General features: G+C 38.2%; 11 protein-coding genes and 2 long non-coding RNA genes across 17 annotated transcripts in view; 8 read left to right on the top strand and 5 right to left on the bottom strand.

The window, feature by feature from the left end:
• Positions 1-5675, top strand: part of LOC140892349 (uncharacterized) — a 9462-nt gene extending 3787 nt beyond the window's left edge. The window contains exons 4-8 of the mRNA XM_073301201.1: positions 2689-2778; positions 2887-2945; positions 3337-3487; positions 3578-3659; positions 5197-5675. Of these exons, the coding sequence (XP_073157302.1) occupies positions 2689-2778; positions 2887-2945; positions 3337-3487; positions 3578-3643 (366 nt within the window). The 3' untranslated portion in view covers positions 3644-3659; positions 5197-5675. The remainder of the gene's footprint in view (positions 1-2688; positions 2779-2886; positions 2946-3336; positions 3488-3577; positions 3660-5196) is intronic.
• A 22294-nt stretch (positions 5676-27969) lies between these two features.
• On the top strand, positions 27970-28659 carry LOC140888672 (secreted RxLR effector protein 161-like). The gene has a single exon (XM_073296370.1). It carries the CDS (start codon positions 27970-27972, stop codon positions 28657-28659), a length of 690 nt encoding a protein of 229 aa, XP_073152471.1.
• A 2374-nt stretch (positions 28660-31033) lies between these two features.
• On the bottom strand, positions 31034-33480 carry LOC140890984 (28 kDa ribonucleoprotein, chloroplastic-like). The gene is made up of 4 exons (XM_073299182.1): positions 33069-33480; positions 32172-32273; positions 31588-31872; positions 31034-31318 (listed from the first exon to the last, which is right to left on the bottom strand). The coding sequence occupies exons 1-4, from the start codon at positions 33432-33434 to the stop codon at positions 31256-31258; spliced, it is 816 nt and encodes a 271-aa protein (XP_073155283.1). The 5' UTR covers positions 33435-33480; the 3' UTR covers positions 31034-31255.
• A 6800-nt stretch (positions 33481-40280) lies between these two features.
• LOC140888671 (uncharacterized) lies at positions 40281-41036 on the top strand. The gene is made up of 2 exons (XM_073296369.1): positions 40281-40652; positions 40755-41036. Exons 1-2 carry the CDS (start codon positions 40281-40283, stop codon positions 41034-41036), a joined length of 654 nt encoding a protein of 217 aa, XP_073152470.1.
• Positions 41037-45659: 4623 nt separating this feature from the next.
• Positions 45660-47897, top strand: LOC140888670 (uncharacterized). Its single transcript, XM_073296368.1, has one exon. It carries the CDS (start codon positions 45660-45662, stop codon positions 47895-47897), a length of 2238 nt encoding a protein of 745 aa, XP_073152469.1.
• Positions 47898-51716: 3819 nt separating this feature from the next.
• Positions 51717-54063, top strand: LOC140893090 (uncharacterized). Of its 2 annotated transcripts, XR_012153017.1 has the most exons (3): positions 51717-51890; positions 52184-52376; positions 53738-54063. It is a non-coding gene; the product is annotated as an uncharacterized lncRNA (long non-coding RNA). The 2 variants fall into 2 exon arrangements; XR_012153016.1 differs by lacking the exon at positions 51717-51890 and having other exon boundaries at positions 52126-52376.
• An 815-nt stretch (positions 54064-54878) lies between these two features.
• Positions 54879-56285, bottom strand: LOC140888540 (uncharacterized). The gene is made up of 5 exons (XR_012152095.1): positions 56145-56285; positions 55441-55540; positions 55244-55303; positions 55122-55169; positions 54879-54957 (listed from the first exon to the last, which is right to left on the bottom strand). It is a non-coding gene; the product is annotated as an uncharacterized lncRNA (long non-coding RNA).
• A 2690-nt stretch (positions 56286-58975) lies between these two features.
• On the top strand, positions 58976-61500 carry LOC140888539 (ras-related protein RABB1b). The gene is made up of 6 exons (XM_073296231.1): positions 58976-59119; positions 59262-59401; positions 60161-60243; positions 60419-60623; positions 60741-60809; positions 61213-61500. Exons 1-6 carry the CDS (start codon positions 59074-59076, stop codon positions 61303-61305), a joined length of 636 nt encoding a protein of 211 aa, XP_073152332.1. The 5' UTR covers positions 58976-59073; the 3' UTR covers positions 61306-61500.
• Positions 61501-63062: 1562 nt separating this feature from the next.
• LOC140886602 (uridine kinase-like protein 5) lies at positions 63063-66796 on the top strand. The gene is made up of 14 exons (XM_073293266.1): positions 63063-63227; positions 63364-63455; positions 63703-63772; positions 63874-63989; positions 64317-64413; positions 64566-64645; positions 64915-65109; positions 65354-65437; positions 65519-65579; positions 65860-65920; positions 66056-66149; positions 66256-66328; positions 66439-66521; positions 66608-66796. Exons 1-14 carry the CDS (start codon positions 63119-63121, stop codon positions 66749-66751), a joined length of 1359 nt encoding a protein of 452 aa, XP_073149367.1. The 5' UTR covers positions 63063-63118; the 3' UTR covers positions 66752-66796.
• Positions 66797-66981: 185 nt separating this feature from the next.
• LOC140886603 (uncharacterized) lies at positions 66982-68919 on the bottom strand. The gene is made up of 5 exons (XM_073293267.1): positions 68626-68919; positions 68218-68315; positions 67777-68091; positions 67437-67494; positions 66982-67317 (listed from the first exon to the last, which is right to left on the bottom strand). The coding sequence occupies exons 1-5, from the start codon at positions 68898-68900 to the stop codon at positions 67239-67241; spliced, it is 825 nt and encodes a 274-aa protein (XP_073149368.1). The 5' UTR covers positions 68901-68919; the 3' UTR covers positions 66982-67238.
• Positions 68920-72219: 3300 nt separating this feature from the next.
• LOC140890543 (uncharacterized) lies at positions 72220-75586 on the top strand. Of its 4 annotated transcripts, none has more exons than XM_073298411.1 (14): positions 72220-72380; positions 72585-72730; positions 72915-73029; positions 73135-73269; positions 73453-73557; positions 73768-73851; positions 73979-74094; positions 74178-74279; positions 74365-74478; positions 74580-74636; positions 74709-74775; positions 74943-74996; positions 75085-75159; positions 75258-75586. In XM_073298411.1, the coding sequence occupies exons 2-14, from the start codon at positions 72684-72686 to the stop codon at positions 75420-75422; spliced, it is 1236 nt and encodes a 411-aa protein (XP_073154512.1). In that variant the 5' UTR covers positions 72220-72380; positions 72585-72683; the 3' UTR covers positions 75423-75586. The 4 variants fall into 4 exon arrangements, with proteins under 4 accessions (XP_073154512.1, XP_073154511.1, XP_073154513.1 ...); XM_073298410.1 differs by having other exon boundaries at positions 72578-72730; XM_073298412.1 differs by lacking the exon at positions 72220-72380 and having other exon boundaries at positions 72407-72730; positions 72918-73029.
• A 403-nt stretch (positions 75587-75989) lies between these two features.
• LOC140891497 (uncharacterized) lies at positions 75990-79300 on the bottom strand. Its single transcript, XM_073300015.1, has 9 exons — positions 78283-79300; positions 78078-78133; positions 77902-77984; positions 77578-77656; positions 77263-77373; positions 76626-76735; positions 76400-76483; positions 76240-76277; positions 75990-76167 (listed from the first exon to the last, which is right to left on the bottom strand). Exons 1-9 carry the CDS (start codon positions 79205-79207, stop codon positions 76097-76099), a joined length of 1557 nt encoding a protein of 518 aa, XP_073156116.1. The 5' UTR covers positions 79208-79300; the 3' UTR covers positions 75990-76096.
• Positions 79301-125498: 46198 nt separating this feature from the next.
• LOC140892461 (NAC domain-containing protein 73-like) lies at positions 125499-128026 on the bottom strand. The gene is made up of 5 exons (XM_073301353.1): positions 127883-128026; positions 127010-127142; positions 126604-126790; positions 125770-126518; positions 125499-125685 (listed from the first exon to the last, which is right to left on the bottom strand). Exons 1-5 carry the CDS (start codon positions 127888-127890, stop codon positions 125638-125640), a joined length of 1125 nt encoding a protein of 374 aa, XP_073157454.1. The 5' UTR covers positions 127891-128026; the 3' UTR covers positions 125499-125637.
• Positions 128027-144179: the final 16153 nt, after the last annotated feature.

Raw genomic sequence — 144179 nt, 5'->3', positions numbered from 1 at the left:
CATCATTTGAAATTATCCCACTATATCTGTGGCATTCCCCATAGTATGTGAATTTGCGAACATGACACATTTTGCCTCAAGAGTCTATCTGAAGGAGGTGGGGGGTCCCTTGGGTTTATTGCTTGAACGGTCAAACCTTCTAAAACTTTGTCTCTATTGGAATTTTGACTGGGTAGGGATCGTTTGAGCCTTTGGTCTTTTCTTTGCCATGCTTAATATCAATTTCGCAACACATCTTCAAAATTCTTTGCTTTATATACTGCAAAGGCAAATTGATTCAATTGAACAATCTTCTAGCTAATTGACGAATCTTCAATATCTCATGCTCCATCGAGGAAATGAAACTTGGAGGAATATTCCAAAACTGACATCCCAAGTATTTGTGTCAAATTCTCGAATTCTGATAGCTTTTAGAGTTTTGTAGCAGTTTCGAAGTTGTGCTTTAAAAAAGTGTAACTCGACCTTTGCCGTATGATAGGTCTTGTTTGCTCAATCGAAGACATAATTCCATACCACTGCTTAAGCTCTTCACCGTCTTTGAATGTCAGACAGTCACAGTCAATTCTACCTTCATCTCTTGATATACCTCCATCTATTTGAGGTGATTATCGAAATTTTTCAGACATTTTTGTCTAACCTAAGGATTTGAACTCTCTTCAAAAGTTGGGACACTGGATCTTGGTATCAATTACCTTTTGAGGTTGTTCGTTGGCCGGTGGATTTACAAACCCTTGAAGAATCAAGCCTCCACAAATTGGGTCTCAACTCTTGAGCTCTTTGTTTTTGCCATTTTTATTTGCGGCTTTATTGTCACCAGGTGGATAGGTATAGGGGCTGCTATTTTCCGAGATGGTTTTCGGTCATTTTTTCAAGGAACACGTCTTGTTAAGGCCTTTGAAAGAAACAATGAAAAAAGTGGAAATGTAAGGTTACACTTGAAAGAAAGGCCAAAGTACATGAAGCATGAGACATTGAAGATTCGTCAATTAGCTAGAGGATTGTTCTATCGAATCAATTCCCTTTCCTTTCAAGTGTAACCTTACATTTCCACTTTTTTTATTTTTTCTTTAAGTAGCCTTAACAAGATGTGTTCCTTGAAAAAATGACCGAAAACCATCTCGGCAAAGGCAAAAACTGATTTCTACTGATCCAACAAATATAATATCGGAAGACTCTAATAAACACTAAGCGGCAACATAAAATTAAACAACAGCTGAATAGAAACAACAGCAGCAAGGCAATTATACATCTTTAGCCAGAAATCTCGAGACCCAAGGCTTGACCTGCTCTTTCTAGTTGATTTCATTTTCACTTGGAGTGGCTGTGAAGTGTGAGTGATCGAGAATTACTTAACTTGGGGTAGTTGATACGGTTTGAATATAAAACATATAATTTGCAACAGAAACAAGAACAGAAAGGGTCCTTCTAGAACAAAAATGACTCGACTTACTAGAACAGAAAGTACAAATTCAGTAACATATTCTGACTGCTCTTTCCTAGTCGCCTCTGAAAAAAATTGTAATAGAACGTAAAACTGATCTCACAATTGCACTGAAAACGTATGTCCTTCATGATTAAATGATGTTAGTTATCTAAAATTAGCTCTGTAGAGAAGAGGTCGGATCAAAGGTTCACCAACTGTTTTAAGGTTTGGTAGAAAACCAAGGTAGGAATATATACCTACCAAGTGATTGTAATCTGTTTTATGGTGCTGCATTCCCTTGTAAAATCTTCAATCCCACTCCCTAAAAGACACTACTTATTACTTAAAATATGTATTGGCACATATAATGTGGCTTGTAATCTTGTATACTAAATATGTTCTCTGGAAATATCGCGATTTTGAAGTAAGTTTTGTTTTTGTTTGACTTTTACTTTCTGAGTTCTTAAATACCCATCCAGTTTACAGACGCACAAATACTACATACAGTTTGAAGTTAATGTGAACTGATGCATTTCATATCATCCAATTTTGGATATATTATATACTGTTCAAGAATTTTCAGCGTGCAGCAACTAAATCCATTTGTACCTCACCGAAAGAATCGGCTCAGTTTGGTGTCATTTTTGGAAAATTTGACTTGGATTATGAGGTTATTTTGTATAATTATGGCTTATAAATGGAGAGATTCTGAGATTGTTAACAGAGTTTTTAACATCGTTAAAGATGAACAATTAATTCATGCTGCATTTGCAAATGTCATAGTCCATTACTTTTGACATATACATGGTGGACCTCCATCACGCAGTGGATGGATTTTGTTATATTGGAGAAATTTATATTCAGTCTTGTACTGGGCTATGAATGCTTGATGGCTTAGACTTTTTCACTTAGAGTCCTACCTTCCTAGTCTTCTTGTTTTTCCCATCTCTTTGCAATTCATTTGGGCTTAAATTGATGAAGTTACCTGAAGCAGGGGTCAGTTAAGTACCCTGATCATGAAGCTTATAAAGAAAATGAAGAAGTAAGAAAAAGTATATCTGTTCCTTGTGTAGTACACGTTAATGAATGACGGTGTTCATAGTTTATGTCAACTCAGCTGAGTTTCACTTTGGCGAGTTCCATAGGCCAATGATTTGAAATCTTTCGCACTAAGCTTCAAATTTTTTAAAAATCTTTTTCAATCATGGTTCTCTTAACATCTATCCATGAATATCGCAATGATCTCAAGTATACTTTTTTCCCAGGTCAATGATGATATTCGATTCCTTTTGGAGAATGATAGCACAAAGGTCGAGGAACTGATGAACAAACACTCGGATGAATTTTTTTCCATGGTATTGATGTATAATAACTGGTTTACCCAATTCTTTTTTTTAATTCAGGTCAACATCTTTATATTTTGAAACCTTTATTGTTGAACACTACATGAATTCACTTTGCAGTTACAGCACATGGAGCAGAAACTTGAAGAACTTCTGAGTGCTGTGATGACAACTTGCAGGTACCTTTCCTATATTGGATAGAAGAGAAGTCAGTTTGGCTGAATCATTCTTTATTATTTTCATCGAACTTCTCTTTCTGCTACATAGAAGCTCCTAAAAGTTTCTCTGTTCTTAAATTTTGTTATCCAGATAAATTACTTTCTTAAACACTCATCCCTTCTTTCTATAAAACAATCCATTTCATAGTTAAAACGGACTTTTACTGTAATACTTAACAAGTGTGTTAATTTTAATATAATTTCCTTCATTAAACACTGTATAGTTTGACTGAACATTCATTTGGGGTTTCACTTGTAGAAAATTGAGTTTACAAAGGTGACGCCTTTTGAGTGTGATGATTTACTGGTTTTTATGCATGTAAGGCTCACTTGTCATACTTTTCACCAACAGGCAAATGACGCCTAATGAAAAGCAACAACTTTGCAAACGGATTAAGGAACTCCCTCCAAGAAATGTTGACCGTGTTGTGGAAATACTTGGACATAGTAAAGCATCAAGGAAAGATTCATCCAATGAGGTTCACGTTGATCTGGATTGTGAGGTAGAAAACATGAGGCATACTATTTTTGGTACTAAGTGCAATCTAACCCCTCCATAAAGAAACTAATTATGAAGCGTTTTCGATGTGCAGGACAAAATTACATTGTGGAGATTATATTTTTATGTTGCTGCTATTGAGAAGGCTAAGACATTATGACGATTGTTTCCAATTAGTAAGTCATGCTAGCCTTCCTTTAACCGTTTCCAGATGATGTTTTAGATTTGCCATATTTGGTATGTTAGCTTAACCAAACCTGTTCCACAAGAACCCCTTTGTGTGTACATATTTGGTCTATTTATTATGCTCAAGTCTCATTTTGTTGATAGATATATGTGTGTGTGTTTTGTTATTGTAATACCTAGTCTATGCTGATATTCCATGAAGTATTAATCGGATGTCCTCGTGATTAAATGGAGTAGAAGATACAGTGTTTTCGTTCTGTTGTATTTTATTCTTATATAGGGACTACAACGCATCGGTTTCCGGCCTTAATTCTCCATTATATCAAGTCTGATGTAGTGACGTCTAAAGGATCCCTAGTGTTTTTATGTAACAGCTCTAGTTCCGCCACTCTGCCCATCTTGTGAAATGAGTTTTAACTAATGTAAATATATGTTGTGATGCAGTATTTGGATGAATTTTGAGTTTTGACCATGTAGGATTTTTTGTGGTTGTTTTTTTATATATTCCTTTTATTAAGTATCAAGCTTCTCTTGTATGCACTGTAATTGTTTTGAACTGTCTATTATTCAAGACATAAACCAACGAGGACTAGTTCTGGATTAATCTGAGGTTCTGAACTATAAGATTTTGAGTCCGAGCATGAGCTCTTTTTCTGTAGCAATTTTACTTCTACCAATGTGAGGCCCATTTCTTGTTTATTAATGGGTCTACTGATTGCCTGGTTCAAATTCATGTTTAATTGTTTTAGGAATTCCTATCCCAATGGGAACATTCACGAAAAGATTTGTTTGTGGTCAAGTTGTTTATCACTAACTTCATATGAGTATGGGTATAGTGATATATAATGTCCTTTTTTAATCTGTAAGACTGCGATCTTTCATTTTCTTCTGCATGGAATGCTTTAAACGAGCACGGAGAGAATAAACTTCGCTGGTAGTTTGAGATTTTTACTTGGGATCAAGAAGTTTTATTGTACTACATGGTGGAACTACAATTAAAGTTGGGTGCTTCGAGGGTAGCAAAATCTAATGGTTTAGTTTTATGAAAAGGAACATGAGAACAGACATGTAGTCACTCGTGGTTGTCAAGGATGCTTACGAGCAAGTGGTCAAACTAGTCTTCATTGTCACTAGGAGTCTAGGAGTGACTTTCTAACATTTGTTTCAATGTAAAACAAGAAAATGATCACAAAAGCTGCTGCACTAGAACATAAGACAGTGGAAAAACTATGGCTTTGTCACTCTGCATCCTTCAACAGTGCCCTCTCTTAGTTTTATGATCTTCATCTGTTACCAAATTATAATGCCACTGACTTTGGCTTTTTGTTTTTTAATTAAGAATTAAAAAAAAACATCGGCTCACAGTTAGTTTCATTTTGGCTGTACATCACCTGTATGAAACATGCTGCAAGTACTCGGTCAATATATAACAGATATATTGCCAAATATTAGCAGAAGATTTAAAATGCATCAAAGCTCTACTAACTCATTAGGTATCAGGCTAATTGGATTATTTATATATTGCAGTGGCACAGAGGGCTCTATTTTATGGAACAATGATCATATTGAGTACCTGATCATACAAAATCATCAAGTAATTCTTCCGATAATATTCCCTTGGAGAAGAATTCAAGAAGCCACTGGAACCAGGATGTGCAGAGCTTGACACTAAATGTCCGCAAACTCTTTTCTGATGTGGATCCAGAACTTTTCGATGAGTGTTTACTGAAATTCCAAGAAGATGAAGCAAGGGAAGAAGAGACTAAAGCTAAAACGTGTAGTGGTATGGAAACACCTGGAAGATGTAACTGCGGTAAAAGCTTCAGCTAATGAAGCCGTGCTTGTTTCTCTCAGGACAAACACTAAAACACCATCTGGATAGAGACCAATGTTTGAGTTTCTTGCTGTGGCTCAACTTTCTTGTACTTATTTCTGACCAAGAATCGCTATCATGGGATCAATGGTGAATTGATGACCCTGAAATTGTGTATTTTCTTTATTGTTTATTGCATCCCTTTGATTCTTTGAAGGACACAACACAGGGTATGATCGAGCTAATGTTGTAACTGGATCATGCATATGGAACTTTGGGGGATAAACAAGATTAGGTGGTCGCCTAGGGTCATCACTGCATGTTACATGCATGAAATTTTTGAGTGAATTTGCATTTTCTTTGCTAGTTTGCAAGAATTCTGTTTTGCTGGTTTATGTAGTTGTTTTTGAAATGGGCTTTTGTTGTGTACTCTAATCTGCAACTATAAATATAAGGATATAATGGATCTCATCATACACGGAAGGAACAATCTTCTTTCTCCATTTATTTGATTTTTTTATGCGTTTGTAAATTTCGGGGTGGGTTTTTTTTTCATTTGTTAAAATTTCAAGTCTTATTTTGGCTCCAAAATCATCACCACCCCCGGAATATCTGAGATATATACTTCCTTTGGTGGCAAGTTGATATTTTTAACAATTAGAAATTTGAACAATAATTCACCCTTGAGTCGACCATCCTGCAGCCGTTTCTTGTAGATTTGCAAATAGCAATTATAATAGGATATGGTGGAGTTTCGTGCCATGCGTTGGGCCTAGTAAATATTAGGAGGTTTAATTGGTACAAAGTAGGGACGTTAACCTCGGTTGACTAGTTGGGTCAGCTCGCTCGTTAGACAATTTAAATGAGTTATGTTGAAAATTTTAGGCATCCGTTGTTAGGAGTCGAGCATACAAGTTTCGGATTTCAAGACCGGTCAGAGTTGCATTTCGCATAATCTTTGTTCACACTTCACAAATCTGAAAAACACGTATAAAACTCATATGACATGCAATTTTGCATTTTTTTTTTTTGAACGAATAGAGGGTAAAAGGGGTTTAAAATCTCAAGTCTAGTGAGGTGTTTGATTGAGCCAAGAATCACAAGTTATGTACCAACCAACTGTAAAATATTTAAATTCACTTGGTTCAAGACTTCAAGTTCCAATCCTTGCAGGAAGTGGCGGTTAGAGGCAAGGGGGGCAGTTGCCGCCCTTAAATTTGTGTATAAAATTACCAAAATACCCTTAGGATAAAAAATTAATATTTAATAAAAATAAATTAGAAATAAATCTTAATGAAAGGCAGAGTCAGATTTATTACCGAATGTATGCAAATTGGGCCGACAAAATTTTGTGTCCATATTTTGTAAAAAAAAACTTATGACCCAACTATGATGTTTTATGCTTAAAAACAAATAGATTTTTTTAAAAAACTTATTATTGCTTTTATTTTGTGAATTGTGATAATCCATTCAAATATTCAATCTCCACTAGTTTAAAAGCTTGTGACTTTGGCTTTGATTTTGCCCGTCGTAATCGCTACTGTCGAGAAAACATTTTTTGCTATGAAGATTATTAAAAATCGGCTTCGTAATCGAATGGAAGATGATTATTTGAATGATAGTTTAATTACTTATATTGAAAAATATATATTCCGTAGCTTGTCGAATGAAGTTACTATTAATTATTTTCAAATAATGTCAAATCGTAGAGGTCAATTGTAATTTAAGTTTGAAATTTAAAGATATTGTTTAAATTTCAATATTATATTTTAACTTAGGTTACATGATGATTTTATATATATATTTGTGATATTTGGTTCTCCGGTTGGTTGCCACCCCTTAACAAATTTCCTGGATCCGCCCTTGCTTGCAGGGCCATACATTTTGCTCGATTTTAAGGTTTGAGATTTTGGAATTTTTGGTAGTTGATAATCTCATTGTTTTTAAATTAAGTTTGGCAAATTTCCGATGTTTCAAAATTTGGTTATGTTTTTTCATTATATTTCGTAACTTCTTTAATTTATTTCGTTATGATTTTGTTTTGTTCTATGGTATGTTTTATTTACTTGTATCATCTTGATTTTGGACCATATTATATTATTTGAAACTTGTGATAAAGTGGACTGAAAGTCAGTTGCTTTGAGAGCAGAAACTGGAGCACTAAGTGAAAGATGATCAGCACATGTGGAAACAGAGGACTAATCTCTATTAATATCTTTCTCACCAGAATCTGTTGATACACACATACATGCATTGATATTTGCTGCCGCTTTGACACAGAATCTTTTGTGTAAATTAGCGGAAGAGTACTGCCTTCTTCTTCTTCTTTTTCTTGACATGATCACATGCCAATGATTTTTGACAGCATTATCAGTTCTTGAAGGTAATAATTAAGTTGATATGAAAAGTAATAATAATAAAGAAAAGTAAAAGGAGAGACCCCTACTCCCTCTTAGCTTCCTCGTGATTTATGTGGCGTGTGTTCTTTGTGCTGCTGCTTTGTGTCATTTTAGTATTTTTCTGTACTCTTTTTCTCTCTCTATATATTTTTTGTTAATTTTTTTGGTTTCAAACATTTACCATATTGCATTAATCTGTATGTTTTTTGCCATCTTAAAAACTATAATACCACCGCATCGGCTTGAAAATCACGTTCAATTTCGCTGAATAACATGTGAGAGTTTATTTTGCATATATGCATTTTCTAAGGGTGAGTTTAGATTAAGCGAGCATTCAAAATCATTGATTTCGATTACTTGATTTCATATTCATTTGATTGTTTTTGTGAATTTATTTTAAATGAATTTCAAATTTTGTTAAATTTGATAGTAATTAAGATATATTTAAAATACCTCCCAAATTTAATCCCTTGAAAAGCTCTTTTAGACGGAACAATTGAGCCAATGCAAACAGTAAGGGCTTGGTTTGGGAATTGATATTTTGGAAAAAAAAAAATACAATTTAAAGTTTTTATTGTTGGGGAGATTTTAATGATAAGAAAATTTGTTATAGATCCCTCTTATAAGAAAGATTTTTTGTTATCGAACTTCCAAATTAAACCTAATTGTTTTACGAAATGGTAACTTAAGTTATTACACAGCTAAACATTTTAAAGATGAAGTGAGTGTAGTTTTGTTATTGATTTTTTTTTTTTTTTTGAATTAAGTATTTTGATTTCCTTTTTGTTTAACACTGTACATTAATGGCTATTTTGTGCATCCACATGATTTAATGTGGGCCTCCCTGATCCAAGGGTTGTGCTCCACCAGGTGTAGCGCTACACCTGGTGGACCCATGAGAATCACACTTTCAGACACACTCAATTGCTGACGTCAGTGGGAAAGTTTCTTTCCAGTCAAGACATTTAATTTAAAAGCTTTGCTGCCAGTTCGTTAATTCAAAAAGTCCCAAACAAATCAAACCTTCCGACGAGATATGGCGGCCATTTTCGAAGCGATACTTGTAGTTATTTGTTGGGTCGATCAATCTGAGGATGTAATTATTGATTTTATGCTTTAGTAATTTCAATTAAATTAAGAGTGCAAGTAGAATAAGATTAATAAATTATTTTGATTAATAATGAGTTGATTAGATCAAATTAATTTATTGGAGCTTAATTTAATTGGGTCCGATCAGGTCCCTTTGGTGGCTCAAATATAAACTCAAATAAATTATATGAGTTATAATTTATGGAACTCGTAGGAATAAATTAATATGATTATAGTATCTTTATCTATGGAAAGTTTGAATTAAAACTTTACCGATACGATAAGATTTGATACGATTGATAATCTTTTAATTTATGGAAAAGAGATAATTTCATTCTTGAATTTATCTTATCTTTCTAAACTACTTGATAAAACGTAGTCTGACAGAAAGTTGTTACCACGTACAAAAAATCCTACGTTTGAGTTTGAGAGAACACCAGAGAAGGCTTGAAGGTTTGAAGCGCTGAGTTGCACATCTGTTGCAGACAAGCCAACGTAAAGCACGCTTCAAGGGTAATCTCAATTCCTTTGTGTGGTAAATTAATTAATTCGTGTTAAATACGTGAAACAATCATGATCCTGTTTTATGAGATTATTGGAATCACATAAAATTAATTTTTGTGATTCGATTTTCTCAGTCTTGGCTAACATATGGTATCAGAGCCACGGGTTTTGATAGTGTTTTGCGTATTTCGAATTAATTAATTTTGTATGCATGTTTTAGTTTAAAGCGGTGTTAGATTTATGTGATTATGGTTTGGATGAATAAATATAATTTTTTGAACAGTTTATGGCCCTAGATTTTGGTGAAATTGTATTTCGTAATTATCGAGTCTGTAACCAAGGGGGTGGATTACGGCTCCATGTTTCCCCTTGTTTATTTTATTACATTTTTTATTGTAATTTTCGAATTTGGAGCTTTCTGAAAATTTCTGGATCAATCGGAGGGTCAATGTGCAATTTCGTCCAAAGTTACCAGGGACCAGACTGCATCTTCTTCATTAATCAAGGACCTGTTCTGCAATTTACGAATTCCTCCATGGAAGCTCTAGATGTGATCGGAGAAGCAAGCCAAACCGTTTCAAAGCCTAGGGAAACCTTCCTAGATGTCACGCGGCTTTTCTAATGCGTTGAAAAACCAGATCGCAGGCGGGAGGAGAAGGCATGATCGTGGCTGTGCTGGATGGGGAAAATCGCGACCGGTTGCTTCGAATTCGAAGCAATAGAGAAGTCACGATGGTTTCTCCGTGTGTGGCGCAGCGACGAGCTAGGTGTTGTTCACAACCATTTTCGGCGAATTTCACAGGCGGCGGCAGCGGTTCGGTGGACATGGCGGCGGCGTGGCTAGGGCAAAAGAGAGATCCGGGTTATGGGTCGCGGGTTTGGTCCATGGATTTTCGGGTCGTGGACCATGAACCGGGTCGTGATTCATGGGTTTTCTGTTGGCCTTGGGTCATTGCCTTGAGTCAAATAAAGACTGGGCTGGACACAAATATTTAAATTAAAGGATTGGGCCAGTTTGTGGTTCAATTAATTTATTTGTATTTTTGTGTCTAGGATGGGCCATAAATTTGTTCTTGTTTAATTATTGTTTATTGCTTTAATTATTATGTGCATTATATGTCATTCATGTATCATGCCATGTAGATTGCATAAACACCGCTTTAGGTACTACATTGTCATGCATAAAATAAGATTTTATTTATTTTATATTTTTATATATAGAAAATAAATTTTTGATTAATAATTGAACTATTTTATGAGTTAAAATAGTTAGGATATTATTAATCGGATAAAACCCAAAATTTTATTTATTTTCTATTTTTATGTATAGAAAGTAAATTTTTGATTAATAATTGAACTATTTTATGAGTTAAAATAGTTAGGATATTATTAATCGGATAAAACCCAAAATTATTTTTCAAAAATATTAAGTGTGAGGGGTATATTTTATATGAGCCCATGGTCTCCCTTATTAGTCCATTAGTAAGAATTTGTGCATGTCTCATGCCAATTTTCATTGGTCTCTAGAAGGGCTGCACTGTTTCGGTTACTTGATTGGACCCGACATGGTGATAATTTTTTAAAAGTAAAATTAATTTTGATCACCCTATAGGTGACATAATTAATTAAGTACTTGAAAAATAATCAATATAAGGGTATACACTTAAGTCAATAACATTGTGAGATATTCCTATAGAATAGTCAAACAATGTATTTTTTATGGCCAAAAATCAAGCAATACAAAATTAATATTGCATGAGATGCTAGATATATTAAATTTAGTGGGAGGGTCCCAGCCTAGCTATAAATCGTGTTTACTTTTCCTAAAGAAGAGTATAATTTGATTTTGGAGTTTTAGGTCATTACTGTGTTGTAAGTAGTTTTTGGGTCTACTAATGCATTTTTTTTTGCATAACACATGTCATTTTATTTATTGTATGTGTTGCTCATTTAATTTATTTTAATTTCAGAAAAATGTCTTCAAACTCACTATCACTGTCCATGCTTTTAACAAACAACCAACTAGTTGGGGAAAATTACATTGATTGGAAACGCAATTTGATGATTGTCTTAACTGCGGAGAAACATAAATATGTGCTTACTGAACAATGTCCCTCGGTGCCTACGGCGGAGTCCACTGCTGCACAAATGCAGGCTTATGATAAGTGGGTCCGTTCTGATGAGATGACTCGTTGCTACATTTTGGGATCCATCTCAAATATGTTGCAACAAAAACATCAGAATATGGAAACCGCGGTAAAAATCATGGAAAGCCTTCAGGAAATGTTTGAGCATCAAGGACGCCAGGCACGTCAAGCAGCCATTAGGAGCATTATGAACATGCGCATGAAACCTGGGATGCCCGTGAGAGATCATATGCTTGCATTGATTGGTCAATTCAATGTGGCTGAGGTTTTAGGGGCTGAAATCAAATCAGAGACTCAGGTTGACATGGCACTTGAGACTCTCCCTGAGATGTTCTCACAATTCAAGGTTAGCTATAATATGAACAAGCTAAACATGTCCCTGACTGAGTTGATGAAGGAACTCCAAAATGCTGAAAGTGTTCTTAAAACTCAAAGTGGTGATGCACTTGCTGTTGCTTCTGTTGGACCATCCTATTCCAAACCGAAAGGTAAATTTGGAAATAATAAGAGGAAGAATCCCAACAAGAAGGGTCCACAGCAAAAAGCAAAGAAAGTCAAAATAGATGGCAAACCCAAAGGAAAATGTTTCCATTGTGGAGAGAAGGGTCATTGGAAGAGGAACTGCCAAGGATACCTAGCTTCCAAAAAGCAAGGAGGTGGTGAGTTATTATTTATTGAGTCTTGTTTAGTGGTTGATTCTACTGATACTTGGATTGTAGATTCTGGAGCCACTAATCATATATGCAATTCATTGCAGGGGTTCCAAGTAACCAAGGAGCTCAATGAAGGGGAACATACTCTTAGAGTTGGCACAGGAGCTGTGGTATCTGCAAGAGCTGTTGGAGTCTTTTATCTTTATTTTCAGAATAATAAACATTTGGTTTTGAGAAATTGTTATTATGTTCCTGACATTACTAGAAATTTGATTTCTGTTGCTTTATTGTTTAGACAAGGATATTTTGTCCATTTTTTCACAAATAGTGGTTGATATTTCCTTGAATAAAGCTCCTATATGCAAAGGACATTTGAATAATGATTTGTATGTCTTAAAACCCGTTGACATCTCTTTGTATCACACGCAATCCAACAAACGAATAAAATTATCTCCCACTAATGAAACTTATTTGTGGCATTTGAGGCTTGGTCATATCAACCTTAATAGGATTCAAAAGTTGGTAAAGGATGGTCCTTTAAGTGATTTAAAGGTGGAATCCTTGCCTGTATGCGAATCTTGTTTGGAGGGTAAAATGACTAAGAGGTCCTTTAAATCTAAAGGACATAGAGCCAATGAAGTTTTGAAATTAGTGCACACTGATGTATGTGGACCAATTAGTGTTCAAGCTAGAGGCGGATTTCAGTACTTCATCACCTTCACTGATGACTACTCTAGATACGGTTATGTTTACCTAATGTCCCACAAATCTGAAGCTTTTGAAAAGTTCAAAGAATTCAGAAATGAAGTGGAAAAACAATTAGGTAAGAGCATAAAAACACTTCGATCAGATCGAGGTGGTGAGTATCTATCCAGTAGCTTTAGAGCATACTTATCAGATAATGGGATTTTATCCCAATTGAGCGCACCATATACTCCTCAACAAAATGGTGTCTCGGAAAGGAGAAATAGGACTTTGTTGGACATGGTTAGATCCATGTTAGGTTTCTCTACGCTCAGTACATCTTTTTGGGGATATGCTATTCAAACTGCAATATACTTATTGAACATGGTTCCTTCTAAGTCTGTCTCTAAGACACCCCTAGAAATGTGGAATGGGCGTATACCCAATCTAAGACATATTCGGATATGGGGATGTCCTGCGTATGTGCTCAAGAGAAAGATGGATAAAATGGAATCTAGATCAGAAGCATGTGTGTTTGTTGGATATCCTAAGGGAACGAGAGGATACTACTTCTATAGTCCTCAGGATAAGAAGGTATTTGTGAGTACAAATGCAACCTTCTTAGAGGACAGATACATAGAAGATCGTGAATCAAAGAGTAAGGTTTTTTTGGAAGAGATTGTTGAAACATCATCTACTCCAGAGATCCGCACTGAACCTACTCAGTTTGATTTCACATCTATACCGCCATTAATCACTGTTTTTCGAACAACTGATATGGTGGAAGATAATGTTCCTAATGTTAATTCACCTCACCGTACCGACATGGAGAATGAGGCACATGGTGAAGAAGCAAACTCAAGGAACCAACAATCAAATCCAATCAACCAAGAACCTCCACGACTTAGACGTAGTAAGAGGGTCATCCGACCACCTTCTAGATACTTGCTCTATGGAGAGTCCTTAAAGGCAGTCTCTATAGAACAAGAGGAGGATCCCATTACGTACAAAGAAGCTATGGAGGATATAGACGCTGACCAATGGAGGAGTGCTATGGACTCAGAAATGCGATCCATGTACACTAACTCTGTCTGGGATCTTGTAGATATGCCTGAAGGGGTAAAACCTATTGGGTGTAAGTGGGTCTACAAGAGAAAGAGAGGAATAGATGGAAAAGTAGAAACCTTTAAGGCTAGATTAGTAGCTAAAGGTTTTAGCCAACGAGAAGGAATCGATTATGAAGAAACCTTCTCACCTGTGGTGTAGTGACCCTTACCTGGATCACCTACTAAACAGAACTTATGCATGCAATTAACTTAATTAAACAGATATCAAAATAAAACTGCGGAAACCAAAAACATTATACAATCCCAAGTAAAGGAATCTGTAATTTATCCAATAATATACAACCAAATCGAATAGCTGTATAAACCCAAAACAACAGTAATAAAACCTAAGCGAAGCTCCAGCTGGCCAACCACTGACTAGCCCCTCCTGGATCCACCCTCCTCGTCCAATCGCAAACCTGCCCCATGGAATAGGGTGTCCAGAAAATACAGAGTACGAGACGTGAGCATAAAACGCTCAGTACGAGAGTATGAGTATACATGCATGCAAAGTGAACTTCCTATAGACTCGAGGTCAAGGATCAGATAACATAGACAGACCGGGCCCTGGTATGTAGCACGCTGTGCCGTCGCTTCAGGAGGTGGCTCCCATACCGAGATAACCGTGGATACGCCGGACCCAAATCGATGGAAGTCCATCCACTAATAGGATAGGGTACAACCCTACTAACAGACATCTCGAAAGAGATACAGCAAGATGCAAATGAATGCAGCATAATATCATGGCATATAAATCATGCAGTCACATAATACATGCATACTCAGTCAGGATATCTCGAATAGTACTTTCGTACCTCAACACAGTGCAAGCTCTACCAACTCTAGGTCCACGCCTATAGTCTGCTCTACACTGCCAAATGATATTTCTATCATTAAAGTGCTCTAAAAGCCTTAACTAAGCTATTGAATACTCCTAAATATTTATAGGAAGCAAAAGCTATACCTTCGTCCGTCGTTAGCCCTTTGATGTCGATGCCTCCAGAACTTGGGCACAACTCCGCTACGACTACCGAACGCCTCGCCGACCTCCGGACCAAGCCTAAGAAGACTAAAACAGCTCCAAAAGGACTAGAAAGGAAAGGAGAACTCGGAATTGGCAAATGAAAGTGAAGCCTCGGCCTTCTATTTATAGACAACGATCGGAACTTCCGATCCTTGATCGGAACGTCCGAACCTCGATCGGAACGTCCGATCCTGCCATCGGAGCTTTCGAAGATCCTGATCTGCCACGTGTCAAAATATCACTTGTTGACTCCGGATAGGGGTGATCGGAGCTTCCGGTCCTGATCGGAGCTTCCGATCTAGCCAATCGTCATGGATGACGTAATATGATCGAAGCTTCCGATCCTGCATCGGAGCTTCCGATCCTGTTCGAAACTTCTGAACCTACCTTCAGAGCTTCCGAACTCTATTTAAGTAATTATGATTAATCCCTTAATTACTGATTTCGGGTACGGGGTACTACATTCCCCCACTTAAGATATTTCGTCCTCGAAAATAGATCTTAAGTACTGAATGCAATACAAGGTTACAGAAACATTCTTTATTCAAATCAAACGTTTACAGAGTTTGCAACTGAATACAACTTAAAGAATGAAATCAAAACAACTCAGGATGGTCTTTACGCATCCTGTCCTCGAGCTCCCAAGTAGCTTCCTCAGTGCCTCGGCGCTGCCACTGAACTAAAACCAAATGAATGACTTTGTTCGTAAAACCTTATCCTTATAATCCAGGATACGAAGAGGTTTCTCAACATAAGTCAAATCCTTGTCTACCTGAACCTCAGACCGCTGCAGAATATGAGATTCATCTGCTACATACCGTCGCAACAGAGATACGTGGAACACGTCGTGAATACTGGATAGATGCGGTGGCAAAGCTAGTCGATAAGCCAAATCGCCAATGCTCTCCAAGATCTCAAACGGACCGATAAATCTGGGAGACAGCTTGCCCTTAAGGCCAAATCTGAGAATCTTGCGGAAAGGTGACACTCTCAGAAACACTTTCTCCCCGATCTCGAACTGCAAAGGCCTACGCTTGATATTAGCATAGCTAGCCTGACGATCCTGTGCAGTCTTAATCCGTTTCTTGATTTGATCAACAATATCTATCGCCTGTTGGATAAACTCCGGTCCCTCAGCCTGTCTCTCCCCCACTTCTTCCCAGAAGAGTGGAGTACGACAACGTCGCCCATACAATGCCTCAAAAGGTGTCATCCCAATACTAGTGTGATAGTTGTTGTTGTAAGCGAACTCGATCAACGGCAAATGATCCTGCCAGGCTGAACCAAAATCCATGACGCACGCTCTAAGCATATCCTCTAACGTACGGATAGTGCGCTCTGACTGACCATCAGTCTCCGAATGATAGGCTGTACTCAAACTGAGAGTAGTACCCATCGCACGCTGAACACTCCCCCAGAATCTAGAAGTAAACCTGGGGTCCCGATCGCTGACAATGCTCACAGGCACTCCATGAAGTCGAACGATCTCCTGAATGTACATCTGTGCTATGCGATCCACAGAGTACTCTCGGCTATAGGCAATGAAATGCGCTGACTTGGTGAGTCGGTCCACCACAACCCAGATAGCATCACAGTTCCTCGGGGATACCGGCAAATGGGTCACAAAGTCCATTGTGATAAACTCCCATTTCCATTCAGGAATAGGCAGACTGTGAAGCAATCCTCCAGGTCGTCGGTGCTCTGCCTTGACCTGTTGACACACCAAACATCTCAAAACAAACTGATAAACACTGCGTTTCATTCCCTTCCACCAGAAACGAGTATGGAGATCCTTGTACATCTTGTTGCTCCCAGGATGAATACTCAACTTAGTGCGATGTGCCTGAGACAAAATCTCCTCTCGCAACTCTTCATCCTGTGGAATCACAAGCCTACCAGACAAACACAGAAAGCCATCTGACTGATAATGAAATTCAGACGAGCTACCCTCGTTAGTTAGACGAGCTAAACGCTGGGTCTTTGAATCAGACATCTGAGCCTCTCGGATCCGCGAATACAAGGCTGGCTCAGATAATATCGCAAACATCTGGATACTCTGCATACCTTTCTTATGCTTGAAGGTATAACCTGAAGTACAACAGTCACTGATCGCACTAGACATCGAACAAGTCTGAAGTGCGGATAGTCGCACCTTGCGACTCAAAGCATCAACGGTGAGATTAGCAGCTCCCGGATGGTACTTAATCTCGCAATCATAGTCCTTAAGCAAGTCCATCCAACGTCTCTGTCTCATGTTCAACTCCGCCTGAGTGAACAAATACTTGAGACTCTTATGGTCGGTGAAGATCTCAAATTTCTCGCCATACAGATAATGACGCCAGATCTTCAAAGCGAACACAATGGCTGCTAATTCCAAATCATGGACTGGATAGTTGTCCTCGTGAAGCTTCAGCTGTCTAGAAGCGTATGCGATCACATGCCCATTCTGAGTCAAGACACAACCTAACCCCTAAAGAGAAGCATCCGTGTAAACTACATACCCTCCAGATCCTGACGGTAATGCCAACACCGGCGCAGAAGTCAACCGCCGTCGAAGCTCACGGAAATTCTCCTCACATTCGGAGGACCACTCAAAATCCACACCCTTGCGGGTAAGCTGCGTCAACGGTCGAGCTAACTGAGAGAAGTTCAGAATGAAGCGACGATAATACCCTGCTAGACCCAGAAAACTACGGATCTCAGCAACTGTCGTCGGACGCGACCAATTAAGTACCGCTTCAATCTTGCTTGGATCAACAGAAATCCCTTCCCTGGATATGATATGGCCAAGAAAGACCACTCTATCCATCCAGAACTCACACTTGCTCAGCTTGGCGTACAACTGCTCATCTCGAAGAGTCTGCAGTACTAACCGCAAGTGAGAAACATGCTCTTCCGTATTACGCGAATACACCAAGATGTCGTCAATGAAGACCACGACAAACTTGTCCAAATACTCCCTGAAGACACGGTTCATCAGATCCATGAATATAGCCGGCGCATTAGTCAAACCAAATGGCATCACTAGGAACTCGTAATGCCCATAGCGAGTACGAAATGCAGTCTTGGCTACGTCCTGATCACGGACTCTCAACTGATGATACCCAGATCTCAAGTCAATCTTGGAGTAAACTGACGTGCCCTGCAGCTGGTCGAACAAATCATCAATACGAGGCAACGGATACTTGTTCTTCACAGTGACTCGGTTCAGCTGCCGATAGTCAATGCACAGCCACATCGACCCATCCTTCTTCTTCATGAAGAGAACAGGAGCTCCCCAAGGAGATACACTAGGACGAATGTACCCCTTGTCCAAAAGATCCTGTAGCTGATTCTTCAACTCACGCATCTCTGACGGAGCCAGACAATACGGTGCTCTAGAAATAGGCGAAGTACCGGCATCAACTCTATGCCAAACTCGACTTTCCTAGCAGGAGGAAAACCCGGAATCTCATCAGGAAACACATCTGGAAATTCATCCACAACAGGAATGCTCTCTATCCCAATACTCTCAGCGGACAAATCAACTGCATAGATAAGGTAGCCTTCCCCGCCAGACTCTAGAGATCGACCGGCTCTCAAAGCTGATACCAAAGGCATCGGGGGTCGCGCTCCCTCACCATAGAAAAACCAGCTCTCACTCCCCTCCGGATGAAAGCGTACTAATCTCTGATAGCAGTCCACTGAAGCTCGATAGGTAGTCAACATATCTATTCCCAGAATGCAATCAAAGTCGTCCATCACCAAGACCATGAGATTCGCTAACAGAATGTTCCCTTCGAACTCTAAAGGGCAACCCATCACTAGACTCTTAGCCAAAGCAGATTGGCCCGTCGAAGTAGAAATAGACATCACTACGTCTAGTGCAATGCATGGTAACTTATGCCTCTTAACAAAACGTGTAGAAATGAAGGAATGAGATGCACCAGTGTCAATAAGTACAAGAGCAGGTATACCATAAAGCAGAAATGTACTTGCGATGACTTTCTCATTCTCCTCCACAGCCTGATCATGTCTCAGGGCAAACACCTGGCCAGAAGCTCGTGGCCTCAAATGAGAACTCCCAGCAGACTGTCCCTGCGACCTCTGTTGTACGGTGGCCTGAGAACCCGATCCTGAACCAGATCCAGAACCGCCTCCCCCAGACAGTGGACAATCCCTCCGGATATGACCAGTCTCTCCACAACGGAAACAAGCTCCAGAAGCTCTACGGCACTTGTCGGATGGATGGTTCTTCCCACAGTGATCACACTTGTCCTTCTTACCGTAACGAACAACACCTCCAGAACCAGAGGAAGAAGAAGATCCAGACTTCTTGAAAGTTTGGGCACGGGGACCCAAAGAAATAGCAGGCCTCGACTGAGGGAAAGACCTGTTCCGCCGAATGCTGTCCTCTGCTTGGTGACAACGGCTCACCAAACCCTCGTAGAACATGTCGTCGCCAACCGCCACATGGTCATGGATCTCAGGGTTAAGGCCCTGAAGGAACAGATTATACTTCATCTCTGAGCTATCAGCAATCTCGGGGCAATAGGATAACAGATCAAAGAACCTCTGCTGATACTCGTCGATAGACATGGATCCCTGTCGCAGACTCAGTAGCTCGCCCGCCTTCGACTGACGGAGTGCAGGAGGAAAATACCGCTTTTGGAAAGCTGTGCGGAACTCGGCCCAGGTGGCCACTCCTCTCGCCGCAACAAAAGGTGCAGAAGTAAACCTCCACCACCTGCGCGCACGCCCATCTAGAAGATAGCCAAGGGTCTCCACCTTCTGCTCCTCGGTGCATTGGAAAGTCTGAAAAGTCGTCTCCATGCGGTCTAACCAGTTCTCCGCATCCTCCGGAGACTCACCTCCAACTAAGGGCTTAGGACCCATAGCTAAGAATCGACGCACAGTGAAACGCTCGTCGTCATGGTGACGATGGCGCCGTTCTCGACGAGGCTCCCGGTCGGCATCACCCCAACGCCCACCAACACTGCCATGAGAACTCCGGTCGTCACGATTTGACATCTACAAAAATACCTCAAGATGAGACTAAATCCCAAGAATTCTTTTGCATGCTCTGATACCATAAATGTAGTGACCCTTACCTGGATCACCTACTAAACAGAACTTATGCATGCAATTAACTTAATTAAACAGATATCAGAATAAAACTGCGAAAACCAAAAACATTATACAATCCCAAGTAAAGGAATCTGTAATTTATCCAATAATATACAACCAAATCGAATAGCTGTATAAACCCAAAACAACAGTAATAAAACCTAAGCGAAGCTCCAGCTGGCCAACCACTGACTAGCCCCTCCTGGATCCACCCTCCTCGTCCAATCGCAAACCTGCCCCATGGAATAGGGTGTCCAGAAAATACAGAGTACGAGACGTGAGCATAAAACGCTCAGTACGAGAGTATGAGTATACATGCATGCAAAGTGAACTCCCTATAGACTCGAGGTCAAGGATCAGATAACATAGACAGACCGGGCTCTGGTATGTAGCACGCTGTGCCGTCGCTTCAGGAGGTGGCTCCCATACCGAGATAACCGTGGATACGCCGGACCCAAATCGATGGAAGTCCATCCACTAATAGGATAGGGTACAACCCTACTAACAGACATCTCGAAAGAGATACAGCAAGATGCAAATGAATGCAGCATAATATCATGGCATATAAATCATGCAGTCACATAGTACATGCATACTCAGTCAGGATATCTCGAACAGTACTTTCGTACCTCAACACAGTGCAAGCTCTACCAACTCTAGGTCCACGCCTATAGTCTGCTCTACACTGCCAAATGATATTTCTATCATTAAAGTGCTCTAAAAGCCTTAACTAAGCTATTGAATACTCCTAAATATTTATAGGAAGCAAAAGCTATACCTTCGTCCGTCGTTAGCCCTTTGATGTCGATGCCTCCAGAACTTGGGCACAACTCCGCTACGACTACCGAACGCCTCGCCGACCTCCGGACCAAGCCTAAGAAGACTAAAACAGCTCCAAAAGGACTAGAAAGGAAAGGAGAACTCGGAATTGGCAAATGAAAGTGAAGCCTCGGCCTTCTATTTATAGACAACGATCGGAACTTCCGATCCTTGATCGGAACGTCCGAACCTCGATCGGAACGTCCGATCCTGCCATCGGAGCTTTCGAAGATCCTGATCTGCCACGTGTCAAAATATCACTTGTTGACTCCGGATAGGGGTGATCGGAGCTTCCGGTCCTGATCGGAGCTTCCGATCTAGCCAATCGTCATGGATGACGTAATATGATCGAAGCTTCCGATCCTGCATCGGAGCTTCCGATCCTGTTCGAAACTTCTGAACCTACCTTCAGAGCTTCCGAACTCTATTTAAGTAATTATGATTAATCCCTTAATTACTGATTTCGGGTACGGGGTACTACATTCTCCCCCACTTAAGATATTTCGTCCTCGAAAATAGATCTTAAGTACTGAATGCAATACAAGGTTACAGAAACATTCTTTATTCAAATCAAACGTTTACAGAGTTTGCAACTGAATACAACTTAAAGAATGAAATCAAAACAACTCAGGATGGTCTTTACGCATCCTGTCCTCGAGCTCCCAAGTAGCTTCCTCAGTGCCTCGGCGCTGCCACTGAACTAAAACCAAATGAATGACTTTGTTCGTAAAACCTTATCCTTATAATCCAGGATACGAAGAGGTTTCTCAACATAAGTCAAATCCTTGTCTACCTGAACCTCAGACCGCTGCAGAATATGAGATTCATCTGCTACATACCGTCGCAACAGAGATACGTGGAACACGTCGTGAATACTGGATAGATGCGGTGGCAAAGCTAGTCGATAAGCCAAATCGCCAATGCTCTCCAAGATCTCAAACGGACCGATAAATCTGGGAGACAGCTTGCCCTTAAGGCCAAATCTGAGAATCTTGCGGAAAGGTGACACTCTCAGAAACACTTTCTCCCCGATCTCGAACTGCAAAGGCCTACGCTTGATATTAGCATAGCTAGCCTGACGATCCTGTGCAGTCTTAATCCGTTTCTTGATTTGATCAACAATATCTATCGCCTGTTGGATAAACTCCGGTCCCTCAGCCTGTCTCTCCCCACTTCTTCCCAGAAGAGTGGAGTACGACAACGTCGCCCATACAATGCCTCAAAAGGTGTCATCCCAATACTAGTGTGATAGTTGTTGTTGTAAGCGAACTCGATCAACGGCAAATGATCCTGCCAGGCTGAACCAAAATCCATGACGCACGCTCTAAGCATATCCTCTAACGTACGGATAGTGCGCTCTGACTGACCATCAGTCTCCGAATGATAGGCTGTACTCAAACTGAGAGTAGTACCCATCGCACGCTGAACACTCCCCCAGAATCTAGAAGTAAACCTGGGGTCCCGATCGCTGACAATGCTCACAGGCACTCCATGAAGTCGAACGATCTCCTGAATGTACATCTGTGCTATGCGATCCACAGAGTACTCTCGGCTATAGGCAATGAAATGCGCTGACTTGGTGAGTCGGTCCACCACAACCCAGATAGCATCACAGTTCCTCGGGGATACCGGCAAATGGGTCACAAAGTCCATTGTGATAAACTCCCATTTCCATTCAGGAATAGGCAGACTGTGAAGCAATCCTCCAGGTCGTCGGTGCTCTGCCTTGACCTGTTGACACACCAAACATCTCAAAACAAACTGATAAACACTGCGTTTCATTCCCTTCCACCAGAAACGAGTATGGAGATCCTTGTACATCTTGTTGCTCCCAGGATGAATACTCAACTTAGTGCGATGTGCCTGAGACAAAATCTCCTCTCGCAACTCTTCATCCTGTGGAATCACAAGCCTACCAGACAAACACAGAAAGCCATCTGACTGATAATGAAATTCAGACGAGCTACCCTCGTTAGTTAGACGAGCTAAACGCTGGGTCTTTGAATCAGACATCTGAGCCTCTCGGATCCGCGAATACAAGGCTGGCTCAGATAATATCGCAAACATCTGGATACTCTGCATACCTTTCTTATGCTTGAAGGTATAACCTGAAGTACAACAGTCACTGATCGCACTAGACATCGAACAAGTCTGAAGTGCGGATAGTCGCACCTTGCGACTCAAAGCATCAACGGTGAGATTAGCAGCTCCCGGATGGTACTTAATCTCGCAATCATAGTCCTTAAGCAAGTCCATCCAACGTCTCTGTCTCATGTTCAACTCCGCCTGAGTGAACAAATACTTGAGACTCTTATGGTCGGTGAAGATCTCAAATTTCTCGCCATACAGATAATGACGCCAGATCTTCAAAGCGAACACAATGGCTGCTAATTCCAAATCATGGACTGGATAGTTGTCCTCGTGAAGCTTCAGCTGTCTAGAAGCGTATGCGATCACATGCCCATTCTGAGTCAAGACACAACCTAACCCTAAAGAGAAGCATCCGTGTAAACTACATACCCTCCAGATCCTGACGGTAATGCCAACACCGGCGCAGAAGTCAACCGCCGTCGAAGCTCACGGAAATTCTCCTCACATTCGGAGGACCACTCAAAATCCACACCCTTGCGGGTAAGCTGCGTCAACGGTCGAGCTAACTGAGAGAAGTTCAGAATGAAGCGACGATAATACCCTGCTAGACCCAGAAAACTACGGATCTCAGCAACTGTCGTCGGACGCGACCAATTAAGTACCGCTTCAATCTTGCTTGGATCAACAGAAATCCCTTCCCTGGATATGATATGGCCAAGAAAGACCACTCTATCCATCCAGAACTCACACTTGCTCAGCTTGGCGTACAACTGCTCATCTCGAAGAGTCTGCAGTACTAACCGCAAGTGAGAAACATGCTCTTCCGTATTACGCGAATACACCAAGATGTCGTCAATGAAGACCACGACAAACTTGTCCAAATACTCCCTGAAGACACGGTTCATCAGATCCATGAATATAGCCGGCGCATTAGTCAAACCAAATGGCATCACTAGGAACTCGTAATGCCCATAGCGAGTACGAAATGCAGTCTTGGCTACGTCCTGATCACGGACTCTCAACTGATGATACCCAGATCTCAAGTCAATCTTGGAGTAAACTGACGTGCCCTGCAGCTGGTCGAACAAATCATCAATACGAGGCAACGGATACTTGTTCTTCACAGTGACTCGGTTCAGCTGCCGATAGTCAATGCACAGCCACATCGACCCATCCTTCTTCTTCATGAAGAGAACAGGAGCTCCCCAAGGAGATACACTAGGACGAATGTACCCCTTGTCCAAAAGATCCTGTAGCTGATTCTTCAACTCACGCATCTCTGACGGAGCCAGACAATACGGTGCTCTAGAAATAGGCGAAGTACCCGGCATCAACTCTATGCCAAACTCGACTTTCCTAGCAGGAGGAAAACCCGGAATCTCATCAGGAAACACATCTGGAAATTCATCCACAACAGGAATGCTCTCTATCCCAATACTCTCAGCGGACAAATCAACTGCATAGATAAGGTAGCCTTCCCCGCCAGACTCTAGAGATCGACCGGCTCTCAAAGCTGATACCAAAGGCATCGGGGGTCGCGCTCCCTCACCATAGAAAAACCAGCTCTCACTCCCCTCCGGATGAAAGCGTACTAATCTCTGATAGCAGTCCACTGAAGCTCGATAGGTAGTCAACATATCTATTCCCAGAATGCAATCAAAGTCGTCCATCACCAAGACCATGAGATTCGCTAACAGAATGTTCCCTTCGAACTCTAAAGGGCAACCCATCACTAGACTCTTAGCCAAAGCAGATTGGCCCGTCGAAGTAGAAATAGACATCACTACGTCTAGTGCAATGCATGGTAACTTATGCCTCTTAACAAAACGTGTAGAAATGAAGGAATGAGATGCACCAGTGTCAATAAGTACAAGAGCAGGTATACCATAAAGCAGAAATGTACTTGCGATGACTTTCTCATTCTCCTCCACAGCCTGATCATGTCTCAGGGCAAACACCTGGCCAGAAGCTCGTGGCCTCAAATGAGAACTCCCAGCAGACTGTCCCTGCGACCTCTGTTGTACGGTGGCCTGAGAACCTGATCCTGAACCAGATCCAGAACCGCCTCCCCCAGACAGTGGACAATCCCTCCGGATATGACCAGTCTCTCCACAACGGAAACAAGCTCCAGAAGCTCTACGGCACTTGTCGGATGGATGGTTCTTCCCACAGTGATCACACTTGTCCTTCTTACCGTAACGAACAACACCTCCAGAACCAGAGGAAGAAGAAGATCCAGACTTCTTGAAAGTTTGGGCACGGGGACCCAAAGAACTAGCAGGCCTCGACTGAGGGAAAGACCTGTTCCGCCGAATGCTGTCCTCTGCTTGGTGACAACGGCTCACCAAACCCTCGTAGGACATGTCGTCGCCAACCGCCACATGGTCATGGATCTCAGGGTTAAGGCCCTGAAGGAACAGATTATACTTCATCTCTGAGCTATCAGCAATCTCGGGGCAATAGGATAACAGATCAAAGAACCTCTGCTGATACTCGTCGATAGACATGGATCCCTGTCGCAGACTCAGTAGCTCGCCCGCCTTCGACTGACGGAGTGCAGGAGGAAAATACCGCTTTTGGAAAGCTGTGCGGAACTCGGCCCAGGTGGCCACTCCTCTCGCCGCAACAAAAGGTGCAAAAGTAAACCTCCACCACCTGCGCGCACGCCCATCTAGAAGATAGCCAAGGGTCTCCACCTTCTGCTCCTCGGTGCATTGGAAAGTCTGAAAAGTCGTCTCCATGCGGTCTAACCAGTTCTCCGCATCCTCCGGAGACTCACCTCCAACTAAGGGCTTAGGACCCATAGCTAAGAATCGACGCACAGTGAAACGCTCGTCGTCATGGTGACGATGGCGCCGTTCTCGACGAGGCTCCCGGTCGGCATCACCCCAACGCCCACCAACACTGCCATGAGAACTCCGGTCGTCACGATTTGACATCTACAAAAATACCTCAAGATGAGACTAAATCCCAAGAATTCTTTTGCATGCTCTGATACCATAAATGTAGTGACCCTTACCTGGATCACCTACTAAACAGAACTTATGCATGCAATTAACTTAATTAAACAGATATCAGAATAAAACTGCGAAAACCAAAAACATTATACAATCCCAAGTAAAGGAATCTGTAATTTATCCAATAATATACAACCAAATCGAATAGCTGTATAAACCCAAAACAACAGTAATAAAACCTAAGCGAAGCTCCAGCTGGCCAACCACTGACTAGCCCCTCCTGGATCCACCCTCCTCGTCCAATCGCAAACCTGCCCCATGGAATAGGGTGTCCAGAAAATACAGAGTACGAGACGTGAGCATAAAACGCTCAGTATGAGAGTATGAGTATACATGCATGCAAAGTGAACTCCCTATAGACTCGAGATCAAGGATCAGATAACAGAGACAAACCGGGCCCTGGTATGTAGCACGTTGTGCCGTCGCTTCAGGAGGTGGCTCCCATACCGAGATAACCGTGGATACGCCGGACCCAAATCGATGGAAGTTCATCCACTAACAGGATAGGGTACAACCCTACTAACAGACATCTCGAAAGAGATACAGCAAGATGCAAATGAATGCAGCATAATATCATGGCATATAAATCATGCAGTCACATAATACATGCATACCCAGTCAGGATATCTCGAACAGTACTTTCGTACCTCAACACAGTGCAAGCTCTACCAACTCTAGGTCCACGCCTATAGTCTGCTCTACACTGCCAAATGATATTTCTATCATTAAAGTGCTCTAAAAGCCTTAACTAAGCTATTGCATACTCCTAAATATTTATAGGAAGCAAAATCTATACCTTCGTCCGTCGTTAGCCCTTTGATGTCGATGCCTCCAGAACTTGGGCACAACTCCGCTACGACTACCGAACGCCTCGCCGACCTCCGGACCAAGCCTAAGAAGACTAAAACAGCTCCAAAAGGACTAGAAAGGAAAGGAGAACTCGGAATTGGCAAATGAAAGTGAAGCCTCGGCCTTCTATTTATAGACAACGATCGGAACTTCCGATCCTTGATCGGAACGTCCGAACCTCGATCGGAACGTCCGATCCTGCCATCGGAGCTTCCGAAGATCCTGATCTGCCACCTGTCAAAATATCACTTGTTGACTCCGGATAGGGGTGATCGGAGCTTTCGGTCCTGATCGGAGCTTCCGATCTAGCCAATCGTCATGGATGACGTAATATGATCGGAGCTTCCGATCCTGTATCGGAGCTTCCGATCCTGTTCGGAACTTCCGAACCTACCTTCAGAGCTTCCGAACTCTATTTAAGTAATTATGATTAATCCCTTAATTACTGATTTCGGGTACGGGGTACTACATGTGGCTATGGTAAAGTCTATTCGGATTTTCTTATCCATTGCAGCTCATTTTGATTATGAGGTGTGGCAAATGGACGTCAAGACAGCATTTCTAAATGGAAATCTTGAGGAAAGCATTTATATGATGCAACCAGATGGTTTTATCCAAAACGGTCAAGAGCATAAAGTATGCAAATTTAAAAGGTCTATTTATGGACTTAAGCAAGCGTCTAGATCTTGGAATATCAGATTTGATCAAACTGTGAAGGATTATGGTTTCGATCAAAATTTTGATGAGCCTTGTGTCTATAAGAAAGTTTTAGATGACAAGGTGATTTTTTCCGTGTTATATGTGGATGACATCCTACTGATTGGAAATGATGTGGGGGTGATGACATCTGCTAAGAGATGGTTGGCTCAACATTTTGATATGAAAGACTTGGGAGAAGCAAATTTTGTTCTAGGTATCTAGATCCTTCGGGATAGGAAGAACAGGCGGATTGCCTTATCTCAAGCTTCATACATTGATAAAATATTGGTGAGATATGCAATGGAAAATTTCAAGAAAGGTCAAACACCTTTTAGACATGGAATTCACTTGTCCAAGGACCACAATCCTAAGACTCAAAGTGAAATAGAATACATGAAAAGAGTTCCATATGCTTCGGCTGTAGGAAGTCTTATGTATGCTATGCTATGCACTCGACCAGATATTTGTTATGATGTTGGGATTGTTATTAGATATCAGTCAAACCCAGGACCAGAGCATTGGACTGCTGTAAAGAATATTCTCAAGTATCTTCGTCGAACTAGAGGGAATATGCTTGTTTATACAGCTTCTGAGTTGGCACCTGTGGGATATACTGATTCTGAATTTCAAGCTGACAGAGACTCTCGTAAGTCTACATCAGGATCTGTGTTCACATTGGGTGGTGGTGCCGTTATTTGGAGGAGTATCAAGCAATCTTGCATTGCTGATTCCACTATGGAAGCGGAGTATGTGGCGGCTTGTGAAGCAGCAAAAGAAGCCGTTTGGCTGAAAAAGTTTTTGCTCAGCCTCGAGGTTGTTCCTTCTGCATCAAATGCCATTACTTTATACTGTGATAACAGTGGTGCAGTGACAAATGCAAAAGAACCCAGAAACCATCAACGTGGAAAACACATTGAACGAAAGTATCACTTAGTGAGAGATATCGTTCAACGAGGGGATGTGACCGTGTGCAAGATAGCATCTGCTTAAAATCTTGCTGATCCGTTTACTAAAAGCTTACCTGCTAGAGCTTTTGAGGAACATATTCAAAATATGGGAGTGTTGGACATGTCTCATTTACTCTAGGGCAAGTGGGAGAAGAATGTTTAACAGTATTTGCCCATCGAGTAATTTCTCATGTATTATGACATTTTGAAATTATAATAATGTTTTATTTATTTATTCTTAAATAAATTGTTTTGAGCAATGAATATGTTCATTGAATTGTTGTATTATTATAAATTGAGTGTTTATGTTGTTAAATACAGAAAGATTCAATTTATAATTCAATTTATATTTTTAATGTCCACGATCGGAAAATAAATAGGGACAAATTATTTTGATTATGTGATTCCAATAATCTCATAAAACAGGATCATGATTGTTTCACGTATTTAACACGAATTAATTAATTTATCACACAAAAGAATTGAGATTTCAAGGAGCGTGCTTTACGTTGGCTTGTCTGCAACAGATGTGCAACTCAGCGCTTCAAACCTTCAAGCCTTTTCTGGTGTTCTCTCAACGTTGGAATCTCTTACCCTTTCGCGAGGTTCTTTCATGAAGTGGATGAGAAGTTGATGCATGATTTGATTAGGATTAATGTCGAGGGTACCACGAGAGTGACTCAGGCTGTTTTGCCCGGGATGGTTCAGAGGAAAAGGGGAGCTATTTTGAATATGGGATCCGGTGCTGCTGTTGTCATTCCTTCTTATCCTCTCTATTCTGTTTATGCTGCCACCAAAACGTAAGCACTTTCTTTTGTTTTTAATATTTATTTTAAATGCTTTTGTTTTGTGAATCCGATATGCATATGGAACAGTTGTTTTGATTCCATAGTTTTAGGTGGTGAAGGTTTTCTTTATGACTAATGCTGGAAACATGTAAATATTTCATTGCATTGCAAGTCTAATTAAGAACCTGAAAATTTCCTGACAAGTTAATCTGAGCTTGAAGTAGGGATATGACTGATTTAAGCTATTGATGGTTCATGGTTGGTTTTAGTAGTCAAGGAAATCACTGTGGAAACTCAGATTCTATCAGCTGTGTATATTTGAATTGTATCTTCAAGTTGTGTTGCGTGATATCCTTGTTTAACATGTAGTTATAATGGGATTAATGAGATTAATTCACTCTGTTCATAATACTAATTCTGAATGAGATTGGTTTCCGTCTCTCAGTTATGTCGACCAGTTCTCAAGATGTCTCTATGTGGAATACAAGGATAAGGGAATTGATGTGCAGTGTCAGGTACATTCGGTTTCCAGATCAAGTTTATGTCATTGATATGATTATCATCTGGTTGATTTAGGATTAAAATTAATTTTTCTGCATCTTGCTTTTCTTTAAATCATCAATGTTCTCTCAAAAAAGTAATCTTCTGTCAATTATATGAAATGGCGAAGTGTTTTAGTCCTGCACCGGAGGGAAGTAGATTTGATGGATTAACTTCAAACCGATCTTCTTCAATCTAAGCACAGCTTTGAACTTTATCCACTTCACGAGCTAATGTAGTAGAGCTAATGTAGTAACTGGATCATGCATATGGAACTTTGGGGAATAAACAAGATTAGGTGGTAGCCTTGTAGGGTCGTCACTCGTCACTGCATGTTACATGCATGAAATTTTTGAGTGAATTGGCATTTTCTTTGCTAGTTTGCAAGAATTCTGTTTTGCTGGTTTATGTAGTTGTTTTTGAACTGGGCTTTTGTTGTGTACTCTAATCTGCAACTATAAATATAAGGATATAATGTATCTCATCATACACGGAAAGGAACGATCTTCTTTCTCTATTTATTTGACTTTTTTATGGGTTTGTAAATTTCGGGATTTTTTTTTCATTTGTTAAAATTTGAAGTCTTATTTTGGCTCCAAAATCATCAACACCCCCGGAATATCTGAGATAGATACTTTCTTTGGTGGCAAGTTGATATTTTTAACAATTAGAAATTTGAACAATAATTCACCCTTGAGTCGACCATCCTGCAGCCGTTTCTGATAGATTTTCAAATTGCAATTATAATAGGATATGGTGGAGTTCGTGCCATGCGCTGTGCCTTGTAATATTAGTAGGAGGTTTAATTGGTACAAAGTAGAGTCGTCAATCTTGGTTGACTTGTTGGCTCAGCTTTTCTTCAGACAATTTAATTGGGCTTTGAAAGATGACCGAGTTTTCATCTATTTGAAAGAAATATGTTGCCTCTCATGCCTGCCCGCGGGTGCACCCCCTTTCCTTGAGGCCGGACCCCTCTGCAAGGCATCCTGCCAAATGTGCCAATAGTTCTGAAAATTATAGCTAATGGAAAATTTAGGGATGAGAATTTTTTGGCATCCGTTGTTAGGAGTCGAGCATACAAGTATAGGATATCACGACTAGTCATAGTTGCATTTCAAATAATCTTTTGTTCACACTTCACAAATTTAAAAAAAAAACATATAAACACTCATATGACAATGCAATTTAGCTTCTTCTTCTTTTTTTGGAGCGAATAGAGGGTATAAGGGGTTTAAAATCTCAAGTCTCGTAAGGTGTTTGATTGAGCCAAGAATCACAAATTATGTACCAACCAAAGGTAAAATATTTGAATCAGAAGGAGCGTCTGGGCCTTTCCTCGGCAATATTCACTCTAATTGCCCTGCCTCCCAAACTCTGCATCGCAAAAGTACAGTCGCCCAAGTTAGAAGATTAAAATTTCACAAGACATAAACTCGTCAATAGAATTTGATTCTTTCTAGGTGACCCAATCTGAGTTATGCAAAACAGAATTGAACCCTGAAATTTAATCGAGCACAAAATAATGGAAGCATTTGAAGGGACTGTAAATCTTGGCCAAAAATATTTTTCTCACCAAAAGAACTATAAACTTCAATTTGAAAGCAAATTTAATTTGAAGTCATAAATGTGAACATAACAATTACCTGTCCATCTAGAGCGGCTATGGCGTCGTTGAGTTCCGTCTCAGTTGACATCGTTACAAAACCAAACCCACGTGACCGGCCAGTCTCTCGATCATACACGACACGAGCATCAACCACTTTTCCGTGTTCACTAAACACCTCCTCCAACTTAGCATTATCCACTTGCCATGGCAAGTTACCAACATACATTCTGAATGAAACACGCTCGACGAGTCTAGGACTTTTTTCGGGTTGTGAACCTCTAGGAGCAGCCTTATTTACGGTCAGAACTCTTCCATTAATATCCTAAAGCATAACAGGATCCAACATATCACCTTAAATGAAGCATTTCTAGAAATTGACACCAAAGTAAGCACATAAAACTTCATATACAGAATCAAGTAATCGAGAAATAATTGAACTCTTGGGGCTAATGTTCAATGACAGAAAAGATTTGCAGTTTTTCGATGAATATGTAACCCATTACTAGGAGCCTAAACTAAAGCAGGATGCTACAAACGTGAGCAAGTTGCCAAGTTCATACGCACCACCATGGAGAATCCTAGAGGAAAATTAGGACCAAATAAACAATAAAAAAAACTTACATAACCATTGAACAACTCAACGGCCTTTTCAGCTTCTTCCACAGAACTCATAGTCACAAATCCGAATCCTCTACTTTGATCCGTCTGCCTATTATATATAACCTACGATGACATGAACATATAATAAGGTGGCACATTCAATTTTTCATTCACACCTTCATAACCATATAACAGCGTGAGAAAGATAACATATTTTAAGCATACTATTCCGTTCAATAAATTTTTACAACCTTTATCTCGTTTTCAACTATTGTTATTGCAACTCAATTTTAATGTCAACAATTAAACACAGCTAGGATTAAGCCCACAAGGGGCCAAGAGTTCAAGGTTCCAAATTGGTTTTTTCGCCACCAGAGTCCAGATTTCTCGGAATGAAACTACGAGCAGCATGCTATGGCTTGAGGGGCAATTTCACATACTTGAAGAAAAGCAATAATTGGATTTTTAGAAAAAATAAATATCAAATATAATTTTTTTTTTGTTTTTGACCAAGGGATGTCTGTGGACTATGATAGGTTCACCCATGCACGATTTAACTCAAAGAAATATAAGCTAAACATCCAATGTTTTAAATTGATGGTTATGAAGCCCATTATTCTTTGGTGCAAGCATTTTTTCCATCCATGCATAAAATTACTCCGAAATTATAATTTTCAAAGTTCAATTTATAATCATAAACAGATTTTAGTTCGTCCATTTTTCACGCGTGGCTTTAGCATCCTTGAGATGATTGAAGGATGGTTTTTGAGGTTCTGAGCATCATTAACCAAACAATGCAACAGGAATAGAACAATGAGACCATGCCTAGTAAAAGCTAAGAAAAATCCACAGCAATATTCCAAAGAAACAACCAGGCCAAGAAAACTAACACAAAGCTCAAAGGCAGAATCTTTATACCTCAGAGATCTCCACAACCCCAGCTTGATCAAAAATCTGAGCCAATTTCTCACTGTCAATGTCGTAAGGCAGATTCCCGACGAAGAGCTTAGCCTCCTCAGAAGGCTCGGGGAAAGAATCCTCCTCCAAACCTCCTCCGTCACTTTCCACGCTATCCTCTTCTTGTTGAGCCCAGTCTGAAGTCTGGGCAACTAATGGGGCAATCTTTGCGGGTGAACTCCTGGATTTGAGCGAAGCCCATATCGTGGAATTGTGGATTTGCCTGAGAGATAGGGGTTGGGTGGATGTGGTGAGATGAATTTTGGGCACAGCGGTGGCGCCGCAGCATTCCAGCAATTTCAGATGAGGGGCATTTGCAGACGTCATAGTCTCTGGAGTGAGACAGGAGGCAAACTTGCAGATAAGAAATTTCGAACCGCAATAATCGCCAGGAAAATGGGAGCTAACTCTAGAGGTCGGGTCGGGTCGGGTCAAGCATCAAATCATTCAGTCCGGTAAAATAACAAGTTGAAGGCTTGAAATTTGAGGCCCACGAATAGGACCACTTTATGTGAGTCCAAATATAGCATTTATACCTGGACTCTCCTGCCGCGTTGACTGTAAATGGACACTGGGCCTAGATTTGAGAAGAATTTAGTAACAGATCCAATCACAAAGCTGGCCCAAATCTAGTATCTTGGTTAAGTACTTAAGCCTACTGTCCAATTAGCTTGCTCAACAACCTACACATAAAAGAAGTCTTAAAAGAAAATTATATATAAAAAAATTCAATTAGAAATCGCTTATGAATGAAGTCTTACTTAAATTTATAATTATGTTCTTACTAAATAAGTTACTTTTAAATATCTGAATTTTATATCTTATTACTAAGGAGATAAGAAAATTATATAAGTTATTATTTTCTTGAAAGGTATATAAGTGATTATTTTTAAAATGATATTTTAAATACTTTTAAATTTATTTAATTTTTTATTATAAAAAATATTATTTTGCGCATTGTGTGTGCTTGAGTTCTAACTTCTAACACACCACCTGCATCTAAATTATTTCATTCATATTTCAAGTTCATAAAATTTTCAAATAATTCTCTTATATGAGATTATCGCGAGATGTTTTGATCCAATCTATATATGTATTAAAAAAATAATTTTTTTTAAAATATAAAAATAATTTTTTTTCATTAATTCGATTATAAATCTATTTTACAAAATTGTCTCTGAACTGGTGTCATCTCTGAATTTATTTTTTTTTCACGTGATAATTGACATAGAGCCGCTTGTATGAACAAAATAATATTTTGCACGAGGTAACATAAATAACACGCCTAAGCTTCTTTTAATAATTATATTATATTATCTCTTTCTATTTATTTAATAAAGGTTCAGGGTATTATACTAACTGTTTGGTATGGCCTGTCAATTTTGGTATGGCCAACTCAATTATTTTTTTTAAAAAAAAATATCTCACTTAAATAAGGGATCGATTATTTGCTTTGGGCAAAACCATAGGAAAGAAACCCATTCAGTTAAATTAGAACTGTCGCCCACCTCTTCCCTCATCGTGCAATGGAGAAAAATAAGTCATAACTACCGAGCATTATCTACCTCCAGCTTCAAACAAAACAAAACAAGACATATTATTCCTTTACAATTGCAGAAGACGGATCACGAGAGGTGAGATCAAACCGGCCATTCATTAATTAAACGATCTCCTTATATTAGAGGGCGTGTGTAAAGAATTTATGTTCTTTGTTTAAGGATTTGAATAACCAAAACCTGCTGACATAATTGGGAGTTCGATTAATTTATTCAAATTTTAATATGGATGTGAAGGCAAGTAGAAATATCTTGATAGAATCCCAATTACCAGTCCCTCAGATGGCGGTGATGTTTGATGCTCTATTGCTCTTCGTATATTAGACGACGTGTGTGTAAATATTGAAAAATTTTCGATCGAATTACTGTATAATTTTTGAGTTTCGAATGGAAAATCAGTGATATCCAAAGTTAAGGTTTTTAATGTCAATCCATAGGATGAGGGAAATTGGGATTTCGATTTCGTTACTCAAATCCCAATTGATAAGTATGATATCATTTAAAAAATATTTTAATTTGAATAAATTATAATTTGGTTTTTAATTTCGTTTTACTCTCAATATGTTGATTATGAAATTCAATACAACTAATCATTTTCCACCTCTTGCTTCGACATAACCACTTATATTTTCTCCAAATCCTTAATTTCAGATCTCACCGATTCCTCATTGAAAGCTATACAGGAACATAATTGGGAGTTCAATTGTTGTTCTTTGAAACCGATTCATTTCTCAATAAATGGGATTTAAAGTTTGATTATACATATACGAAACTATCGAACACCGCTAATTTCGCCTAACCATTTCTTCCAGGTTTCCTCTTCTTATTTTTTCTAAGCTGCCTTTGTTTCTTTTCATCTTAGTTATATTGTGTTTTTTACAAAATATATTATGTTTTTTACAAAATATTTAATGTTTTATAATGATTGTTTATGTAACGCCCAGAAATTCGTCACGTAAATTCGCATGCATAACTAGGGGATTTTAATAATTTTAAAAATAAAGTGAAAATGGATTAAATTGTTTTATGAGTTATTATGTGAATTATGTGATTTATTGACATGTTTTGAATATTGTTTCGACGTTTAAATCGGTATGATATGATTTATGAATTTATTTGAGAAAGTTTATTTTATGATCGCGTAGGCGAGACCGTGGATAGACGAGATGTTTGTTTTCACCCAAAATATTTTATGATATTTTTAGGAGCCTTAAAATATTATTTTAAGGTATAATTGGAAGAAAATTATGGTATTTACATATATATTTATTTATGTGCTAGTTTTTACCCAAAATAAGTTATTTTAATTACTTTTATTAACCTTTAAAAATCTCCTATTTTATTATTTCGAGATTATTAAGTTCTTAGCAAATTATCATGTATTTTTTTTAAAGGTTAAATTATAGTAATTATATATCCAAAGTATTTATTTAAATATTTAACCTAGATTACCCAAAATATTATTCTAAGATTTTCTACCCCAATCCACCTACCCCTTACCCTACGTAAACTCACCTTTGAGCCGCCTCCATCATTCATCAGAAACATCCTCCACTTCACAGCACACACAACACGATTACCTTGAGGAAAATTTAGGATATTTGACGTCTTGATCGTCCCGGTGCGCCGATACGCGTCGATTTCTTTGTTTTGTCCAAATCTTCAACAAGGCACGTTTCGATTCCCTTCTTGAACACCATTTAAGTCATATTACACTGATTTATGCATAAAAGGATTGATATTGCATGTGTATGTGGTTTTGATCGAAGATCATGCATGAATTTTTAGCAGTCCACGTTTATGGCTTCATTCTCAGATTTTCTCACGTTTTTCTGATATGACACGTTCCAGCATGCTGATCCATGGTTAGGGGTCTGAGTTAGGGTCCTAGGATCGAGTTGAATGATTTCATGAACCATGAATAGGCTTAAAACGAAATAAGAACAGAAAACATGCACCAGGCGTGCAGGTTGAGCAGGTTTGGGAGAATGGATCGTGTAGGCTGTAGGGTGCGAGTTTGAGGCTGGTTTCAGTTGTGATAGAACCCCAAGACCTTGGGGAAGGTCCTCCAGGTGGGTTTACGGCCGGTGCTGGTCGGAGATGGATGGACGAATGGCCTAAAGCCTGAGTTAGTGTTCTGCGCGCGAGCAGATTTTAGGTAAAGGAAGAAGGGACTGGTTTCGGGTCCATAGGATGAGTTAGGGGCTGGGGTTTGTCTTGTTGGAACCCTCTGGATGTGGGCTAGGTATGTTGGGTGGTGTTTTGGTCGGTGGTGGCCGGAGTCAGGCGGCCGAAGCCCATATAGGGCTGCTGGTCGCTGGTCATAGACTCATGGGACAGCCTTGCTTAAGTTCTGAATTTTGGTGTTTTTCGGGTCGGGCTCGGGTTCTTGGGTCCGGGTTGGGTCTAAAATATTGTGATTTAAGTTAGATGAGTCCGGGTATGGATTATATTAATTGGGCTCGAGTATTTTAATTTATTTTATTGAGCAAATTAAGTTGTTAATGGGCTTAAGAAAATTATTGGGTGAGGTTAAGTATTAATTGTAATTGAATAATACATTTGGGCTAAAATATAAGTTAATGGACATAAGTTCAGTTATTGAGTCAGTCTAGATTTTTTATGAGCTTAAGTCTAAGGGGTCAGCAGCTCGAACAAGTCCTTAGAAAAATAAATGTCCGTAAATATATATTTAATTCATGCATGCATTATTATTAGATATATAAGTATGATTTTTAAGAAAATAAATTAAATATATATTTACGAACAAATTTTCATGAAAATAAAGAAATAATGAGAATTTTTATGTTCATGCATTATTAAGAATTTTTATGATAAGTTTAATTGCATGTTAAGAAAAATATATTTTTATGGAAGTTAAAGTGAAGGTGGAAAGTGATGTGGTTGGAGGCCGGGATACCTGGGCCCGGTGACCTTCCTAATGATGTATAAGTATGATGAGCTTATGGATCCAGCTGAGAGGGCTGGTGAAGTGGCAGCACAGAGGTGGAAATCTCACCGCCGCGTACGTTGGTTTATAGATTGATCAATCGCTCAGTATGATGTCACCGACATGGATACGACCTTTTGAGAACTAAGAAATCATGATATGTTATTTTTACGAAAATTATAAAGTATGATGAATTATGTTATAGCATGATGATTTAGCAGTATGATTATTTATTTATGTTTATATGCATATAATTTTAAGATCATGCACGTATAATTATTATTCACGCATTTTATATGATGTGTGCTTGTGTGTGGTTTCATTTTGTTATATAAGGATAGAACGTGCTGATCCTCTAGGCTCATTAGATTTAAATGGTGCAGGTGAGCAAAATGTTAATGAAGTTAATGTGTTCCCGACTGGCGGCGAGGGCGTATGAGTTTCCAGGCGGCTAGAACCCGTGACCATTGCTCTAAGATGAATTTTATGTTGAGACTAGAATATTTATTTCCGTATATGATTTATTATTATAGATTTTCAGTATATGCATGGATTTTTAGATTTAAGTATTTATTTTCAAAGTTTTCATGAATTTTTGTGAAAGAAATATTATTTAGAAATTTTATTATGGCATTCTTATAAATTATTATTTAGTAATTAATTTAATTGCATGCGTGTACTTTTATTGTATCTTTTGTATATTTTTATTTTAAATTAAGTAAAGTTATTTTTAAGTATGATATATATATGTATGGGCATATATATATATATTTATATTCATTATTTTATAATTAGAGATTTTAAAAAAAAAATCAGTAGGAGTTTTAGGTCGTTTTATTTGGTATCAGAGTCATGGTCCTTGGAGGGTGACTAGCTTGCTGCTACACGGAGCTCAGAAGCCGCACCGCCAGTCTGTAAGTTTTAAATGTTTTAAATTATGATTTATACACGGGACACAAGAGTTATGTTTTTAATGATTTGTGAAAATGAGAATTTAGAGTTACGACAGTCTTAAAGTCAAAAATATTAGCTATGCATTGCGATTTACGTGGGGAAATATGTGGTGGTGCAGTATGCCTCCTAGACAGATGAACCGACGCGGGAATCCTCCACCTCCGCAGAACCCGCTCACAGCACTGGAGCAGGCCAATGCTAATATGATGACATGAATCACTGCATTGCTGGAGCAACAGGCAGCACGACCCGGACTTTCACACGACGAAGACGTTGCGGAACGGTTCCAGAAGAAGGGACCGAAGGAGTTTTCTGGTGCCACTGATCCACTCGTGGCTGAGGGGTGGATCCGTTCCTTGGAGACCATATGTAGTGACCCTTACCCGGATCACCTACTAAACAGAACTTAGGCATGTAATTAACTTAATAAAACAGATATCAGAAATAATCTAGCGGAAACCATAAATAAATACAATCCCAATGAAAGGAATCTGCAATTATCCAAATATTATACAACCAAATCGAATAGCTGTATCAACCCAAAACAACAGAAATAAAACCTAGACGAAGCTCCAGCTGGCCAACCACTGCCTAGCATCTCTTGGATCCCCCAGCCTCGTCCAATCGCAAATCTGCCCCATGGAATAGGGTGTCCAGAAACACAGAATACGAGACGTGAGCATAAAATGCTCAGTACGAGAGTATGAGTGTATATTCATGCAAAGTGAACTCCCTATAAACTCGAGGTCAAGGATCAGATAACAGAGACAGACCAGGCCCTGGTATGTAGCACGCTGTGCCATCGCTTCAGGAGGTGGCTCCCATACCATAATACAAGTGGATATGCCGGACCCAAATCGATGGAAGTCCAACCACTAACAAGATAGGGAAAAACCCTACTAACAGACATCTCGAAGGAGATAGCTCAGTATGCTAATGAATTCAGCATAAATCAATGACATATAAACCATGCAGTCACATAATACATGCATACTCAGTCAGGATATCTCGAACAGTACTTCCGTACCTCAAATCAGTGCAAGCTCTACCAACTTTAGGTCCGCGCCTATAGTGTGCTCTACACTGCCAAATGATACTACTATCATTAAAGCGCTCTAAAAGCCTTAACAACGCTAAAGCATACTCCTAAATATTTTTAAGAAGCAAAAGCTATACCTTCGTCCGTTGTTAGCCCTTTGATGACGATGCCTCCAAAACTTAGGCACAACTCCGCTACGACTATCGAACACCTCGACGACTCCCGGGGTAAGCCTAGGAAGGCTAGAACAACTCGAATACGACTAGAATTAGAGAGGAAATCCGGAATTGGCAATTGAAAATGAATTCTCGGCCTTCTATTTATAGAAAACGATCGAAGCTTCCGATCCTCGATCGGAACGTCCGAACCTCGATCGGAACGTCCGATCCTGCCATCGGAGCTTCCGAAGATCCTGATCTGCCACGTGTCAAAATATCACTTGTTGACTTTGGATAGGGGTGATCGGAGCTTCCGATCCTGATCGGAGCTTCCGATCTTGTCACACGTCATGCCTGACGTAATACCATCGGAGCTTCCAATTCTGCATCGGAGCTTCCGATCCTGTTCAGAACTTCCAAACTCACCTTCGGAGCTTCCGAACTCTATCCAAATAATTATGATTAATTCCTTAATTACTGATTTTGGTTACGGGCTACTACACCATATTTGCTTATATGGGACTCACTGATGCCGATAAAGTAAAGTGCGCGGTGTACATGATGAAAGACGATGCAGCCCTTTGGTGGGAGGGCGCAGTTCGAGGTGTGAACCCACAGACTTTGACGTGGGAGGAGTTCAAGCGGATGTTCTTCGCCAAATATTTTACTGAGGATGTGCGCAGCCGAATGATTCGGGAGTTCATGAGTCTCCGGCAGGGGGGGGACAAGACGGTGGTTGAGTATATCAAGCAGTTCGAGAGGGGGTGTCATTTTGTGCCCCTGATTGCTGATAGTGTGCAGGAGAAGATGAGACAGTTCGTCGATGGACTTAGGGCGGACATCAAGCATGATGTACGCATGATGGACGTCACCACTTATGAGGCAACGGTGAGTAGGGCACTATGATCCGAGGATGGTAGGAAGGAGATCTTGAGGGAGCAGCAGAGGAAGAGACAGTTCCAACCATCGTACCACGAGTCGTATCCACAGCATGATGCAAAGAAGCAGGCCACTGGGCCGTCGAAGGGCCCAAATCCACTGATACAGCAAGGAGCTATCGTTCCTCGTGCAGAAACACTACCTCTCTGCCAGAAATGCCAGAAGCCCCATCCAGGGCCGTGCATGAAGGGATCAGACATGTGCTACCATTGCAAGGAACCGGGACACATTATGCTGCATTGTCCCAAGAAGAATGCTGCGGGACGAGTCTATGTGATGCAGGCGGAGGAAGCAATACCGGATACTTTGCACATCACGGGTTATTATATTTAACGCATTAAATTTGTCACATTTGGAGGGCTTGATTCGGAACTACACGAGGAAACTTGTTCTTGCCTAGAGTTCGTTTCAATTTCGAGGACGAAATTCCATTTAAGGGGGAGAGAATTGTAACGCCCAGAAATTCGTCACGTAAATTCGCATGCATAACTAGGGGATTTTAATAATTTTAAAAATAAAGTGAAAATGGGTTAAATTGTTTTATGAGTTATTATGTGAATTATGTGATTTATTGACATGTTTTAAATATTGTTTCGGTATTTAAATCGGTATGATATGATTTATGAATTTATTTGAGAAAGTTTATTTTATGATCGCGTAGGCGAGACCGTGGACGGACGAGATGTTTGTTTTCACCCAAAATATTTTATGATATTTTTAGGAGCCTTAAAATATTATTTTAAGGTATAATTGGAAGAAAATTATGGTATTTACATATATATTTATTTATGTGCTAGTTTTTACCCAAAATAAGTTATTTTAATTACTTTTATTAACCTTTAAAAATCTCCTATTTTATTATTTCGAGATTATTAAGTTCTTAGCAAATTATCATGTATTTTTTTTAAAGGTTAAATTATAGTAATTATCTATCCAAAGTATTTATTTAAATATTTAACCTAGATTACCCAAAATATTATCCTAAGATTTTTTACCCCAATCCACCTACCCCTTACCCTACGTAAACTCACCTTTGAGCCGCCTCCATCATTCATCAGAAACATCCTCCACTTCACAGCACACACAACACGATTACCTTGAGGAAAATTTAGGATATTTGACGTCTTGATCGTCCCGGTGCACCGATACACGTCGATTTTTTTGTTTTGTCCAAATTTTCAACAAGACACGTTTCGATTCCCTTCTTGAACACCATTTAATTCATATTACACTGATTTATGCATAAAAGGATTGATATTGCATGTGTATGTGGTTTTGATCGAAGATCATGCATGAATTTTTAGCAGTCCACGTTTATGGCTTCATTCTCAGATTTTCTCACGTTTTTCTGATATGACACATTCCAGCATTCTGATCCATGGTTAGGGGTCTGAGTTAGGGTCCTAGGATCGAGTTGAATGATTTCATGAACCATGAATAGGCTTAAAACGAAATAAGAACAGAAAACATGCACCAGGCGCGCAGGTTGAGCAGGTTTGTGAGAATAGATCGTGTAGGCTGTAGGGTGCGAGTTTGAGGCTGGTTCCAGTTGTGATAGAACCCCAAGACCTTGGGGAAGGTCCTCCAGGTGGGTTTACGGCCGGTGCTGGTCGGAGATGGATGGACAAATGGCCTAAAGTCTGAGTTAGTGTTCTGCACGCGAGCAGATTTTAGGTAGAGGAAGAAGGGACTGGTTTCGGGTCCATAGGATGAGTTAGGGGCTGGGGTTTGTCTTGTTGGAACCCTCTCGATGTGGGCTAGGTATGTTGGGTGGTGTTCCGGCCGGTGGTGGCCGGAGTCAGGCGGCCGAAGCCCATATAGGGCTGCTGGTCGCTGGTCATAGACTCATGGGACAGCCTTGCTTAAGTTCTGAATTTTGGTGTTTTTCGGGTCGGGCTCGGGTTCTTGGGTCCGGGTTGGGTCTAAAATATTGTGATTTAAGTTAGATGAGTCCGGGTATGGATTATATTAATTGGACTCGAGTATTTCAATTTATTTTATTGAGCAAATTAAGTTGTTAATGGGCTTAAGAAAATTATTGGGTGAGGTTAAGTATTAATTGTAATTGAATAATACATTTGGGCTAAAATATAAGTTAATGGAAATAAGTTCAGTTATTGAGTCAGTCTAGATTTTTTATGAGCTTAAGTCTAAGGGGTCAGCAGCTCGAACAAGTCCTTGGAAAAATAAATGTCCGTAAATATATATTTAATTCATGCATGCATTTTTATTAGATATATAAGTATGATTTTTAAGAAAATAAATTAAATATATATATACGGATAAATTTTCATGAAAATAAAGAAATAATGAGAATTTTTATGTTCATGCATCATTAAGAATTTTTATGATAAGTGTAATTGCATGTTAAGAAAAATATATTTTTATGAAAGTTGAAGTGAAGGTGGAAAGTGATGTGGTTGGAGGCCGGGATACCTGGGCCCGGTGACCTTCCTAATGATGTATAAGTATGATGAGCTTATGGATCCAGCTGAGAGGGCTGGTGAAGTGGCAGCACAGAGGTGGAAACCCCACCGCCGCGTACGTTGGTTTATAGATTGATCAATCGCTCAGTACGTATGATGTCACTGACATGGATACGACCTGTTGAGAACTAAGAAATCATGATATGTTATTTTTACAAAAATTATAAAGTATGATGAATTATGTTATAGCATGATGATTTAGCAGTATGATTATTTATTTATGTTTATATGCATATAATTTTAAGATCATGCACGTATAATTATTATTCACGTATTTTATATGATGTGTGCTTGTGTGTGGTTTCATTTTGTTATATAAGGATAGAACGTGCTGAGCCTCTAGGCTCATTAGATTTAAATGGTGCAGGTGAGCAGAATGTTAATGAAGTTAATGTGTTCCCGACTGGCGGCGAGGGCGTATGAGTTTCCAGGCGGCTAGAACCCGTGACCATTGCTCTAAGATGAATTTTATGTTGAGACTAGAATATTTATTTCCGCATATGATTTATTATTATAGATTTTCAGTATATGCATGGATTTTTAGATTTAAGTATTTAATTTCAAGGTTTTCATGAATTTTTGTGAAAGAAATATTATTTAGAAATTTTATTATGGCATTCTTATAAATTATTATTTAGTAATTAATTTAATTGCATGTGTGTACTTTTATTGTATCTTTTGTGTATTTGTATTTTAAATTAAGTAAAGTTATTTTTAAGCATGATATATATATGTATGGACATATATATATATATATATATATTTATATTCATTATTTTATAATTAGAGATTTAAAAAAAAAATCAGTAGGATTTTTAGGTCGTTTCAGTTTAAGTTATACTTTCATTTTTTTCACCTCATGAACATTTTAACTTTTTTCACCTTTATATAACTTATTCTTAAGTATCACGTAGCCTTGCATTAAATTTAGAGATTAAGATCACGTAGATGTCTTTTTGGAGACGAAAATTTTCTTTTTATAGAGGTGTTTGAAATACATGGTTTTAAAGAATAATTTTTATTATTATTTTTTATGGCTGATTGTGACAGTGATATTGTTTTATCGTCACATTTATGTAAAATATTTAATTTAATTTTTTGTCCTTTAATTTCTCCTCACAACTTCAGTCAATACGGTCTTAATTTTAATTTATTTTTTTTAATGGAATCTATTTGATGATTATTGTAGTTGGTCAACTAATAAAAAGTTACTTCCTTTTGCTATCATCCACCAGTACATGTACAAGTTATAACAAAAATATTTACAAAATTTTGATGATGTTATTTAGATTTCATAACTTACTTGGAAGGATATATTGAATTGAGTAATAGATTTATTTTCTTCAGAACCTTTTTTCTTTTTCTTTTTTTTCTAAAATGGTTGCTGGAAAATGGCCTTCTTTTACTTTTAAAAAAATTTAAAATTTCAATAGTCGGAAGTTTGAATATTTTTCTTCCATGCACTTGCTAGAATTTAAATACTAAGGTTTCAAAAATCTGATTCATTCTTGCCAAATAATTATTGAATTTCTTGCATGTGATCTATTTATTGTGAAATAAATAGATTACATGTATTCATTATCTGGTGTTTCACATCCATTCGCTTCATGCATTTAGTCTTAAATTTTAAAGAGTTTTCCTAATTTTGAGTAATAGATTTATCATTCTTTGTCCAATTCAATGGAGAGAATGTGTTTTTTCATATTCATTTTTTTATTTCTTCATCCAATTGTTTAGGTTGTCAATTGAATGGATATTTGCAACAAAAACATTGATTACAAAATACAGTTATTCCTTCAAACAGCTACGCTCGCAAGTTCGGATTTACTATGATAGTTGTTCTTCCGCAAATTACATTACCCATGCAATATTTTTAGAACACTAATGGTTTAGATGTCCTCATATGATGTTTCTTCACATTTATGTGTTCCATATGTCGATTGAATGGATATTTTCAGCGACAACTTTGTGTAAACAATTACATGAATTTCTAATGCTCAATGATATTTTATGTTCTTCGTGAAATATTTTCTGCAAAATAATGAAATAGTGTTAACATATATAGACATGTATTTTGTTATGAGCTCAGATTCAAATATGCAAGATCTTGATCCATTGGGCCCAGGAACATCAAATTCAAAGGGCCCAAGTGAAACTGAAGATGAAAAGCCCAAGACAATCAAAGTGTATGCTAGGAGAAACAAACGAAACACACGTGAAGGGAAAGAGAATATATAATAGCAGTTAGTTGGTATGAGATGGTATTAGAGATTTGATTTCTTGTTGAGAGAGTAACTAGCACTTAGCTAGGGAGTTACTTATTGTACAGAGGTTTGCCTCTGGGTTTATTCTGTTTCTTAATATATAATCTTCATTTTCATCTCATTGGGCGCATCATTTTCTGTCTTCGAATTTGTATTTACTGTAAGCCATAACATTGGTCCGACCTGCCGGATACGAAGAACGGTCGATGGCAATGGCCAGCACACGAAACGATGCGAAGTTTGAAACGATGGAACGATCAGTGAATGGGTTGAAGGAGAGTATGCTACAGGTGCAAGGCAGGCTAGATAAACTTGATCAAACTCTCGGAGGTTTTAATGATCTGAAGGTGTTGATGGAGCAGTTGCTCAAGGGACAGGGTGGTGTTACACTTACTGACAATCGAAAGGAAGAAGGGCCAGGAGGAGATGATGGTAGACAGGAGAAGGAGGAGATGAGAAGGGCGTTAAAGAGGATTGAATTACCGGGTTTTGACGGCGAGGATCCGATGGGCTGCCTGGGGAAGGTGGAGCAATACTTCGACGTTCATGAAACTCCGATCGAATGTCGACTCAAGTTGGCTTACGTTTGTATGCAGGGATCCACCGTCCATTGGTTCCGCTGGATGCAGGCGAGGATTCCCAACATGAATTGGGACCGATTTGCTGAAGAATTAATTAAACGATACGGAGGGTATGATGCTAACCCATTTGAATTGATGACATCGCTGAAACAGGGACATCAACCGATAGAAACTTATATCGAACACTTTGAGGTGTTGGTCGCGCAGCTTGGTGATGTTCAAGAAGAGCAGTGTCTGGGGTATTTTCTGAGTGGATTGCGGGATGAGATTCGTCGGCGAATGATCGTTCATAACCCGCAAACGGTGGATCGCGCGATGATGTTGGCCAGAGGATTGGAGGTGGAGTTGTTTGGGAAGGTGTTGGATCGTGGAAAAAGTCGAAATGGGCTGAGTATGGGTTCTGAACAGAGAAGGCCCATGAATATGGGTTGGGCTAATCCAGCCCACATCACTGATAAGGATCGGCCATTTAATCATCCACAACCACAGATTATCGCAAAGGCGGCGAGTCCAGGAGAGGGGTACCAATGTCGGCCGCTAGCTCCGACAGAGTACAGTGGGGGATCGCGATCAAATTTTGGTGGGAACACTAGCGGAATATCTAAGGCTCCGATACAAAGGAACCGTGAGGGACGAATAGTATCACACGAAGAGTATTTGCACAGGAGGGAGAAGGGGTTGTGTTTTAAATGTGGGGAACCATACCATCCTATGCATCGCTGTGTGAATAAGAGTTTAAAGGTAACCATTCTGGCTGAGAAAGATGGGGAAACATGCGAGCTCGAACAGGGGGCAGCTGGGGAGGAAAGTGGTCATCAACAGGGCGAGATTGAAACGTGGGAGGAAACTTCTACCACCGAGTACAACACTTTGGAATTACCATTGTATTCTATCAGTGGAATTAATCAACCACAGACATTGAAAATGAAAGCAAAAGTGGCGGGCCGAGATGTGGTGGCAATGGTGGATAGTGGCGCTAGCCACAACTTCATCTCGAGAAGCTTGATCACTGATTTGGGGATTAAGGTGGATGAGGAAGTGCGATTTGGCGTGTGTCTTGGCGATGGGGCTCGCGTCGCAGGTCAAGGGATGTGTAAAGATTTGGAAGTCGATTTGGGTCTTTGCCAGATACAAATCGAAGGGTATTTGTTTGAATTGGGTGGGCTTGATCTCATTTTAGGAGTTGACTGGCTCCGCACATTAGGCGATGTCATGCTGAACTGGGCCAATATGCAGATGAGATTCACTTGGAAAGGGCAGACGGTGCTTCTACGGGGGGATCCAACACTTAGTAGATCCGTGGTATCTCTCAATTCAATTGCTAAAGTACGGGAGGTGGAATTTTGTGGGGCAGTATCAGTAAAGTGGAATGACAGTGGGGGAAGCAAACTGGAGGCAGAGCAAGGAAATTTACATGGGGATATGGCCAGTCTCCTCGCTAAATATGAAGGGGTGTTTCAAGAACTTATCGACTTGCCACCTCGACGAATACATGATCATGCTATTAACATCAAAGAGGGATCTGGACCGGTATCTGTGAGGCCATATCGCTACGCCCACCATCAAAAGGACGAGATAGAACGCATGGTGCGAGACATGCTCAAATCGGGTGTCATACAACCCAGTGGCAGCCCGTACTCCAGTCCTGTTATTTTGGTGAAAAATAAGGATGGCAGTTGGCGTTTCTGTGTTGATTACAAGGCCTTAAACGATATTACGATCTCCGACAAATACCCAATTCCGATGGTTGAAGAGTTGTTTGATGAATTGCATGGGGCTAAATACTTTTCAAAGTTGGATCTCAAGTCGGGGTATCATCAGATTCGTGTTCAACCTCAGGACATTCCTAAAACAGCGTTTTGAACGCACGAAGGGCATTATGAATTTATAGTAATGCCCTTTGGATTGAAAAACGCTCCAGCAACATTCCAAGCCATGATGAATGAGGTATTTCGGCTTTATCTGAGGAAATTTGTGCTGGTATTTTTTGATGACATATTGATTTATAGTGAAGGATGGGAGGAACACTTGATGCATGTGAAAACGGTGTTAGATGTGTTGGTGCGTAACAGGCTTGTCTTGAATCAAAAAAAATGTCACTTTGGGTTGTGTCAAGTTGAATACTTGGGACATATTATCACTGGCCAGGGGGTGATGGTGGATCTGAACAAAATCGAAAGCGTTAGTCCTTGGCCGAGACCACAAAACACAAAGGCTTTGAGAGGATTTCTTGGGTTGACTGGTTACTACAGGAAGTTCATTCGAGACTATGGAAAGATTGCAAGACCTCTTACCGACCAGCTAAAGAAAAACAATTTTTGCTGGAACGATTTGGCAGAGGATGCATTTTTTAAGCTTAAGAATACACTTATAACTGCTCCGGTTCTGAGAATGCCTCATTTTGATAAGGAGTTTGTGGTTGAGTGTGATGCATCGGGAGTTGGTCTAGGGGCTGTATTGACACAAGAAGGCAGACCTGTTGCCTACTACAGCAAGGCGCTGGCCGATCGAGCTTTAACAAAATCAACCTATGAAAGAGAGCTAATGGCTTTGGTTTTGGCAGTTCAACATTGGCGTCATTATCTTTTGGGACACAAGTTTATAGTGCTCACAGACCATAAACCATTACGAAGCCTCCTTCAGCAACGCATAACCACTCCAGACCAACAATATTGGTTGGCCAAACTGCTCGGCTATGAGTTTGAAATCAAGCATAAGGCTGGTATGGATAATGGAGCAGCAGATGCTTTGTCACGGAGAGAGGACAGAGGCGGCTTGGCTGTTTTAACAAAAGCAGAATGGGTTGAGATAAATGAAGTTAAGAAGGCAGTGTGGGAAGATCCAGAACTACGGAAAATTATTGATAAGCTCCGGAAGGAGAATGAGGGCTGCACACATTATCAATTAGTCAACGAGTGTTTGTTGCACAAAGGCAGATTGGTAGTTCCCCGTTCGTCGCAGTGGGTTTCCAAGTTGTTAAATGAATTTCATACCACATCAGTTGGAGGCCATTCCGGGGCATTACGAACGTATAAAAGAGTGGCGAGTAATTTTTTTTGGAAAGGAATGAAAAAAATGTCCGTCAGTTTGTGGCTGAATGCGTAATTTGTCATCAACAAAAGTATGAAGCCACCAAACCAGCAGGTTTGCTACAACCTTTGGCTATTCCAGTTATGATTTGGGAGGATTTAGCAATGGATTTTATTATCGGGCTTCCAAAGTCAAAAGGATATGATGTTATCTTCGTTGTGATCGAAAGGTTGTCCAAATATGGACACTTTCTTTTATTGAAACATCCCTACAAAGCTAGTACAGTGGCGGATGTGTTTATAAAAAACGTGGTGAAATTGCATGGGGTTCCAAAGACGATTGTGAGTGATAGGGATGCTGTATTTATGAGTCTGTTTTGGTCCGAACTCTTCAGGGTACAGGGGACTCAACTGAAAATGAGTACTTCATAGCACCCGGAAACCGATGGACAGAGTGAGGCATTGAATAAGTGCGTTGAGACTTATTTACGTTGCTTCTGTTTGGAGAAACCCAAGAATTGGGCTCAGTGGCTGCATTGGGCCGAGTATTGGTACAATACCTCCTATCACACATCCGCAGGAATGAGTCCTTTCGAAGTGGTATATGGACGCAAACCACCTGCCATGATTCGATTTCTTCCGGGCGAGACAGTGGTAGCAGCTGTATCGCAGGCCTTGTGGGATAGAGATGAACTATTAAGGCAGCTGAAATATAATCTTGAAAGATCTCAACAACATATGACAAAGCAGGCTAACAAAAAGCGGAGAGATGTTGATTTTTAGGAAGGTGATATGGTGTATTTGAAGTTGCGACCACATCGACAAAACTCGATTTGCACAAGAGTTTTTCAGAAGTTAGCTGCCAGATTTTATGGGCCTTTTAAGATTGAGAAAAAGGTGGGGGCAGTGGCTTACAGATTACAGTTATCTGAGGGGTCTAGGGTACACCCGGTCTTTCATGTCTCATGTTTGAAACAAGCAGTGGGTAACCATGATGTTGTGATCAGATTACCAGATGAACTGGACACTGATTTATTCATGATATTTGAACCTGATGAGGTGTTAGCAGGGCGGATTAAACACATAGCAGCGCAGCCCTATCAACAGCTCCTAATACGATGGAAAGGACGAACTGATGAGGAAGCAACATGAGAGAACCTGGGAGATTTCCAAAGACAATTTCCTGAATTTTGCCTTGAGGACAAGGCGATTTTTGAGGAGACCGGTACTGTTATGAGCCCAGATTCAAATATGCAAGATCTTGATCCATTGGGCCCAGGAACATCAAATTCAAAGGGCCCAAGTGAAACTGAAGATGAAAAGCCCAAGACAATCAAAGTGTATGTTAGGAGAAACAAACGAAACACACGTGAAGGGAAAGAGAATATATAATAGCAGTTAGTTGGTATGAGATGGTATTAGAGATTTGATTTCTTGTTGAGAGAGTAACTAGCACTTAGCTAGGGAGTTACTTATTGTACAGAGGTTTGCCTCTGGGTTTATTCTGTTTCTTAATATATAATCTTCATTTTCATCTCATTGGGCGCATCATTTTTTGTCTTCGAATTTGTATTTACTGTAAGTCATAACATATTTTCATATTCAACTACCATACATGCATTGTTCTCAAAAAAAAAAAAAAAAAAACTACCATACATGCATTCTTATTCATGTTTCCTACTTGTTGGGGATGATATCTCCATCAACTTTATAGTGATTCATTGTATACAAAATACTACTCGCACCTTTATTTCCAAAACTTGAACATGGAGAAAGAGTTTTTAATCATTCACCTATGTTCAATTTTGATAAGTTTCAATTTCTACTCTTAATTTTAGAATTCACAGATTTGCATGTTTTCTTCCGCAACCAAGTAAACAGAGGCACACAGTATTTTATTCAATCGCGTACACATTTCTAGGTTTTACACACTTTACCACACACCCCATCACCACCACAGTACATCCCATCACCACCGTCGCCCGTGGTCCAAAATAAATACTCAGGAACTTTGCTGGTCGATGCAGATGATCCAAAGACTATGGTAATTGATTCATTTATTTTCTCCCAAGTGCACTTATGTAGATCTAAACTTTAAATACTGAAAAAAAATGAGGAATATTGGAATCCAAGCAATATCGTCAACAATCCACTATCCAATTCCAAATTTCACAGGTTTTTTCCTCCTATTCTTTTCAAGATAAAATTAAATTTATGTTTTTATAAATACTGACCTAAGTTTCTTTTCTTTTTCATATTTATGATAATAGTACATAGAATTCCCACTTTAAATGAGGGGCTTTTTACAGGTCGAGAGATCTTTGATTTCAAATCAAGAGTGTTATGCATTGAACGAACCATAATATAGTAGGCTTTTCGTTAAACTATATTTTTTACAAAAAAACTATCTTTATTTATTGGTTCCTAATTGTTTTGCTCATATTTTTCTTTGGGTTTGAAAAAATATGGTATGAACCAAGAATCTCTTAATATTTTATTAAGGATTAGTGTTCCATAGAAACTGTCTTCGTGCGTTTGGTATGTCTTCATGCGTTTAGTATGATTCAAAACCGTTACTCTCTTTTCTGTAGATCGTGCTTCGTGGGTGTACATATCAGTTTCAGCCTCTCCATTCAAGTTCTCTACTCAACCTATTCTCTATCTCAAACTCACACGCTCATCATTTATCCCAAAATTTCTACGGAAACTGCATTGGAAGTCTGATTACTCTTTCAATTACTTTTTAGTATTTCTTCAAGTACTGAAGATTTTCCAACAAAAACCAGTGGAGTACATAACAAATTCATCAAATTGGGTTTTTCATAAGGTAACAAACACATTCATTTGATTACTTTAAGTTACATGCGTCCTACTCGGCTCGTTCGATGCTACCTTTAAAGGTAGTGCCTTGAACCACTCAACATTCGACACATGGCAATGGGCTTGGTTTATTTTTATTTTTATTTTTATTTTTAAAGAAAAATCGTGTCCTATCTATCCCTACAACCCAACCCAACCCAACCCTCAACCATGGTAAACTAATCGCTTAAATCATTCTCATTTCTCATTTTCGATTCATTACTCATTTAGATCTCCATCTTAATCTGCGTTGTCACCCAGATCTCCTCCACCGACTCTGAGTTCGACTCTTTCTTTTCGCCGCCCCAGACTCCGGATCATGTCAAAGTCAAGGTCAATATCCACTCCGCCGAGCTTTTGTTGAACCACCGCCGACTCGAACTCCCTTCTCCCCTGACCCCGACGCTACCTTCCGCGGTCGGGCTGCCCGTGAAAACTCCCTTCTTGAGTGAAGGTAATAATGAAATGTTAGCTAATAAACAAGTCTTGTTTATTTGATTTTTTGGGAGTTTCGAGATTTGTGTGTTTTCATCCTCTGTGTTTTGAGATTTTGCTGGAATAGAGTTCTGTAGGGGCAAAGGGCAAAGTCTATGCATTTGGTTCATTCATGTTCATCATCAGGAACATATATTTGTTGTGTAGTTAAATCTAGTATTTTCTTTTATGTATCCAATTCAACTGATTGGATGCATCAATTCACATATCTTTGTCATTTTTTTTTTTGCTTCATCTAATATTTTTAGTAGTGTGGACTGTTGATTTAAAAAACACTGGCTTTCACTTATCCCCGAGAACTATAGTGACTTTTTATATATGATTTTTTCATGTTGTCATCTGCCATTATCATTTACAGGCAATCATTTTTGATAAAACAGTATTCTACATACATGTTTTCTCCTTATCTTCCAGGTTTACATTATCACATATTTTCTTTTTTTATTTTGTTTTATCCTGTTTTTCACCTATTGTCTGGATGTAATACCGGTAACAATGGCTAAAAATGTGTGTCTTTGTATAATGTGAAAAGATGTTCTTGTGAAACTAAGGTAATTTGTTTTGTATCTTTCACTAAAACAGGGGATATATTATTTTGTAGGGTTTTGTAACAACTTGGTGATGAATGTATTTCTTGGATCGAAATTTCGTGCTGCTTTATACTAGAGTTTCGTGCATTTTCCTTGTGAAAAATATGTCACAAAAATATTACAAGTTTCATGTATTATATCTCCAGATGCGGGGGAAGCCATCAACTAAATTTGTTTAGTGAAATTAGATATTTAGCAATGACTATGGGCTTCTCTCTGAATTGGTATTGCATGTTTTTCAAATTCCGTTGCGATAAGCTTGCCCATCGGATGTATGACCCAAATATGACATCAATGTAGTGAATCAATAAATTAGTTCATTACATATCCAATAAATGTGTTTATATGCTATGATTGTGTAGTTTATTTGTCCATATTTTTTAATTTATGGGTTGTGTATTGGTTAGATTCTACTAATGTGAAGTTGTTTGTATGTATTGACCATTTTGTATTGATCATTCGGTCTTAGTTTTCTTGGTGTAATGATTTTGTAAAGGGAAAGTAGGAATCATGATGCATTTCATTAAATATCCAGTAAATGTGTTTACATGTGATGCTTGTGTAATTTGTTTGTTTATATTTAGGAATCCATGGTGTTCTTCATTGTCAAATATATTGAATTATAATACTCGGCCTCACGTATCTTTCAAACAATTTATTTACCGCATATCAGTTAAATAATTTCATTCCCCTTGTCTTTAATCACAATTATAATTGTTTGCTTCATTAGGTTTAATGGAATTGAAGACACCTCAAGCCCATTTCTACATCCTCCGAGGCAAACATCAAGTATATTCTACCAATTGATTTGCTGAGAATGACCGTGGCATGCCATACTCAAGTCATGTGTTACCTAGAGTAGCTGCAAAGAACACACCATATGGACGTGTTTGGGTTCTTACGCTAGTTGATATGTTTTCTGTTTGTAGGGATAATATTTCTCGTCAGTAAGATGTGATATCTTGGTTGTCTATGTATTCTCATGTAGGCCAACATTCCAGCGTTGAACTATGTATTATGTACTTTGGTATATGTAATTTGTTTACTTTGGTACTACGTGACATATATATGTAGTGGTGGCCAAGTATATTATGTGTAGGGCATTACTCTTTTTTAAACTTCTTCACAATGGTGTGAGACACATTTTATATTTATTGTTTCATAAAATGCTTGAAAGATATGAAGGACTCGAATCTGTCCATATACATAGGATATGAAGTATCAAAAACAACCTCACCCCAAACTCAGTATTTCTGCTTAAAGACAAATTAAAGTACTGTTTTTTGGGAATTAGTTGGAGAAAGTATGAATATAAAGATGGGTAAGCATGCATATGGTTAATATTTTGTTGAGTTTGTTTCTTTGTTTTTGCATCATTATTTTATGATTTATTCTTTTTTTTAGTGATAAGACTTTTGTCATTGATCTTGGGTTATTTTTCTTATCAATAAAAAAAATGAATAAGTAAAAAAATATGAATAAAAGAGAAATTATAGACTTGAGTCCCTCTTTTCGGTCTTGAAACAAAGATTATAAAAGTATCGTACATTGAAAATGGTTTTTTTAAACAAAAAAAAAAAATAGGCAGCGCCCGCTAGAAATGCGAACTGCTTCAATAATGCAACGCTGTTTTCATCTTTTCCTAATATTTTCCCACAAAAAAACTTCAAAACTCGAAAATGATTCGATCAAAGCAACCCATTTTTTTGAATATAAATTTACACAAATCAAGTTCTTTCAAATGCGTCCCAAACGACAATCAACCATGAAAATCTTTGGAAAACAATTCAAAATACTTATTTAAACAATCACTGCACAAAATCTAACTCTAAAAACATATCAAAACCTTGAAAGATGCAACTTCTTATTTCCGCAATATGTGCATATCAGAAAAAACATACTCCTTCCTCATTAGTTTTCATTTTTGTGAATTTCATGTTTTCCTTAAACCTATCAATTTTTGCAACATAAGAGATGATGAGAGAACGACTAAAACAAAACTTTTATAGAGAAACCATTGGCAGGAGTAACAAAATAGCAAAGTGACTATCTTTTTGAGAAACTATAAAAAATAAAAAAAAAAACCATTGGTATGTAACTGGCAGAAGCAATACCTCCAAAAAACATCGAGAACCATCCCTTCAGTTACCTTGATTATTTCTCTGCAAAATATGAAAAAATCAAAGAAGAAAACTATTTTTAAATAAATTCAGTGTTATTTGATAAAACTGTCTACTTGTGATGAATGAGGACCCCCAAATTGCATCTGGCCACTTGAATAGAAGTTTGTGTTACTCTACAGTAAAAAAAAAAAAAAAAAGCCAATAATAGTGTCCAATAGCTGCTTTGACATAAGAACTGAAATTGTTTGCTCCAAAAAACCAAAAAAATGTAGCGGCACACATTATTGCAAATATGACTCATGATTATTACCATTTCATGGGAATATTGAGACAAATGTTGTAGAATGTTGACTTCTTCACCGTAGCCTCTTACAACTCTTCAAGTGACAATTTTCAAACAAAAAATATAGCTGAAATGAAATAATAATAATTTTCACTGTCATTTTGGATGTAAACAATAACATTTGTAGGTTACCAAATGGATGCATTAAGAGTAAAATATTCACTTATACATTTAACCCAATTTGCAGGACTCAAATATATTCCACTGACAAATCAACTCACAAAAAAAAAATTATATTAGGTCCTACGATCCAAGACTTGGATATTTTTTAAATACACATGCTTGAAGGTATGGATCCATGGAACTTGTTTGAGCATAGGCCTAGAAAAAGCAAGTATTCAACCTCAAATCCCAGCCACAAGAGCAGAGCGAGTGCGGTTATCTGAGAGGCATAAAAATAGAGTTTGGTGATATTGCATAGAAAGAACACGAGCCCCATAATTCTGATTCTTGATAGATCTACTACATAACCTATCTCAGTTCCATAAACAAGTGCAAATGACTCCAAGTTGCGGTGATAGGAAATATTTTTGTGACTTGGTTCGGGTAGATAACAAGAAACAATAACTTAGCCTGATACCGTAGCCATTATGATATTATTATCTGAAGTAACACCTTTTAAACAATGTGATATGAAGTTCAATCGAAAATTCTAAAACCCGAAGCATTACCTTTGCTCTCATTCCAAAGAGAATAGTATGCAATGTCGGACTCAGGGCGGCAGCGACGTGGCCTCGGATGGGAGATGGTGTCGAACTCAGGGCGGAGGCGGCGTGAGATGGCGTCGAAAAGGAGAGATCTGGGTTTTGGGAGAAAAAGAAGGCGGCCAAAATTTGAATTTTGTGAAATATTTTTGTTCCCTTTTCACACGTAAGAGCTAACCATGGTTGAGGCTGCAGTCAAATTTCTTTTTTTTAAAAAAAAAAAAAAAAACCACTGCCACGTGTCAAATGTTGAGTGTTTCAAGGCACTACCTTCTCCATTCGGGTTCTACTGTTTGCCATAAATTCACCTCTGCTTCTACGGATTCTCTATTGTTATCAAAGAATCAACCACCACCTGTTCGATGAAATGTGTGAAAAGGAAAAATTAATTTTTATTACACATGACCTGGCCGTAAGGAGGCATAATTAAGCTCCATTTACTTTAGTATCTACAAATGTATTGGTCTTACACAAGTTAAGAACTTCACGACTTCAGTTGCTAAGTGAAGATTTAGGACCCATATAGCAGTTGGCAGTGTGTCCACGTTTATGCGTTTTTTACTATTTCGCTTCTGCATATGGCAGCATTGCAGTAGGAATATGTATATATTACCAGTCCATGGGAATATACTTTGTCTCTGTTTTGGAGGATTGCAGTAGGAATATGTATATATTACCAGCCCATGGGAATATACTTTGTCTCTGTTTTGGAGGTCAGTTGTTCTACAGTGATTTATCAATCAGTTTATGGAATATGTATATATTACATATTACATTTTAATACCAGCTTGGTTTTAGGCCTTTCTAAATGTAATTAAGTTTATGAAATATGTATATATTACAAATTATATCTTAATTCCAACTTCCTTTTAGGCTTCTCTAAATATGATATTTAGGTATATTCTTGATCATTATACATTTTGTTAATTCGAGTTAGGAATTAAGATGGAGTTTAGGGGATGTGATTCATACTGTTCATAAAATAATCAAAGTCGACGAACGTAGCTTCGTAATTTATCGACTACTGATTTGATATCGGGATTTTATCTTTGTGGATACTAGGAAGAGTATGGTACATTTACTATTTATGTCTTTCTGAATGTTTGAGATACAATCTTCTTGGTTGATGTGAGGAAGTTGTTGAAGTTTACTGCTTCATTACCTTCAACATGTGCACATGAGTTGGTATTAAGTTATTTGTCTTATTGTGCCATGTCCCTCACAAATTTCTCCAAAGTCTTCGACACCTTACTAGATATTTTTTGTACTTCCGGATACTCTGATGTCCTTCCCACACCAATTTTCTTGCAACACTTATGGAATCCCACCAGCTCATCGATCTGCTTCGCTGCCATAACATAAGCATCAAAAGCCTTCACACAATTTTAAAACACACATATTAATTTTTTCTAATGCATATCATAGATGCTATTGTTCATTCCCATATTTATTTGCAAATATCTACTTTTATATTTTCAATTTTAAGATTTTGTAATGTGCCCAGTTTCATTTTTATAAAATATTTAAAATTAAATAGTCATAAATATTTTTAGTCTTCGTTTACCATGAAACAAATTATTTATAGTTACTTTCAAAACTATTATATTCTTATTAATTTTTTATTATTAAAATATTTTTATATGCTCAAATAGTTTTACGTGTTATGCAAGAAATTACAATTAGAAAAATTTACATTTTAACAATTTTAAATCAATTTATATGGTGCAGTAATTTGTATGATTTATAAAATAGTGTTTTGTTGTATGTTATCTGTTGGGTATATGCATAATTAGTTCCTACCGTAATGTGTCATTTTAAGGTAACTTGAGATGACATATCTCCTATTATATGTCTTTCTATTATATTAAAGTTGAGATATTGATAAAAAATGTTTCGCTACCGCGGTATGGCCAAAGTCAAATTACAAATAATCATCTATCTTATTATTTTTCCCTCCTTCCTCTTCCCCTTTTCACAGAACGTGATGTCTATGCAAGCAACACTTGTGCCTTTAAATTTGCAATTAAAACGATGTATATTTACATGTCTAACTATGTTACCTTTAAATACAGTGCTTAATTACGCAAAGTTGTAGTTAAGTTATAACTATAAATTTTATGCACACATAGTTTTCAGAATTGATAAATACTATAAATATTATTTACCTAAAACTACAAATTATTATTATTTTGTGTTTTTTGCCATGATTTTACATAAGTTACACATTTTAATGTTTTTTGTTGTGTTCTTCTTGGTAGCCTAAAATTTTATATTCTCAAGTTTCTTTTGAAATTAGTGATAATTACTTTTCATGAACATTTTTTCTCGCAATTCTACTATTGGTCCATTAGTTGTTAATTGTTTTCATCTATTATTTTGCTACAATTTATAATATCATGACATTGGATTTTATGTTGCAATGACTATTCGATTCCTGATGATTACTATAGGTCCACACATAAAAAAACCAAATGGTCATGAAAAAAGTTTAAGATCAAATATTGATATGCAGGAATATATTTGAGTTTTAGATGAAAAAATATTTTGGCTGCGATAAACATATACATATTAAGATTGTATTTTCAATGTTTTTTAGTTCAAAACTTTTTTAAAAAGTATATGTCAATGTGTACATATATGTGTGTGTTTTAAATAATTTCGTTATCTTATTTGACCGCAGTAAATTAAATTTATTAGAGAAATTATGAAAGGTTATACACAAACATGTTTGACATATTTTTTTATTACACACGTGCCACGGGTTGCTAATATTATATTATATTTATAGAGGCGTGCGTGTGGCTTTACGACAGTTCCTTCCAAGGAAGAATTGCAGGCCCTCTTTTCATCATCATCATCATCCTACGGCACGAATTGACGACGTCGTATCGATAGAATGTCGTACGACTATCTCTTCAAGTACATAATCATCGGAGACACTGGTAATCTAGCTCTTTTAATTTTTTTCTAATTTACTCATACACTTTGTGGGATGGTGGAAACCCTAGAAACTTGATGTTTTGACCTTTTTTAGAGCTAATTCATGTATATAAATTGGTTTTGACGCGAGGAGTGATGTTGTAGGAGTGGGGAAATCGTGTTTGCTCTTGCAATTTACGGACAAGAGGTTTCAACCAGTGCATGATCTCACCATCGGAGTTGAATTTGGGGCTCGTATGGTCACAATTGATGGAAGGCCTATCAAACTTCAGATTTGGGATACTGTAATTCTTCTGAATTTATGTTTGTATTTCTTGTTTTGTTGATTTTGGTGTTTTATCGTGTTGATGCTGATTTTAGAATTTATTGTTTTTTTTTTTGGTGATGTTCCTGAGGTTTTCTTAACGTTTGTTATGTCTGATTAAGAATTGCCAAATCTTTGCATTTTTTTGTTTGTTTCCTTGCACGAAGTTTATACCAGTTCGTTTGTTGGGAATTCTGGTGCGTTATATTTTCTTGTTTAAAAAGATCAAATTAAGTGAATTGTAAAATGATCCCTGGTTAATGAGGTTCATCCAAAGTTTGTTTCTTATAAGTCAATATTTAATAGGATGAAGCATCATATGCAAATTAAACATTCTAGCCACTTGCATCCGCAATCTAGTAATCTAGTCCTTTCGTTCTTTTTGCCAAAACTCAACAGTTTATGCTTTAGGCAAAGACTCTCATGGCTTGTAGGTTATATACATCAATGATCTTTCTGTTTTTCACTATTTGATAACTTCTGAACTCACAAAAATAGAAAGCTTGAGTAGATTAGTTTTAGTGACAGATATCATTAAATGTGTGTTTTTGACAATTACCTTATGCTGATTCAAGCTTTTGCTCATAATCAGATTCTTCTATAGCCGAAATCTAACATAAATTCACCTATTTTGTTAAATTGTTGTGTTTGGTTGTCCTTTTGACAATGAATTACAGCTTCTTCCAAATGAAATTTCTTGTTTTATGACACATGATTGATTATCTTTTCCTTCTTCCAGGCTGGCCAAGAATCCTTTAGATCCATTACTAGATCTTATTACAGAGGAGCAGCTGGTGCACTTCTGGTTTATGACATCACCAGGTATCATATTTTTCCCATGAACCGATCTTGTGCTTGGATCAAGCAAATGATAATGCATGCTATTACAAATCAGCAGGGAATTGATTTTTGTTTCGTGCCCACCCTTGGGTCCAAATCTTTTACATTACTAATGAGTTTTTTTCTTCTAATGTTGAGAATCTGTTCTAATCTGTAGGAGAGAGACATTTAATCATCTTGCAAGCTGGCTGGAAGATGCTCGGCAGCATGCAAACCCAAATATGACAATCATGCTTGTAGGAAATAAAAGTGATCTTGCTAACCGAAGAGCTATTAGCAAAGAGGAGGGAGAACAGTTTGCGAAAGAAAATGGACTTTTGTTCTTGGAGGCATCTGCAAGGACTGCACAAAACGTGGAGGAGGTGCTATATTGAACAAAATCCAATCTAATTATCTATGTTTGTTGATTGGACACCTACTTTGTATAAGCAATTTTTTTCTCACATTTTTACCTATGTAATGTATGTGCTGCATCACAGGCATTCACAAAGACCGCAGCAAAGATACTTCAGAAGATCCAGGAAGGTGTCTTTGATGTATCTAATGAGGTAAGGGCACAAACATTTATGCTGCCTTAAACGATGTTATCACACAAGCGGGTGCAGCCGTATTAACAGTACTTAATGCTACTCCTCGTTTCAAGCTGCTAAAAGATTTTGGGTCTGCTGTTGTCTGTTTAACTTTCAGGATAAATAATCATTTTTACACGACTATTCATTAATTCATGGGCAGAATTTTTTTATTAATCGATGGAATTGTAGTAGTCTTATGGTTTCTGCTGTAACAGGATACACATGTGGAGTAACTACCTTTCTTAAGTATCTAATTGTACTAGTATGAACTCGATATTTTCATCTCTTTAAATGCATTTTTTGTGACTTGGATAGATGGTCTTTATGCTTGTTTTTTGGGAAATCTGTGTAAGATTAAATATACGAGGTGAAATTGCAGTCATCTGGCATCAAGATTGGGTATGGACGGCCTCAAGGTCCCGCAGGAGGGAGAGATGGAACAGTTGCTCAAAGAGGTGGATGTTGCAATTGATCATTGTAGATAGACTAAGATAGAATTGCGGATTCATCTATTGTGCATTTGTAATCAGCTATGATGAACTAATGTTCTATTCATACTAAGTGCTAGAAAGTGAAACTTGTATTAATTGCAAAATATAATGAATTTACTTTCGCACCCAACCATGCCCATGGTGCTGCTATATGTGATATAGATAAATGTTATTCACATCATGCTAGCAATGGTTTTCTTGATCTTATGCTTGTAGAGTAGGGATGTGTGCTTTATTTTCTTTATAAATTTATGGAAAGCATACTCGAAAACTTATGACATGGATCAAAATTTATTCATGTTTTACATCATTATCTCATGTTATGTGGAGCTATACAATATTCGTATTAGTTTTCGTAATGTGAGGTGCGATATCAAAGAAATTCCTAAGTAGAACTTAAGCAATTAAGAGTGTCTAGCAATAAAAATGACAAGTCTTTGTAGCTCTATGTTTTGAGCCACGTAAAAACTTTTTTGTGATATTATTTTATGAATTAATTTTGTGAGATGAGATTTCTTATTCGATCGGATTTTTGAAAAAATATATATTATTTTGTATATCAAAAATATTTTTTTTCACTCTAAATATGTTTGAGTTATCTATTTTACCAACAAAAATATACGTGATCTCAATTTTTATTTTTATTTTTTTAATAAAAAAAAAACTATGATGGAGCGATTTAGGGAGTGTTTGTAATAAATTGTGATTTTGTATAAGTGATTAATTTATAAATTATAAAAAAGTTAAGAAAAATCAAAAGTTGGTAGTGTTTGGAAACAAATGTGAAAATCTAAAAATCAAAATTGGGTAGTGTTTGATAAATAAGTGATTAGAATGATTTTAGAAATGACCTTCTTATTAGAATCACTTTTAGAGAATCATAATCACCACATGACTAGCTTTTGGATTTCAATTAAGTTAAGCATAAGCTAACACATAATCTAAGTTTAAGAAACACACAAAAATGATTTTTTTAAGCCAAAAACTAACAATCATTTTTTTTTAGTGATTGCAAACACTCCCTAAATTCACGATAAAGCGAGAATATTAGCTCAATAGTAAATCTAAGAGTGATTTAGTTCATGATAGAGAGAAAATATTAGCTAATAGTAAATTTAAAGGTCGTAAATGTAATTTAATTTATTTATTGAGAGTGTTTGCAATCACTAAAAAAAAGTAATTGTTAGCTTTTTGCTTTAAAAAATTATTTTTGTGTGTTTCTAAACCTAGATTGAAATCCAAAATCTAGTCATGTGGTGATTATGATTCTCCAAAAGTGATTCTAATAAGAAGGTCATTGCTAAAATCATTTTAATCACTTATTTATCAAACACTACCCAACTTTGATTTTTAGATTTTCACATTTGTTTCCAAACACTACCAACTTTTGATTTTTCTTAATTTTTTATAATCTATAATTTAACCAACAATCTATTACAAATACTCCCTTTAACTATTTGATTTTATAAAAGCTCATTAGGTTCTACGTGAGTCGATTATTAACGTGGCTGAACAAATCACAGTTTATATGGGCTCACTTTCTTTCGACCTTCGGACGGTGCGGCCCGGATGGTTATTAATGGGCTTTGTCCGCAAACTGCATTCAGGCCCATCAATCGAAGCACGTGTTAATAAATCCGATCTTCCCGCGAAAAATCCCGCAACGAAGAACAATTCTTCAACGAAGTCACTCATTCGATTCCTTTTACTGTTTTTCTTTCTTAAATGTAGTGCCAATTATTCTTTCGGTTAATTTGTAAAAATAAAAATAAAAATTGAGAGGCGGTTTAGGAGATGGAATCTGAAAGTGTTCCCCCGATGAGGAATTTAGCAGAGAATCACTTTTCTGTTCAATCAAACGGCGGCTCAGAGCAAGTTCCACTCAAATTCCCATTCATAATTGGTAATTTTTTTTAATATCTTCAACTCTTTCGATGCTTGAAATACTTGCTCGAGCTCCAGAAAACCATTTTTTTAGGTTGATTAATTGTTGGGAAATCATCATTTTTTTTGCATATGATGTTTGGTTTAATATGCAGGTGTTGCGGGAGGTACTGCATCAGGCAAAACTACTGTTTGCGATAAGATTATATCACAACTTCATGATCAAAGGGTTGTTCTTGTCAATCAAGTAACTCCTTATCCTGGTTCCATATTAATTAATTAATTCCGGATTATTATGCTAAAGATACTTGAAAATTACATTGTGTTGATTGCATTAGGGGTTAGAATATTGTTTAGAAAGGAAAAGCCTTGTAATTTTTCCATGCTTCAAATTTTAACGTACCACTCATTTGCTTTACGTTCTCATTTTCTGTTTCCTTTATCTTGTTCAATTATGGATTGGACTATGAATTGTCGGACGATGTGTGTTTCAGGATGCATTTTATCGCTCATTGAGTAGTGAGCAGTTAGAGAAGGTTCGTGAGTACAACTTTGACCATCCTGGTAAGCATAAACGAACTTTCGAAATGTATAGTCACAAATATATGAGATCGATGCTTTTTTGTATATTTCTAATATGATAACAGTAGGATGTTACTTTTTAGATGCCTTCGACACAGAACTTCTGCTTTCATGCATGGAAACTCTGAGCCATGGAAGAGCAGCCAGAATCCCAAATTATGATTTCAAGAGTCACAAAAGCACTGAGCCATCTCGCCTGGTACTCTTCCAAGTTTTTTTTATATATATATTGTTACTCATGTTACAAAATTAGTCTTCAAAGTGAGAGGCACAGAAGCTTTTAGATATGCTCATTTGACATTTCTGCCTTAAAGGCAAGTAGCTGCAACTCTACCCTCTTCATATTACTGTATATTATCAATTGGCTTGTGCTGTATAGCATCCATAATCCATCAACAATGGATTGAGCGCCCCCCGCCTCAGTTTGCACAACACTAAGGGATTGAGCGATGATCTGAACGTCTTAGAATAAGATCTGGCGCAACATTATTCCTTTCTAGTAATTAATTTTATTGAATGTTTGAAGGTAAACCCCTCCGATGTCATAATTTTGGAAGGAATCCTGGTTCTTCAAGATTCTCATGTACGTGACCTTATGAACATGAAGATCTTTGTTGATACAGGTTTCTTGCTTTTGAGCTTTATCCCTCTATCAATTGTTCATATTGGGTTATGGCATGTGTTAAGTCAATAGGAAGTGAATTTGAAATTAGTTAAGGATTTGAACCTAATGACTCACAGTTCTATGACAGTTACTAAAATTTTAGCTCTGCAGACTCTGATCTGCGGCTTGCAAGGAGGATACAACGCGATACTGTTGAGAGGGGCAGAAATATTGAGAATGTTCTTGACCAAGTCAGTATCACAATGTTGACATCACATCATTTTGGCACCTTTCATTTGTCGCTTAGAATTCGCATGTGAAGCTTAGTCTATATGTAATAAATGTAATTGCACTTGGAATAAAAAATTACACTAACTAGTCGAACCACTCGATATATGGAGGTGTACAACATGACCAAACTGATTAAAGACAAAGTTATCCACACTTAATGACATCAGTCATTACTTGGCATCTACGCTTGGTCTTCAGTTATCGCTGTACAGTTTTGTGTGATTTGCAGTATGCTAAGTTTGTGAAGCCTAGTTTTGAGGAATTCATACTTCCATCCAAGAAACATGCCGATGTCATAATTCCTCGTGGAGCAGATAATGATGTTGCCATTGACCTGATAGTACAGCATATTCGTACAAAGCTTGGTCAACATGATCTTTGCAAAATATATCCAAATATATTTGTCATACATTCAACATTTCAGGTAAATTATATCTGGTTTAGGATCTTTTGATGAGCTTGTGTACAGTTTGGATATTCAATCTTGAGTTCTTGAAATAGTAACAGGAGTAAACTTATTTGAATTTATCTTTTCTTTCTTTTTATTTTCTTTTTGTAGACATGAGGATGCACAAACTAGCATGTGACACAAAAACTACTAAACTGATTTGAATCCATTTGTTTCTTTTATTTTCTCTTCTCTCTCTCTGATTTGTTTTTTTTTTTAGATCCGAGGGATGCACACACTAGTACGTGACACACAAACTACTAAGCATGACTTTGTTTTTTATGCTGATCGACTCATTCGCATGGTATGTCTGTTTACTGAAACTTTTGTAAATAATTTTTGTGGCCATGTTAAAGAATGTGCATGTATTTTATTTATACCGTAGGTTGTGGAGCATGGTCTTGGTCACCTTCCTTTCACTGAAAAACAGATAATCACCCCTACAGGTGATAAATCTCATTGCTTCGTTTGGTTATTTAGATGAAGAAAGCAAGAAATGGTTGTTTGTGAATGAGGGTCTCTACTGAGTTTATGGTTCATGTTGATTTAAGATACAATCCTGAAGTGTGATTCTGTTCTCACTTCCAATAATTTGTATCTCCGATACGGTAATACTATAGTAACTCAAATTATTAGGTGTCAGTTGTTACCATCAAGACATTGGTCAATATTTTCCGTTGGATATAGGTATGTAAAGAAAAATTCTTCCTCTTCAACCACTTGCAGGATCCGTGTATACCGGGGTTGTTTTCTGCAAACGATTGTGCGGCGTTTCAGTCATTAGAAGGTAATCATCCCCTTGGTTTGAAATCAAGAAATGACCATTGAATCTACTCTCCTTCAGCTTGATGTTGTTCCCTTTTCTTGTTTCTGTTTGTACATGTGTATTTCTGGTGCTCATGCCTTGGAATTCTTGGATTAGTGGGGAGAGCATGGAAAACGCACTGAGAGCTTGCTGCAAGGGAATCAAAATTGGAAAAATCTTAATCCATGGAGAGGGTAAAAAAGGGCGACAGGTTTGTCCATGCAGAACCACCTCAACCTGAATGTAGTTTGTTTCACACCGATCTTTGTCTATTTAAACTCCCAAGTTTTTCACCCATCACTGCTAAATTACTGCAGTTGATTTATGAGAAGTTACCATCAGATATTGCAAGTCGGCATGTTTTACTGCTCGATCCAGTTCTCGCCTCAGGTTCGACATTTAAATGCCCAGTGTACAGTGTATTATTCAGACCTATATTGGTTACCATCCATATCTACATATATCCCAAAAAGCCTTTTTTAATTCTGTTCTGCGGTCAGGAAATTCCGCAGTAAAAGCAATTTCTGTGTTGCTTGGCAAAGGGGTTGCAGAATCCAATATCATTTTCTTGAATCTTATTGCGGTGAGTTAATCCTTTGCAATGTGATATTATTGAGATTCCAAAATCCACATTTTTGTTTTATTTGAGGGACGATGAATAAAATTCAGGCCCCCGAAGGAATTCATGCTGTTTGCCAGAAATTTCCAAGACTTAAAATAGTGACATCCGAAATAGATGCCTCACTTAACAAAGACTTGCGTGTGATTCCTGGCATGGGTGAATTCGGGGATCGCTACTTTGGAACTGGTTGAACTCTGGGGACAAATCTTGAAGAATCAGCGGATACACGAAAAGCAGCTACCACATTTGCAATTGTAACGCAAAACAGAGATATGGAAAAGAAGAGCAGGAGTAAATTTTGATATTTTAATTTAACAAAATGTTCTACCTCAACCATCTGCAAGTTGCACATTCTTGGGAAAATAAAACAGAATTTTTTGCAACCATTTTTGGTATCTTAGCTTAATGAATCTCCATTCAGTAACTGATCGTCGTACCCAAAAAGACATCACTTTGGGGAAATAAATAAGTTTAATGATAAATCCAAAGCAAACCCAAAAAAAACAAACAAACAAACAATCAAAACAACAACGCTGACAATATTGAATTTCCTTCTGGTTTACTACTTTTTCCACGATCAAAACTTGTAACGTGGATTTCTGAGAAGTGGGAAGGATACTTCCAATTGTAAGGGTCAAAATTTCTTCACTGGGATTTGGAGCTCATTGCCTACATTATTTATGATTCTGCGAGTTTCTTTTTCTTCTTCCTTGTGGCAAAGCTACTAGGTCCGATTTCGAGGGACATTCGTTTGGTCCTGCGGAGATAAAACCAAGGTCTAATTATGGCACAACACCAAGGTCTAATATGGCATAACAGAAGTTCCCAAAGTCCAACATAAATTGAAACAAAAGTGTAGTTAAGTATTGAACATACCGTTTGGATAGCTCTCCAGCTTCGTGATTAGCCTCTTGGCCCTCTTCGTCTCCAGCATCTGCTCCATACAAAAATTTCATCATATAGCAGAGATGTAATCAATTCATGTACAGAAATGTCATCAGAGCCACATATCCTAACATCTGAAAGGCTACTGTGTTCTTTGAGTGTCAGCAATCAAAGCATATTGCATCACCAAAATTTCAAATCAATAGGCAATGGCCCTTTTTCATAAGTAATTTCAAAAGACAAACTAGGTCAAGGGATCAACTTGCAACATAGCCTGAAAACCAAAGCAATAAGCTGCCGACATGATTTAAGATTAATATGGAGCACATACCTTCTTCTCCAGCACCATCATCACTTTCTGAACCAGAGCCCCATCGGTCTTCCCCATCATCATTATCCCATCTGTTCCCAACAGGAGGTATCCAAAAGTCGACATCTTCCCCTGAATCACTCTCTTTTCCTATAGAATCTCTTGTTTCAGATATCTTTTCATCAGCAATTTCCTCTGATTCCTTAGTATTCTTCTTATTTTTCTTCTTCTTTTTCGGCTTACCATCTTCATTCTTCTTTTTCTTCTTCTCCTTTTTTTCCTCATCAAGCTTCCCCTTCGTCCCATTTTGCATTTCTTTTTCAGCCTCTTTTTTCTCTGCTTACACATTAACGTGCAAATCAAGCATAAAAATCAAACCTTCGAAATCGAACGTGTTCTCTGCTTAACAAGAATTTTCCCAATTCACTTAAGCCTTTAAGCAAAACTGCAAATCAGACAAACCTAACATGTTGAGGAACCGTTTTCCACTTATATGCTTCCATATATGCTCCTCCGATTTGTTGATGGTAACTCCGGTTAGTTTGCAGATTAGCTTCGATCTACAACAACATCAAACCACAAGCAACATTAAAGTAACTATATTCGAATCCCTGAGGAAGTGGGTTTGGATTCCTAATTCCATAACCAAGCTCATAAAACAAAACCCCCCGAAGAACCATAACTCTAAGCGTGATTCTATTTCCACTTCCATGAATGCAACCATTCAAATCACTGCTAAAACACGATTCAACTGGAATGTAAAATCTGCTCCATGAAAGTTAAAGCAAACGCATATGCTATTCAATCACAATCCACAAACACTCCCAATTTCAAATCAAGCAGCCTAAGAAGACAAAGAGGAAGAATTACCGAGCAGCTGGATCCTGACGGAACATGTTGAGAGGGGGCTTCTTTTGGGCGACGGCGGAGTCGATAAGACCCAGACGGCAGTGCTTGGACAGGGCATAAGAGTCCCTGGAGTGAGCTGGCAGCTCATGACCAGTCTCCACGCATTTAATGCGGCCATTTTCAAGCGGCTCGAAGGTCGGAGAGCCGAGCAAATTGAACCCTTCCTTCTGCTCGGAGGTGGTAGTGTCGTCGGAGGTGGTGGTGTTAGGGTTTGCTGCGCCTTTCTTCTTCCCCATACTCCACAAAATAAATAAAATTCAACCAAACAAAAAAATAAAGAAAAACAAACAAAAACTATGGCCGTAATATGGGTTTTAAATATCAAAAAAATTTCCAAAAAATATCAAATAGATTTATTTTTGGGTTATGGGCCGGGGTTTCAGTAACAGCCAACATGGCCTGGTTTTAATTGTTTCAAGGAACTGGGCTTCATCTTGGCCCATTATATTTATTATAAAATCTTTATTATTATTTAAATAAAACCAAATATTATTGATAAAAAATATTTTGAAATAAAATAATGCTAAAATTTTAATTGAAAATAATTATTTATTAGCAGAGTGATCTATTTTTTGCACTTGTTATTCTGTAGAAAAAAATCGTAAAAATACACCATATTTATTAAATGAAAATTTCCAACAAGATTATCTATATATTATGGGTTTGTTTGATGTGCAAAATTAGATTAATCCAATTTCGTCTTTTGTTTTAGTTTCAATTATAATTATTTATCTTATATCAAACATATTATTAATTATTTATCTCACATCAATCATATAATTAATACATAATCACAATATTACTCCACATATTTTCTTTTATTTATATTTATTAGTCCTTAAAAAATAAAAAAATTAAATTCTTGGTTTTATTTTAAATGCAATCATTCAAACCAAACATATTATTATTTATCAAGTAATATTTATAATATAATTCAAACATTTTAATGATCATACAATTTTTAAAAATATTTATAATATATATCAAACAAGCGAGCAAATAAGATTTCAGATTCGAAACTTTATTATAATAAATTTATTTTTGAACTGAAATTTTTTTATAACATTAAATTGATTCCCAAAATTCTCAAAACTCATATAAAACAGTTTGACGAGTTATTTTTATAAGATATATTTTTCCTCTCATCAATCAGTACATAAAAAAATGATATTTAATGTCAAAAATAATATTTTTAATTATAGATATAGAATGCGTTACTTGCTATGATCAACACAAAATTATACTAATAATCTTATCAATCTCATGTTTACTTATTTTTAGGGTCCATATTAACTCATAAAACATAACCTTATTTATCTAATTTAAACGTTAAACATTGATGATTAATCACAAATAAAAAAGTGTTATAAATAATCATTTTAACTAATTATCTTTCCAATTGAGAAAAATACTTTAATATCCTTTACATCCCAAAAAAACAACATATAAAAATCCCATTATAAAAAAATTAAAACACGAATAGAAATTTCAAATACTTTAATACATGTTTAATTTTTACATTTAATTTGATCTTAATATATGATAAAACATGAATAAAAACCTAATAATTTAATATATGCTTAATACATTTCATTGGATTTTATATTTATTCAGGGAATTTTTGTTGTCAATTTATTAATTTTTGTTTTAAAAAATAATATTTACATTCAATAATTTTGGTCAATTAAAATAATTTATATGTGGATTAATAATAATTTATATTTTTTAATAAAAAATCACAATCTCAATTTTACAAATATAAATTAAAAAATAAGATTATATATTACAAGCAAATAACAAAATTGTTAATCATAATTCGATCATAAAATCGATCAATCAAAGTAAGAGTCCGTTTCGTTACAGAAACCAACCAAGGAATTTTTTTTAAAAAAATTGTTTTTCTTAAAAACGTAAGTGTTTGGTTACACGACTAGAGGTGCAAACGAGCTAGGCTACTCATGAGCAACTCGTGAGTAGCTCGGTCAAAACTCGAGTAGCACGAGCTCGAGCTCGAGCTTCAAATATATGTGTTCGAATAGCTCGCGAGCTACTCGAAACACACATATATATAAAATATAATAAAAATATAAATATATATAAATATAATGTATATAATATTTTATTTATTTATTTATTCATATATTTTGTATTTATATATATATATATATATATATATATAATTTTCGAGCTCGAGCTCGAGCTATAGACGAGCTCAAGCTCGAGTACGAAACTAACTACTCAATCGAGCTCGAACTCGAGTAGTTAAATACGAGTCGAGCTCGAGCAATATGCTATTCGAGCTTGGCTCGGCACGATTGCACCCCTAGTTACAACAGTTGTTTAAAAAAAATATTTAGTTAAGTTCGAGTAAGTGTTTTTATTTTAAAGTCAAAAATTTTGGATTTTTGGCTTTTGCTTTTGTTTTTATTTAAAAAAAAATTATTTTTTGAACATTGATCCAAACGCTATAACCACTTATGATTTTTTTAAATAACAAAAATAATTTAAAAAGTTGGACTTACTTTTAAGTGCTTTTTTAAGTCAATAAATTTTGTATCCTAACCGAATCCAAATAAATTATTTTCTTATCCATTATTATTCAATATCCTATAAAATTAATTTAATAATCTCAATATTATTTATGTGTATATAATTAATCTCACTAAATAAACGTAATCACGTTGATACAAAGTAGCAATCCTGACTGCGGGAGCAGACCTTTTTGAGATTCATTCTTGCATTCAAGTCTAACTCTCCTTCCTGCCTTCCACTGAGTTAGATATGAGTCAGTCCTTCCTTACTGAGCTAACAACCCGTCTATTCCATCATCCTATGATGGAATAGAGTAAGGGTCTACCGAAAAAAAGCAGGACTCCCTTCCAACTTATCGGATTGAGAGTGACTTCTTCCGCTGTCTATGTTTTCATCGGTGTCGACATTTTATTCATCCATCGAAAAAAGAGTTTGTTCATCAGATGACGGTATTCGTATGGTTTTCAGTATGTCTCCAGATAGGGCCCCTACTAGTCCGGCTAGCTAGTGAGCGGTTCTTTAGGGGGCCAACTAGCAATCCTGTTACAGGCGGTAATGTATGTATTTCCACTTAAAAGAGTGAAAAACTCTGGTTTAAGGGAAAAGATGGACATATAAACTAAGCGAAAAGATAGCATACGAAGTAGTAACTTCTGTCGTTCAGGAACAAACACTTCGCCTAATTCTTAGGAATCCCGGCCCTCTTTTTCCCCACTAACTAATTGGCTTACGACCACTGAACAAACTTGGGTGAAGAATTTCAGCATATGATTGAGGACTGTCAGTTGTTCGATATTCCGATGTCTGGTAGTCGATTTACTTGGTCTACTAGACGACATATTCGATTCTACCCGACCGTTTTGCAAATAACTACTCCCAAATTTGACCACTCCACGTAATGCATGATAATTATCTTGTTAACGTACTTCTCAATTATTTATAATGTAACAATAAAATAAAATAAAATGATATAATATAATAATAAGTGTCCATTAATTTATGGAGAACCAAATCTAGAGTGGCTGAATTTCAACGGTGGGACCCGCTGAGGTTTTTGCTCGAAACAGAAGGAACATCAGACTTTTTTGTTCACCAACTCCTACGGCTACTCACCATTTTGTCCTATGCAGACCCGAAATTCATTGGAAAGAGGATTTAAATTTTGAGATTTCTCATCCAAAAAGGTTAATCACTTGATATCTCCAACGTTTTCAAAATTCCTATTTTGGTTCATTAAATCTTGGGTTTTGTTGAGCTGTCCAAGGAACCGTTTTTGATTTAGCAACGAGGATCAGATTTTCCTGATTTTGCGGTTGAATATATCAGGAGCTGGGATTGATTTTATTTTATTTTTTTTGCTTTAATTTTGAATTATTTTTAGGTTTCAGGTTGGATGAAATTACTGAAAATGAGCGCTTGATTCTCGAAGAAAAGGAGCCGTGATTCATACACTGAGTAGAAATTTCTTTCCCCGTCTTGCATCAAAGATGATGATTAATGCGAGTACTCCTAGGCGAAGGACCAATATTTCCAGGTAAAGAAGTTATACAGCAAGCAGGGTATAAAAAAAAATTTAAGTTTCGATTTGGCAGATAATTTATCCACGAAAAAGAAAAATGCCAGCATTGCATTTAAAAAATGCAGTGATTCCTTTTGGTCTACTCCTTTTATATGATATTTGGGTAATTGAGGAATAAGGTTTCTTGTCTTGGCTACAGCAGCTTCAGTATAAGAAGAACAAATGAAACAATGAGGTTGATTGTGATGACTTTTGTGGGGATTATATTTGGGTTTTTCCTGGGGGCATCTTTTCCAATGTTTTCATGGACAAAGGCAGGTGACTTGATTCTTGTTGTGATTGAATTCTTAAGGTCCTGGGAAGGAATCCTTACCATTTACCAAGACTATTCCGTTGCGTGACTTTGCATTTATTTTTAGGTGCATCTACCTTCGGGAATAGACATTACTGACATTGAGGAAAAGTACGCTGGTCTCTCGACACAGGCGTTGTTAAATGTTTGGTCTTTTCTCAAAGGCCATGGAGGCATTTCACACAAATCGAACTATGCCAAGGCAAGCATTTGTTTTTGAGAATTTCGCCCGCCCTTCTCCAGTCTCTACTGTAATCTTCTCTTAGAATTGTTAAGTTGGAGTATTAGAGTGAACCATAATAATAAAAGCTGTGAGGTGCAAACAGAGGATGAAGTTCATTTGCCAGTTTCCTCCAATAACTTATTTTATAGATACTTCACGCAGATTTGGGTCCCAACCAATCCTCGAGGTGCTGAAAGACTACCACCGGGAATCGTCGTCCTTGAGTCTGACTATTATATGCACAGATTGTATGGTAATCCTAGTGAGGTGTGTGAGCTTTGCCATAATTTCTCGCATATTCGTGTTATTTGCTTGAACAATAAAGAAAGAAGGGATGATGCGAACTCTTCTATGTTTCTTATAAAATAAATATCTCTCGGCATAAATGGCACGGGACAATTGTGAGGTTTTTACTCTTGTAAACTTACCATTCTTATAGTTTTCCAAGGTTCTGAATCCAAATATCTCTCATCCCAGGACTTAATCATAAAACCGAAGTATCTTATGACCTTTACTGTTGGCCTCGATCAGAAGAAAAACATTGATGCTGCAGTGAACAAGGTAACTGAAGATTTCGTGTTTTTCTCAATTTCAAGTATCATTTTCTTTTTTTCTCAAAAAAAAAAAGAAAGAAAAGTATCATTTTCTTTGTATCTGCGTGGTTTCTTTGATCGACAAAGTTGTACAGTTGACAGAAGACTTTACGATTTTGCTGTTTCATTATGATGGCCGGACAAGCGAATGGAGTGAATTTGAGTGGTCAAAACGAGCTATCCATGTGAGTGTCCAGAGGCAGGCTAAATGGTAAATATAAAGGAAGTTTCCGCGATATGTATGTGTACATAGTCTACGACAGACATTATATGGTTTACTCTACATCTTGCAAGGTGGTATGCCAAGCGCTTTTTACACCCTGACATTGTGGCTCCATATGATTATATTTTTATCTGGGATGAAGACTTGGGGTTGGAGAACTTTGATCCGGAAGAGTGAGTGGATAGTTGATATCCTTCTGTATCATCATATTTTAAAGCAAAACTATTTGCCAAAATCAATGGCCTGTGCAACTGACAGATACATAAGACTCGTGAAGAAGCATGGTCTTGATATTTCACAACCTGGTCTGTCCCCTGGTAGCGGAATGACATGGCAGATGACAAGGAAGAGAGAAGAAACCGAAGTTCACAAGTATGGATGCGTAGACTCATCTCTTAACATGTATCGATTGCTTTCTGTTCTGGGTAGTTGTAGTCAGAAACTACTAGGAGTCTAATCACTTGTATCCACAGAGATACAGAGGAAAGACCAGGCTGGTGTGAAGATCCTCATTTACCACCCTGCGCAGCGTATGTACATGAGCTTATCATTGTGATTAGTGCTGTAAAAAGTTCAAATCATAAGGGTGGGTTTTATTCCAGATTTGTTGAGATCATGGCACCAGTTTTTTCTCGTAAAGCATGGCGCTGCGTTTGGCACATGATCCAGGTATGAAATGTTTCTGCAGTTTTCTTTATTTCCAGTACGAGACAAGTTCTCCCCGTTGGAGGGAAACAAGAAAGAGGAAAGAAGCAAAGAACGACCAAAAGGTTAAAAATATTGAGTAGCTTTATTTGAGTGTGAAATATAAAATATGTATGGTGGCATTGGTACAGAATGACTTGGTCCATGGATGGGGGCTTGATTTTGCTCTCAGAAAATGTGTTGAGGTATGTGTTTAGTAACATATACTGAAATTCACTGCCATCTTTTCTCATAAAATAACAAACATGCATCTTTGATCCTTCCTGAGTACAGCCGGCTCATAAAAAAATAGGAGTCGTTGATGCCCAATGGATAGAGCACCAAAGCGTCCCTTCACTAGGAAATCAGGTACACAAGACATATCATCTGCAGAGATGAGACTCGCTATTTGTTGTTTGTTCGCTTGTTTGTTTGTTTTGTTAGTCCCAGTTATTTTCATTGTACAGGGAAAGGCAGAGAATGGGAAGGCAGCATGGGAAGGGGTTCGAGAGAGATGTAGAAATGAATGGACAATATTTCAAGATAGAATGTCGGATGCAGAAAAAAGGTATTACGAAGAGATGGGAATTGATCCACCCAACTCCACTACTCGGCAGAAGGAAGGCTTTTGATTCTCAACTCGTTTTTTTACACCTATTTTTCTTAAAATCTTATCATTCTTTTCCCGACAACTACAGTATTTAGATCCCAAATTCAAGCCATAATAGTCTATTTGTGAATAATTTCTTCTTTTTTTCGCCATGGAAACATTAAAATGTCGTAGAAATTGGTTCAATTGATTACGTCACGTCACATATTGAAATATTTTAAGTAATGATGTATGATACCTTTTAAAATTCTTTTGAAAAAACATAACATGATAAAAGATAATAATTTTGGAAATACAAAACATGTGACTTAAAAATTATTCTTGGGTATGTTAATTTTTGTCTTCGGAGGATAAAAATATTTTGTGAAAATACGACCAAATCATGCCAATTTTTTCTTTTAAAAAATAATAATAGAGATGCTATGTCCTTCACGTCAAGAATGAGAGGATATCAAAATTTCAAAACGACAGATTTAGCAATACAAGCACAAGATTGAGTGAACAAGTGGAGCATCCAATCCATGCGCTCGTAGATTGGTTTAATATATTTAGTTTTTCTCGAAAAAAAAAAATGGAGTAAATTAAAAAAAAAAATGGAGTAAATTAAAAAAAAAAGCATATTTATAGACAAGGGCGATAAAAATAGTACACTCTTGTTTCCACAATATATTCTATCTAGCCAAAGATTTCAAGAAACTATAAATACCCTTTTGTAATGGCTTCTTCCAACTCTTGAAATTCCCATGCACTGTCCGCCGAATATTCTCCTGACAGATACAAAGAATCAATTAGCCAAAAACAGAGCAAAATAGAGAATGATATCAAGTAAAGAACCTTACCAATGGAGTCTCTGCGCAAGGCAGTCAAGTGTGCACAGCTGCAAGAAGGAAAAAGTAACAGAAATTTGAGCTCCAATTTGATTCTAAACTTCTACAGATGAGGATCTACTCATATATTGAAAGCTAATAAGGTCAAAGAATGCTATTTTGTGCATACTACCTTCCCAGAGCCTTCCCAAAATCAGCACAAAGAGATCGAATATATGTTCCTTTTGAGCAAGTTACCCGGAAAACCACATTTTTCCTGAACTTATAACATATGCTTGTAAGCAAAGAGAATAAGCAGTTTTTGGGTGTAAGATGATGTTAAAACATGACAGGCATGAAAATAATGCACGGAATGATAATTTAATATGGGGAAAACAGAATGGAATCGATCGTGTAACCTATCTTCCAAGCTCCTTTCAACATCAAACTGGAAAATTGAAATCCTTCTTGGTGAAAGTTCGATACTTTCTCCTTTTCTTGCTTTCTCATACATCCTTTCTCCGCCAACCTACCACGTAGGGACCATATCAGATTAAAGCTTCCAAAATTATGGTATTCTTGGATTTTAGGCTATTGATACCAAAAAAAATGATAGTAATCTTAAAGGATGTGTGTTTGCTTCAGAGCAAGCATAGTTCATTCTTACATAATAATTATGTTTCAATTCTATGAGAAAATACAGAATGTTGTAACAAAAGAAACGAAAATACAGAATGTTATTAAAAGGATTTTTTTTTTCTGCATACATGCAAAGGAGGTATGTAAAGAATTCCTCGCTTCCAAAACAATTTCATAATGTTATTGACACATTGTTTTCAGGTTTCGAGCATAATCCTTGAGTTCTTTTAATATAGGTGGTCCAAGAACATGCATATTCCTCATGTTAAAACTTTTAGAATCACTTGTTGTCAAGCTATAGCACACAAAAATGCAACCAACAAAGCTATTATATAATCAACATAACTTATATAAAATCGTCATATATTATAGATTGTAATGCACATCACCTAAAAGATGTTGTGGAATACATCTTACTTTAATTGCGGAGAACATCGGAGGGACTTGCCAAATCTCTCCACAAAAGGATGCGGCACTTTTCTTTATGTCATCATCCTTGATGTGTTCCCAAGGCTCGCGTTGGATGACCTGATTGCTCATATATTTACACATTTCAAGACAAAAAACAAACTTCAAAGAAAAAGAAAGGAATAATATTTAATAATCTTCGCTGAGTAAAGAATAAAATGCGAAGTCCTGATATTTTTGTTCACTTGCACTAATTGGAAAATAGACACAGAAAAAAAAAAGATAAGAACTTGTGAAACATAAAACAGCAGATAATTAACACACCGGCGAATCAGCATCCCAAGTTGAAGTAGCTTCTCCTAAACGGAAGATTCCACTATATCCCTTTATCATGCCTTGGTATCTGTAAAAGTTAAATGTCGATATTTAAGAGAAATCACCTGTACATAGTCACTAAAAAAGAGTCTTCTCCTATCAACACAGTTTGCACTCAAGATTATATGAAATGTTTATTTAAGAGGAATCACCTGTACATAGTCACTAAAAAAGAGTCTTCTCCTATCAACACAGTTTGCACTCAAGATTATATGAAATGTTTATTTAAAAAACTAGAGAAGAAATCATCTTGATACTCATGCAGTTGTTCACCTTTCTACACACTTGGTAGCTTTACCAACGCATACAATCAATAAACCCGTAGCCATAGGATCTAGAGTTCCAGCATGCCCCACCTACCACAGGTAAACTTATTTGTGATGTTTCACGAGTTAAGAGCATGGTGAATAAATAACATATGAACTACTTGATAAAGACTAAAAAATCACCTTTTTCACTTGGACGAGGCGTCGAAGCTTTCCACAAACAGTAAATGAAGTCCACCCTGTTTACACTGATAATTTAGATTGAAAGTTTTCTTCTTTACGATTTTCCATGAAAATCAGCTTTTAACATGTAGCTAAACCAGATAACAATTTCCCAACTTCATAAGAACTTCAACATTTAAAGGATATCTGAGACACAAAATATCACCTTTAGGCTTGTTCACCAAAACCACAGTCCCATTTGGGCCATCCCATTTAGGCGGAAGACCAACACTTCTTGTTGAAAGAAATGGCTCTGGAATAGCTATATCTCTATCATTTTCATTGGGGAGTTTCTTCAAACACTTGAAGAAGTCCTCCACTTTCTTCTCTGTAACATCCTCAACCTTCACATCCTTTGCTTCCTTGTCGTTGTCCTCAAAAAACACCAACCCTCTATCATCCTCGTTGGCCGCTTCCACTTGTGATTTCGACTCCTTCTTCTTCTCCTTCTTTGGATTCGATTCTCCCGGCTGGAGAAACGCCTTATCGAAACACTGATCGGGAAAATACTTCTTCTCCAATTGATATACCATCTTGTAGTGCTTGTTTTTCTCCCATGGATAAGCAAACGCGTCATAAAAATACAACTCTTCTTCCCTTCTATGCAATGTCCGTAGCTCCACCACCTCTTGCTTCAATTCAATATAATCACTCTGATTACCCCGGTGTCCATTCTCCTCATCAGAATCCGATTCTCCGTACATCCTTTTCCTCCTCTTGTTATAATACTTCCTTTTAGCTTTGTCAATTGGAACCTCTCCTTTACCATCGCCATTATCGTGAGACAGCTTTTTATCAACCCATTCGTCGAAACCCATTTCTTGGTCAGGTTCCGAATCTTTCGGTATGGATTTCGGTGAATTGGGTTGACAGCGGCGAGTGGGATTCGGCGGAGGATTAGCTGGGCGGGAGATAATCATATCGTATTGCAGTGGGTACGGAGTGGCAGTGAGTGAGAAGAGCCGCGCGAAGGGTAGCTTCAATGGGCTTAGGAGAATGGAGCGAGGGCATAAAGAATACACGGGCTTCGGGCGGTGGAGATGCAAGAGGCGTAAATGTGCGCCGGCGAATAAGTGCGAGCATTTCGCCATTTTTACGTCTCTTGTTAAGCTATAAGCTAAGCTTACGCTTGCTTCTTACAACGCTTCTAGCCGGAGAGGAGCAGAGGACTGCATCCTTTTCATCAAAAGATAATCCTCCAAATTTGTTTGTTTGGTGATTTGCTATTATAAATATTCAATTTTGAGTTTTGATCCGTTAATTTTAATTATATTTTGGTTTGTGGTTTTTCGTTCTTTTTCATTTAAACAATCGAATCAATGATCAAATCGATTTAACTTAAAAAAAAATGATTCAACCGATTGAACTGTTTTAACTAAACGGTAAGATTTATATAATATGATATAATTAATAATATATTTTAAATTATAAAAACCTAAAAAATTTATATAAATATAAAAATATATATATTTATCTTAGTTTAAAAACTAAATAACTATATAAATATATTCAAAAAATTATAAACTCTAATATTAATAAATAATATTTTTAACGAGGAAAAAAATTTTATGCATACATAATAAAATATTAAATTAAGATTTTAAAATTTAAAAAAAAAACTAATTTTTCAACAAAAAAACGAAAAACTAATTTTTCGATTTTTGACCAGTTCTGTCGGTTTAATCGTTAAAACGGTTTTTGGGACTGTTTCGTATCAAATTAGTGACCGGTTCGGGTCGAACCGGTTGAACCGGTCGGTACAGTTCGGTTTTAAAAACATAACATTTAATTGTTGATGGCACAACAGACACATCATCATTTCTCGATGTCACTTAAGCAACTTTAGCTGTCACGTCACCATTTTCTGATTCTACGTCAACACTCTATGAAGAAAAAACTAAAAACCAATTATAACTTAACTTATAGGATCAAAACACAAAATGAGCAAACTTACTGGACAATTTTGACTATATTTTCTTTCATTAACTACATTTTAACCCTGGTGCTTTTAATTCTTTTGTTTTAAAATAATTTACCACACGCAACTCGAAATTTTGAGCATGCACTACTTTTCCTATTTGTTTGATAACTTTTTTTTTCCCTCAAAAGACTTATAAGTTATTTTTTAAAAAAATAAAATTATACATATGTTTTTATAAAAAAATTTATTTGGATATTTTACTTTTTTATAATTCTCATTTGTTTAATTAATTTCTCACCATATCATCTGCCTAGTTTTTGTACACAATTTATAATTTTTTTCTAAATTAAAATTAAAAATAATTTTTATTTTTTAATATATGTTTAACATTTATGATTTTAAATATATAATATATATATAATATATATATATATATATATATATATTAATATCACTATTTACATTACTTTCAGAATATTATATATTTTTTTGGTAATTTTGACAATAAAAAGATCTTGTAATACAAAATACATCAACATCTTTAGGCTGCATTTACTTATCTTGATAAATGAGAAATAACATTATTAATACTGACTAATCTTATGTTTAATTGCAAAATTAAAAATCATTATAAATCTTTAAGCTCGTTAATAATGAGATTTAAAAATGATTCTTAATCCTAAATTTTAGAAAAGATTATAAATCCGTACATTATGAAAAAGGAAAAAAAAATTCAATCCCAAATTTAATCAATCAAACTAAACATATTATTACTTTTCATAACCACTAATTTATATCCTGTCACGTTTTAATCTATCGTTACTTAATTTCATATTTCAAAATAAACGCGCCATAAGTTATTTAAAATGCATTCATTCAAATAATCAACTTATTTTTAAATTAAAACCTCACAACTTATAAACTAGTCAAACAAATTATAAGATCCTAATTCCGAGATGATCCTTGTGTCAATAACAACGCTTGGTTATGTGCTTCCAGCCTCCCACACGGTGTTGTTGACTTGTTGCCAAAAATATTTTTGCCTGTTTTTTGTTCTTTCATCTTTCTTTTTTTTTTTCACGTAGTATTGAAAGTGTTTTTTCATGAGTCAATTGAGAATAAATCCCTAAGCCCAAACCTAACTTTTTTTTAAATCCCTACAATAAAAATTCTTTCTTAAAACTCCCTAGGACCACCAAACTTGGTCAAATCCAATGTTTAATTCTTGTACCCAATTTATGCATTTATGTACTTCATTTATGCAATGTTTGTGCTCAATTATGGTATTTGAATCATCCGCAAAAATGGTATCAGAGCTTTAGGTTAAATATTCAGACTTAATATTATTCGTTAACTCATACTTTTCTTTGTTGAGGAGAAGATTTTTTACAAAAGATGACTTCAAACGAAGGTTTGAATCAAGAGGATTTTATTTATATGAAATCCTATAAACAAGTTAATCTGTTCACAATAGATTACTTACGACAGAAAGATGATTTCTAACTCTCAATTTTTAGAAATTACCCCAGATTCCTCTAAACTCTCCGGAGATCTTAGAGAAATTCAAAAGACGGTACAATATTACAGCAATCAGCTGTATGAAATACCTCGGCAGATTGAAGAAATCCTTAAGAAACAAGAAGAAATTCTTGTAACCCTAAAGGATCTTCAAACTAAAATCACAAATCTAGAACAAACTTCAGGTTCTAGAAAATGAAATACAGGAGGAAGGTTACCACTCTCGTTTGGTACCGAACCGTTGTTACATCAGAAAGGTAAAACCAAAATGGTTCAAAAACCTTTAACTGATGATGAAAGGATGATTAATCTTATAAAAGCAATATCAGAGAAAAACACTATCTGATGACTACTTTAGAGAGATTAAATCTCGAGGATCTACAAGATCTCGCGGATTCTTTTGCGAATCTCAAAGTAGTAGATTTAAAAATGAACTCCCCTAAGGGTGAACAACCCATAGGGAATCCCCCAAGATATGTGGTTAAAACAGAAGAACCACATAGTGAGTTTCAGGTTGGAGAAAATTCACATCCAGCAGGAACCAGATCAAGAAGGAGTAAAATCCCACTCCATCAAACTCCTTACGGAAAAACTATTTTAGATCCAATACATCCTTACGGGGTTATGTTAAACCTTGATGTTTTGGACTTCAAAAATAGAAAAGATCTTATAGATGATTGGACGTCAGCTATGAGAATTGCAGCAGAGACATTAGATCTCAATAAAGAAGAATTCATTAAACTTCTAGAAATGAGTCTAATGGGATCTGTCAAGATTTCTTGGGAGATGACTATGCCAGATACGAAGGAATCAATCTTAGCAGGAGAATCCCTCAGCGAAATTGGAGAAAGAATGACCATCCTATTTAAAGCACAATTCATAGGGGTAGACTATTTCAACAATCAAGATACAGAGAAAAAGAGAAGATATACTCAAGCTCTGTATAGCCTCGAGTTACATGATATCTGTTTAGTTGATGAATGCATTATGTTATTCACTAAATACAGATGGAATTCAGGAGTCGAGGAAAATGTAGCTATTCAGCTATTTTTCGCAAAACTGCCAAGTCCCTGGAGAGAAATACTGATTAAAGAATACGTTCCAGGTCATCTTGACACTTTGGCAAGACGCGCGTCCTTTTTGAAAGGAAAATTGGCAGAATGGTGCCATATGGCAGCATTACAGAAGAACTACAAGAAAATAAGGGGTATAAATAAACGTACACCTTTATGTTGTAAAGATAATGATCTTCCAACGATCATTGGAAACAGATCACAGGGATTTAAAAGGAAGAAATTCAGAAGTAATCCCTACAATAAAAGAATAAGAAGTTCTTGAAAACCAAGAACATTTTGGTCCAAACAAAAGGCCAGATCTTATAGGTCAGGAAGAAGAAGTGGAGCTACAAGAACATCCCCAGTAACAAGTGTAGACAATTAAATTTGTCTAGCTTAAATTTATGAAAAATGCCAAAAGAAGTATATATATTAAATATCAATAAAAAAAATAATTGACTATTTATTTATAGGAAATTAAATTCCTACAAAAAAAAATAAATAGTTAATTAAATTGATATTTTAATATATTTTGTGATCAAATCAAGATTTTAAATCAAGATTGCATCTTACAAAAATGGAATGAAATACTAATATTTTTAGTATTTCAAATCAAATCTTGAATCAAATGAAAGAAAATACTAATATTTTTAGTATTTAAAATCAAATATTGTGATTAATGAAAAATAATCACCAAATGAATCATGAGGAGCCAATCAAATTGCGACACCTCATCAAATGGAAATGGAAACATTCTGCATCCTTCACCTATAAATAGGAGACAGATGATCAAGAAGAAAAACACACAACATTGAAGACTGAAGTAAAGGAGTAGAAGAATTCAAGATTTTTCTCTCAAGACATATTCAAGAAGTCCAAGGAAATCAACGAAGATCAAGGTGAAATTCAAGGCGTTCTTCATCAAATTCATCAAATTCAAGAAGATCAAGGCGTGATTCAAAGAATTAATTGCGTTATTCTTCAAATACATTTAAATTCATTCAAATCCAAGAATATTTCGTTCTTCACCAAATTCAAGATCAACAAAATTCAAGGCGTGATTCAAGGAGTTCATCGCGTTCTTCCCAAATTTTGAAGGTTAATTCGATAACAAGGTGTGAACCCATCGAATTAACGTTATCAAGATATCAAATCATCTTCCAAGAAGATCAAATACCCAAGAAATTCACATTTCACAACAAATGGCCACTGAAGAGAAAAATCAAGGGATTATCTATTCTTGATTTTAAGGAATAAAGAATTTGAGCTACAAATTTTGGCACGCCCAGTGGGACCATCTCTACCCTTCATCTTTTCTCTTCGCCAAAAGTTCTAATTCATCATGTCCACCAATAACAAGATCTCAACTGAAAGTCTTGGAGTCGTAACAAGAAGTATGTCGAAGAAATCTTCTGAGCAAGCTCGTTTCTTAGAAACCAATCAAAACTCGCACATAGCACCAGTAATGGTGACAAATGCCTCAACTTTAGAAGATCAAATAGCAAATCTGACGAAGGCAATTGAGGGACTCTCGAGACATGTTCAAGATCAAGACTCCCAAATCATGAAGTTGATGGAAAATATAGACCATACTGATGCAAGTCACATGGACAAACAAGGTGAAACTAACGGTGAAACTGAATCATCGTTGAAGAAAAAAGGAAAGGAACATACTAAAGATTTAAATTTTTCACCTGATGGGTCAGTTCCTGTAGACCAATTAAAAGACTTCATCATGGGTACTATCAAAGAAAAACTTGACGGAAGCTCCAAGTCATCTCTCATATATGCCAAGCCTTACTCGCAAAAGATCGATGACTTGAGGATGCCCCCTGGTTACCAGCCTCCAAAGTTTCAATAGTTCGATGGCAAGGGAAATCCAAAACAACACGTGGCTCATTTCATCGAGACATGTAACAATGCTGGAACATACGGAGATTATCTGGTCAAAAAATTTGTTCGCTCACTAAAAGGAAATGCGTTTGATTGGTATACTGATCTGGAGCCATGCTCGATTAATAGTTGGAATCAGCTAGAACAAGAATTTCTCAATCGCTTCTATAGTACTCGACGGATAGTTAGCATGATCAAGTTGACAAACTCACGACAGTGGAAAGAAGAGCCTGTCATTGACTATATCAATCGTTGGAGAAATTTGAGTCTTAACTGCAAAGATCGATTGTCGGAATCTTCCGCCATTGAGATGTGCATCCAAGGTATGCATTGGGGGCTTCGATACATCCTTCAAGGAATCCAGCCAAAGACATTCGAGGATCTAGCTACTCGAGCTCATGACATGGAATTAAGTATGGCTGCAAGTGGAGCAGAGGGACCTCCAGCTCATGAATCTCATAAAGCAAAAGAAAAGAAAGGCTTCAAGAAAGGAGGCAAGCCTTTCACAAAGACCCCGACCAAAGAATCGATGACAGTTAATGCCACACCTGTCAAAGTCAAGGGAAATATAAATGATAAAAGCAATGGAAAGAAAGAGATATATCAGGAAAGAGGGCAAAAAAAGTTGAGTTTAAAGGAAATGCAATCAAAACAGTACCCTTTTCTCGACTCTGATGTATCGGGGATATTTGATGATTTGGTCAAAGCAAACTTGATTGAATTACCAGAACTGAAGCGACCTGAAGAAGCTACACGAGTGGATGACCCAAAATATTGCAAATATCACCGGTTGATCGGGCATCCTATTCATGATTGCTTCATATTCAAGGATAAAATCATGCAGTTGGCTCGCCAAGGAAAAATATCACTTGAAGAGGATAATGTGAATGTCAATCAAATCGAAATACATAACAATGATGGTGCATCATGCTACGTAACAGGTTTACAAAGAAGTCTCTTCAACCAGATCAATCAGTCCGAAAATAAGAAAGATTGTGTAGCGACCTTAGCATTCACTGACGAAGATCTACCATTTGGTTCTGACTTTCACAATCGGCCTTTATTTGTCATGGGATATAGTCGCGAGCAAAAGGTGAATAGGATATTAATTGATGGAGTCTCTGCAGTTAATATTATGCATTTGCGCACGATGAAGGAGTTGAATATTGCCACAGAAGAACTCGCAAATAGTCGCTTGATGATCCAAGGATTCAATCAAGGAGGACAAAGGGCTCTCGGGGCCATAAGATTAGAACTAATAATGGATGACATGACCTCAAGTGCATTCTTCCATGTCATAGACTCCAGGACATCATACAACATGTTGCTTGGTCGACCATGGCTTCACGAAAATGGGGTAGTTCCTTCTACATGGCATCAATGTTTTAAATACTGTCAAGATGGGGTGGTAAGAAAAGTACTTGGAGATGATAAACCATTTACCGAGGCCGAATCACACTTTGCCGATGCCAAGTACTATTTTGAGAATGAGAAGACATCAAGAATCGAAGAATGTTCACCTCATCGGGAACCCAAAGGACAGGATGATGAAAAAAGTAAGATTAAAGAAGCCTTGGAAGTTCATAAAGACCAATCAAAAGGTAAATTTCCTGTCCAAGAAGAAAATACTTTGAAAAAGATGGTACTTCCTTTAACAAAACTTGATGAAAAACAACCATCTATCATCGGATTTGTCCGTCCAACTCAAGGGGCCGAGGTAGAACATGGGGAGTACTCAGAACTACAGAATGCGAAGGGCTTTGATCCAAAAGCTTATAAACTACTCGTTAAAGCCGGATACAACCCAAGTGAAAACCTCACCTTGGGTAAACACCCCTCAGGAGTTTCTAACAAACAAGCGGCTCTTGAAGAAAATGCGCGTACTGTTCAAAAAACTCGACCAGGACTTGGGTTCATTCCACAAAGTCCCATCCGCATTGCCATCAAAAGAGTCAGCCTCAACTATATTGCTGAAGATGAGTACTCGTCAAACACCGTTGTTGACAAACAAAATAAAAAGGATTAACGAGTGTCTGTCTTTGATAGGCTGGGCCAACGTAAAAGGCAAAGGAATCAACAAAAATTGAACTTTTCCAAGCATTTGCGTGAGGCTCATAATCAGCAAACCCCAAAAAGATTGCAAAGTTTGATTCCATCCCGCATGAAGCGATGCACCACATTGATTATATCATGCGATAAGATCCTGAAGGCTAAGATGCAAACAGTGATTTACACTCAAACTCAAAAGGATGAGGATGATACAGAAAGTATTGCTTCTTGTCACATCACTTCAAATAAAGAAGAAAATTCATTAGAGGAAGATGCTGAAATTGCTCCCCTTGAACTTGAAGAAGGGGTAAAAGCCACTGTTGATGAACTAAAAGAGATTAATCTAGGCGACGATGATAACCCGAGACCAATCTACCTCAGCGCCCTATTGTCCATCAATGAAGAGGAAGCATATATCGAGCTACTGCATGAGTTTAGAGATATATTTGCATGGTCATACAAAGAAATGCCTGGGCTGGATCCGAAAGTGGTTGTTCATCACTTAGCTGTTAAAAAGGGATCTCGACCTATCAAGCAAGCTCAACGAAGGTTCCGCCCTGAGTTAATCCCTCCAATCGAAACTGAGATTAACAAACTCATTGAGGTTGGATTCATCCGTGAAGTCAAGTATCCTACATGGATATCCAGCATAGTTCCTGTAAAGAAAAAGAATGGACAAATTCGGGTTTGTGTTGACTTTCGAGATCTGAATAATGCATGCCCAAAAGATGACTTTCCGTTACCTATCACTGAACTCATGATTGATGCAACTATGGGTCACGAAGCATTGTCTTTCATGGATGGATCTTCTGGATATAATCAAATTCGCATGGCGCCAGAAGATGAAGAGTTAACTGCATTTCGCACTCCAAAGGGTATATATTGCTACAAAGTAATGCCATTTGGATTAAAGAATGCTGGTGCCACTTATCAAAGGGCAATGCAGAACATTTTTGACGACATGTTACACAAAAATGTCGAATGCTATGTTGATGATGTGGTTGTTAAATCCAAACAGAGAAATAACCACTTGGAAGATTTAAGAAGAATTTTTGAGCGCGTAAGAAAGTACCAACTCAAGATGAATCCTTTGAAATGCGCATTCGGTGTCACATCAGGAAAATTCCTTGGATTTATTGTCCGGCATCGAGGGATTGAAATTGAGCAAGCCAAAATTGATGCAATCTTAAAAATGCCCGGACCTCGAAATATCCACGAGCTGAAAAGTTTGCAAGGAAAATTGGCATATATCAGGAGGTTCATCTCAAATTTGGCTGGGCATTGTCAACCATTTAGCCGCCTCATGAAAAAAGGAGTTCCATTTAAGTGGGACGAATCTTGCGAGAATGCTTTCAAGAGCATTAAGGATTATTTGATGAAGCCTTCCGTGTTGGCAGCCCCGGTGCCTGAACGCCCATTAACCCTCTATATCACTGCTCAAGAGCGTTCCGTCGGAGCTTTATTAGCTCAAGATAATGATGATGGGAAGGAAACTGCACTATACTATTTGAGTAGAATGATGACGCCAAATGAATTGAACTACTCACCAATAGAGAAGTTATGCCTAGCCCTCATATTTGTCATTCAAAATCTAAAGCACTACTTTCAAGCCCACACTGTCCGGCTTGTCTCAAAAGCAAACCCGCTAAAATATGTGATGTCAAGACCGGTTCTTTCTGATAGACTTGCAAGATGGTATCTCCAATTGCAGCAATTTGAAATTATATATGTTCCTTAGAAGGCTGTCAAAGGGCAAGCATTAGCTGACTTTTTAGCTGACCACCCAATCCCTGCCGATTGGGAGCTATCTAATGAATTTTTGGATGAAGATGTTCTTGTAATTGAAGTTAAACCCCCATGGAAAATGTATTTCGATGGAGCTTCGAATAAGGAAGGAGCCGGTGCTGGAGTTATATTTGTGGCATCTGACGGGGAAGTGTTGCCATACTCATTCACATTGACTCAAAATTGCTCCAATAATGTTGCTGAATATCAAGCTCTAATCCTTGGACTAGAAATGGCGGTCGATATAAAGCAATTGCATCTTCAAGTATAAGGGGATTCGGCTCTGGTGATTAATCAGTTACTCGGATCATATGAAGTCAGAAAGCCTAAATTACTCCCATATCATAATTATGCTAGGAAGCTTATGGGGTGGCTTGGTGATGTGGAGATTGAGCATGTGCCGAGAAAAGACAATAAACAAGCTGATGCACTGGCCAAGCTTGCTTCTACAATTTCCATGTCAAACAATGAAGCTCGTGTGCCAATATGTAAAAATTGGGTAGTACCGCCACCTTTTGAGGATGAGAGTGATGAAGAAAAAGAAGATGATAACTACACTGTCGAAGTATTCGAAATTGAGAAAGAAGATTGGCGTCAAGCATTTGTCGATTACTTGAAGTATGAAAAGTTGCCAAATGATCCGCGTCAAAGGGTAGACATTAGAAGACGCGCATCGCGCTTCATCTACTACAAGGATACCTTATATAGGCGCTCATTTGATGGAGTCTTCTTACGGTGTTTAGGAGATGAAGAAACCACCCGAGCAATGGAAGAAGCTCATTCTGGAATTTGCGGAGCCCATCAATCAGGTCCAAAGCTACATTTTCGAATAAAAAGAATGGGTTATTACTGGCCAACAATGGTGAAAGATTGCATGGATTATGCACAAAGGTGTCAAGCTTGCCAGTACCATTCAAATTTCATTCACCAACCGCCTGAAGTGTTGCACCCTACTGTAGCCTCTTGGCCATTTAACGCATGGGGTTTAGACATAGTTGAACCGCTGACTAAATCTTCAAGTGGGCATTTGTATATCTTGGCTGCAACAGACTATTTTTCTAAATGGGCTGAAGCAGTGCCTCTCAAAGAAGTGAAGAAGGAAAATGTTGCTGATTTTATTCGCACCCACATTATATACCGGTATGGAATTCCTCGGTACATGATCACAGATAATGGGAAACCTTTTTGCAACACTTTGATTGATAAGCTCTGCGAAAAGTTCGGTTTCAAGCAAAGGAAGTCTTCTATGTACTATGCTGCTGCTAATGGTTTGGCCGAAGCTTTCAACAAAACCTTGTGTAATCTCTTGAAAAATAATTGCAAAATCAAAGAAAGACTGGCATGAAAGGATTGGAGAGGCTCTATGGGCATATAGAACAACTTACAGAACGCCTACTCAAGCAACTCCTTATGCATTGGTGTATGGTATAGAAGCCGTCGTGCCACTCGAGCAACAAATTCCATCACTAAGGATAGCCATACAAGAAGGCTTGACAGAAGAAGAAAATGCACGTTTGCGCCTCGAGGAGTTAGAAGCTCTCGATGAGAAAAGACTGGAAGCGCAACAAAGACTTGAGTGTTACCAAGCTCGTCTCTCTAGAGCTTTCAACAAAAAAGTGCGGTCACGCTCATTTGAAGTCGGTGATTTAGTACTCTCAGTGAGAAGGCCCATCATCACAACTCATCGAACCGGAAACAAGTTCACATCAAAATGGGATGGCCCATATGTTGTCAAAGAGGTTTATACTAATGGCGCATACAAACTGGTGGCCAAAGATGGCTTAAGGATTGGTCCCATAAACGGGAAATTTTTGAAGCGTTACTATGCATAAAAAAAAAAAAAAAAAGAACTCCTAACCCACACGAGTATAAACTGTGAACGGTGCCCACCAAAGGTATTATATGTGGTTAAACTGTTATGTCCCCACCAATAGTGAATTCATGTGGTTAAACTGTATTTCTCCCACTTATGGTATTTTATGTGGTTAAAATATTAAATCCCCACCTAGTCTAGGGTGGTTAAGAAATAGATACTCCTGGCCTACATGAGTATAAACTGTGCACGGCACCCCCCAAACAATCAAATTTTGAACTACGTTATGACTTGATCCCTATATTGGGTACGTAGGCAACTTAGATATTTTCTAAGTACAGTCATGAACTTGATATTTTCGTTTCCCATGAAATTATAATTCATTTTATATTTCAAGTGGAGTGCAAGCAAAAAAAAAAAAAATATATATATATATATATGAATCAAAGAAGCACATTTATAAACCTCTCAAAGTGATGTTCATTACAAAATATAAAAGGAAATGAAAGTCATAAACAAATTCTAAACAAAGGGACTAAATTTCTTCAAGTCTTCTTTGGCAACTTCAAGATGGATCGTCGACATCTTCAAATTCTCGACGGCCCCATCAACAAAAGGGGAAACATTTCCGATGGCAGTGACTTCTTCCTCAATCTTATGAACCTCCGCTTGAGCACTGGATAACAATCGTTGTTGTCTCTTTAAGGAAGCAGATAAACTCTTCTTTCTCTTCTTCAAATCATCAAGTTCCTTAGTAAGGCGCTCCAACTCCTCATGAGTAGATTGAACTTGACTTGCCTCTTTGCTCTCCCTAGTCTTAGAAGCATCAAGACGATCTTTGGATTCACTCAGTTGTTGTGCAAGAATCTCCTGGGCAGCCTGTTCGGAAGATTTTGACCGGGCTTCATCAAATGCAGCAGCTTTGTCAAACAATGATCCCAATAACTTTTCCAAACCAGAGAAATCAAAATCATGGAAAGTATTCATGGTATCAAGCACCAAGAACACGTCTCCTTTGAGAGAAGAGATACAATCAATTGAAATATTCATTATCTTTTCACGAAGGTCGACCCACAGTCTTTGAAGAAATTCTTTTTGGTGATCAAATAAAAATTTCCCTCCATCAAATGAAAGAAGGGCAGCAGGCTTGGGAGTTGCATTAGGAATTGCCAGAATAGAACCTTCTTTTGGTATAGGTTCACCGGCTGAAAGAATTTCAAGTGATGTGTTCGGTCCCATGATCGATTTTTGGCTGCCTTGTGAACCATGAGTATCATCAACAATCAATAACTCTTTCTCCACCTAAAAAAAAAAAAAAGGAATGACAAAAGGGTTTGATGGAAAATACAAAAAATAAAAAAAATAAGAGAAAGGAAGTTTCTTTAAAAAAAAAAAAAAAAATTACCTCTCCCACAAAGCTTCCCACAAGTCTCGGGTCTCTGATTACACTATCAATGTCAATAACTCTTGGCTCGGAAGGATTAGAGGTTTTTTTGGCCCTTTTCCAATGATGGTCTGCAGTACTACTCTCACTATCTTGAAAGTCTTTTCTCTTGTTTATCTCTAAAAGTTCGATTGCACGAGCACTATGATCTTTGGGACGAGAGTCTTCACCGAGAAACCCATTTTCATCCTCACAAACTTTACCTTCTCGCAAATTTTCACAAGGCTTCGAGATAGTTAAAATGGTAAAGTTTTCTTCCAAATAATTTCCATGAACTATTGTCCACCACTTCTTATACTCATCGGAGCAGAATCTCTTCGCATTTGGGGGCATGGATAGAAATTGCACTCTAGACATTGAGTTGGAAAGAGTAATCAACCGCCAAAAAATAAGCCCTTCATCCAAAGAAGCTTTGCGGACGTCTCGAACAAGAACCCCTGGTGGTATTTGATAAAATCCAAACTGACGACTGAAGCGGTGAGGACTATAAGGTTCAACCAAGAAGAGACTTCCTTGGCGCAAAGACAGATAGCCGGAACGGATGGCGATAAAATAATTCTGCTCAAGTTCCTCCGTGTTTCCATTATCAAGATATAAAAATTCTTTACTCCTTGTGATCATGGTGCAAGTCCAAGAAGCAAAATCTCATTTGTGAATTCTTTTGCGAGCTTCAATTGAATCATAATGTTTTGCGCTCCCTTCGCCGGAAAAAGTCGCCATTTTTGGACCACATGCTCCTTGTCAAACTTGGGTGTGAGTCTTAAAGTAATGCGCGAGCCAACCATAGATGAAGTGTGTAGGAAAATTCGCACATGCACGAGATGGATTTGAAGAAGCAGCAGTTTTGTTGAGGCCTCGATAAATGCTCGTCAATGTTGGAATAGCAAGACCCACCTTCCGCCCACTAGCCATGATGCTTGCCATCTTGAAAGTACTTGGACGAATAATTTTGGCACCACTTTGAGGAAGGACAAATACACATAACCAACAATATACATATGCCGCCAAGTATGTCTCATCTTTTGAGTTGTCTCTGATTCCAAGCTTCGAAAATATAGCCTTCTCTGCAGGGGACCATTCTTCGTGTGTCTTGATATCGCCAAGTGGATTATATGTGGATTCAGGAGGCGCTGCCTTTTTATCTCTACGAGGGGGAGGTGAATGATACCGAAAAGCCTTCTTGAACCAAAATCTAACCCACTGATCAATAGTCACTTGAGAGCATGGATCATCTTTTGAATTTCCTCGAAGAATGTGAAAAGATGAAGTAAGTGATTGCATGATCGAGGAAAGAATCTACTACCCGCTTCATCAATGCCGGTGAGCTCCTTGGCACTAGGGACGACTTCATCATATAAATTTCCGGTGATAGACATGCCCGATAAAGAGTGCAAATCCCACAAAGAAATAGATAATTCGCCATGTGAAGTCAATAATGTATTGTTGAGTGGACACCACGCCTCGCAAAATGCCTTCATAATGTTGGAATCTAGATCATATGTGAATAATGAAGCATAAACCGGGTCATATATTTGTGCCGCTCGAAGCCTATGATCGCATCGACTAAGAATATCTTCAGTCCACTCCCAATAGCCTTTGATGTAATGAAATTCGCCAATAAATTGGAGTGTGTCATCCCACCTTGCCTTGCCTTCAATAATACGTCTTCCCAATGATGGCAATGGAACATGCTCTTGCAGTTGCTGATGGTGAGTAGACCGCAAAGCCCAAACTTTAGAATTCTTGGTGAAAGGAGTCTCGATGGACCACTCGGGAGCATAAAGCAAGTTTGTCAATCGCGGCCATGGTTTTGCATAACGACCGGCCACGGGCTCATCAACAATCAAAATAGTGCCTTTCTCTTCGGGTTGACCTTCGTCATCAAGAATCATCAAACGTTGAGTGCAGGAAGAAGAAGATATGTCCTTGAAAAAGACCATTGTACTACCTAAAAACAAAACAAAAAACAAAATTAATAAAAAATATTGTTAATATGTAAACAATAACATAAAAATAATAATAATAAATGAAAACTTAAATACGTATAAGATTGTAAATAATAATATTGTTTTGAAAACGTGTATATAAATAATTATAAACTAGTAATAAAGGTAATCAAATATATATGACTAAATTCATAACAATAATAATAATAAAAAATACGTAGGCATCACAGTAAGAATACTAATTAATATTATAATAAAAAATGTACGTATGATTATATATATGTAATTAAAAGATAGTAATAATAATACTATAAGGAAAAGTGTTTTAAAAAAAAATTAATATGATATATGTATAAAATATTAATATAATAACACGTAACAAATTAAAAAAAAAATAAAGAACAAAATTACGTAAGTGTAGTATATATAACAATAGAAAAATAACAAAAAAATAAAATAATATTTGTACATATAAAACTAAATACATACAAGATTAGATATACATAAAAAAAAAAACTGAAAATTATGTGTAATGGTTCAAAATAATAATAATAGTTAAATAGATATTTAGGTACAACAAGTTTTGTAATATAACGTAAAAGTGATTTGCTTACATGTTTAGATAATAATTTTGAAACTAAAAACAAAAACAAAAAAAAAAAAAACAAAAACAAAAACAAAAGAAACAAAAGCAAAACGAAAGAAAATTTAAAATATGTATATTAAAACGTATCTTAACATGCATATATATAATAATAATAATAATAATAATAATAAGAAAAAACAAAGAATTAAATAAGATTGTGCTGCACGTGTTTGCCTAGCAAACAAACAAAAAGAGAAGAAAAGAATACAGAAAATAAGTAAAATAAAAGAAACAAGGTGGGGCAAGCACCGGAAAAAAAAAAAAAAAAAAGTAGAGGAAGCACTGAAAAAAAAAAAAAAGCAAGAAAGAAAAGGGAAGAGGCACCCGTACCGGATGACAATTCAAAGTGGAAGGAGTCAAAGTCTTGTATGCTTCCTTAAAGGCCAATCAACCTGCAGACACATGGAGTCAAAATCGAACAAATATTAATAGTTGAAGAGTAAAGGCGCACACCTTTTAGTATGGGCCAAAATACTCTGTCTTCGAGAACCAATGAAATTTGAGAATCCGCAATGTGGCAATGTCGTGTTGTTTAGCCTTCCGTTGAAGAATTGGTCGGTTTGCAAGGATCACTCCTGCACAGAAAATTAGACGACATAAGTTATGGCAGCATCATCTCAAAAAACACGAAAAAAAAAGAATTGGGAGACAATTTTCGTACTTACGAAGAATATAATTTTTGCCCTACATGCTCCTCCTTTTTATAGAGGAGGGATATGTATAAAAAGGAAAAAAAAAAAAATTCTTCAAAGAAGATGCATATGGAAGTAATAAAAGTTTCCATTTTTTTTTTCTTGCTTGGTAAAGAAGAAAATTTTATTGAAGGAAAATATGCAAAATCCACCCACGTGGGCCGGTGTGAGATTGTTTGTGCTGCATGAATTTTCTCGAGGATAGAATCTATTTTTTTTTCTTTCTTCCATATATATAAACGTGTATATATATAATATAAAATAAAGTGATTTTGGAAGTAAATTATCGTTACTTATTCACTAGAAAAAAAAAAACACATTTGTGAATAAGTCTCGAGGGGGCATTTGTAGACAATTAAATTTGTCTAGCTTAAATTTATGGAAAATGCCAAAAGAAGTATATATATTAAATATCAATAAAAAAAATTGACTATTTATTTATAGGAAATTAAATTCCTACAAAAAAAATAAATAGTTAATTAAATTGATATTTTAATATATTTTGTGATCAAATCAAGATTTTAATCAAGATTGCATCTTACAAAAATGGAATGAAATACTAATATTTTTAGTATTTCAAATCAAATCTTGAATCAAATGAAAAAAAATACTAATATTTTTAGTATTTAAAATCAAATATTGTGATTAATGAAAAATAATCACCAAATGAATCATGAGGAGCCAATCAAATTGCGACACCTCATCAAATGGAAATGGAAACATTCTGCATCCTTCACCTATAAATAGGAGGCAGATGATCAAGAAGAAAAATACACAACATTGAAGACTGAAGCAAAGAAGTAGAAGAATTCAAGATTTTTCTCTCAAGACATATTCAAGAAGTCCAAGGAAATCAACGAAGATCAAGGCGAAATTCAAGGCGTTCTTCATCAAATTCATCAAATTCAAGAAGATCAAGGCGTGATTCAAAGAATTAATTGCGTTATTCTTCAAACACATTTAAATTCATTCAAATCCAAGAATATTTCGTTCTTCACCAAATTCAAGATCAACAAAATTCAAGGCGTGATTCAAGGAGTTCATCACGTTCTTCCCAAATTTTGAAGGTTAATTCGATAACAAGGTGTGAACCCATCGAATTAACGTTATCAAGATATCAAATTATCTTTCAAGAAGATCAAATACCGAAGAAATTCACATTTCACAACAAATGGCCACTGAAGAGAAAAATCAAGGGATTATCTAGAGATTGTATTCACTAATCTTTATTAAATTCACTTTGTATCGATTTTCTATTTCTTGATTTTAAGGAATAAAGAATTTGAGCTACAACAAGCTCATCACAAAGCAGGGGAAGAACACCATCAAGAAGAACTTTCAGAAGAACTCATACAAGAGCAAGTGAAAGTTTCAAGGATTGCAACTGCTGGACATGTGGAGCAAGAGGACATATATCTACAAATTGTCCAGAAAACGAGAAAAAAAGAGTTAAACTCTTTGAAGCAACACCAGATATGGATGATGCGGTCTTCTTTCAAGATCTAGTCCAAGTATATCAATTTTAGGATATCCCCTCAGATGAAAGCATATACGAAGAAGAGATATTGTTTAGTCAAGAAGATTCTGAGGATGGATCAAAATCAGAATCAGAATAAAGAAGAAGTGTTTCGGCATGAAACACATGAAAGTTTGTCTGGATTCTTTAGCCAAACCACGATATCTCATAATATGGTCCAAAGGATTATGAGAGAAAATCCAACGTTACAAAAGTACCAGGGATTTTCGGCAGGACAAGTAGAAAGAGTCTTAGGCAACCTAGGGCTTAGACAAAGAAGACATAATTTGATTTACAAAGTATCCAGAAGGGAAATGACAATCCACATGGAGTTAACAAGTAATCAAATAGAGATGCAGTTAATTCCTTTTGAAGAAATAAGAGAGGAATTGCAAAAGTTGAAAGGTGAGGTAGCAAGGACGATGTCTTGGATTCATATTGGAGCAATCCAAATAATGATCAAGACAACTTTTAAAGAAGGAATAGATTCACCCATAGATATCGTAGTATGCGATAAAAGAATGTGGAATATTCAAGATGCTGTCCTGGGTACTATCTCAGGAAATCTTTGTGCAGAAAAAATTGTAGGAGTTATCTATCCAAGAATAGCCTACAATTTAGCTGACAGGGACTTTAGTCGAGCCTTGACGTTTCATCAAAACTTCAAGGAAAAAATACTAATGAAGGAAGGTAATAGACCATATTCTATTACATATCAAATTTCATATACTCTTTTTAATACTCATCATTCTGAATTATTTATTAGAAATGAGTTCATTGAAATTCCAGAGATCTTTGGAAAAGTTGCTCATGCAATATACCCAAAAAGAATCGAGTTTCCTTTAATTCAGGAAACATACATTCAAATTCAAGACAGACCGGTTCTATACAGAGACCTTAAAATAGAACCTCGAATGTCATATTTTCAAGGAAACCGAATGACAAGTAGGAGATGGGACAAATCTTCTATTCAAGAAATTCCACCGGAAGAAAAAGAGTTTTCTATAATAGGAAAACTTAGATCTCCAGAAGGATGGAAATAAGTGAAAATAGTATTCGATATTACAAGTCATCGGAACCAGTTCCCTTGTAACTTGATTTACTATTTGGAACAACATGAAAAAGGAACTTACCAAGGATTGATAAATATTGGAGAATTGGAAGTTCAAATTTGTGGAATTCCAGGAAAAGAAGTGGATCAGCTCATTCTTGGCCTAGAGTTTCTGAAGGACCATAAACCATGGAAACGCCTTGAAAAAGGAATAGAGTTCATGGCAAAAGAAAAAACTTGGAGGATTCAATAAGAATTCTACGAAATGGAAAATCAAGATAATTGGATAAGGGACAATCCCTTAATCAGATTCGAAAACTCTGTTTACAAACCGAGGAAGAAGCAACTGATGAAATTAGTAAGTCATGAACATGATTTACTAGAACGCATTGAAGAGGTAGAAAAGAGTAACCATACTCTACCTTCTGAAGCCTTAGGAAGACTAAAGGTGAATAGTCTTAATCGGATTACTGAGTTACAACACAGTCTGTTAAAAATGGCAGGGCCATTTAGTAATCCCTTTAAAAAATGACAACAAGTCCTTTCTCCATATACATTCCGATAGGGATGTTGTATGAACAATATAAGGCTGAATACTTTACATCTTATATTGATTCGGGAGCAGGAATTTGTACAGCAAAAAGAGGAGTCTTCCCTGAAGAATGTGAATAAGATTTGCCAAAAATTGCTGGACGAGATTTCTCTCTCAGAATTTTAATTCTTTGCAAAGGAATAAAACAAACAGAGATCCTTATGGGAGGAGCAGGTCAGACACCTTGGTACAAGGTAAAGACACCACCAATCTATTTTCATGATACAGGAGCTGATATCCTGTTAGAAAATAACTTCTTACAAATGTTTAAGAAGTATACACAAGACAATGTGAAACGACCCAAACATTCTAAAATAATATATGCGGAATTTTTTTTTTTAAAAAAATAATACTAAGTAAAATAGATGTACATACATGCCCATACATATATGCACAAAATAAACAGATTTAAAAATAACATAAATAAATTGCAACATTTTTACTTAAATAACTGAGTCAAACTTAAATAAAATACGGTCAAACAATCAACTTAAAAGGTTGCATGCAATAAAAATTATTTAATAAAAATAGTACTAAAATCCACCACTGACAAGACATAAAAGAATAAATAAGAAACAAATTTTAAAAATTCTTAAAAATGTTCTCAAGACTCAGCCGGCGGTCACGGGGGATCACTGCATGTTCGCTCATACGTCCTCACCACCGGTAGGAACTACATCTTCCTCTACGTACTCACCTGCATCATATAAGTGTAGTGAGCCTAGAGGCCAAACATACTAACATAACAAGGGTTTAAAATAATTTAAATCACTGGAATATTAATAAATAACATATACATGAATGAGCATGCTTAAAAATTATGAATTATAACTTAAAATCTTACTTAAACTTGAACTTAAATATAATCATATATTACATACATAAACATTGTTGAGCATAACATTTTTTTCTAACATCGCATGGTCATATCCGTAGTGTAACCTTAAACTTAAAAGTTCGACTGATCAGTCTCTTAGAACCAACGTACGCGGCGGTGACGAATCACCTCTTACTGGTAGTAAACTACCCTTAAATTGACAGTAAACTGCCCTTAACATGTGGGAACTGGTCCCCCTTAAATTGTCACACTACTTCAACTTCCAACATAAAATTATTTTCTAGCTCAACCTTAAACATTAAATCATGCCATAAAATTATTTCATGAATGCATGCACTGAAAATATGTCCGTAATATATATTTAATTAATTTTTCATAATATAATATACTTATAACACCAAGAACTTTTAAAATTTGAATATCATGCCTAAAATTATTTTCAGTATTTATATTTTTAATTTCTTGAAGTTAATTGTTTAAGTTTCAGTTAAAGATAGCATTGCTTGACTTATTTGAATTAAATGCCTTGAATTGTTTAGTTAGTGAGTTTCTATCCCGGCAGGCGACGATGGTGGGCTTCGGTGGTATATTTCAAGACTTTCATTTTTAAGATTTTAAGTTAGAGGAAAAAGGGGATTTTGGCCAAAATGTGAATTTTGAACTTTTAAGGGGTCAAAAAGCAATTTTATCATTTTCTTGGATTATTTTCTAAACTTTTCATAAAATAGGATTTTATTAAATCCAGGCTAGTGTAATTTCAATTAAAATATTGAGAGTTGAAATTTTAAACTTAGAAGTTTTAAAGGTGCAAAAGTTTTGAGGTAAAGAGTTGTAATAGTGCTAGTAGCACTTTTACAAGTACAAAAGCAACTTTAAAATACTACACACAATACACTCTCATTTATTTCCCTCTAAAATACACATTTACAACACAATAGAAACCCTAGCCCCCATTTTAAACACAAGAGCCGCCCCCTTCCCCTTGTTGGATTTCTCTCATGGCCGCCCCTCTCTTCCACCTCTAGCCGCCGACGCCGCCGTCAACCACCGCCTACCTCGCCGGAGAAGCTTCCCAAGGAGCTTAGCTTGAAGTTTCAGCTCCCCTTCCCTCTTTTATTTCGGTTTTTGGTTGATATTTGGTAGAGGCAAGTATAAATTGTTCTTGGGCTTTCATTCAAGCAATATCTATCCCCACCCTTAAGTTTCTTTTACAAAATTTTGAAATGCATGAGGTATATGTATGTAGGGTTTGGTTTTTTGCATGATTTAGTGGAGGTAGGGCTGTTGTTTTTTAAGTATTGCATTTGAGTTGTGTTTATGTGATTAAATGATGAATTTAGAAGCTATGACATGGATTTTTATGATTGGGTTTGCATAATTTCGAAAATTCAGAAGTGAGGTGCCCTAAATTTTGAAGTTTTGCATGTGTAAGGGCTGGAATTGAAATACTGTTGAGGCATTTAATTGATTTGCATGAGTCTTGATTGATTACCCAATATTTTGAGGCTTTTGATGCTTAAAATTTGAAGTTTTCGAAATGTGAGGTGAAAGTGTGGTTGGGTGTTGTCCAAGTGCTTGGGAAAAGTCCTAAGTGATGTTATTTGAGGTGTATTGATGTTTGGTATGGAGAAAAGTTGAGGAAAGAGGGTTATGGGGTTGAATTTTTGAGTTAGAGGTAAGTTGGGTGTTGTTGAGTGTGCAGGGCAGTACTGTTCACGGGGCAGGGCAGGTCTTGGCTGAGGTCTGGGCAGTGTTAGGGCTGTACCATAGTAAATTTCATGATGTTGTGGTCGTGTCGGTATAAAATGGGCTTATTTCGGATAAGTTTGGACCAAGTTATGAGTCTTTTAAGTTGGAGGTGTAGGTGCAGATTTTTCTTTGTAAAAAGGGGCTGTCCAATTTTCTTGTCTTTTCAATTAGCTCATTTGATCATTTGATGTTACCACCTATTCCTAGGGGTAATTTGAAGTGTTTATTAAGTGTCGGTTCAAGCGGGACGGGTTTTGGTTAAGGCATGACAAAGTTTAGGGTCTTACAGTTCTCTTGCTCGGGCTACGTCAAGTTTGAGGGAAATTGTTGAGTGAAGTGTTTCTTTTGTCTTAGGGGCAGCCACTCATCCACCTTACACCCAAATTTTTGAGTTGAGTCTCATGTCTTAAAGGTTGCCTATTCGTGTGCATATGACATGTTCTTGAGTTTCATAAAGTAAAAGGAAGTTTTCTTGTTTTGCATGCTATAAAGAGGTGTGAGTCGAGTCTTAATGAATGAAAAGGAAAAGAAAGTAAATGTTTTCGAATGAAGTGATTTGTTTGTGACAAAGAGGGGTGTTGCTAAGCCGGGGGATGCCTCGGTCTACTCACCAAGAGGTTATAGAGGTTTAGGTAGGGAGCAAGAGACATCTTGTTTATCCTTGCCACAGAGGGCAATGTGGGATCGGGAGTAATCTCGGTCTCCTTGCCACAGAGGGGCAATGTGGGATCGGGAGTTATCTCGGTCTCCTTGCCACAGAGGAGTTAAGTTCGTTGGGAGAAATCTCGTCGTCTTGCCGGCATAGTGCACTGCAGCCATGATCATGATCGAAACAGAGGGTCACAAATCAAGGAACTGATTTCTATGAGGAAAAAGAAAAAGGAAAAGAAAAGTTTAAAAGTTAAAGTTTCATTATTTCAGTTGACTCGTCTTACGTTGATATCATTCAGTCATGCATGAGGTTAAGTAAAGTATGAGGTTGATGCTAAGAAAGTTGAAAGTCTTTTATAGCGTGAGTTCATCAGTGCATGTTTTCTATACCTTCTAGTTTCATGCATATTACAGTTAAAGTTGAGCTATTGCATCACGTATTTTAAACCCTTGTTATTACACTGTTTATACTTGTTGAGTCTTTAGACTCACTATGCTTGAATGTTTGCAGGTGAGGAGACTGTTGTTGAGATGAAGGGGCATGATCTACTGGGATGAGGCCATCGGCGGTGCAAGGCCCAGTGACCGTTGCTTCTTTATGTTTACGTTTTTCCGCACTTTACTCTGTTATGTAATAATGAAGAGTTATTTGAGTACTTTCAGTATTTATAGCCAGGATGTGCATTCCCTGTGCTAGAGTTGATGAATTTGTAGTATGTCTACACCTATGCATGTTTATGATTATTGCGAACTTTTAAATGCCTTAGTTTACTTTATGCTGTAACCGGGAGGTGGTTACTAGGATTGCATGTTTATGATTAGCGCACTTGAGTTTTTAAGTCAGTTTTTCTTTCCTTATTTGAATTGTTGACTGAGTTAAGATGGCTTGTTTGCTTTGCAAATAAGTCATGGCAAAATTTTTTAAAAATCCGCAAATTTTCATTTAAATTATTTTTAGTCTAGTAGTTAGGGTCATTTCAGTTGGTATCAGAGCACGGTCTTGTTTTGGGCTGAGCCTACTGCCGGTTGCTGAAACTCAGGGGATCTCGCCTCAAAGTCTGTAAGATTTAAGTTTAATGTCTCTATCTGTTTAAGTTTTGATGTATTAGTTTCTTGAGTTATTGAGAAATTTAAATTTGAAGTAAAAATATTTTCTAAGGCATGAAATTTGAATGTTGGATTTTCTCAATGCGTTTAGATGGCTCGTCGTCGTGATCAGCGTGCAGTTACGCCTCCACCGCCGCCTCCTCCACGGCCGCTGCCTTCACCGCCGCCGCAGGTGGATGTAGGAGGACAGGTGCTAGCGGGATTGGCCCGCATTCTCGAGCGTCATGTGGATGCTCCTAGAGCTGGAGTGGGGACTGTTTATGAGCAGTTCCGAAAGATGAATCCGAAGGACTTTGCTGGCACCACTGATCCGTTGATAGCGGAGGGTTGGATCCGTTCTCTGGAGGTGATCTTTCGCTATATGCAGCTGGGAGATCCAGATAGAGTGAGGTGTGCTGTGTTTCTCCTCCAGGATGATGCCGCCCTCTGGTGGGAGGGAATGGAGAAGATTGTGGACCCAGATACTCTACCTTGGATTGCGTTCAAGAAGCTGTTCTTTGAGAAGTATTTTACTGCTGATGTGAGAGCCCGTTTGAAGACGGAGTTTATGAGCTTGAGACAGGGAGATTTGTCGGTGGCACAGTTTGTGGTGAAGTTCGAGAGGGGCTGCCATTTTGTGCCTTTGATTGGAGATGACGAGAAGGAGAAGCTGGAGCACTTTCTTGTGGGGCTTCGACCCGCCATCCGTAGGGATGTACTTATGGCGGAGCCAGCTGATTATGCTTCAGCGCTGAGGCGTGCCTTGAGGTCCGAGCAGACACTGAGAGATATTAGCGCGGAGGCGCATGACAAGAGGCCCTTCCCTCATCAGGGCCACTCTCAGCAGCAGCAGCACGACAAGAAGTCGTATCATGGACCACCGAGACAGCAGGGACAGCAGACACCACAGGGGCGTCAGACCCAGAAACAGGCTCCTCCCAAGGCTGGGGAGAAGCCTATTTGCCAGGTTTGCCACCGCCCGCACTTTGGGAGATGTTTGAAGGATGCTGGAGTTTGCTTCAAGTGCAAGAAGCCAGGCCATATCTCTACCCATTGTCCAGAGATGAGGAGGCCCGTGCAGGGCAGAGTTTTCGTGATGGAGGCCGAGCAGGCCGACCCAGACACTACTCTTCTCACAGGTAATATCTTAACTTTTGGGTTAGAGCAGTTAAAGATTTGTTGATGCATGCGACTCTAAGTATTTGCTTGTTTGAGGTTTTACTCTAGTAACTTGTTGCATGTCTTAGGACCTTTGACTGTTTAGCATGAATAGTATCTTGTTTGGGAATTGTTGAATTAGAATAAGCCTAAGTAGAACTCGTGGTTTTAACTTCAACCTTTTCGTCGTTGTAACTGCTGCTTTGCAGGTAGGATTGTTGTGGCAGGAGTAGCGACGAGAGCCTTATTAGACTCAGGGGCTACCCATTCCTTTATATCGGAGTCTTTTGCCCTTGAGAGGGGCATTCAGAGCGAGGAATTGGAGGTTGGATTCTCAGTTACTATCCCCTCAGGGGAAGAGCTATCCACCAGGAGCTTGGTGAGAGATCTTGTATTGCTTTTGCAGGGTCAGTCAGTGGTAGCAGACCTCATAGTGCTACCTTTGCCAGAGTTTGACCTGATTCTTGGGATGGATTGGATGACGAAGAATGCGGTGATGATAGACTTCCAGCAGAGATCGATGCTAGTCAGGCCTGAGGGCGAGGAACCGTTTTGGTTCGAGGCTGCTAAGAGCTTGAGGAAGACTCGAGTCATTTCTACCATGCAAGCTCAGAGGCTTGTACTTAGTGGGTGCGAGTCATTTCTAGCTAGTTTATCTTTGACAGAGCTGCCAGAGCGACCAGTTATTTCTGATGTGGCTGTCGTCAGGGAGTTTGAGGATGTGTTCCCTAGCGATGTTGTGGGAATTCCGCCCGATAGAGAAGTGGAGTTCTCTATAGATTTGATTCCCGGTACTGTGCCTATCTCCAAGGCACCGTACAGATTGGCTCCTACCGAAATGAAGGAGTTAAAAGAGCAGATTCAAGAGTTTCTTGACAAGGGATTCATACGCCCTAGTTTCTTCCCATGGGGCAAACCAGTTCTCTTCGTTAAGAAGAAGGACGGTAGTCTAAGATTGTGAATAGACTACCGAGGTTTGAACGGAGTGACTGTGAAGAACAAGTACCCATTACCTAGGATCGAGGACCTCTTCGATCAATTGCAAGGTGCATCTGTCTTTTCGAAGATTGATCTTCGTTCAGGTTATCACCAGTTGAAGGTGAAGGAGTCAGATGTGTCGAAGACAACTTTTAGGACTCGTTACGGTCATTACGAGTTCCTTGTGATGCCGTTTGGGATGACGAACGCGGCCGCGGTTTTCATGGATCTTATGAACCGCGTGTTTCAGCCTTACTTGGACCGCTTTTTCATTGTTTTCATCGATGACATCCTCATTTATTCGAAGGATAGAGTGGAGCATGAACAGCATTTGAGGACCATTCTTGAGGTGCTTCGAGAGCACAAGTTGTTGGCCAAGTTTGATAAGTGTGAATTCTGGTTGGAGAAAGTTGCTTTCTTGGGTCATATTATTTCTAAGAGCGGTGTGGAAGTAGACCCTTCAAAGGTTCAAGCAGTGAAGGAGTGGTCTATACCGAGGAGCGCGTCTGAGATTTGCAGTTTTCTTGGATTAGCCGGATATTACCGAAAATTTATCAAGGGTTTTTCCTCCATTGTTGTGCCTATGACAGCGTTGACTAAGAAGAACGCCAAGTTTGTTTGGAGTGCCGAGTGTCAAAAGAGCTTTGATACTTTGAAGGAAGCTCTTACGACAGCGCCAGTGTTGACCATGCCATCCGGGCAAGGTGATTTTGTGGTGTATACTGATGCTTCCAAGTTGGGATTGGGAGCAGTTCTGATGCAGCGAGACAGAGTTATTGCATATGCTTCTAGGCAATTGAAGGAGCACGAGAAGAACTTCCCTACTCATGACTTAGAGTTGGCAGCAGTAGTGTTTGCTCTTAAGATTTGGAGACACTATCTTTACGAAGAGAAGAGTCAGATCTTCACAGACCACAAAAGCCTCAAGTACTTCTTCACCCAGAAGGAGTTGAATATGAGGCAGCGTAGGTGGTTAGAGTTGGTGAAGGACTATGACTGCAATATTAGCTACCACCCTGGTAAAGCTAATGTGGTTGCAGATGCTTTGAGCAGGAAGACTGCGGTGATTACCTCCTTGTCAGTGTCTAGACCGTTGCAGGTTGAGATTCAGAGGTATGGTCTAGAGTTTTATGCAAGTGGTAGAGCTCCCCGATTGTCTTCCCTAAGTGTGCAGACTACACTTTTTGACCGTATCCGTGCAGCGCAGTCAGTTGATGAGCAGATCAGGAAGTGGAGACAGAGGGACGAAGAGAAAGGCAGCGGTTTGTATGCTGTGGTAGATGGGATTGTGAGGTACAGAGGTAGATTTTGGGTTCCCGCAGGTGATTCTCTGCGAGTTACTATCATGGCAGAGGCACATACATTGCCGTACTCAATCCACCCTGGTAGTACGAAGATGTATCGGGATCTTCAGCAGCTTTATTGGTGGCCAGGCATGAAAAGTGACATTGCTCGATTCGTGTCAGAATGCCTGACATGCCAGCAGGTCAAGGCGGAGCATCAGAGACCGGCCGGATTGCTTAAGCCTCTCCCTATTCCTGAGTGGAAATGGGAGAATATCACCATGGACTTTGTTGTGGGATTGCCGAAGACAGTGAGAGGTTCAAATGTTATTTGGGTTATTGTAGACCGTCTCACTAAGTCGGCTCACTTTTTACCGGTGAAGATGACTTTCACGATGACTCAGTTCGCGGAGTTGTATATCCGGGAAATAGTCAGACTACATGGTATTCCAGTCTCCATAGTGTCTGATAGAGATCCACGGTTTACTTCGTCTTTTTGGAAGAGTCTTCATTCCGCTATGGGTACGAAGCTACTTTTTAGCACCTCCTTCCACCCGCAGACTGATGGCCAGTCAGAGAGGGTGATTCAGATTTTGGAGGATCTTTTGAGGGCATGTGCTATTGATTTTCAAGGTAGTTGGGAGTCGAGACTACCACTAGTGGAATTCGCGTATAATAACAGTTTTCAGTCCACTATTGGCATGGCTCCCTATGAGGCACTTTATGGGAGGAAGTGTAGATCTCCAGTGTTGTGGGATGAGATAGGTGAGGGATCAGACTTTGGTCCGGAGATTGTTTAGTTGACCACCGAGGTAGTGGCTAAGATCCGTGATAGGATGAGGACTGCCCAGAGTAGGCAGAAGAGTTATGCTGATCACCGGAGGAGAGACTTGGAGTTCTTGGTGGGTGATCATGTATTCATCCGTGTAGCGCCGCTGAAGGGAGTTTTGAGGTTTGGGAAGAAAGGAAAGTTGGCACCGAGGTTTATAGGACCCTTCGAGATTTTGGATAGGGTAGGGGCACTGGCTTATAGAGTGGCCCTGCCGCCTAACCTTGATAAGATCCATAGTGTCTTCCATGTGTTGATGTTGAGGAAGTACATCTCGAACCCATCCCATGTGCTCAGTTCGGAACCGCTTCAACTATCTCCTCACCTGTCCTATGAGGAGACACCCATCCGGATTTTGGATAGACAGGAGAGAAGACTCCGTAACAAGTCAATTCCAATGATCAAGGTGAGATGGCAGAACCATTCGGATGAAGAGGCCACTTGGGAAGCAGAAGCAGATTTCAGAGATCGCTATCCAGAGCTTTTTGGTGAGTTTTAATTTCGAGGATGAAATTCCTTATTAGGGAGGGAGGAATTGTAACACCAAGAACTTTTAAAATTTGAATATCATGCCTAAAATTATTTTCAGTATTTATATTTTTAATTTCTTGAAGTTAATTGTTTAAGTTTCAGTTAAAGATAGCATTGCTTGACTTATTTGAATTAAATGCCTTGAATTGTTTAGTTAGTGAGTTTCTATCCCGGCAGGCGACGATGGTGGGCTTCGGTGGTATATTTTCAAGACTTTCGTTTTTAAGATTTTAAGTTAGAGGAAAAAGGGGATTTTGGCCAAAAATGTGAATTTTGAACTTTTAAGGGGTCAAAAAGCAATTTTATCATTTTCTTGGATTATTTTCTAAACTTTTCATAAAATAGGATTTTATTAAATCCGGGCTAGTGTAATTTCAATTAAAATATTGAGATTTGAAATTTTAAACTTAGAAGTTTTAAAGGTGCAAAAGTTTTGAGGTAAAGAGTTGTAATAGTGCTAGTAGCACTTTTACAAGTACAAAAGCAACTTTAAAACACTACACACAATACACTCTCATTTATTTTCCTCTAAAATACACATTTACAACACAATAGAAACCCTAGCCCCCATTTTAAACACAAGAGCCGCCCCCTTCCCCTTGTTGGATTTCTCTCATGGCCACCCCTCTCTTCCACCTCTAGCCGCCGACGCCGCCGTCCACCGCCGCCTACCTCGCCGGAGAAGCTTCCCAAGGAGCTTAGCTTGAAGTTTCAACTCCCCTTCCCTCTTTTATTTCGGTTTTTGGTTGATATTTGGTAGAGGCAAGTATAAATTGTTCTTGGGCTTTCATTCAAGCAATATCTATCCCCACCCTTAAGTTTCTTTTGCAAAATTTCGAAATGCATGAGGTATATGTATGTAGGGTTCGGTTTTTTGCATGATTTAGTTGAGGTAGGGCTGTTTTTTTTTAAGTATTGCATTTGAGTTGTGTTTATGTGATTAAATGATGAATTTAGAAGCTATGACATGGATTTTTATGATTGGGTTTGCATAATTTCGAAAATTCAGAAGTGAAGTGCCCTAAATTTTGAAGTTTTGCATGTGTAAGGGCTGGAATTGAAATGATGTTGAGGCATTTAATTGATTTGCATGAGTCTTGATTGATTACCCAATATTTTGAGGCTTTTGATGCTTAAAATTTGAAGTTTTCGAAATGTGAGGTGAAAGTGTGGTTGGGTGTTGTCCAAGTGCTTGGGAAAAGTTCTAAGTGATGTTATTTGAGGTGTATTGATGTTTGGTATGGAGAAAAGTTGAGAAAATAGGGTTATGGGGTTGAATTTTTGAGTTAGAGGTAAGTTGGGTGTTGTTGAGTGTGCAGGGCAGTACTGTTCACGGGGCAGGTCAGGTCTTGGCTGAGGTCTGGGCAGTGTTAGGGCTGTACCATAGTAAAGTTCATGATGTTGTGGTCGTGTCGGTATAAAATGAGCTTATTTCGGATAAGTTTGGACCAAGTTATGAGTCTTTTAAGTTGGAGGTGTAGGTGCAGATTTTTCTTTGTAAAAAGGGGCTGTCCAATTTTCTTGTCTTGTCAATTAGCTCATTTGATCATTTGATGTTACCACCTATTCCTAGGGGTAATTTGAAGTGTTTGTTAAGTGTCGGTTCAAGCGGGACGGGTTTTGGTTAAGGCATGACAAAGTTTAGGGTCTTACGGTTCTCTTGCTCGGGCTACGTCAAGTTTGAGGGAAATTGTTGAGTGAAGTGTTTCTTTTGTCTTAGGGGCAGCCACTCATCCACCTTACACCCACATTTTTGAGTTGATTCTCATGTCTTAAAGGTTGCCTATTCGTGTGCATATGACATGTTCTTGAGTTTCATAAAGTGAAAGAAAGTTTTCTTGTTTTGCATGCTATAAAGAGGTGTGAGTCGAGTCTTAATGAATGAAAAGAAAAAGAAAGTAAATATTTTCGAATGAAGTGATTTGTTTGTGACAAAGAGGGGTGTTGCTAGGCCGGGGGATGCCTCGGTCTACTCACCAAGAGGTTATAGAGGTTTAGGTAGGGAGCAAGAGACATCTTGTTTATCCTTGCCACAGAGGGCAATGTGGGATCGGGAGTAATCTCGGTCTCCTTGCCACAGAGGGGCAATGTGGGATCGGGAGTTATCTCGGTCTCCTTGCCACAGAGGAGTTAAGTTCGTTGGGAGAAATCTCGTCGTCTTGCCGGCATAGTGCACTGCAGCCATGATCATGATCGAAACAGAGGGTCACAAATCAAGGAACTGATTTCTATGGGGAAAAAGAAAAAGGAAAAGAAAAGTTTAAAAGTTAAAGTTTCATTATTTCAGTTGACTCGTCTTACGTTGATGTCAGTCAGTCATGCATGAGGTTAAGTAAAGTATGAGGTTGATGTTAAGAAAGTTGAAAGTCTTTTATAGCGTGAGTTCATCAGTGCATGTTTTCTATACCTTCTAGTTTCATGCATATTACAGTTAAAGTTGAGCTATTGCATCACGTATTTTAAACCCTTGTTATTACACTGTTTATACTTGTTGAGTCTTTAGACTCACTATGCTTGAATGTTTGCAGGTGAGGAGACTGTTGTTGAGATGGAGGAGCATGATCTACTGGGATGAGGCCATCGGCGGTGCAAGGCCCAGTGACCGTTGCTTCTTTATGTTTACGTTTTTCCGCACTTTACTCTGTTATGTAATAATGAAGAGTTATTTGAGTACTTTCAGTATTTATAGCCAGGATGTGCATTCCCTGTGCTACAGTTGATGAATTTGTAGTATGTCTACACCTATGCATGTTTATGATTATTGCGAACTTTTAAATGCCTTAGTTTACTTTATGCTGTAACCGGGAGGTGGTTACTAGGATTGCATGTTTATGATTAGCGCACTTGAGTTTTTAAGTCAGTTTTTCTTTCCTTATTTGAATTGTTGACTGAGTTAAGATGGCTTGTTTGCTTTGCAAACAAGTCATGGCAAAATTTTTTAAAAATCCGCAAATTTTCATTTAAATTATTTTTAGTCTAGTAGTTAGGGTCATTTCAATACTTATACTTAAAATAGACTTTATGCATAAAAATAATTAAATATATATCCCGGACTTATTTATTTTTCATGGGTTGGTCCAGACTGCTGGTCACTCACTCTAAATCTATTAAACTTAAACACAATCCAATAATCATACTTTAGCCCAAATAACTTAATTATACTTAACTGGGCCTAAATAAAAATATTTAAGCCCATTAACATAATTAAACCCAATAAAATTCTTGACTGGCCCAAAAATCCCTTGACTGGCCCAAAAATTCTCATGGGCTTCCAAGCCCATAAAAATCATTGGGCTAACTTAAATAAATTATTTAAGGCCCAAATAAAATTATTTGGAGGCCCAAATAATTTTCTAACTAATTAATAAAGCCCAAAATACACCTAAACTATTAAATACTTAAAAATTAAAATACCCGAGCCCGGCCCACCTAACCCGGACCCGGACCACCTGACCCGACCCTTGACCTACCAGACCCGACCCTGACTACCCAGACCCGACCCAGCCCCAAAACCCAGCCCAACCCGAACCCCCCTTTTCCCCTTACTACGCTGCGCGAGAAAGGGCTGATGCCGCCTTGCTCCGGTCGGAGCGCCGCCGGCAGGACCTTCCGAGGGTCCTGCCGGTCCTAACCTAGCATCTGGTCGGCTGGTTCATGGCCATGCATGGGCCAGCCGACCCCTCTTCCTAACAGCCCTAAACCGCACGCACCCAGCCCCTTCTCTGATCCAGCCTTGAACCCAGCCATCTCCAGCCTTAAGCCATGAGTTAGGCCGACCCTAGGGACCCTCACTGCACCCCCATGAACATCGACCAGTAGCCAGCCCCTTCCCATGACCGAAAACGTGAGTATATGCATGCAAAACAAATAAGATCATGAGTTGTTCGGGTACTAGCCAATAAAGTTTCATCATAACTAAAAAAAACAGCAACGTTTAAATAAAAAATCTGACAAGAACGAATTAAATAGCTTATATGGTGTTCAAAGGAATAGTTAAACATGCCTTTTGTAGCGACCCGACCCGGATCTACTACCTAATCAGAGTTAAGAGCATAATTAAGCATGCATTAAATCAAATTGCTGCGGAAGACTAAATACAAGTAGATCGGAAGAATACAACCGGCTAATCAAACTCGATTTATACAACCCAATCGAATTACTTTAAATAAAACCTACAGCTAATCCTGCTGTCTTCAAGGTCACTGGCTACTCCAGGCTCCTGGTGCTCAATCCTGCACCTATACCTGCCCCATCGAATAGGGTATCCAGATACACAGAAAATACTGGACATGAGCTCTAAGCTCAATACGAAAGCACGGATAAACATACAAATATGATGCATGCAAATGACCGGGTATCCATATCTGGAATAACTGTATACAAACTGCTCAAACTGGCACCTGGGATATAAGCTCGTCACATCGGGGTAGCTAACCACTGTGTGCGACCACTCATTCCCGAATCTCGGACGCGGACCGCGGAGTCCTCGAGGTATCAGTACCTAAGGGTACTCGATATCAAACGTCCTAATAGGGCTGAGCAACCCTAACTGGCTCATCTCAAAAGATATACAGATTTACAGGCACAAGATGATATGCACATGCCGCATAACAATAATAACATGCAAACACATAAATGCAGCATATAAGCATGCATATCCGCTGGCAATCTCAGTCAGTACTTACGTACCTTTCTAAGGCAGTCCTAGTAGTCCCACTCTAGGTTCCAAGCCTATCATCAAGTCTACAATGCAAATACCCATGCATCATTCAATAAGCGCTAAAAGCCTTAACTAAGCTATTGCATACTCCTAAATAATTTAAGGAGACCATAGCTATACCTGCGTCTGTCGTCTGCCCACTGATGGCAACTATCCCGTAACTAGGGCACTCCCCTGCTGCGAATCCACAGCCTCGAACACGGCTCTACAACACGAGCACTGCTCCGCTACTATGTCAGACACTGTCTGATACTAATCCTACTCCAACTCTAGAATAAGAGTACCCAAAGTCTTAAAATAGTACCACGAGGGCGAAGGAGAGAATTCGGAATTGGCAAGAAATGAATGCCTCGGACCTTATATTTATAGGCATCGATCGGAACCTCCGATCCTCGATCGGAACTTCCGATCCTTGATCGGAACGTCCGATCCTGCCATCGGAGCTTCCGAACATCCTTATCTGCCACATGTCAAAATCTCACTGGTTGACTTCGGATAGGGCGATCGGAGCTTCCGATCCTGCCACACGTCATGCATGACGTAATATCGATCGGAGCTTCCGATCCTGATCGGAGCTTCCGATCTCACCTTCGGAGCTTCCGATCCTTCAGATACCAAATTGGTTTAATTAACATAATTAATCTCTTAATTACCAATTTCGGTTACGGGGTACTACACCTTTCGTAATTTTTCTTGAATAACACGCGATTACGGGAGCACCGGGACGAAGAACGAGCGACCAACTTCTAAATTTCTTGAAGGAACGTCTATGGGGTTGTGTTTCTGGGAAAATAGGCGTGAATATGTTTAAGAAGATGGGTGGAGGCGGCTGATTGTGATGGTAGTGGGGTAGGTTTAGGTTTAATAGATAATATAATTTATTAGATAAGTAATATAACATAAAATATACAATTTTAAACTCTTAAAAATACCTAATAAAATATTAAATCTGATACTAAAACCAAAATATCGAAATTAAGATTTAAGGGATTTTTAAATATTAATAAAAGTCATTAAAATGACTTATTTTGGCTAAAAATCAACCCTTAAATAAATATATAATTAAATACTAAAATTTTCTTGACAAAATACCTTAAAATATTATTTTGAGGCTCATAAAACTCATAAAATATTTTTGGCTAAATATTTTGGTATCTCGTCTGTCCACGGTCCCGTCTACGCGATAAAATAATTAAATTTCCATAAATCATGAAAAATCACTAATTATGGGTTAAATGCTTAAAAATAACTTAAAACATGCACAAATAATTTCACATAATTATTTAACCCATAATCTAAAATTCTAGATAAATAAAATCCCTAATTATGCATGCGAATTTACGTACTAAAAATACTGGGTGTTACAATTCTCCCCCCGTTAATTTGAATTTCGTCCTCGAAATTAAAGTACTTACCCGAACAACTCCGGGTAGCGAGTCCTCATGTCTGTCTCGGTCTTCCAAGTAGTTTCCTCCTCCGAGTGATTCAGCCACTGGACTCTGACCATCGGTATGACCCGCGACCTAAGTCTCCGCTCCTCCCTAGCCAAGATCCGTACTGGCCTCTCCTCATAAACTAGATTAGGTGGCAACTGCAAGTGCTCGTAATTCAACACATGCGACGGGTTAGAGACATATCTCCGAAGCATGGATACATGGAAGACATCGTGCACTGCCGCAAGTCCTGGTGGTAAGGCCAAACGGTAGGCCAAAGTGTCAACTCTCTCCAAGATCTCAAAAGGTCCAATATATCTCGGATTAAGCTTACCTCTCCGGCCAAATCGTACCACTCCCTTCATAGGTGACACTCTCAGAAACACGTGATCACCTACTGCGAACTCCAAATCTCGTCGTCGAGTATCTGCATAACTCTTCTGACGACTCTGAGCAGTCCTCATACGATCCCGAATCTGAGTCACAATGTCAGCTGTCTGCTGCACGATCTCAGGACCCAGTAAAATCCTCTCACCAACCTCATCCCAATGCACAGGAGATCTGCATCTCCTCCCGTACAATGCTGCACAAGGAGCCATACCTATAGACGACTGAAAACTGTTGTTATAGGTAAACTCCACTAATGGCAGTCTAGTCTTCCACAAGCCCTGAAAGTCGATGACACAAGCTCTCAGTAGATCCTCGAGAACCTGGATCACTCTCTCAGACTGACCATCTGTCTGGGGATGGAACGCTGTACTGAACAAAAGTCTAGTCCCCAATGCTGTGTGCAAACTCTTCCAAAACGCAGACGTAAATCTCGGATCTCTGTCTGATACTATCGACACTGGTATGCCATGCAGTCTAACAATCTCCTTGATGTAAAGCTCTGCATACTGTGTCAACGAGTAAGTAGTCCTTACTGGCAAAAAATGAGCTGACTTGGTGAATCTATCCACGATCACCCAAATAGCTGTGCTCCCTCTGTTACTCCTCGGAAGGCCAACTATGAAATCCATCGTGATGTTCTCCCACTTCCATACCGGAATGGGTAGAGGATTAAGCAGCCCTGCTGGACGCTGATGCTCTGCCTTGACCTGCTGACAAGTCAAGCACTCTGATACGAATCGTGCGATATTACTCTTCATGTCGGGCCACCAATACAAAGTCTGCAAATCCTTATACATCTTCGTACTTCCTGGATGAATGGAATACGGAGATGTGTGAGCCTCTGTCAGGATCTCAGTCCTCAGCTGATCAATGTTCGGGACACACAATCGACCACTGTACTGAATAATGCCATCACTGACAGTAAAAAGAAGATTGCCCTTAGCCTCATCCCTCTGCACCAACCGCTGTAACTCCTCATCTATAGGCTGTCCATCCCTGATCTGATCTCGTAGAACTTGCTGCACCGTCAACACTGACAAGCTCGGTGCATGACCACTCGAGTAAAACTCCAAACCAAACCCCTGAATCTCGCTCTGTAGTGGTAACTGCACTGTCAAACACGATACCACTGTCGACTTTTGACTCAAAGCATCGGCCACTACATTAGCCTTACCTGGATGGTAGCTATTGTCGCAGTCGTAATCCTTCACCAACTCCAACCATCTCCGTTGCCTCATGTTTAACTCCTTCTGAGTGAAGAAGTACTTGAGGCTCTTATGATCCGTGAAAATCTTGCACTTCTCGCCATACAGATAGTGCCTCCAGATTTTCAAAGCGAAGACCACTGCTGCTAACTCCAAATCATGTGTCGGGTAGTTCTGCTCGTGAATCTTCAACTGCCTCGACGCATAAGCAATAACCTTACCACACTGCATAAGTACTGCGCCTAAACCTAGCTTAGACGCGTCGGTGTACACCACTAACTCCTCGTGTGGTACTGCCATCACCAACACTGGTGCGGTAGTGAGTGCTTCCTTCAGCTGATTGAAGCTTCTCTGACAGTTTGGAATCCAAATAAACTTCGCATTCTTCTTGGTTAAGGAAGTCAAGGGTATTGCAATAGAGCAAAAACCCTTGATGAACTTTCTATAGTATCCTGCCAAACCCAAGAAACTGCGAATCTCCAAAGCATTCCTTGGAATACCCCATTTCTGCGCTGCCTCAACCTTCGACTGATCCACTGCAATCCCATCTCTAGAAATAATGTGGCCAAGAAATGCCACCTGCTCAAGCCAAAACTCGCACTTGCTGAACTTGGCATACAACCGATGCTCCCTCAAAGTCTGCAAGGCTGTCTGTAGATGCTGCCTATGCTCCTCAACGCTCCTAGAGTAGATCAAGATATCATCAATGAAGACTATGATGAACTGATCAAGATACGGCTGAAATACCCGGTTCATGAGATCCATGAAAACCGCTGGAGCATTGGTCATCCCAAATGGCATTACTAAGAACTCGTAATGCCCATAACGTATCCGGAAAGCAGTCTTGGACACATCTGCCTCTCTAACTCGCAGCTGATGATAACCAGATCGCAGATCGATCTTGGAGAACACTGAAGCTCCCTGCAACTGATCAAATAAGTCCTCTATCCTCGGCAGTGGGTACTTATTCTTCACCGTGACTCTGTTGAGATCTCGATAATCGATGCACAGTCTCATACTGCCATCCTTCTTCTTCACAAATAACACTGGAGCTCCCCATGGAGAAAAGCTAGGACGAACAAAGTCTTTCTCTAATAACTCCTGAATCTGCTCCTTCAACTCTTTCATCTCAGTAGGAGCAAGTCTGTACGGTACCTTTGAGATAGGCACAGTGTCTGACAATAAGTCGATACTGAACTCCACCTCTCTCACTGGTGGAATCCCTGCAACATCCTCCGGAAAGACGTCCGGAAAGTCACGAACTAACTCTATCTCTGATAATGATCTACTGGCTGGTTCTGAGACCGTGACAATACTCGCTAGGAAACCTCGGCAACCCCGTTTCAACAGCTTCCTCGCCTGAATAAGAGATATCACCTGAGGAATATCACTGCTCTGAGATGCATGAAAAGTAAACGGGTCACCTCCCGGCGGTTTCACTGACACTGTCCTCCGATGAAAATCAATCGAAGCTCCATTGACTGTCAACCAGTCCATACCCAATATCAAATCAAATCCGCTCAACGGAAAAACCACTACATCTGCGCGAATGGAGTGCCCCTGTAGCTCCAACTCCAGCTCTCAAATGACACTAGAGGTAGAAATAATCTGTCCTAACGGCATAGTGACATCATAACCACTGTCGGCAATCTCAGGTGTGATGCATATCCGTCTGATAAACTCTAGGGAGATAAACGAATGCGTAGCCCCTGAATCTAGCAACGCAAACGTGGAGTTGCCTCCAACTAGAATTCTCCCTGCACGCAGAAGAATCCCAACAACTTCATACCACTACTAAACTTTTCCCCCAAAGATGAGTCACTAATAACCCTTAATTATAATCACAAGTAAAACATGCTTCTTATTCTAACATGCAGATAGAAAAATCCCAAATAACAAATTATTCCACAAAGAAAAATCGAAATTCTTAACCAAAGGAAGAAATTATAATACTAGGGGTAAGATATACCGGTGATCAAGGAGTTATCTGGGTCTGCCTCCTCAGCCTGCATCACAAACACTCTCCCTGTAGTGTTATTCTTCCTCGGGCAATTGGCCATCTGGTTCCCTGGCTCTTTACAATGAAAACAGATGCCCGCTCCTAGAATACATGGTCCTGGATGCATCTTCTGGCACTTCGGGCAAGTAGGATATCCTCCAGCATTAGGGGCCCCGCCCCTAGGCTGCTGTCTCTGCTGCTGTGGCTTCTGCTGGTTCGGGCCCTTAGACGGCCCAGTAAACTGCTTCTTCGCAGGAGGCTGCGAAGATGGTCGCTGATACCCAGACTGAAACTGCCTCTTACCCTGTTGCTCCCTCTGGATCTCTCTCCTACCCTCCTCAGAACGCAAGGCTCTACTGACTGCAGCCTCATAAGTAGGGACGTCCGCCATGCGAACGTCATGCTTGATTTCTGCCCTGAGCCCCTCGATAAACTATCTCATCTTCTCAGGTGCACTGTCAGCAATCAATGGCACCAAGTGACAGCCCCTCTCGAACTGACGGATGTACTCCACAACTGTCTTGTCTCCCTGCCGGAGACTCATGAAATCTCGAATCATCCTACTGCGCACGTCTTCAGTGAAATACTTGGAGAAAAACATCCTCCGGAAGTCTGCCCATAGCATAGTAGTCAGATTCACTCCCCGTGATGCACTCTCCCACCATAAGTCTGCATCACCCTTCAGCATGTACACTGCGCATCTCACCTTGTCCGCATCCGTCAACCCCATATAATCAAAGATGCTCTCCAAAGAACGGATCCACCCCTCAGCAACGAGTAGATCTGTGGCACCTGAGAACTCCTTCGGTCCCTTCTTCTGGAACCTCTCAGCCACGTCCTCATCATGGGAAAGTCTCGGACGTGCCGCCTGCTGCTCCAACAGAGCCGTAATCCCAGCCATCATGTTTGCATTGGCCTGCTCCAATGCTGAAAGAGGATTCTGCGGAGGTGGGGATTCACCACGCCTGATTTCTGGTCTCGGAGGCATTCTGCACCACCACATATTTCTTTACGTAAATCGACATGCATAACTAAGTACTTAGAAATTTTCTGCTAACATAAATGCTTAAGTCTTAAACATGATACGACTAAATCATACTAAAAGCAATTAAAACTTACAGACCGATAGCGCGGATTTTTGAGCTCGCATAGCAGTGATGACCCCTCCAAAAACGCGGCTTTGATACCAATTGAAACGACCCAAACATTCTAAAATAATATATGCGGAAATTTTTTTTAAAAAAAAAAAATACTAAGTAAAATAGATGTACATACATGCCCATACATATATGCACAAAATAAACAGATTTAAAAATAACATAAATAAATTGCAACATTTTTACTTAAATAACTGAGTCAAACTTAAATAAAATACGGTCAAACAATCAACTTAAAAGGTTGCATGCAATAAAAATTATTTAATAAAAATAGTACTAAAATCCACCACTGACAAGACATAAAAGAATAAATAAGAAACAGAGTTTAAAAATTCTTAAAAAATGTTCTCAAGACTCAGCCGGCGGTCACGGGGGATCACTGCATGTCCGCTCATACGTCCTCACCACCGGTAGGAACTACATCTTCCTCTACGTACTCACCTGCACCATATAAGTGTAGTGAGCCTAGAGGCCCAACATGCTAATATAACAAGGGTTTAAAATAATTTAAATCACTGGAATACTAATAAATAACATATACATGAATGAGCATGCTTAAAAATTATGAATTATAACTTAAAATCTTACTTAAACTTGAACTTAAATATAATCATATATTACATACATAAACATTGTTGAGCATAACATTTTTTTCTAACATCGCATGATCATATCCGTAGTGTAACCTTAAACTTAAAAGTTCGACTGATCAGTCTCTTAGAACCAACGTACGCGGCGGTGACGAATCACCTCTTACTGGTAGTAAACTACCCTTAAATTGACAGTAAACTGCCCTTAACATGTGGGGGCTGGTCCCCCTTAAATTGTCACACTACTTCAACTTCCAACATAAAATTATTTTCTAGCTCAACCTTAAACATTAAATCATGCCATAAAATTATTTCATGAATGCATGCACTGAAAATATGTCCGTAATATATATTTAATTAATTTTTCATAATATAATATACTTATACTTAAAATAGACTTTATGCATAAAAATAATTAAATATATATCCCGGACTTATTTATTTTTCATGGGTTGGTCCAGACTGCTGGTCACTCACTCTAAGCCCATTAAACTTAAACACAATCCAATAATCATACTTTAGCCCAAATAACTTAATTATACTTAACTGGGCCTAAATAAAAATATTTAAGCCCATTAACTTAATTAAACCCAATAAAATTCTAGACTGGCCCAAAAATCCCTTGACTGGCCCAAAAATTCTCATAGGCTTCCAAGCCCATAAAAATCATTGGGCTAACTTAAATAAATTATTTAAGGCCCAAATAAAATTATTTGGAGGCCCAAATAATTTTCTAACTAATTAATAAAGCCCAAAATACACCTAAACTATTAAATATTTAAAAATTAAAATACCCGAGTCTGGCCCACCTAACCCAGACCCGGACCCGGACCACCTGACCCGACCCTAGACCTACCAGACTCGACCCTGACTACCCAGACCCGACCCATCTCCAAAACCCAGCCCAACCCGAACCCCCCTTTTCCCCTTACTACGCTGCGCGAGCAGCAGCCCTTTCAGGGCTGCTGCCGCCTTGCTCCGGCCGGAGCGCCGCCGGCAGGACCTTTCGAGGGTCCTGCCGGTCCTAACCTAGCATCTGGTCGGCTGGTTCATGGCCATGCATGGGCCAGCTGACCCCTCTTCCTAACAGCCCTAAACCGCATGCACCCAACCCCTTCTCTGATCCAGCCTTGAACCCAGCCATCTCCAGCCTTAAGCCATGAGTTAGGCCGACCCTAGGGACCCTCACTGCACCCCCATGAACATCGACCAGTAGCCAGCCCCTTCCCATGATCGAAAACGTGAGTATATGCATGCAAAACAAATAAGATCATGAGTTGTTCGGGTACTAGCCAAGAAAGTTTCATCATAACTAAAAAAAACAGCAACGTTTAAATAAAAAATCTGACAAGAACGAATTAAATAGCTTATATGGTGTTCAAAGGAAGAATTAAACATGCCTTTCGTAATTTTTCTTGAATAACACGCGATTGCGGGAGCACCGGGACGAAGAACGAGCGACCAACTTCTAAATTTCTTGAAGGAACGTCTATGGGGTTGTGTTTCTGGGAAAATAGGCGTGAATATGTTGAAGAAGATGGGTGGAGTCGGCTGATTGTGATGGTAGTGGGGTAGGTTTAGGTTTAATAGATAATATAATTTATTAGATAAGTAATATAACATAAAATATACAATTTTAAACTCTTAAAAATACCTAATAAAATATTAAATCTGATACTAAAACCAAAATATCGAAATTAAGACTTAAGGGATTTTTAAATATTAATAAAAGTCATTAAAATGACTTATTTTGACTAAAAATCAACCCTTAAATAAATATATAATTAAATACTAAAATTTTCTTGACAAAATACCTTAAAATATTATTTTAAGGCTCATAAAACTCATAAAATATTTTTGGCTAAATATTTTGGTATCTCGTCTGTCCACGGTCCCGTCTACGCGATAAAATAATTAAATTTCCATAAATCATGAAAAATCACTAATTATGGGTTAAATGCTTAAAAATAACTTAAAACATGCACAAATAATTTCACATAATTATTTAACCTATAATCTAAAATTCTAGATAAATAAAATCCCTAATTATGCATGCGAATTTACGTACTAAAAATACTGGGTGTTACACAATGAGTCAAGAAGACTTATGTTAACTACAATTTGTGATCATAAAATTATCGTTCAAAGACTCAAAGTTGCTTTTTATCGACAATTGCCGATAATATTTCGCAGCCAGCGTGGTGATAAAGGACAACTTTTTCACCCAAAAATGAAAGATCCAAGGAGGTTTGGAGAAACCATGTTGAAAATAACAACAGAACAAGAACTCCAAACAGAGGATATGAAGTTTCTCAAGGTAACTCTACATCACAGAGATATAGAGTTAGAAAATAAGGTATCCCTTGAAGATGTCAAAAAGAGGCTCAAAGAAAGTTACAACGAGCACCCTTTGGCATGGTGGGATAGAAATCAACTCAAAGTCAGTCTTACTCTAAAGGAAGGCAAAGAATATGAATTCGTCAGATATAAGTCTATCCCGATAAACATAACAGATCAAAGGGATATGAGAATGATTATCAAGGAACATTTGGACCTTGGTCTAATCAAAGAAGGAGTTTCACCATATAGCAGCCCAAGATTTCTGGTCAGAAATCATGGTGAAATAAAAAGAGGAAAACCCAGGTTAGTTATTAATTACCAAGGTATTAATAAAATCCTGGAGTTTGATGGGTACTTCATACCCAGTAGAGAACATCTAATTGGCTGTGTACGAAATGCTAGAGTGTTCTCAAAATTTGATTGTAAGTCTGGATTTTACCAGATACGAATGGAAGAAGACAGTAAGAAATTCACAGCCTTCTCTACTCCGCAAGGACACTATATTTGGGAAGTTATGCCTATGGGATTGGCTAATGCACCTCAGATATTCCAAAGAAAGATGGATAACATTTTTAAGGATTATTTCAACTTTATGTTTGTGTATATTGATGATATTCTTATAGCATCAAAAAATATCGACGAACATGTTAAACACTTAGAAATTTTTTCTAAAATTTGTAAACAAGAAGGACTGATTTTATCTGAAAAGAAAGCAGTCATAGCAACAAGGAAAATTAAATTCCTTGGTATTGAGATTGATGAAACTGGAATAATTCTGCAACCCCATAGTGTGGAAAAGGTAAAGAATTTTCCAAATAAATTCAAAGATGTAAAACAACTCCAGAGTTTTCTAGGAGTAGTTAATTTTGCAGGGATGTTCATAAACAACCTAGCAATGTACAGAAAGGTGTTCAGTCCTTTGTTAAAAAAAAATGTCAGGTTTATATGGACCGATGACCATACTAAAGGGGTAAACCAATTAAAAGAGATATGTAAGAATCTCCCAAAAATGGCTATACCCGTAGATGAAGATGATCTATATTATTCATGGATGCCAGTGACGAATGGTGGGCTGCAGTCCTTACCAAGATCACCCCGAATGAAGAAATACCATGCAGATATTGTAGCGGTCTTTTTTCAGAATCTGAGGCCATCAGATGGCATATCAACGAAAAGGAGTTTTATGCAGTTAAAAGGGATTTTGAAAAATGGCCATTATTTTTACTTGCTAAAAAATTCACGTTGAAGGTTGACAACATCCAGGTAAAAGCTTTCTTAAGAAATAAGATTGAATCCAAACCTGAGAAAGCTAGGTTATTAAGATGGCAAGCATTATGTCAAAATTATATTTTTGATATTGTTATTATTAAATCTCATGAAAATATTCTTGCATATTTCTTAACAAGAGATGGAAGGCAGTGAAGTAGATTCCATCATGAAAATGCAGAGGCATCTCAGGAAACACCTTGGGTTGCTTCAAACCGAGTTCAACCAGTTAGCCATTAATGCTGAAATGGCCGGCAGGTTACAACAAGCTGATCGGATCAAAGTATCCAATCGAATTACAGGATGTATGCAAGCTCAAACACAACTATGGGCTGCTATTCAAGGGCCAATTGTGAAAGCTATAGAGAAACCATTGGTTTCTCATAAACAAGATATGCTAAAACCATTGGTTTTACAAAAGCAAGAAATACAACCACCGGTTGTGAAACAAGATGTTGAGGAAACAAAACCTCAAGAAACAAGTGATACTCTATCATCAGCCTTTGATGATCTAGATGAAGCAACAATTGATGAGGATTCCTCATTAAGTCAACCCTCCGCCTCTGGGGTAAAAGAGGAAGAGATCAAACTTAGGTCCAACACTGACAAGGGCAAATCTAAGATTGATACTAACCCGGCTATTATTTCTCCATTTCAGGTTTATCAACAGAGGTAGGAGAAATTAAGTACAAGAAGTGAAATTAACCCTAACACTTGCAGGGTTGATGTTGCAAGAATTTATCCAAGGGTTTGGCTAAAAAACAATGTCAATCCTAATGATGTAAAGCTCTGGTATGAATTTGGAGCTTTGGCCTCAGTTTATACAACGTCACCAAGCTTTCCGGAGATATCACAGTTACCAAAATGGATTCAGGAAGTAGTTCAAGAAACATGGGCAAATAACGATCATTTGTCCAGAGGAGTTGTGCTTGAATTATATTTCTTTAGTGCAGCTCCAGAACCAATAGGGAAAGGATCACACGAGCCCTTTCATTTCATCAAGCTAAGGAGACCTGACATGAATAATCAAAGATTCATCAAGGATCCTCTATCTGAAGAAATACCATTAGTATCCACTTTTGGAGAAAATAAAATTTCAACCAGAAGGGCATGGGGTATTTGGGTTTGTCTCACCGAGATGGACAAGGTCAAGTTTTCGTTCAAATTTTATCAGAATTCTGTGAACGGATCATTCCTGTTAAACACAATGACAGGGAAAACTACCGCTTTTGCGGAAGAACTCTTCGAAAAAAAAGAGAAACTTTCTGTGGAACAACAAGCTGCCAGGGAGTAAAGAGACTCACCAAAAATTTTGTAACATGGCTCATATCGAAAGATGGTCAGAGAACATCTGCCCATAGTGTCCAAACCAAAAGGAGCCAGAATTCGGAAAAAACTTCAGACCCCGGACGGACCGAAAGGAATTTTCCGAGATAAGCAAAAGTGGACATGGACCACCAAAGATGCGTTTTCCCAGGGGACCACTGCAAAAGCAGAAGATGCCCCGACAACAATAAAGAAGACATGTGAGGAGAATAGAGCCAAAAGAAAAAGGACGGCATGTGACTCCTCCACCAAACGATGATATCAATAATGGCATAACAGGACAAAGTGGATAACGGGTGAATCATCCACTAGCTAAAGATGCCATTAATAATAACATAGAAGGACAAGACAAACAGCTGTAAGATTCCCTGAAGTTTCTCGGTGAAACGAGTGGAACTTCCGCTATAAATACAAGCGTTCAAGGAAGCTGAAGACATCGATCATTCCCTTCAGTTTTCTTACAAATAAATTGTTGTAATATTTCTCTTTCTATTGATATAAGTTTTCGTTTATGTATTTCAAGAACAAGGCTACTATGAGTAGCTAAACAAGTTGTCTTCTCCTCTTCAAAGGAGTTGATTTATGTAATAATATTATGTCTGAATAAATTTCTAAAGTCTCTTGTTCTTTCATGCTCATATTTTATAATTAAATTCATATACCATACGCCTTAAGGTAGAAAACGAATTAAGGCTGTGCTGGGTGTCGTTGAAGGAGCCTGTGCATAAACCATATGTTGCGATTGCGTGGTTGGAGTGTGAGGAGCACCTCGTAAAACTCGGCAGATATGACCCGACGACACTATGGTCAAAGAGGTTTTTGAATTTGATTCATCTTACGGAAGCATGTTGGACCCTAATCCAGAGTATATCGGCTGGAAACCTTGCGTAACCGATAGTTCGGCTTAGCCTGAACTGGTTCGATACGTAAAACAATGCCACATACAAATGATTAAATGTTAAACACTTTATTAAGACAAATTTGGGGACCACTAGGGAGTTGAAACAAAGAAATTGGAGTGTAGGGAGTTAAAAGAAAGAAATGTTTGAGTTTAGGGATTTTAAAATAATTTGTCCTTTTTTTCATTTTATTTTTTGCAATAACATTACTTTATTTTTAAAAAAAAAAAAAAGAGCTTCAAAGTTAACACGAAATAAATTATTCTCATAACATTAATTAAGTAAAATTCGTCTTGATATATGAAATGTTGATAAATTAATACGTGAATTATTGTAAATCACTTAATTATTATATTATCTAGCTCAAATATATAATACACATAATATATGCAAAAAATTATTAAAAATAAATTTAAATATAATACACGTAAACTTTATATAATACATGGAAAATTTACATCTTGACATCTTGCGTAAATAGTATGATTAAGATGTAAAATGAAGTTTTACCGTTGAAGCAAATTTAAGATGACAAATTTTTAGTCAAATTAGTCATCATGCATGAATATATCTAAATTTTCCTGTGATTTTAGAAAGTGACTAAGAAATCCGTAACTATTGCATATCACAATATGGGATAATTCCATCCTACCCCATGGGTTTTACCCCATGTGATAGGTAGAAGCATATGATTGGTCAAATTATGCGGGACCCATGTGATTGATATGAGACCTCCATAATTTAGACCAATAAAAGAGTTCCACCTACCCCATGGGGTAATGCCCATAGGATAGGATCGAAGTACCCACACAATATGCCCTTAATTAATTTACTCCACAGGCACAAACATACATAAGTCACGAAATATATATAAACCGGAATTGTTCATTAAAAAAAAAAAAAAAAAAACCGGAATTGTAAAACAATTTAAACCTGCAGTTTTCGAGCATGTGAAGAATGCCAATTAGTCCAGACACATTAATTATTCTAAGTAGAGTACATTTTTCTTAATTTTTTTTGTCCTTTTTTTAAAAAAAAATCCTTTTTCTCCTTCATTTCTTGAATGTAGCTTAACGGCACTGATCATTGAGAACACAAAATTGGCAATCTGATGGTCGTCTGTCGGCCATCCATGCAAGTGCTGATCAGACTCATGTTTAATTTGTCTATGGTTAACTTGGCCAATCAAACATATTGTCTTGAGTGGCAAACAGCAAATCCTGCAGAGAATGCAAAAACATGCCAAGATCAGTAAGCAACTCGAGTTGTAAGGATAATTACATATATATAGATCAAGAGTTTACCGAGAGATGGAAGTCCAGTGCAGCGTCGAGTTCTAAGTTGTAAAGATCAGTGAATCCATAGGAAGCATTGACATGTTGCTGGCGTACATCAGTACTAATGCTGCTACAATCTTGAGTTAACAAGGCGTTATCGTTTGGTCTTGGATCACTGGGAATTGCATTAGAATCCAGCATATTAACGCATAAATGGGAGTTAAAAGCTTGCGATTCTCCAGCCAAGCAAGAAGTGGCATGCTCGGAGTGATCATCAATAATATCCAACTCATGAGATGGCTCTTCAAGATTCTCTGATGGAGTTTTCTGTGGCCGAGGAGGATCGGGGGGACATATCTTAGGAGTCCTCGGAACAACCTGAACTGTCCCCAAGTCGGATTCTTCAATTACCAAGTATGGTTTCTCAATGTTGCCAGTTTCCTTCTGTTGCTGATAGAAAATTTTGGACACCACATATTCGCCTTCCCTCTCATCTTCTTCATCCCCTATATGGTATTGATGCATGATCCAGTTACATTTTTCAGGCTTGGATCCCTTCTCCGAAGATCCATAAAGAACCATGATTTTCTTGAAACCTTTCAGAACCACATGCTTTTCCATCAAAGGCTTGGTCTTGCCTGTCTTGTGCCACCGAACACGGCCCTTTGCCGTGCTTTCTTGAGCAGGCATTATTCTCCTGCGTTTCCGCTTACCACTAGCATACGCATTTATGATTCTATGAAAGAAATATACACTGCTTCCATCTTTTTTGGCACCTGTAACAATTCAAAACTATCATTTGCAATTTGTCTTGTGAAAAAAAATAAATAAAAAGAGCTAATTAATTAGGAGACAACTCACCAGGTAGATTTTCTGGGTGAGTATAGCATATACCGTCATCACCTTCCAGGGTCGGAATGAATTCGTCGATGAACTCGTGCGTTTCCGAAACCCCAACCCCACATTTTGCAGCCAAATGTTCCAACAGCTCCACATCAGATGGATCGAACTTCACACCAGCAGGAAGCCCAGGCCAATCTTCCGAAATCTGAACGATCGATCGAGGTTATATATATAAATAAATGTTGGTCGATCGTCTGACAAGAATCTTATAACTACATTTAAAACAAAAGCACCCATTTTTAAATCGCAGGCCAAGTGCTATTATTTTCATTTGTTATAGTACATCAAATTAATTGGAGAGGAGTTCATTCGAAGCTTGATTACTCAAAAAACAAGAATTAAAATCGAGCTTATAATTACGTACATCAGCCTTATCGATTTGGTACTGGCAATTTGGGCACTCCCTCTTGACGCCACAATCTTTGATCTGATTTGCTGCAGGCAGACCAGCATTTTTCACCTTTTTAGCAAACCCTCTACCGTCAATAAGCCAAGCCCTGTATCATTCCCATATGCATTAGGCCAAACTAATTAAACTAAAGAAAACTTCTTAACCAAAAAATTGCAAAGCATTTGCAATCCCTCAAACTGAAACATAAAAGTGACGAAGCGCGACTCTTCGAAATTGACACCCATTAGAGACCAAACGAAATAAGACACTGAACTTATATATAAATTGATACTAAATGACAGCAAGAAAAAGTTCCATGTATGGTTCGTCCAAATTCGGAAACTTGAAGTACACAAAAGTTAGTCAAGATGTATACTTTCTCTTCATTTACGGCATCAACATACGTACTATGCCATTCACAATAATACTCCCCAATTTTACCAAATATTCAGTGGAACTTCATTCAACACTAAAACACTTGTTCCCAGTTATCAAACTGCACTTAACTAATTCTTGCATGCTTCGATTGATTCACCCCATACTTGAAGCTTTGGAAATCAACCCGCCCCCCAAATCAAAGAAACAACAGTAAAATTCTAATTAATTACATCACAAGGGTCTTCTTAAATTATTCTAAGTGGACGTGCATGTAATTAACTCATATATACATCGGTGCGTCGCTGCCGATTAATTCAAATCACTCTGAATCTTGCCCAGCACTAATTACAGTCAAATTCAAAAACCCATTTGGCTTCCAAGATTATATCTTGTTCTATTAATCATCCATCAAAATTAACGGAAAAATGAATCTAATCGACCAACGAAGATCGATATTTTATCGAATACCTAGCCATGATTCAGAACAGATAAGCACCAGAAACAACTGAAAATGCATTCCAAGTAGCAAGGAGAGTGTCGAATACGTTTTCCCTAGCTTTTCTCCACTGAGCTAAGCTAAGTAATGAGCGGGAAGTTCCAGCTGCGATGCATTGATCGAGGCTCGAAATTTCGAGGATGAGGCTCGGTGGAGCATTTTTTATAGGCCATGACGCGTTTTAAGTAGGGCCCACGGTTGACCGAAGCTGGCTCCGAGCCTCTCTTTATGAAACCGAAGCTTTCTTCTTGTGGGAAGCTAGATTATGTGGGGCCGTCGAAAAACTTGCCCTCCAAGTTATTAATGGAAACTGCAGATTACAACGATGTTACCCTTTTACCCTCGGCTTATGATTACTTGCTAATTAATTAACAATATCTTTAGTTAGAATTTCTCATTTTTCATACATAATCAAATTATATATTTATTTGGTTATGTTAACTGTTAAGTACTTCTAACTAATGATTTTGTTTGCCGATTTGATATAATTAATTGGAAAAAATGAGGAGAAAAACAACGAATTTTACGATCTAATTACAGTGAATTTAAATTCGTCAAAGAGGTATAATATTTTATATTTAAGAGAAATTATGTCGGAAATGTTAAGTTTTAAGCTAATAAACTCAAAATTAGAGAGCATGTATGCTTTGGTGAAATTAACAAGTATACTTAGGGAGTGTTTGCAATAAATTGTGCTTTTGTAGAAGTGATTAATGTATAGATTATAAAAAAGTTAAGAAAAATCAAAAGTTAGTAGTGTTTGAAAACAAATGTGAGAATCTAAAAATCAAAGTTGGGTAGTGTTTGATAAATAAGTGATTAGAATGATTTTAACAATGACTTTCTTATTAGATTAATCATTTTTGGAGAATCATAATCACCACATGACTAGCTTTTGGATTTCAATTAAGTTAAGCATAAGCTAACACATAATCTAGGTTTAAACAAAAATAATTTTTTAAAGCCAAAAACTAACAATCATTTTTTTTAGTGATTGCAAACACCCCCTAAACAATAGTATTATAAATTATTTTTCATAATTATTACGCATCCGTCTTACTTTCTACTAGGGGTGTGCATTAAACGGTTCAAACCGAAAAAACCGACCAGACCGTAAATTTTGGTTTTTTTTATTCGGTTTAAATGGTTTTTCGGCCGGTTCTGGTTTTGATTTTTGATATCTTCTGTTTTCCGATCCGGTTTACGGTTTTGAATTTTAAAAAACCGAAAAAACCGAACCAACCATTTAAAATATAATAAATAAAAAAAATAATTAATATATGTTATTTTCATTAGATTTACAAATTTGTCTCCTCTCTTCTTGACTTTTCACTGTTAATTTCTAACTTGGTAACCGTCAATCGTTATATTTTTTATTATTTTATTTTGATGTCTGTAAAATAACTAACAAATTGGTTACAAAAATCATAACTATTCCTATTTTTATTACTTAATTTTTATGTTTTAAGATAATCAAAAACTTGGTTTGATCACTGTTTTTTTTATTATATTTATTTTAAATAATTTAACATACAACTTCATTTATAAGTTAAATTGTTAATAAAATCGTAATAACCGAACGTAATAACCGAAACCGTAATAAAAATAACTGAACCAAACCGAAATAAAATGGTTTGGTTTCGGATAAGGAATTTGAAAAATCGTAAACCGAAACACCGAACCGAAATTTGTTAAAACCGAACCGAACCGACCATTGCACACCCCTACCGTCTACAGTTCAGAAAATATCCGAAGAAATCCTTATTTCCCGAGCAGGTTTCGTGATCGTATCTCGTATTATTTATTCCAACAGTCCAAGGCCTCGTGGCCAGGAAAATCCGAAATGGGACGACTTCGGTGAAATCTTATCGGGTTTGGGTTGAGATTCGTAATTGAAGTTTTTTTAAACCTCGCGCTATATTAAGGTGGGTATGGATATGTTATCCTCATCTCCAAGCATGTCACAATAAAAATAATACTACTAAAAATATTATTATTATTAAAGTACAAAAAGAAATAATTTTAAGATTTGATGCCTCTAAAAATATTAGAGTTTGGTCGGATTCGAGCTCATTAGTACATACCCAAGAGACTTATTCCAAATTCACTAGACCATATTATGCTGAGACACAAACCTGATAAAGGCCCCAAACAATACATAACGCTGAAAAGACAAGCTCATGGTGAAACAACCCTAACTCTATAATTAATAAATAAATAAATATGCGGAATTTTTTTTTTTAATATACTTACTAAATAAAATATGTACATATATGCCCATACATATATGCACAGAATAAAAAGATTTAAAATAAATAAATAAATAAACAATTTAAATACTTAAATAAAAATGCATTCTTTAAAATAAAATAAACATCTGAGTCAAACATTTAATTAAAAATACTGCACAAATAAAAATGAGTAAAGTCTGCATGCACTGAAAATATTTAATAAAATATTCTAAACTCACAACCACTGAAAAATAATAAAAATGTATCATGCTATAATATTCAAAAACATGCAAGGTGACTCAGACATCTATCACGGTCACGGGGTCACTGCATGTCCGCTCATACATCCTCGCCTCCGGTGGGAGCTACATCCTCCTCTAAGTACTCACCTGCACCATACCAGTGTAGTGAGCCTAGAGGCCCAACATGCTAACATAACAAGGGTTTAAAATAATTTAAAACAATTAAATACTAATACATAACATATACATGAATGAGCATGCTTAAAATATCATAAACATAACATAACTTAAATTAAATAAACTTATATAACATAATACATAACATTGTTGAGCAAATTAATTTTCTAACATAGCATGGTTGTATCCATAGTGTAACCTTAAATCATACATTAAATACTGATCAGCGTGGAAACCAACGTACGTGGCCGGTGACGAATCACCTCTTAAATTGGCAGTAAACTGCCCTTCAATCATATGGGGACGAATCCCCCTTAAATTGTCACACTACTTCAACTTCCAACATAAAATATTTTTTTGTTCAACCTTAAACATTAAATCATGCATAAAATATTATTTCATGAATGCATGTACTTGAATAAAATGTGTGTCCTTCATATATATTTAATTTAATTTCTTACTAACATATAAATATTAAAATAACTTAAATGCCTAAAAATAATTAAATATATATTCAGGACACATGCAAATTTCTCATGGATCGTACTGGACTGCTGGCCCTAACTCTCAAGCCCAATTACTTAAATCTGGCCCATTAACAAACTTAAGCCCAATAACTACTTAAACTGGCCCAATGGGCCCAAAAGCCCACAGACTGGCCCAATAACTTAAACTTTAAGCCCAACTAATTATTCTAAGCCCAATTAAATTATTCCAAGCCCAATAACACGAATCTGGCCCAATGGGCCCAAAAGCCCAAAAACTGGCCCAATAACTTTCACGGGCCCTGAAGCCCATAAAAATTATTGGACTCACTTAATTAAATTAATTAAGCCCAAATAATTTAAACTTAGCCCAAAATAATTATATGGAGCCCAAAACATTTTATTTCAATTTAAATGGCCCAAAAAGCAATTAAATCATAAAATACTTTAAAATTAAAAAGACTCGAGCCCGGCCCATAAAACCCGGACCCGGACCAACTCAACCCAACCCACTACTCTACTGACCCGACCCATGCCCTGGACCCGACCCGTAACCTTCTGAAACCCTAAACCCGAACTGCCCTATGCCCATCTCGGCTGTGGCCGTGAGCAGCAGCCACTCCGTGGCTGCTGCCGGCCTGCTTCGGCCGCCCCTGGCCGGAGCGCCGCCGCCCAGACGTAACCCACGTCTGGGCGGATCGAACCTAGCCCTTGAACCCAACCCATGCAGCCTTAACCAGCACCACCAAAGCCTCTTCCCATGAACCCTATTATGCGCGTCTCCTCGGCCGAACCCTCCTTGGCAGATTTCTGGGCTCGTTTGGCTCGAGCCATCCAAGCCACTCGAGCCTAGACCCAACCTAGACCACTTAACGACAGTAACCAGCAGCTAGGACCATCCATAATCAGAAAACGTGAGAAAATAAAAATAATCATCTAACAAGCTTCAACACAAAAAAACAGATTCCCTTTTTCTGAGTTTTCTGCCAAATTTTCGATGCACAACACAACACACACTAAATATACTGATATCGTGAGGAAAAGTGAAAGGATACATGCCTTGGTGATTAAATCGACGAAGAATAAAGTGTATTCGGGGCTCCGGGACGACGACGACAAGCCTTGATCCTTCGAAAACGAGTCTAAGGTGTAGTGGGAGGCTGCTGGAACGATGGAGGAGATGAATGAAAACGATGAACAGTAGGGGTGGGGCGGCTGCTGACTTTTGGGGCGTGGGGTTGGGTGGAATTTTGGGTAGGCTAGGTTTGAATATTTAAGAAAATAGGTTTTTAGGTTAATTAATAATAATTAAAAGTTTTAAAAAAATAATATAAAGTTTAAACATTCTAAATAAAAGTTCAAATCAGAAACTTAAATTATAATTTATAAAATCCCGAAATTAGAAATTAGGGGAATTTTAAAGATAATTAAAAGTCATTATTTTGGCTTATTTTGACTAAAAACGGACTCCTAAAATTATATAAAATTAAATACTTAAAATTTTGAGATAATAAAACTCAAAATAATATTTTAGGGCTCTAAAAAGACTCATAAAATAATTTGGGTGGAAAGTTGTCATCTCGTCCGTCCACGGTCCCGTCTACACGATCAAATAATTAAAATACTAAAAATCATAAAAATTACTAATTATGGGTTAAATGCTTAATAATAAATTAAATCATGCACAAATAATTCACATAATTATTTAACCCATAAATCTAAAATTTAAATAATTAAATATCCTAATTATGCATGCGGATTTACGTATTTAAAATACCGGGTGTTACAATTCTCCCCCCCTTAATTTGAATTTCGTCCTCGAAATTTAAAGTACTTACCCGAACAACTCCGGGTAGCGAGTCCTCATGTCTGCCTCGGTCTCCCAAGTAGCTTCCTCCTCTGAGTGATTCAGCCACTGGACTCTGACCATCGGTATGACCCGCGTCCTAAGCCTCCGCTCCTCCCTTGCCAAGATCCGCACTGGCCTCTCCTCATACACTAGGTCTGGTGGCAACTGTAAGGGCTCGAAATCCAACACATGCGACGGGTTAGAGACATATCTCCGAAGCATGGATACATGGAAAACGTTGTGCACTGCCGCTAGCCCTGGAGGTAGAGCTAAACGGTAGGCCAACGTGCCAACTCTCTCCAAGATCTCGAATGGCCCTATATACCTCGGATTAAGTTTGCCTCTCCGGCCAAAACGCACTACTCCCTTCATAGGTGACACCTTCAGGAATACGTGATCACCTACAGCGAACTCCAAATCTCGTCGTCTGGCATCTGCATAACTCTTCTGCCGAATCTGAGCTGTCCTCATCCGATCTCGAATCTGAGTCACTATGTCAGCTGTCTGCTGCACAATCTCAGGACCCAGCAAAATCCGCTCACCAACCTCATCCCAATGCACAGGAGATCTACATCTCCTCCCATACAATGCTGCATAAGGAGTCATACCTATAGACGACTGAAAACTGTTGTTATAGGTAAACTCCACCAATGGCAGTCTAGTCTCCCAAGAGCCCCAAAAATCAATGACACAAGCTCTCAGAAGATCCTCGAGAACCTGGATCACCCTCTCAGACTGACCATCTGTCTGGGGATGAAATGCTGTACTGAACAAAAGCCTCGTCCCCAAAGCTGTGTGCAGACTCTTCCAAAACGCAGATGTGAATCTCGGATCTCTGTCTGACACAATAGACACTGGTATGTCATGCAGTCTAACAATCTCTCTGATGTAAAGCTCTGCATACTGTGTCAAAGTATAAGTAATCCTCACCGGCAAGAAATGAGCTGACTTGGTGAGTCTATCCACAATCACCCAAATCGCTGTGCAACCTCTGGCACTCCTCGGTAAGCCAACCACAAAGTCCATCGTAATATTCTCCCATTTCCATTCCGGAATGGGAAGAGGTCTAAGAAGTCCTGCTGGACGCTGATGCTCTGCCTTGACTTGCTGACAAGTCAAGCACTCTGACACCACTCTCCCGATGTCACTCTTCATCCCGGGCCACCAATACAATAGCTGCAAGTCTTTGTACATCTTCGTACTTCCGGGGTGAATGGAGTACGGAGATGTGTGAGCCTCTGCTAAAATCTCAGCTCTCAACTGATTGACGTTCGGTACCCACATCCTACCACGGTACTGAACGATACCATCCTCCACTGTATACAAGAGATTACCTCTAGCCTCATCTCTCTGTCTTCATCGCTGTAACTCCTCATCAGTAGACTGTCCCTCTCTAATCCGATCTCGCAGAACTGGCTGCACCGTCAACACTGACAAGCTCGGTGCACGACCACTCGGATAACACTCCAAGCCAAACCTCTGAATCTCGCTCTGTAGTGGTAACTGTACGGTCAAACATGATACCACTGACGACTTCCGACTCAAAGCATCGGCCACTACATTAGCTTTACCCGGATGGTAGCTAATGTCACAATCATAGTCCTTCACCAACTCCAACCATCTGCGCTGTCTCATGTTCAACTCCTTCTGTGTGAAGAAGTACTTGAGACTCTTGTGGTCTGTGAAAATCTTGCACTTCTCGCCATACAGATAGTGCCTCCAGATTTTCAAAGCGAAAACCACTGCTGCCAACTCTAAGTCATGCGTCGGATAATTCTGCTCATGAATCTTCAGCTGTCTCGACGCATATGCAATAACCTTACCACACTGCATAAGCACTGCGCCTAAACCTAGTTTAGACGCGTCGGTGTACACCACTAACTCCTCGTGTGGTACTGTCATCGCTAACACTGGTGCAGTAGTGAGTGCTTCCTTCAGCTGATCGAAGCTCCTCTGACAGTCTGAACTCCAGATAAACTTCGCATTCTTCTTGGTCAAGGAAGTCAAGGGTACTGCAATAGAGGAAAAACCCTTGATAAACTTTCTATAATATCCTGCCAAACCCAAGAAACTGCGAATCTCTGAAGCATTCTTCGGAATACCCCAATTCTGCACTGCCGCAACCTTAGACTGATCAACTGCAATCCCATCCCTCGAAATAATGTGGCCAAGAAATGCCACCTGCTCAAGCCAAAACTCGCACTTGCTAAACTTGGCATACAACCGATGCTCCCTCAAAGTCTGCAAGGCCGTCTGAAGATGCTGTCTATGCTCCTCGATGCTCCTAGAATAGATCAAAATATCATCAATAAAGACTATGATGAACTGATCTAAATACGGCTGAAAGACTCGGTTCATGAGATCCATGAAAACCGCTGGAGCATTGGTCATCCCAAATGGCATCACTAAGAACTCGTAATTCCCATATCGTGTCCTGAAAGCAGTCTTGGACACATCTGCATCCCTGACACGCAACTGATGATACCCAGATCGCATATCGATCTTGGAGAACACTGAAGCTCCCTGCAACTGGTCAAATAAATCTTTTATCCTCGGCAGTGGATACTTATTCTTCACTGTAACCCTGTTTAGCTCTCGGTAATCGATGCACAGTCTCATACTGCCATCCTTCTTCTTCACAAACAGCACCGGAGCTCCCCATGGAGAAAAGTTAGGACGAACAAAGCCTTTCTCTAAAAGCTCCTGAATCTGCTCCTTCAACTCTTTCATCTCAGTAGGATCAAGTCTGTACGGTGCCTTAGAGATAGGCACAGTGTCTGGCACTAAGTCGATGCTGAACTCCACCTCTCTCACTGGTGGAATTCCGGCAACATCCTCCGGAAAGACATCCGAAAAGTCACGAACCACCTCTATCTCTGATAATGATCTGCTAGATGGCTCTGAAGTCGTGACAATACTCGCTAGAAACCCCTGGCAACCCCGTCTCAACAACTTCCTCGCCTGAATATGAGATATCACCTGAGGAATATCACTGCTCTGAGATGCATGAAAAGTGAACGGGTCGCCTACTAAAGGTCTCACTGATACTGATCTCCGACAAAAATCAATCGAAGCTCCATTGACTGTCAACCAGTCCATACCCAAAATAAGATCAAAACCACTCAAAGGCAAAACTACTACATCTGCTCGAATGGAGTGTCCCTGAAGCTCCAACTCCAACTCTCGAATGACCTTCGAGGTAGAAATAATCTGCACTGACGGCATAGTAACATCATACCCACTGTCAGAACTCTCAGGTGTGATGCCTATCCGCCTGATAAACTCCAGGGAGATAAACGAATGCGTAGCCCCTGAATCTAGCAATGCAAACGTGGAGTTACCTCCTACTAGAATTCTCCCTGCACGCAGAAAATTCCCAACAATTCACACAACTACTAAACTTTTCCCCCAACAAATCACTAATAATCCCATAATTCTAATCACAAGTAGAAACATGCTTTTTAATCTAACATGCAGTTAAATAACCCAAATAGCAACAATTCCAAAATAAAGACGAAATTTTAACCAAAGGAAAATTATTAAAATGCTAGGAGTAGGATATACCGGTGATCAAGGAGGTGTCTGGATCTACCTCCTCAGCCTGCATCACAAACACTCTCCCAGCAGTGTTCTTCTTCCTCGGGCAGTTAGCAATCTGATGCCCTGGCTCCCTACAATGGTAGCACACTCCCGCTCCCAAAAGACAAGGTCCCGAATGCATCTTCTGACACTTCGGGCAAGTAGGATAAGCTATGGCATTAGGGGCCCCGCCCCTCTGCTGTTGCGGCCTCTGCTGCTGTGGCCTCTGCTGCTGATTCGGGCCCTTAGCCAGCCCTGTATACTGCTTCTTCGCAGGAGGCTGCGAAGATGGTCGCTGGTACCCAGCCTGAAACTGCCTCTTCCCCTGCTGCTCCCTCTGGATCTCTCTCCGACCCTCCTCGGAACGCAAGGCTCTACTGACTGCAGACTCATAAGTAAGGACGTCTGCCATACGAACATCATGCCTGATATCAGCCTTCAGGCCCTCCACAAACTGCCTCAACTTCTCCTGCGGACTATCAGCAATCAAGGGCACAAAGTGACAGCCCCTCTCGAACAGTCTCACATACTCAACCACGGCCTTGTCCCCCTGACGGAGACTCATAAACTCACGGATCATGCGACTGCGCACATCCTCAGTAAAGTACTTGGCGTAGAAGATACGCCTAAACTCTGCCCAGGTCAGTGTAGGAAGGTCAACTCCTCTGGCTGCACCCTCCCACCAGAGCGCTGCATCACCCCGCAGCATGTACGTCGCACAGTTCACCCTGTCGGTGTCTGTGATCCCCATATAAGCACAGATGGACTCCAGAGAGCGAATCCATCCCTCCGCCACTAAAGGATCGGTGGTCCCCACAAACTCCTTGGGTCCCTTCTTCTGGAACCTCTCAGCAACGTCCTCCTCGTGGGACAACCTGGGACGAGTAGCCTGCTGCTCTAACAGAGCAGTAATCCCTGCCATCATATTTGCATTGGCCTGCTCCAATGCTGCAATAGGGTTCTGCGGAGGTGGAGGTGGAGGTCCCCCACGTCTGTTAACTGGTCTAGGAGGCATTCTGCACCACGACATATTTCTTTACGTAAATCGTCATGCATAACTAAGTGGTTTAAAATTTAATGCTAACTTACATTCTAAAAATTAAATCATGCTATAAACACTTAAAACTTACAGACCGGTAGCGTGGATTTCTGAGCTCGCATAGCAGTAATGACCCCTCCAAGGACCGTGCTCTGATACCAACTGAAACAACCCTAACTCTATAATTAATAAATAAATAAATAAATATGCGGAATTTTTTTTTTTTTTAATATACTTACTAAATAAAATATGTACATATATGCCCATACATATATGCACAGAATAAAAAGATTTAAAATAAATAAATAAATAAATAAACAATTTAAATACTTAAATAAAAATGCATTCTTTAAAATAAAATAAACATCTGAGTCAAACATTTAATTAAAAATACTGCACAAATAAAAATGAGTAAAGTCTGCATGCACTGAAAATATTTAATAAAATATTCTAAACTCACAACCACTGAAAAATAATAAAAATGTATCATGCTATAATATTCAAAAACATGCAAGGTGACTCAGACATCTATCACGGTCACGGGGTCACTGCATGTCCGCTCATACATCCTCGCCTCCGGTGGGAGCTACATCCTCCTCTAAGTACTCACCTGCACCATACCAGTAGTGAGCCTAGAGGCCCAACATGCTAACATAACAAGGGTTTAAAATAATTTAAAACAATTAAATACTAATACATAACATATACATGAATGAGCATGCTTAAAATATCATAAACATAACATAACTTAAATTAAATAAACTTATATAACATAATACATAACATTGTTGAGCAAATTAATTTTCTAACATAGCATGGTTGTATCCATAGTGTAACCTTAAATCATACATTAAATACTGATCAGCGTGGAAACCAACGTACGTGGCCGGTGACGAATCACCTCTTAAATTGGCAGTAAACTGCCCTTCAATCATATGGGGACGAATCCCCCTTAAATTGTCACACTACTTCAACTTCCAACATAAAATATTTTCTTGCTCAACCTTAAACATTAAATCATGCATAAAATATTATTTCATGAATGCATGTACTTGAATAAAATGTGTGTCCATATATATTTAATTTAATTTCTTACTAACATATAAATATTAAAATAACTTAAATGCCTAAAAATAATTAAATATATATTCAGGACACATGCAAATTTCTCATGGATCGTACTGGACTGCTGGCTCTAACTCTCAAGCCCAATTACTTAAATCTGGCCCATTAACAAACTTAAGCCCAATAACTACTTAAACTGGCCCAATGGGCCCAAAAGCCCACAGACTGGCCCAATAACTTAAACTTTAAGCTCAACTAATTATTCTAAGCTCAATTAAATTATTCCAAGCCCAATAACACGAATCTGGCCCAATGGGCCCAAAAGCCCAAAGACTGGCCCAATAACTTTCACGGGCCCTGAAGCCCATAAAAATTATTGGACTCACTTAATTAAATTAATTAAGCCCAAATAATTTAAACTTAGCCCAAAATAATTATATGGAGCCCAAAACATTTTATTTCAATTTAAATGGCCCAAAAAGCAATTAAATCATAAAATACTTTAAAATTAAAAAGACTCGAGCCCGGCCCATAAAACCCGGACCCGGACCAACTCAACCCAACCCACTACTCTACTGACCCGACCCAGGCCCTGGACCCGACCCGTAATCTTCTGAAACCCTAAACCCGAACTGCCCTATGCCCATCTCGACTGCTCCGGCCGCCCCTGGCCGGAGCGCCGCCGCCCAGACGTAACCCACGTCTGGGCGGATCGAACCTAGCCCTTGAACCCAACCCATGCAGCCTTAACCAGCACCACCAAAGCCTCTTCCCATGAACCCTATTCTGCGCGTCTCCTCGGCCGAACCCTCCTTGGCAGATTTTTGGGCTCGTTTGGCTCGAGCCATCCGAGCCACTCGAGCCTAGACCCAACCTAGACCACTTAACGACAGTAACCAGCAGCTAGGACCATCCATAATCAGAAAACGTGAGAAAATAAAAATAATCATCTAACAAGCTTCAACACAAAAAAACAGATTCCCTTTTTCTGAGTTTTCTGCCAAATTTTCGATGCACAACACAACACACACTAAATATACTGATATCGTGAGGAAAAGTGAAAGGATACATGCCTTGGTGATTAAATCGACGAAGAAGAAAGTGTATTCGGGGCTCCGGGATGACGACGACAAGCCTTGATCCTTCGAAAACGAGTCTAAGGTGTAGTGGGAGGCTGCTGGAACGATGGAGGAGATGAATGAAAATGATGAACAGTAGGGGTGGGGCGGCTGCTGACTTTTGGGGCGTGGGGTTGGGTGGAATTTTGGGTAGGCTAGGTTTGAATATTTAAGAAAATAGGTTTTTAGGTTAATTAATAATAATTAAAAGTTTTAAAAAAATAATATAAAGTTTAAACATTCTAAATAAAAGTTCAAATCAGAAACTTAAATTATAATTTATAAAATCCCGAAATTAGAAATTAGGGGAATTTTAAAGATAATTAAAAGTCATTATTTTGGCTTATTTTGACTAAAAACGGACTCCTAAAATTATATAAAATTAAATACTTAAAATTTTGAGATAATAAAACTCAAAATAATATTTTAGGGCTCTAAAAAGACTCATAAAATAATTTGGGTGGAAATTTGTCATCTCGTCCGTCCACGGTCCCGTCTACACGATCAAATAATTAAAATACTAAAAATCATAAAAATTACTAATTATGGGTTAAATGCTTAATAATAAATTAAATCATGCACAAATAATTCACATAATTATTTAACCCATAAATCTAAAATTTAAATAATTAAATATCCTAATTATGCATGCGGATTTACGTATTTAAAATACCGGGTGTTACAATTCTCCCCCCCTTAATTTGAATTTCGTCCTCGAAATTTAAAGTACTTACCCGAACAACTCCGGGTAGCGAGTCCTCATGTCTGCCTCGGTCTCCCAAGTAGCTTCCTCCTCTGAGTGATTCAGCCACTGGACTCTGACCATCGGTATGACCCGCGTCCTAAGCCTCCGCTCCTCCCTTGCCAAGATCCGCACTGGCCTCTCCTCATACACTAGGTCTGGTGGCAACTGTAAGGGCTCGAAATCCAACACATGCGACGGGTTAGAGACATATCTCCGAAGCATGGATACATGGAAAACGTTGTGCACTGCCGCTAGCCCTGGAGGTAGAGCTAAACGATAGGCCAACGTGCCAACTCTCTCCAAGATCTCGAATGGCCCTATATACCTCGGATTAAGTTTGCCTCTCCGGCCAAAACGCACTACTCCCTTCATAGGTGACACCTTCAGGAATACGTGATCACCTACAGCGAACTCCAAATCTCGTCGTCTGGCATCTGCATAACTCTTCTGCCGACTCTGAGCTGTCCTCATCCGATCTCGAATCTGAGTCACTATGTCAGCTGTCTGCTGCACAATCTCAGGACCCAGCAAAATCCGCTCACCAACCTCATCCCAATGCACAGGAGATCTACATCTCCTCCCATACAATGCTGCATAAGGAGCCATACCTATAGACGACTGAAAACTATTGTTATAGGTAAACTCCACTAATGGCAGTCTAGTCTCCCAAGAGCCCCGAAAATCAATGACACAAGCTCTCAGAAGATCCTCGAGAACCTGGATCACCCTCTCAGACTGACCATCTGTCTGGGGATGAAATGTTGTACTGAACAAAAGCCTCGTCCCCAAAGCTGTGTGCAGACTCTTCCAAAACGCAGATGTGAATCTCGGATCTCTGTCTGACACAATAGACACTGGTATGCCATGCAGTCTAACAATCTCTGATGTAAAGCTCTGCATACTGTGTCAAAGTATAAGTAATCCTCACCGGCAAGAAATGAGCTGACTTGGTGAGTCTATCCACAATCACCCAAATCGCTGTGCAACCTCTGGCACTCCTCGGTAAGCCACCACAAAGTCCATCGTAATATTCTCCCATTTCCATTCCGGAATGGGAAGTGAGCATGCTTAAAATATCATAAACATAACATAACTTAAATTAAATAAACTTATATAACATAATACATAACATTGTTGAGCAAATTAATTTTTTAACATAGCATGGTTGTATCCATAGTGTAACCTTAAATCATACATTATGTACAACATATAATTTGTCTCGACTCTTGATGCATGTATGGATTTGAATTTTTTATTCATTTCTGAGTGCATTCTTGCTCTACAGACTGTTCTACAAATAGCAATGAATCTAATTCTACAATCTCTAGTGATGCTGATGTGGAAGCTATTAGTTTTTCTGAGGTTGAAGAGCATAGTAGTGAGAGAACAGTGTTAGATCTGTATTAATTATGCATGCGGATTTACGTATTTAAAATACCGGGTGTTACACATGGGTCATGGCTAAGCCCAATAGAAAAAAAGGCCGACCCGAGCCCAATAGGGGAAGCCATGTTCAAGATACTTGAGTATTGAAAATACTTATCAATCTCTAAAAGAAAAAAAAAATGAGATCTCGATAAACTCGAGATTGGATCAAAATCACTGAGTCGGTTCAGAGTCTTAGCAGTCATGGTAACTGAGTCCTACCGTCAATAATTGGGCAACACAGCGGACTGAGCCTCCACTAGAAATGTGACTAACTCACGTGTGTTGGCTTGAACTAAGAATCGACGTCCGCACAAACTTTAAACCCTAAACCTCTGGCACATTCAAATATTGGTTGCTGAGTTGTAACGTACATTGAAACTCCTAAGTTGCTGAAGTACTATTATATCCAATTCTCTTATATGGACAAATTAATTGGGCATTTCCTACATAAAGAAGCAAAATAAAACAGTTCAGTTTGTAACGCCACGCTACCCAAAGGTCTTTATCGTTCTTCGAGTTGTTGCTATTGTTGAACATGGCGAAGAAAATAACTTTCCTGAAACGGTAATTGTCTATCTTTTGGTGTAAATATTAACCTACAGAAAACAGTTCGTTTTTATAATAATTACTAATAACAAAAAACAAAAACATACAACCAAGAACACTCATTGGCTAGATCCACCTGACAAGACAGACTGTGACGCCTAAAATTCAATCTACTAAATCGCATAAATTAATTTAATAAATATTAGGATTATTATTTTTAAGTTTAATTGATTTAAATTCTTTATCTGAATTATGTGCTATTAAAATATTTTATTATTTATTCAAATGATTTTATTGTGCAATTTAAATTATTTTAATATTTTAAAGGTTTAAACTTGCATATTTAAATGATTTTAATTGTTTAGTTCATTCTTTTAAATGATTTTAATTGTTTAGCTTATTCTTTTAAATGATTTTAACTGTGTAGTTTATTTGTTTAAATATTTTTGAGTGTCCAATTTATTTATTTTAAATATCATAATTTTAGCGGTTACTTTAAATTATTTTAAATGTTTAGCTTATTTATTTAAATCCTTTTAATTGCCCAAATCATTTTAAAAATTTTTATTTTCGCTTGTGTATTTATTTAAATTGCTTTTAAACGTTTGCCTAGTTAGTTTAAATTATTTTAAATTGTTTTGCTTGATATTTAAATATTTTACTCTTTGTCGTGACATCAGAATATTTAAAGTGTTTAATTCTTAGAATTTTCAAGCTTGTGTTTTATTTAGTGCATTTTAATTCATAGTCTTACTTGCTAAGTTTTAGTAGCACTTTAAAAAAAAGTGTGTAGCACATTTTTCTAAAGTGCATACACTCACATTTCCTATACATACACCTATACATACATTTAAACTTAAATTAAACCCTAGCCCCTAAAATTCACACTCAAATCTCATTACCCTCACACACCCTTCACGACATTTCCCATCTCTTCTCCAAGATCACTCATCGGCTTCTTCTCCTCCTCCTTGGATTGCCGCCGCAGCTCCCGTTTTCTCCTTCTTTTCCGACGGAGCATCTCCCCAACCAGCTGGGCGAGCTGGTGCAGCTCTTAGCAGCTCTGTTTCTGCACATTTCCAGCTCTTGGATCGGCCTCATCTCCTTCCCTTTCAAACCCCGACCGTCGCCAGCAGCTCTCCATTTCCGGCAAAGCACCTCCATGGCGAGCTGTTTGAGCTGGCCGGTTCATCTTTTTCCAGCTCGGTTACAGCATATTTCAGCTCATCTGGATCGACTTCAGCTCACCCGAACTCTTCTCCCTATTTCTATTTTTCTCGATTCAAGGCAAGATTATGGGTTCTTTCTCACCTTGTAGAATTATATGTACTGGGTTTAAATGGTGCTTACTCATTTCACGTTTTCTCCCAATATTTTGCCCTGTTTATTTTCGAAAATGGCATTTGGAATCTTAGCCAAGTTTATGCACGATCTTTATGCTTAATGTTGAGAATGGAAATGGTTTATGAGTTTGAAATGGTGAATTTATTGTTGTCAAGTTTCTTTGAAATTTCAGAAATACATTTTTCCATTGTTTGGTTAAAAAATGGGGTGTTGTTGTGTTGCTTGGATTGGTGATTTAGGAGCTACCATGGTTGAGATGTAACTCACATGGTAATGAATAGGATGCGTTGGTGTTGTTAGCTCGACAATTGGATAGAAGGGGCTGCTCAATCGGTTGCGTTTGGGAGGTGAAGGTTACTGTTGGGATCGAGCTAGGACCTGGTTTGAGGAGCCGTTTCGTGGTTTGAGTAGGTCTTTGGAG

Source organism: Henckelia pumila, chromosome 3, assembly GCF_033568475.1.
Source record: "Henckelia pumila isolate YLH828 chromosome 3, ASM3356847v2, whole genome shotgun sequence".
NCBI classification, from domain to species: Eukaryota; Viridiplantae; Streptophyta; class Magnoliopsida; order Lamiales; family Gesneriaceae; genus Henckelia; species Henckelia pumila.
The sequence above is the reverse complement of the archived record's forward strand: the minus strand, read 5'-3'. Positions and strand labels throughout refer to the sequence as shown.

What these genes read in the sequence shown, in the direction of transcription:
- LOC140888672 (XM_073296370.1), top strand. Translation starts at nt 27,970, where the DNA reads ATGGAAAATTTCAAGAAAGGTCAAACACCTTTTAGACATGGAATTCAC.
- LOC140890984 (XM_073299182.1), bottom strand. Translation starts at nt 33,434, where the DNA reads ATGACGTCTGCAAATGCCCCTCATCTGAAATTGCTGGAATGCTGCGGC. An exon ending in GGGTTGTGGAGATCTCTGAG is followed by an intron (nt 32,274 to 33,068) that starts GTATAAAGATTC and finishes ATGTCATCGTAG; the next exon opens with GTTATATATAATAGGCAGAC. An exon ending in TAGCCGCTCTAGATGGACAG is followed by an intron (nt 31,319 to 31,587) that starts GTAATTGTTATG and finishes TTTGCGATGCAG; the next exon opens with AGTTTGGGAGGCAGGGCAAT.
- LOC140888671 (XM_073296369.1), top strand. Translation starts at nt 40,281, where the DNA reads ATGGGACTCACTGATGCCGATAAAGTAAAGTGCGCGGTGTACATGATG. An exon ending in TCACCACTTATGAGGCAACG is followed by an intron (nt 40,653 to 40,754) that starts GTGAGTAGGGCA and finishes TCGTATCCACAG; the next exon opens with CATGATGCAAAGAAGCAGGC.
- LOC140888670 (XM_073296368.1), top strand. Translation starts at nt 45,660, where the DNA reads ATGGCAATGGCCAGCACACGAAACGATGCGAAGTTTGAAACGATGGAA.
- LOC140888539 (XM_073296231.1), top strand. Translation starts at nt 59,074, where the DNA reads ATGTCGTACGACTATCTCTTCAAGTACATAATCATCGGAGACACTG. An exon ending in CATAATCATCGGAGACACTG is followed by an intron (nt 59,120 to 59,261) that starts GTAATCTAGCTC and finishes GTGATGTTGTAG; the next exon opens with GAGTGGGGAAATCGTGTTTG. An exon ending in AACTTCAGATTTGGGATACT is followed by an intron (nt 59,402 to 60,160) that starts GTAATTCTTCTG and finishes TCCTTCTTCCAG; the next exon opens with GCTGGCCAAGAATCCTTTAG.
- LOC140886602 (XM_073293266.1), top strand. Translation starts at nt 63,119, where the DNA reads ATGGAATCTGAAAGTGTTCCCCCGATGAGGAATTTAGCAGAGAATCAC. An exon ending in GCACTGAGCCATCTCGCCTG is followed by an intron (nt 63,990 to 64,316) that starts GTACTCTTCCAA and finishes GAATGTTTGAAG; the next exon opens with GTAAACCCCTCCGATGTCAT. An exon ending in CTGATCGACTCATTCGCATG is followed by an intron (nt 65,438 to 65,518) that starts GTATGTCTGTTT and finishes TTTATACCGTAG; the next exon opens with GTTGTGGAGCATGGTCTTGG.
- LOC140886603 (XM_073293267.1), bottom strand. Translation starts at nt 68,900, where the DNA reads ATGGGGAAGAAGAAAGGCGCAGCAAACCCTAACACCACCACCTCCGAC. An exon ending in ACGGTTCCTCAACATGTTAG is followed by an intron (nt 68,092 to 68,217) that starts GTTTGTCTGATT and finishes ATGTGTAAGCAG; the next exon opens with AGAAAAAAGAGGCTGAAAAA. An exon ending in GCTGGAGAGCTATCCAAACG is followed by an intron (nt 67,318 to 67,436) that starts GTATGTTCAATA and finishes TTATCTCCGCAG; the next exon opens with GACCAAACGAATGTCCCTCG.
- LOC140890543 (XM_073298411.1), top strand. Translation starts at nt 72,684, where the DNA reads ATGATGATTAATGCGAGTACTCCTAGGCGAAGGACCAATATTTCCAG. An exon ending in CATTTACCACCCTGCGCAGC is followed by an intron (nt 74,637 to 74,708) that starts GTATGTACATGA and finishes GTTTTATTCCAG; the next exon opens with ATTTGTTGAGATCATGGCAC. An exon ending in GCGTTTGGCACATGATCCAG is followed by an intron (nt 74,776 to 74,942) that starts GTATGAAATGTT and finishes GCATTGGTACAG; the next exon opens with AATGACTTGGTCCATGGATG.
- LOC140891497 (XM_073300015.1), bottom strand. Translation starts at nt 79,207, where the DNA reads ATGGCGAAATGCTCGCACTTATTCGCCGGCGCACATTTACGCCTCTTG. An exon ending in GCTACCAAGTGTGTAGAAAG is followed by an intron (nt 77,657 to 77,901) that starts GTGAACAACTGC and finishes TAACTTTTACAG; the next exon opens with ATACCAAGGCATGATAAAGG. An exon ending in TTTGGGAAGGCTCTGGGAAG is followed by an intron (nt 76,278 to 76,399) that starts GTAGTATGCACA and finishes TCCTTCTTGCAG; the next exon opens with CTGTGCACACTTGACTGCCT.
- LOC140892461 (XM_073301353.1), bottom strand. An exon ending in ACCAAATCGATAAGGCTGAT is followed by an intron (nt 126,791 to 127,009) that starts GTACGTAATTAT and finishes TCGATCGTTCAG; the next exon opens with ATTTCGGAAGATTGGCCTGG. An exon ending in TCACCCAGAAAATCTACCTG is followed by an intron (nt 126,519 to 126,603) that starts GTGAGTTGTCTC and finishes GAATTGTTACAG; the next exon opens with GTGCCAAAAAAGATGGAAGC.